Source organism: Mesoplodon densirostris, chromosome 6, assembly GCF_025265405.1.
Source record: "Mesoplodon densirostris isolate mMesDen1 chromosome 6, mMesDen1 primary haplotype, whole genome shotgun sequence".
In the NCBI taxonomy this organism is placed as follows: Eukaryota; Metazoa; Chordata; class Mammalia; order Artiodactyla; family Ziphiidae; genus Mesoplodon; species Mesoplodon densirostris.
In genome coordinates this window covers 60,011,087-60,155,265 of record NC_082666.1, presented here as the reverse complement: position 1 = coordinate 60,155,265, position 144,179 = coordinate 60,011,087, and the positions used below count along the sequence as shown (strand labels likewise).

At 40.0% G+C, this 144,179-nt stretch overlaps 1 protein-coding gene and 1 non-coding gene across 2 annotated transcripts; one reads left to right on the top strand and one right to left on the bottom strand.

Moving 5' to 3' along the window:
• Positions 1-53,185: 53,185 nt before the first annotated feature.
• Positions 53,186-53,301, bottom strand: LOC132492823 (U5 spliceosomal RNA). Its single transcript, XR_009532880.1, has one exon. It is a non-coding gene; the product is annotated as a U5 spliceosomal RNA (small nuclear RNA).
• A 17,918-nt stretch (positions 53,302-71,219) lies between these two features.
• SH3GL2 (SH3 domain containing GRB2 like 2, endophilin A1) lies at positions 71,220-129,026 on the top strand. Its single transcript, XM_060101160.1, has 8 exons — positions 71,220-71,282; positions 82,028-82,100; positions 119,753-119,896; positions 120,813-120,946; positions 122,833-122,991; positions 124,535-124,638; positions 126,471-126,601; positions 128,827-129,026. Exons 1-8 carry the CDS (start codon positions 71,274-71,276, stop codon positions 129,024-129,026), a joined length of 954 nt encoding a protein of 317 aa, XP_059957143.1. The 5' UTR covers positions 71,220-71,273.
• The last annotated feature ends 15,153 nt before the right edge of the window (positions 129,027-144,179 follow it).

Genomic DNA, 144,179 nt, shown 5'->3' with positions numbered 1-144,179 from the left:
ACAGAAATCCTCTGAGGGGTAAGTAGCTACCATTCCCATTTTACAAACAGACCTAGAGGGAGTAACTGACAGAAGGAGGTAAAGAGCAAAGGTGGAGCAGAATCTGAAGGAGAGTCACCAGCTTTAGATACCCTGGCAAGACACAGTAATGGAAAGAGGAGCATGGAAAAAGTCATAATGCTTGAGATTATGCATTCACTGTGTGATGATGTGTGGGAAGGGGTAGGGAAAGACCAATGTGTTGAAATGATTTGTTGCTTAGAGGAAGTTAACTTTTTCATGGAAGCTGGAAGGGTGAAAGCAGTTCATTCGGTGGGCAGCTGAATTGGGCTAGTCCTATGAAAGAAGAGGAGAGATGTTTCCTTAATGAATGTTCACGGAGACCTTCATAAGATGCCAACGTGGAGGGTACGTGATAGCTTAGCTTCAAGTAGGTAGAAAACATCAAGTTCATAACAAGAGAAATGACTAGAAAGTTTTTTTTTTTTAACCCTGGGGAAAGTAATTGTACAGTATATTTACACAGCCAGGCTTCTGTCATTATTCAGTCTACATTTTAAGCTTTGACTTTTCCTTGACTCTAATTAGCGACGAGCTGCTAGAAGGTGTCAAGCCAAGGAGAGAGCTGGCAGGTGGTGGGAGGACAAGAAATCAAGAGTCCAATGAGAATCCTTTTCCCAGTCAAAGGAAAACCAGTTAATACGTCTCTGGCTGCCCTCTTCTCTTCCCTGCTCTGTGTCTTTTTTCATAAATCATTCATGATCTCTCCTTTCTCTGGTGATTGTGACTTATTTCTCTGATGGGTTTCTATGCTGTTTCCCCTGAATAGCTGCAGTCCAGGACAGAAGGGGGACTGTTGTGATTTTTTGTCTTTGTTCACTGAAGTTTTGTTATACAAATGAGTGGATAACAGTCATGGAAAATGTAGCAGTAGATATGAATCTTGCCTTTCTGCTGAGAAATGAGGGTTTTGATTTGTTTATAGGAGAGCTCTGTCTCTGAGTCAGTATGCCTGTCTGAAAGGCTAGCCCAGAAGAGTAGATGAGGGCCCAGAATCAACGGAATTTAATGATGAAAGTGATATATACCATGTCCAGGAATGTCCAGGAATCTCTAAGAGAAAATAAGAAAATGTTTAAAGAGAACATTTATGAAAATGAAGTTGTGGGTAAAAATGAATTTAATCACCACTGGCTATATTAACCAGTAATTGCTGTGGATAAGCAATAGTATGCTGAAAGATAAGAGAACACATTGTTTTGTGACAGAAGTGTAACACTCTGTTGCGACTTTAAGAGTATAATAAGTAGAGAAAATGAGGTAATGGTAAAAAGTGAAAACTGGGTGTGGTAACATGTGGACATTTTCCATCTAAATTGTTCCTTTTAATGACAGAGACATGCTGCTCTGGGAGGATGTGATTGGAGGTCTGCGGTGAGATTAAATAGGTCCCGGAAGAAACCATGGTTAGTGTTCTGCAGATGTTCAGACATCAAACAGTTCTTTGCCTTTCTGTGAAATATCCCTCAGCAGAGGGCGGTGGTGAAGAGAGGAGCTGGATCAGCGTGCATTTTTCTTTTTCTCTGGAAATGCTCTGGACCCCTAAGAGGCTTTGAGCCAGGGTCCATGAATGGGAAGCTGTAAAGGGGAAAAGACAATCACAATCCAGCAGGTCAGAAGACCGTAATTTATTATAAAATAAGTACCTAGATGACATTTCGTTGTTTCATCTTTCTGAATTCACATAGCACTTGCTTTTTCATGTAACTGTGGGAAGATGATAACAAGGAACACACTGCAGGCTCTTTTCCATCCCTCTCCCCAGGTTCAACTCTGTAATAGGGAAATTGGGTGTTTCGCTACACACTCTGGCTCTGCCTTCCTGATCATGCAGCTTGGGAAGCTGGTGACACGAACTGAGTCCATTCTAATAAAGCACATAGCAGCATGACTTAATATTTCACAATATGTTTTGTATGATCGATTTATGTGCCTTGTAAGTTGAGTCTGAATAGTCAATTTTCAAAAGTCATTTATGAAGAAATTTGTTTTACATTACACCTTGATTACCTAAAGCCTTAAAAAAACCAAAATAGTGTTTATTTAAACATACCACTTAAAACCTAAATGTTTTGAAATGCTGATTGAAGCCCTCTTCCTTTATTTTTCACATCAGCTGACCTAGTTGCTGTCACATCTTCTGGGTCTACCTCCTCTGGACTTCTAGCCCCAGTAATGTTCTTGAACACACTGAACAGATCCAATCCATGTGGTCTAAACTGGATCATCTCTAGGGTCACCATACCCTTCCTGCCTGCTTGCCTTCAGCCAGAGCCTCCTGAGTCAGCCCCACTTGCTGTGTCCCAGGAAGAGGGGAGAAGGGGGTCCAGGTGGCTCTGCACAGAGACCTGTGCTTCTTGAAGCTGAAGGAAAGTACTGTTAGGGCCTAATGTGTTACATTTTAAGTTAGGATGAGATCTGAGGTTGGTTCACCCCTTCTGTTCTGTCTCAGTGCCCTGAAATCGTACTTGGGATGAACTGTGGATATGTATAAATAAACTCTTTCCTCTACCATGTTCATGTGCTACTATTGAGTCATATGCTGACACAGTTTTGGTTTATATAAAATATATTCATGCTCGGACCAGAACTAAAAGTGTTTGTATTCACCATATCGAACTTTGAATTGGTTTGGAGTATCTGCAGATACTCTATTAGTTATACGCTCAGCTTAATTTCAGAAGCAGTAGAAATACCAGAGCAATACTTTAAATTTCAGCAGTGGCTTTGAGGTAACATTAGCCTTAACTTCATGGGCAAATGGACTGCTTAGTACAAAGGAAACTAATTCTTTTTTTAAAAAAAATAAATTTATTTATTTATTTTTGGCTGTGTTGGGTCTTCGTTGCTGTGCGCAGGCTTTCTCTAGGCAAGCAGGGGCTACTCTTCGTTGTGGTGCGTGGGCTTCTAATTGGTGGTGGCTTCTCTTGTTGAGGAGCACAGGCTCTAGGCACGGGGGCTTCAGTAGTTGTGGCTCAAGGGCTCTAGAGTGCAGGCTCAGTAGTTGTGGCGTACGGGCTTAGTTGCTCCGCGGCATGTGGGATCTTCCCGGACCAGGGCTCGAACCCGTGTCCCCTGCATGGGCTGGCGGATTCTTAACCACTGTGCCACCAGGGAAGTCCCCTCATTGTAGTTTTGATTTGCATTTCTCTGATAATTAGTGATGTTGAGCATCTTTTCGTGTGCTTTTTGGCCATCTGTATGTCTTCTTGGAGAAATGTCTGTTTAGATTTTCTGCTCATTTTTTGATTGGGTTGTTCGTTTTTTTGACATAGAGCTGCATGAGTTGTTTGTATATTTTGGAGATTAATCTTTTGTCGGTCCAAAACATTTTAAATTATTAACAAAATGTGACTGTTCCTAGGGAATGGTCTTGAAACAGAGTTTAGTCATCGACCTCAAAGAGGAATATAATCTAATAAACTTAAGCACGTTGAACTAGTATTTCATTTCTGCTTTTTTTTAGTCCCTACTAGTTGCCAGCCACTTTATTAAGAATTAGTATATTATATGATGAATAACTCATCATCTTGCCTTCCAGCAGCTTCTTGTCTAAGAGGAGAAAAAAAATGCATGAACAGGCCATTTTAATATACTACAGTAAACACTGTGATAAAGGTATGTACACGTGACCACTTGGAGAATTTGGGGCAGGAAAGCAGAGAGATTTAAGGGGCAGATGGTCCTCGAGGTCTCCCTGTGTCATCCTACGTAGAGGTGAGATCTGTGGCAGTAGGTCCTTACACGCCCTAGTGGGTCGGCTCTTGTGGTTGACTTGGTTTCTGATGTCAGCGCCTCTAACTACTTGTGCCTTTAGGCAAGTTACTTACCTCTCTAGTTGGTTTCTTCACCTATGAATTAGGGACAGAAGTAAAAATACCTGCCTCACAAGGCAGTCATGAGGACCAGAGAGATAATGTGCCTTAATGTGCTTTGTAAACAGGGAAACGGCATATGCATGCTATTAGTTGACATTCTTGGCACTCACCTTGTCACTTGAGCTAATTACTTAATCTGTCTATACTTTGTACTTGAAATTTGTACTTATGTGTAAGTACAAATTGTACTTTGTACTTATGTGTAAAATGGCATAATATTAGTTTCTTTGTAGGGTTAATTGTAAGGATTAATGAGTTAAAATATGTAAAGCCTTTAAGACAGTGTCTAGCACACAGTAGAAATTGGTTATTTTAATTATTATTGCAACAGAAGAGGTTGACCCTACCTCTCAGTGATTCTGATGGAAGATTTTCAGCATACTCATTTTACAGCGCTCTCAGCATAAAGATTCCATGTAGTTTTAATGGCTTAATAAAAATTGTGTGTTGTTGGACTGCTGTTATAGATGAGCATCCAGAATTGGATTAACTGATTAACTGCAGGTAGGATTGTAGGAGGTGCTCCATATTAGATCACTCTTGAGGCTGAATTGTTCGGAAATGCTTCTTTCTGGTATTCATATCATATACTCTACTCTGGCTACAGAAAGTTGGTTTAATGAACAGTGAATAAGATGCTGCTCTTTTTAATAGTCTTTAATAAGTTGTTAATTAAAAACTTCAGTCTGGAGTGTCTGATGCCGTACCTTCAGTAGGCCACTTATAAGGAAAAACCCTTTTCCTTTTCTTGTGAGGGCTATGTAGTGTTGGTGGTTGGTGTCTTTTTCCTCCTGATACTTTTTCCTTTCCTAGCAAAAAACAAAATCTATAATAGATCTATTTTGTTTATACAATTACAGCAAGGTGAGCAGCCATTTCTGATAACTTTTTTTAGTAGTAAATCATAATGCTTCCCCTTTGTTTGATTTCTTCTTATGGCATATTTTAATTCCCCTCCCCTTGGGATGTCTAACAAAAGCTTTATTTCATCTGAATTTCACTAGATGTGTGAAAGAAAATGGGTTTATAATAACAATTAATAAAAAACAGTACCAAACAACATTGCTTATTAAATGTTTACTATCTATACCATCCACAGTGCTAGGCATTTTAATACATAACCTCATTTAAAAATCATTTAAGAACATTGGGAGATATCCCCCACGGTAACTTTTAAAAAAAACCTGGATGTTTATTTGAAGGTGGATTGAAGCTGCATTTACCTAGTAGGAACTCTGTAGTGTATTTACTGGGAGGGGAACTGTTGGAAATTACTGGGAGGAGTGTGACTGAAGTCCTCCAAGCTGTACCTTGAAGTCAACACCTCTCGCCCTACCAAGGAACCAGAAAATCTACCATGAGAAATGAGTCCTTTAGATTAAGTCTTCCCATCTTTGGGAGCCCCCGCTTAAAATGCAAATGTCCCTGAGAGGTAACTGATTAAACAGGAAATCAGTCATGAAATTATCCTCCTCTGAGCAGGAATGGAGCTGAAACAAAGGTTCAAGTGACTTTTAATGGGAGATGGAGAAACAGTGATGGAAATTTTCTTGCTAGCGGTAGTTCCTAGGGAATTAACTGACGAGAGAACGGGGGACCTAGGGAGGGAATATAGAGTGGGGAGGAAGAACGGGAAAGGGGAGAGAGTGTGAGGCGCCTCCCTGTACTTACATGGGGATCCCAAGTTATGAAGGAAGTCTCTGTTTGGCTCTGATCCCTCCCTCGGACAATGCTTTGGTTCTCTTTGGTCCGCTCTCGTGTGTTCCTGGGATGACTCTCAGCCCCATGCGCAGGCTCAGCAGTAGATGATACAGCTGTAGGATAAGGGCCAGCAAATCCATTTTTGAGATGCCTGGTAGGTGTGGGGACAGAGACATAGAAGCTGTCCCTGGAATGTCAGCCCTTGAAGTAAGTGTGGTGTGTGTATGTTTTCACACCAACATATTCTGTATGTCCCTGGGCTGGAGAGAGGTTTATGAATGAGTAGAGGTTAAGAAAATAGAATAGTTAATCTTTGGGTGCCAACATTTAGATTCAGGGAGGGAACTCAGTCCTAGTTACACAGAATATTGTATTTACATGTCCTCTTGAATTCAAGTTAGGAACTGGTGCTAAAACACAGAAATGAGTGTACTCTCAGGTTTACTGATTATTTCATCAGATACAGTTCATAGTCAGTGTTATTTATTTGTTCAATTAAAGTTGAAATTGGCTTACTTTAGAGGCACAAGAATCTGGACAGTGACCTCCAGGCTAAATAAAAAGTGCAAGTCAAGAAATATCTTCTAGTTTTAAGATTCACTGCTTGAGAGTCTTTCGTCCCTATTAAAACTGGAAGATATAGGGCTTCCCTGGTGGCGCAGTGGTTGAGAGTCCGCCTGCCGATGCAGGGGACACGGGTTCATGCCCCGGTCCAGCAGGATCCCACATGCCGCGGAGCGCCTGGGCCTGTGAGCCATGGCCGTTGAGCCTGTGCGTCCGGAGCCTGTGCTCCGCAACGGGAGAGGCCACAACAGTGAGAGGCCCGCGTACCGCAAAAACAAAGAAACAAAGAAACAAACAAAAAACTGGAAGATATAAAACTGGGTTTTTGGTATGTCAGGGAGAATCTACTAGTCTTTGTGACTTACTTCGCCCAATCTGTAAACGTGGATAATGGTAACTGCCTCTGAGGGTGGATATAAGGATTAAATGAGGCAGTATAGTGCAGGTGTTAATTCAACAGGCTTGAATTATGACTCTGCTACTTCTTAGCTAAGTGGGCAACCTTATTTAATCTCTCTGAGCTACAAGTGCCTCATCCATTAAAACCCTGGTTGTGGAAAGAAAGAAAGTATGCAAGATGCCTGGCATATATTGAGTGGTTTGCCAGTTGGATGTGGTTTCTTTGACGGGACTGTGTCAAATTTGAAATCATTGCTGACATTTAAGCCTCAGAAGAAATCAGAAGATCTGGCTGCCTTGCACCTGTGTCTCTGGCTGCCTGCTTGAGCTGTGTGCCTGTGGGGTCCTCTTTGGGTGGGACCACTGCTCCCAGCTGGCTATACCTTGCCTGCTCATTCACTTATGCTGTCTGGCTGATCCTGTAGGCATTTATTATTTTGCCAATAAATGGAGGTTTTGGTTAGGAAGTATGCAGCCCTGGTTGTGACACTTGGCATACATCACCATGCTCAGTCAGTGTTTCCCTTTTTCTCTATTAGGCCACTGATGATGTAGTGAGAACCCAGGTTTAATCCAGATGATTTCAGCCCTGAACTAGATTCTGTCTCAGTTGACTGGGTGACCTGAGAGAACCACTTAACTTCTCTGAATCGCAGTGTTTTTTTTCAGGTAAACTGGAGCATTTGGACTGGTTGGTTCTCAGGGTTTCTTCAAGTAGTGAACTTATCTGAAAAGTGGTATATACCATACTTAAACTTCCACAGGGTGTTTTCAGAAATCTTGTATGATATCCTAAAAAGAAAATGGTGAAGTATGGATTGTGAGATCAATTAAGTGAATTAAAAAGTAGCTGAAAAAATGTGTTCAAAGTTGTTGGTAATCCCAGTCTGACAAGCTGAAGAATTAACCCTGTGCTGTTGAAATTTTCATTCTTGATTGAATAAAGCTGTTGAGAGCAGGTCCATCAATGTAGCAGCTCATGTGAAGCTGGGAGTGACAGTCAGTGATGGATGACAGGCCTGGGATAGAGTGGAGCAGTGGACCGTAATTGAGCAAGGATAAATGGGCAGTGCTATAATTTGGGTGTGAAAAATGAACTGTATGAGTAAGGATGGGGAAGAAAATATCTTAAGAGCAGGTGAAAAAGAATGCTCAACCTTGAGGGATATCCATGACCATCACTGTGTTACATAAAGAAAACATTAGGACCTCTGTTCATGTTTATTTAGATGAGCATCTTTTCAAAATATCTACTTTTTGTATGTTGACTTAACGTAGTAGGATAGTAGTACATGAATAAAAACATTTGGAACACAGGCTTTCAAAAAAATAATATGGGAGGGTGTGATCAAGCTTGGCAATTACTGGATTGGAAGCTCTGCTTGCTGAGAGGTAACATAGTATTGTGGAAACTGTAGACTTTGGAGTCAGATATTCTTGAATAAAATTTTTAGCTTTAACACTTAATGCTTATGACCTTATATAGGTAGCATAGCTTCTTTGAGTCTCACTCTTTCATTAAGTGTACAATATGTGTTACAGTACCTTTCTCAAAAGTATGTTGGGATGGTTATAATGAGATAATTTTCTTACTGTCTTTCAGCTATTGGTTTCTAGTTTGATACCATTACGGTTGGAGAATACACTCTGGATAATTTTAGTTCTTTTCAACCTGTTGAGGTTTGTTTTATGACCCAGGATGTGATATGTCTTGGTGAATATTCGTTGGGCACTTGATAAGGATGTGCATTCTGCTGTTGTTAGGTGCTGTGTTCTATAAATGTCAGTTAGATCTCATTGGTTGATGTGTTGTTCATTTCTCGGTCTCTGCTAATTTTCTATCTAATAGTTGTATCAGTTGCTGAGAGTGGGATGTTGTAGTCTCCATAGTGAGATGATTTTTTGTAAAGTGCCTGCCTGGTATGCCCAGAGTAGTGAGCATGGTATACCTCAGAGAAGAGAAGACTTAGTACCTGCATAATATTAGGTCTTCAGATATTCACAGGACTGCTTAATGGAAAACAGAGGTTGCCCCTCTGAACAAATGCAAAAAAACCACAGGCGTAGAGTTTTCAGTACCATACAAGGGAAGTGTTCTCATCTTATGGCTTCCCATGAATTCAATATCTGATTCTGTCACTATTAGCTCTCTGGGTTTATAGAATTACTGTCCTGCCTTTGTACCCTTCATGGTTGTTGAGCAACCTTGAACACCAGAACCTCCAATTTCCTCTCTATAAAATGAGTTAGATAAGTTATGCTTTTAGTTTTTAATGACTCTTAGATACAGATTCAAATATTTGGCCCTTTCTTTTGACACGTAGCACATAGAATTAAGATGTTTTCACATTTCACAGTAACGTATGTAAAATTATATGCTTTCTGTTCTTTGGCCAAATACTTTCTTAATAACTCTCTTGGGGAGGACATATTCTAATGCAGAAGAAAGGAGTTACATGTTAAGTGACAAAAAATAGCCACAGGCTTTATATCTTAACAAAGCAGTCATTCATCACAGTAACATTTTGTTTCTTTGTGCCTCATTTTCTGGAGAAAGCTGTCAACTTCTTTGGGTGCTTTTTTTCTCCTGGGATTAAGAGAAACTAAAGCAGCATCTATTGGTGTCAAAAAAAGACACATAAATGTGACTGCTGAAACATCAAGTATTTAGTAATAACCATAGCAGAGCAGTGCCACTATATTTCAGATGGGTCTCTTAAATAGCATATTGCTGGAATTAAAAAACAGTCCAACTGAGAATTGATCTGTTAGCTGGTGATTTTTATGTAGAACAGATATATCACCTGTGATGGCTATTATACTGAGATTTATTTATTTCCTCAGTTTTTTCCTCCATTTTCTATTTACTTTTGCTTTTTTTTTTTACTATGCACTAATGCTTTTGCTTTTTTTTGTTTTTTAAAAAAATTAATTAATTAATTTATTTTTGGCTGCATTGGGTCTTTGTTGCTGTGCGCGGGCTTTCTCTAGTTGCGGCGAGCAGGGGCTACTTTTCATTGTGGTGCGGAGGCTTCTCATTGCGGTGGCTTCTCTTATTGCCGAGCACAGGCTCTAGGCATGCAGGCTTCAGTAGTTGTGGCACCTGGGCTCAGCAGTTGTGGCTCAGAGGCTATAGAGCACAGGCTTCAGTAGTTGTGGCACGTGGGCTCAGTAGTTGTGGCTCACAGGCTGTAGAGCACAGGCTCAGTAGTTGTGGCTCACGGGCTTAGTTGCTTCACGGCACGTGGGATCTTCCCAGACCAGGGCTCAAACCCATGTCCCCTGCATTGGCAGGCAGATTCTTGACCACTGTGCCACCAGGGAAGTCCCTGTAATGCTTTTTCTTTTTTATTGCTTTACCCTTATTTATTATATGGATTAAATGTTTTCATGATTTCCCTTCCACTGGTTTGGAATGTTATGCATTTTATTTCTGTTAGGCTTAAATTTTAACCTGTATGCTCTGGTTCATTTTACAAAAGATAAATCTGGCTTTTAGCAAAGATGTAAATCAAGGAAGTAGGAATTTATTATGGTATCAAAAAACATGAGCACTAAGTTCTGAAATATGGATTTGTTGTTGTTCTGTGACTGCAGTCTGACATTTAGTAGTTACTTGTTAATTATATTCTTATTAATGAGTCTGGGGAATGATCCATCATAGAGATGTGAAGGCTGATGTAAATGTACTGTGAGATGATTTAATCTATGCCTCAGCACTGCAGACTTACTGTTAATGCATGTGTAATTAAAGTGAAGTTGCTGCCAGTGGCTGAACTTGAGTTAGGAAATGAAATAACAGTTAAAAAGCAAAAATAAACCTCTTATGAAACTAAAAAATATCTATTGGAATGGCATGAATTAAAAACTTACCATTTCATTAGTGAAATGAACTTTTTTTTTCAGGTATGGAAAGAGACGCTCTACCAGCCATCATCTCTTGGTTATAGTCACCACCTGTGGCAGTTTTAAATGAAAGAATGCCAAGGGAGAAAAATTCTGAAACAGAAATATTGCTATCATTAAAAAAAATGTCCTTTGGAAATGGTCTTTAGTTTTAGCTTTCCTGTATTCATATGCAAAAGCTTTCATTTATGCCTAAATGAAGTTGGTAGCAGCTGAGGAGCAGCTGTTGGGAATGCTGTTAGGCTTAAATCTCTGGTTAAAACATTGATATTGTTTTCTTAATTTCTTTTAAGCAAAAATGAATTCCCATGAATATGTTAGAAAATGGGCTTCCTATTACTATTTCTCTTACCATATGTAGTATCCAGAAATGTGTGATCCAGAACAAATCAAATCAAGGCAATTGTGATGTGGAAATTGGATCAGACTTGTGGAGTTTTCTGTTCTTGGCTTGCCTTGCATTATTGATCCTGAGATGCATGCGCAACACTGTATGTCTTTGCTTTAGTTTTTTGCTCTTTAAAAATGAAAATTATAATGAGTTTGAACTCACATGATAGTGAGGCAGTTGAGGCTCTGAAAGAGGCAAAGTTTTGCATTTAAATACATTGTAATGGAAATATATTAATGTCAAATTTATGAGAAACAAACTTATTTGACAAAGACAGGGAAAGTGACTGACTCTATGATTGTATAGAAAATTCAAAAGTACCTTTGGAAAGAGTCAAGAAATATTTTCCAACTACTTCCATGCATAACCTTTCTTTCCTAGACCTCCTTTTCCCTTTAATTCTCTCAACTCTCTGGAGAACAGTGACATTTCACAGGAGATTCATTCAAAACACAGAGGGAGGTTTAAGAAGGTTTTCTTTGCTTGAAAAAACTTTGATTTCTTTGCTATTTCTTTGATTTGATTATATTTTAAAGAAACTGATGGCTTTTTAGTAACTTTTTATTTTAAAATGATGTCAGATTTACAGAGAATTCCATGATTTGCTTAAAAAACTACCAAACATACACGTTACCCAAATTTGCCAAGGTTTGACCATGTGCTTCACTGCCTTTTTCATTAGCTCTTTCCCTCTTGCATACATACTGTTTTTTTCTGAACTGTTTGAGTTAGTTGTAGACTAACCCTTACGTATTTCAATACATATTTCCTAAGAAAAAGACATTTTCTTACATAACCTTATTACATTGATAAGAATGAATACATTTAAAATTTTATCTATTGTCCTAATAATGACTTTTGTAGCATTTTCCCCTTATACTGGGTTCAGGATCTATTTGTATGGATAGTATTTAATTGTCATGTCTCTTTAGTTTCTTTTAATTTGGAACCATTCTTTATCCTTACTTGTTCTTTCATGACCTTCGTATTTTTGAAGAGTACAGGCAAAGTATTTTTTAGAATGTACCTAAACTTAGATTTGTCTGATATTTCTTCATATTGTATTCAGATATTTGTTTGCTTGTTTATTTATTTATTTATTTATATTTTTACAAACTCATAGATTATTAGTCAGTGGTTTATAAACTGTTACTACCAGTACTTACTTTGATGCTCAAATTCTCCCAAATTCGGCCAATGGGAGCTCCTTCAAGCTGGCTCCTTAGCCTTTAGACATGCCCTCATCATAATTTGAGTTATTTACTTACTTTCCAGCACAGCATGATGTTCCAAGCTCATTTTGTATTGTATACTTTCTCTGCTTCAGTCCTGGAATCAGCCAATTCACCAAGGAACCCTAGTTCCTTTTAGGGGAGAATGGTATTTAGATCTTGGTGCTAGGTGTGTTCATTACTACCAGGGTGTCGTAACTGTTAGGCCCTCTTGGAATTCCAAGCTAGAAAGAAAGAAAAAAAGATCTATGGACAGACACATTACACATAATGTGTGTATACGTATATACATACATATATACATAATGTGTATGTATACAACTATCCATCCATCCATCCATCCATCCATCCATTAAAAAGCATGAATTCTTACTGGTACCACCACTTTCAGTCTAGTACCACACAGCTCTTTCTTGCATTCGTTCCTTTCCATATTTGTAACTCATTCACCATCTGTGAAAAACCTGACTTCCCAGTGTTCTCAATATACCTACTTACTTGCTCAATCCTAAAATTTTTTTTTTTTTTTTTGTGGTACGCGGGCCTCTCACTGTTGTGGCCTCTCCCGTTGCGGAGCACAGGCTCCGGACGCGCAGGCTCAGCGGCCATGGCTCACGGGCCCAGCCGCTCCGCGGCATGTGGGATCTTCCCGGACCAGGGCACGAACCCGCGTCCCCTGCATTGGCAGGCGGACTCTCAACCACTGCACCACCAGGGAAGCCCCTAAAAATTTTCTTTAGAATTTTTTTACCTGTACTACTGTGAAAAAGAAACCTAATCACTAGAGTTCAGTATTTATTTATGGTTCTTTTTGTCCTTAGATTGAGGGTATGTAGTGAAAGTGCTGTGTTCAAAAGTTGCTTGAGCTAATTCCCTTTTTCCTTTCTTCAGTGTGATTATGTTCTTTATTTGAAATACGGTTGGGTCCCGTGTTTCTGTTGTGTTCCATTTTAGGATCCCTTTACTCATGCTTGTTGTTTTTATTTATTTGAATATGTAAAACATTAATATGTACCCAGAAAGTGAAAGTGAAAGTTGTACCCAGAAATGTCACATGGCCCCCCCACCCCAGTTCCCATCCTAGCTCCAGGTACCTATAAGTAACTACAAGTGTCAGTTTCTGGTTTATCTTTTTAAAATTTCTTTTGCAAAAATATGCAGATACAGGTGGTATATTTTCTTTTCCCATTCTTTCATACACACAAGGTGACGTATGGTATATGTTTATGGACTTTGCTTTTTTCACTTAACAGTATATTCTGGGTTCTTCTTTTACAACAGCAGTGTCCTTTGTCTCGATATCACGTGGTTTATTTAGCCAGTTTTCTAAATGTTCCCATGTAGTTTGTTTCTCGTACTTTGCAATCAGAAACAGTGCTGCAGTGGATAACTTTATGTATGTATAATTTCCTAATGTTACAGGTGTATATTTAGGGTAGATTCCTGGAAGTGAGATCGCTAAGTGAAAAGGTAAACACGTAAGTTAATTTTGTTAGATATTGCCAAATTCCCCTTGGCTGTACCAGTTTTCATTCCTAACAGTAAGCTATGAGAGGGCCTTTCTTCACAGTCTTGGCTAATACCCCTTGGTAACTTTTCTTTTTCAGTGATTTTCTAGTGTGAATGGGGAGAAACAGTTGTTTTATGTCAGTGACATGATTTTGTCTAATTTAACCTGCTTATTGAATTGTAAATGAGCCATCAAGTAGCATGCCCTCTGTTTTCCCAACTTCAATGCTATTTTTGGTCCAATTTAGCTTGGAAAATAAAGTGGCAGAATCAGGTTTTATCCCTCTCTTATCTATTCAAAGCAGTAGGACTTTATATACAATACTTCAGTGGTTCTCAAACTTGAGTGGGCATCAGAATCACCTGGGACACAGAGTGGTGGCTCCACCCCCAGAGGTTGATTCAGTAGGTCTGGGGTGAGGCCAGATTATTTGCGTTTCTATAACCTCAGGTGATACTGATGCTGCTGGTCTGGGGACTGAACTTTAAGTCTAGGACTTCCCTGGTGACGCAGTGGTTAAGAATCCGCCTGCTAATGCAGAGGACACGGGTTCAAGCCCTGGTCCAGGAAGATCTCACATGCTGCGGAGCAACTAAGCCCGTGCACCACAACTACTGAGCCTGCGCTCTAGAGCCCGCGAGCCACAACTACTGAAGCCCACGTGCCACAGCTACTGAAGCCCGTGCACCTAGAGCCCATGCTCCGCAGCAAGAGAAGCCACCGCAATGAGAAGCCCGCGGACCGCAACGAAGAGTAGCCCCTGCTCACCGCAACTAGAGAAAGTCCGCACGCAACAACGAAGACCCAGTGCAGCCAAAAAAAAAAAAAAAAAGGACCAGTAGTCTATATTAATACAATGGTTTATGGAGTATCTCAAGGAAGCTGTTAGATCTTATGATTGATACTGTATTTGAGTGATTGTATAGGACAGATGTCATTATGTCTGTACTGCTGAAAAGGCAAGATATCTAACAGACCTTTAAATCTTAGTACTGAAAGGCTATAGAATAGTCAAGCTTTAGGTCATCCATTTATTGAATCATACATTTATTAATCACATTTATTGGCTTTGAACTATATTTGCTAGAAAGTGCAAGTGCTTCTATTTTACATATTGAAGGCTTTTATTTAAGGAAAGTTACATGTATTTTCTAAGGTCCTACATTTAAAAAAACAAAGCCCTTGACTTCAGGACCTTCTGAATAACCTTAGCAGTTCTGTGCCTCTGTGCACATAATTGATTTTATTGCAGTGGAGCTGAAAGTTAAAGCTGAAGTCTAATTTCACAAACTTAATAATGGCCTTTAGAACTGATAATGACACCTTGATTACCTTGAGATGATGTGGCTGTTGGTTGAAACACTATTTCTTTAGGTGTTTATCTTGCCACATAACAACTGTGTTACCTCATCAAAGATTGTACCCATACCTTGACTCAAATGAAACTATACCAGCCAATTAATCCTATTTAAATCAGTGTAGAATTGACTGGGAGGTACCCACGGACTAGTTTCAGAGCCTAGTATGTCACAGGACACCTAATAGGAAACTGACCTCTGCAACCTGATGTTTTATTTTGCCCTGAATCTACTCTGCCATGTGAAATACAGTTATTTAAAGATATAAATATAATATAAATATTATAAATATATATATAAATATAATATAAGATAAAAATGCAGATATTGTATTTTCTTATTTTGTTGTGAAGGTGATACACAGTCATTTCTGGTTTGGCAATAGTTAAAATTGAGAGTAGAGAAGGAAAATTTGAGAAATCTTGATTTCCAAGCAACTGAACACATAATATCAGATCCGTGTACCACTTGCTTAATGTTAAGATTCCTGAAGTGTAAATAATTGATTGAACAGAGATGAAAACAGCCATTATAGTCAGCTGAATTCTAAACTCCTTGACCTGAGCTCATTATGGTCAGATTAGTGAACAGGATGACTAATTCTCCAAGAAGAGGAGCCCACATACAATCTTTGGCATATACATGGATTTTGAAGAGTTGATGGACTTAAATAAGCATTTAGTTTCCAATCTTTGATTTTGTGAACGTGGGAATCCTGAGCTATAACCCATCAGGAGGTGAATGAGCTGCAACAGCGCCTTGGGCTCTCTCCCTTCACTTCCCTCAATACAGAGGGCCTAAGGAGTGATGATTGCTGTAAACGATGCAAAGTGTAATATGCCTTACATTCATCAAATCCCAATAACTTTCACTTCTAATTCTCCCTGTGATATCTCTTTTCACTCTAGAAGCTTTCCCTGGTTGATTTCATCTATACTCATGGTTTTAATTCTTGTACTTATACAGATGACTTCCATATGTACCTCCAGCTATATTTTGTTGATAATTCAGACTTGTATATTCCAGTACATGCTGTGCATCTTAACTGTTCCATTTGTAAGTCAAACTCAAAAGGTCCGAGAAGGAATTTATCTCTAATCTACCTTCTCCTCCAGAGAAGACTACTGTGCCTGCTCTGCTGTGTCCTATTTGGAGATGATACCTGGGAATAGTATTAGGCTCTTTAATTTCTCCCTTATTACCCTTTACATCCAGTCATTTGCCATGGCCTGCCAATTCTTTTTTTTTTTTTTTTTTTTTTTTTGCGGTACGCGGGCCTCTCACTGTTGTGGCCTCTCCCATTGCAGAGTACAGGCTCCGGACGCGCAGGCTCAGCGGCCATGGCTCACGGGCCCACCTGCTCCGCAGCATGTGGGATCTTCCCGGACCGGGGCACGAACCCGTGTCCCCTGCATCGGCAGGCGGACTCTCAACCACTGTGCCACCAGGGAAGCCCGACTTCTCTACTTTTTGAGTTCTTTTTGCACATTGTATTACTTGCATGGTAGTCATCTTACATGCTTTACAGCTTGTATGTTTTACTTCCTTCTTTAATTAAGTGATCTTTTTCTTGCATTTAGGAAGAGTATAATAAAAATAGATTTCATAGTGCATACCAGATTTTTTCATTTGGCAGGCTTTCAATAAATACTTAGGGAGTGAATTATTTTTTTCAATTAAGAAATATTTCAAGTATACAGAGAAGTAAGAGAATAATATAATATATAGCTATCTACCTACCACTCTGAACATCTTTCCTGAGATAGAAATAGTGCTGTGAACCGATAGCTAAAATAGCATTGCCTGTGCAGTTACATGTGACTTATAATAAGCTGTTGTTGGCTGACTTGAGCTTTTAACAACCATTTATGACCTTGTTTCAAAGGGAGAATGAATTCAAGCACTCTGCCTTGCAAATTTAGTTGAGTCGTAATTTGGGGACCTCTTTCAAAGCCAAGGAACTATCCCTGCATGTGAATATTATAAGCATTTGGATAATGTCAGTATCTATCTGAAAAGAATGAGCTATTACCGAGTTCTTTAAGTTGTACAGAGGTAATTGTTTTCCTTGGAACCTCAAAGTTCTTTGCTACAAGAGACTGAGGAGTAGATAGAGGTGCTTTAAGCGTGTAGATATGCTGTGTCTAGTACTGTTATTTGTTGTCAGGAATACCCTGCTAAAAATCTGAAGCTCTAATTGCATATTGAATTTGCTTCACAGATGACCAGCAGAACCGAGTAAAAATCCTAAGGCTTTTACTTGCATATTGGATTCATTTCATGGATGGCTTTTCCCAGAGTGCTTGGAAGCTGTGTGTACACCATAGTGAGCTGGAAAGTGAGAGAATGCAGCAGGTTAGAAGAAGGGAGAGAAATACTTTCTAGTTTAGGGACGGTGCATACTGTTCAGTTCACTGTGCCCTGTGTTATGTCTGGAAAACATAAATCCCTGCAGTTAATCTTAATTCCTCATCTTAGTCTCTGATGTCTCCCCCTTTTTTCTACCTCCCCCAACTTTACTATAAAAATAATTAAGTATTTAGAATTATTTTTGCCAAAAGTTTGAAAAGTATATCACAGACCTCATTACATTTTCTTCCTTAATAAATAATTGTGCGTCTTGAAAAATGACATTTTCCTACATAGTCTCAGTATAGTTTTCACAACTCAGGTTTGTCCTCTTAAAATGAGAACGATGATTCCACCTTCATTGAGTCAATGGGGTTGTGGCTGAGTAGGTCTGAGACATAACAGGTGTCTCCCCAACTTGCTTTTCCATCTCTTCCTGGTTTCCTTTATGTCTTTTTCCTCTATTTCTTTTTTTTCCATATTTCTGCCTCCCGTTTTCTGCTCTGAGTTCTCTTATTGGCATTTCCACCTTGTGTGCCAAGTATCTTAACTCCTCTGTCTTGGTTTCTTCCTGAAGTGACTGATGGAAGCCATTGCAGCACCAGGGCTGCTCAGAGGGGTCACCGGCCAGTACCCAAGGAAAAGCATCCAGAGAGGCTTCCCCCTTCCTCATTTGCCTTCAGTCATCCCTGTGGACTTAGGGATTTCTGCAGGGGTGAGCATGAGCTTCTGGCTTCAAAGTACCCACAATTACATTCTTGTTCTCTGTGAAGATTTCAAAAACATTTTTTTTTTTGAAAAGCTACATCTGTGCCCATTTGTGCAAACACTGGAATCTGTTCATTGTTTCCTTTTTTGCCCATCCACATGTTCACATTCACTAAATAATCTTGGTTTCGGCTTATGTTTGGCCTTTATGCATATAACATGGATTGGATAATTTTCCAGTGATGCAGTGCTCTGACATCGTACAGGTGATATTTCAATATTGATTTTTCTAGTGAATGCTTTGAAATATTATCAATTACAAGCATTTAGCAGTTTCTAACTTTTCACCAAGCTCTTATTTTGGGGTCTACAATGGTTCCCTTAATATGTTAAATGAACAAGTTATTATTTCACACCAAATCTTTTAGCCACCTCTGCTTCTACAAGCTCTGAAGAGTCTGAAAGTAGCTACATTTAAATGAGCAAAAAAAAAAAAAAGGTAGAAACTTATGATGGAAAGTACCACAAATCATTTTTAGGAAATGCTGTATTATTCCTAAATATAAGGGGGAAGAGAGAAGTGGCAAAAAATGTCTTAGTGTAATCAGTACAGGATTGGAAACCTGTGCGGTAGGAACAGCGAGCGACACCCTGGTAATATTATCAATTCACGCTTTTGTTCTCTTTTTCTTTGTTCCCCTTGTGTTGTCCTCTCACAACTTACCTGAAAAAATAAAAGCATATTTCTACACCTGCTGTAGACTTTCCTGTGATACATGTCTGTGTCACCAGAAGGTCTCCTGACGCTTGAATTAAGGAAACTTGGTATCAAATTGGAAATGAAATGTTCGTCCTTTGCAAAACCCATCTGGGTTGGATCAGTTCTATGAGATAGCATTTTAATTTGAGTCTCAATCACTTGGTGATATAATTCTCCTTAGCAAGTTGACATGATGTATGTGCATTTGTGTATTTCAAACACCAGAATCTTTCATGTTAATAGAAACAAACACACAGACAAAAACTCACAAGAACAAGCTACTGCTAGGATGTGGAAAGCTGGAAAGAGTATTGCCCCTATGCTTACAACAGTAAAAAGCCAGATAATCTACAAAAGTCACAGCTTTTCTTGAATCCATCAGAGATTGGATCATAACACAAATTAATTCATGAGTCCATGCTAATATAAGTAAATAACTGAATAAATTAATAAACGGGGGAGAAGAGACAAATATCTCATGCAGAAGAATTCCAAATAATTTATGTACTCTGCTGTAAAGGAGGGGGCATGTAAATCCTCGCTCCTTCAGTGTGGGCTGCTCATAGAGCCTTCCTTCCAAAGGCTACAGTATGACAAGGGGTTTTGGGGAAAAGAGTAACTTTACAGTGGGGAAACCTGACAAACACTGTGTGAGCCAGGTGATCTAGGTTTATATTAACAGTAACAAGTCATATTGATAGTATGTACCCTTGATGTGTTATGATGAAAATGGCACTTTACCTCTGTGATAAACCCACACATGCAGTCTAATTATGAGAAAAACATCAGACAAACTCTAGTAGAGGGGCATTCTGTCATATTCGAAACCAAAGAAAAGTGAGAAACTGTCACAGCCAAGGGGAGCCTAAGGGGATATGAAAACAGATGTGATTATGTGGTGTCCTGGATGCATGCTAGAACAGAAATACATGTCACTAGGTTAAAAGAAGGAAGGAAATCTGAATAAACTATGCACTTTGGTTAATAATAATGTATCCATATTGGTTCATTAATTGTAACAAATGTAGCATGCTAAGGTAAGGTATCAATAAGAGGAGACAAACAGGAGGCCCCTGGACCCTCCTTTAGACTATCCTGACCACAGACTGTGAGGCCCCACATGGGCTGGCCTTCTCTTTTCAGCTCCAGGTGTTAGCACTGCCCTCTTTAGCACTGCTCCAGCTGCATTGGCTTTGTTGGTCTTCCTTGAACACATCAAGGTTCTTCCTGGTTTTCATTGGCCATTTCCTCTACCGGAAGTGTTTTCCCCCGGATGTTCACATATACTATTCACTGCATTCTGGTCTTTTGGCAAATATTACATCATTCGAAAGCCCTTTACTGACCATCCTACTTAAAGGTGTGTCTCTTGGAGTCTGTAACCACAAAACCCGTGTTCTTTTTCTTCATGGTACTCAGTATTTCCTGAATTTATTTATTTTTAAAGTTGTCTATCCACCCCACTAGAACTTAGGTCACATTTGGTCAGGAACTTGGTTGGTCATATTTACTCCTGCATCTGTAGCTACTGGACCAGTCCTTGGTACATGGTAGGTAGGCACCTAGTATTGATAAATATCAGGTGAATGAAAGAATTCTCTAATTCTGCTCTTTTCTATTAATGCTTACACCATATTTCCTGTGCCTCTCATAACAACTGTGCTCTGCTGTGCATTATGGTTTTGTATGTGTGAGACATTGTTTCCCTTCTAGATTGCTACACTGCAGCAGTTATGTATCTCTCATTTATCTCCTGTCCCCATGGTATCTAGCTTGTTGCCTGGCAGGACATTACTGCTCAAAAGCTATTTATGGGATAAATATTTGTGTCTGCATTGCATCTGTCTTATAACTGCTCTCAGCATAGCCCACTTTCAAAAGTTAGATACATCTGCTTTGCTTGGGGACATTACATCTTACATCCCTACTATTCTTCTGAACTTCTCCATGCTTTAGCTCCCTAGATTTTGACCTCTTTAACTTTGGTCTTGGTTTCTCCTGCATCATATGTGCTCTTTAGAATTGGAGGCATCACTTTAATTTTTTTTTTTTTTTTTCTTTTTGCGGTATGCGGGCCTCTCACTGTTGTGGCCTCTCCCGTTGCGGAGCACAGGCTCCGGACGCGCAGGCCCAGCGGCCATGGCTCACGGGCCCAGCCGCTCCGCGGCACATGGGATCCTCCCAGACCGGGGCACGAACCCGTATCCCCCGCATCGGCAGGCGGACTCTCAACCACTGCGCCACCAGGGAGGCCCATCACTTTAATTTTTTACCAAGGCCACGACATAGAAATCCTGTAGGCTGACATCTCAGCTTGCCCAATAATTGTGGTTGTGAGGCATCTGGCTCCTGTGGCCAGCTAAAGACCAAGACAAATGTGAGGGCATCTAGGGAGGAAACTCAACACTGTGAATGCATCCTGTGGCTTGCAGGAGGCAGGCAGTCTGCTTAATGGGAGATTGACTCGCTCCCCACTCCTTTCCTAGCTCCGCACTTTTATCAAGAATGACAGGCAAAGTGCCAAGTACTGGGTACACCTAGATGAGTAAAATACAAAGACTTTGAAGAACTTATAATACAAATAAATGGTCTTCATATAGTTGAATCATGACACCTATGGAAAGCCAGGTCATTTGTTCATGATGCTTAAGCCAGGGTCCCCTGTTCACTTGGTATAGCTTTCATGAATGAATTGTAGGCATAAGGATTAGCTAGAAGCAAACAAACTTCTGCGTTGTAGCCTTCCAAAATTTGCTCCCAAAGCAGTGGCAAATATACTTTTTTTTTTTTTTTTTTTTTGCGGTATGCGGGCCTCTCACTGTTGTGGCCTCCCCCGTTGCGGAGCACAGGCTCCGGACGCGCAGGCTCCGGACGCGCAGGCTCAGCGGCCATGGCTCACGGGCCCAGCCGCTCCGCGGCATATGGGATCCTCCCAGACCGGGGCACGAACCCGTATCCCCTGCATCGGCAGGCGGACTCTCAACCACTTGCGCCACCAGGGAGGCCCGCAAATATACTTTTAAATAAGCTCATCCTATGAAGAAAAGGGCATGTTTTGCAGAGTGGAGACTTTTGCAGTACTTCATAACCAGAGTCTTATCATACTATTTAAGTCAGTGATGGATTTGTCCCTTGTAGGTGCAACACGCTAGGTTTCTGCTATTTACATTTGTAACATGTATATTTCTGTTTTCACCTTACTCTGCCAAGAATTAACTACATTTTTTTTTTTTTTTTTTTTAGGTTTTCAAGGGAGTAGTAGTGACCAAATGACTAAGGTTTCTATGCATTTATCTTCTTTACTTTGGGAAGAATTTCCTTTAGGAGTCTCATTCCAGAGTCTGAGTAACCTTAATCACTGTTTTTCATAACCTCAGGACCCAGGAGTTTTAGAGAACAGTTTATTAAGTGATCCTTTGAACTAAGGAAGTCTCTGTAGTTAAAGCCATGCCTGTGTTTTAAGACTTTTTATGACTGTTAGGTGTCAAGGTTGGTTCAGAATAATTTTTGCAGTTGTGAAAAGCTGGTTCAGTTGAACATAACTGCATTTTTTTTTAAAGGAGGGAATTATGCCTGTGGCAATGCCCTTGATTCTGTTCAGCTAATTTCTTTTCTAGATGATTTCTTTGTTGGAGTACTTATTCCCAATTTATGGTCTCAGTTCTTAATTTCTCATGGACTAAATTCTTTATACAAATTATAGAGATGGCAAATTTGACCTTGAAAAGAAAGCAGTTTCCCCTCTCCTCATATCTTTAGCAAAGAAACAAAACTTTTCCTTTTGTCACATTTCTCATTTCTTCTATTCTCATTTAATTAATGATGAGACTATTTTCTTCTGGTAACTTATGGCAAAACAGATCTAGAGCTTAAAGAATCTATATAGTCCATCTTCTTTAAGACAAAATTGAAGGCTCTTTGGGTAGGTAAGTCAAAATAGGCATTTTTTGTCACTACGCCCCTACAGTTTCCTCCCAGGTACTTGAATTATCAGCTTTTGAATTTTATTTTCTAGGATTGACAAATATCCTTATTTGAGTATATAGGGACAAGACTTTAAACTGCTGGTAGTCATTTGAAAATTTGCATGAATTGTTCAGATTTATTGTTTGCATTGACTGGGCATTGATATGGTAAAGTTCTGATGAGGGAGAACACAAAAGTGTAATTTGGGGCTGTAAAATAATGCTTATGGAGAAAGATCTGTGAGGGTGCTGTAGTGGGCAGCCTGAATGGTCTAAGAAGACTCAGTTTTTCATTCAGAAATTATGCCTTGAGCACCTGCTGTGTGCCAGGTACTGTTCCAGATGCTGAGCATATGCCATGAAGAAAACAAAACCCTTATACCTCTTGGGACTTGAGCACTAGAGGAGGCGATTTTGAGAAGAGGCTAGTTCCAGGAGAATGCCTTAAAGTTCTTAATAATGTGGCCCAAGATTCATGCTGCTCCCCTTTCTTCCCCAGTAGTTTTGCACCTTGATATTAATTGTTCTGCTGTACACACTCCATTGAATAGAGCTATGGATTGTTAAGCGCTTTGCCAGTAGAATCATGTCCAGGTGTTTCTTCAGTTGTCTTTATTCGTTGTTCTAGTTGTTGCTTTATAGGTTTTTACCAGTTTTGAAACTTTCTTTTGAGACCTAAATTGCCCTTTTACTTCCTTTCTAACCCTAAGTCCACTAGTGTTTTACCTTGTTAGTCAGAAAAATTACCATCATTATCAATAAAAACATTAAAGACGTTTTATTTACTTCTTGGACAGATAATATACAATTGATTAATAATACATTGCTTAGAAAAATATGAGTACTTAGTGCATTTCTTAGTAACTGATTTTTCAGGGTAATCTACAAATGAGTCCCTTCTATAATTGGTTTTCGTCAGTTTATTACATCTTAAGCCTGTTTTTCAATTTGTTTTCATGTGATTCCTGTGTGTAAAAGCAAAAGTACTTTGTTTATTGAACATATGAAGCATGGCTGGATTTGTTTAAATCTACACATAAACTGAATTGCTTTCATCTTAATTTGCTGTTTTTGTTTTCAGACAAAAATTGATGGGATTTGTAATTACAGAAGATTTTTACACAAACATAGTTGGTATTTTATTTTAAAAAATGTGCTGTTCTAGTAACTATAAGGATTATAGATTTTTTTCATTCTTGAACATTATTTAGATTTTTTTCTGATCATTTGTCATTTTGTCAGTATTTTATTTTGACTTTAAAATGAATGATTTTAAATGCTTTTGACAGTTATTGTAAAGTACTACATACTCCATATAAGTTGCCTGATATTCTTTGAGGGTATGTACTGAAGTGGGTATGTATTTTAGTCATTAGAAGAAATGGCCCAATTAGGAAATATCTATCAAAATTACAAATGCAATCAATTTCTGAGCATTTATTCTGAGGTATACTTATATGTGAAGTAACATGTGCAAAGGTACATTTTTGAAATGACAGAGTATTGGAGAGAGACCATGTAATTGTATATTAACAGGGGATAGATGATGGTGGTACATCAATAATGGAATACTGTGCGAGTGTTGAGAAAGCAGAGGGAGCTTGCTATGTATTCATATGGAGGAAAGCAAGGTGCAGAACACTCATATGTGACAGGCTTTCTGTAGGAAGAGGGGTGGTGGTTCTGTTGCAACAGTAAGGCTGGGTAAGAATCACGGGATTGGAGATTAATGAAAGGTAGCCAATATTCAGTTTGAGAATCACATGGTTTATTTCACACCATTACCACACAAGTTAGTCAAGTAGTGAAAGTAGAAAAGAGGGTCACGAGCCCCTCCAAGAAGTCTGGGAAGGAGGCCTCTCAGCAGGAGCAGTGACCCCTGGTCCAGCAATGGGCCTCTTGACAAGTGTGAGTGGGAAGTTGCCTTCTGCTCCAACCGAGCTGCTGGTGCAGTGTCCCTGGAAGAGCTCTCAGCAGTGTGGAGTCATGTCTTCCAGTGAAGAGCCAAGTCCCTTGGCCCAGTTGTCTCATTTTAAGCAGTCCATCAGTAGGGTGTTAACAGTTGCACTCCAAGCTGTCTTGTCTCTATGTTTGCTCCTTCTGTCCCGGTGAAGTCTCCCTGCAGACATTACCAAACAAATTCCTTATCTAAGGTAACACTCTCTCACTGTTGTGGCCTCTCCCGTTGCGGAGCACAGGCTCCGGACGCGCAGGCTCAGCGGCCATGGCTCACGGGCCCAGCCGCTCCGCGGCATGTGGGATCTTCCCAGACCGGGGCACGAACCCGTGTCCCCTGCATCGGCAGGCGGACTCTCAACAACTGCGCCATCAGGGAAGCCCTAAGGTAACACTCTTAATTTATCACACTAAGACACTCACAGTCCTGGATCAGATGTCTCAAAACAACTAATATGAAAAAGTCATTGCTGTACTCAAGGTTTTCTAGAATTTCTATGTTTTCATCGAGGAGTTTTATAGTTTTTGCATTTTGTATTCAGGCCTGTGATTCGTTTGAGGTGATTTTTATAAAGGGTGTAAGATCTGTGTTTAGATTCATTTTTTTGCATGTGGATGTCTGGTTGTTCCCTCCCATTTGTTGAAAAAAAAACTGTCTTTACTCCATTTGATTGTCTTTGCTCCTTTGTCAAAGACTAGGTGACTGTATTTACGTGGGTGTGTTTCTGGGCCCTCTGATCTCCTTGTTTATTCTTTTACCAGTACCGCACTGTGTTGTTTACTTAACTTTATGGTAAGTTGCCATTGACTAGTGTCCATCCTCTTTGTTTTCTCCTTCAGTATTGTCTTAGCTATTCTGGGTCTTTTGCCTCTTCATTTAAACTTTAGAACCAATTTGTTGACATCACAAAAATAACATCCTGGGATTTTGATTGGATTGAATCTGTTGATCAAGTTGGGGAGAACTGATGTTTTGACAGTATTGAGTCTTCATTATTTAGGACTATCTCTTCATTTATTTAGTTCTTCTTGGTTTCTTTTATCAGAGTTTTGCAGTTTTCCTCATAAAGATCTTCTACATATTTTGTTATAATTAATACATAAGTATTTCTTTTTTGGGGTGGGCTAATGTAAGTGGCGTTGTGTTTTTAATTTCAAAATCCATTTGATTATTGCTGGTAAATAAGGAAGCAATTGATTTTGTTTAATAACCTTGTATCCTGCAACCTTGGTATAATTGCTTATTAGTTCCAGGAGTTTCTTTGTTGATTCTTTTCGATTTTCTGCAGAGACAATCATGTCATCTGCAAAAACAAAGACAGTTTTATTTTTTTCCTTGCTGATCTATATACCTTTTATTTCCTTTTTATTACTTTTTTTGTCCTATTGTATTAGCTAGGACTACCCATACATTGTTGAAAAGGAGTGGTGAGTGGGCACATCCTTGCTTTGTACTTAATTTTAGTGGAAAAGCTTCTAGTTTCTCACCTTAAGTATGATGTTAGCTGTAGGGATTTTTGTGGATATGCTTTATCCAGTTGAGGTAGTCCCTCTCCATTCCTAGTCTGCTAAGAGTTTTCAGTTGGTGTTGCATTTTGTCAAATGCTTTTTCTGCATTTATTGATATGATCATGTGATGTTTTTCTTTAGTTTATTGTTGTGATGTATTATATTAGTTGATTTTTCAGTGTTGAACTAGCCTTGCATTCCTAAGATAAATCACACTTGGCTGTGGTGTATATATATAGTCTTTATACATTGGTGGATTCAATTTGCTGATACATTGTTGAGGAGTTTTGTGTTGATGTTCATGAGGACTGTATACTTTTTAATACTGTTGGTGTTTTTCAACCATGTCACTGTATTGCCCACTAAAATTAAAAAGTTTAAAAAAAAAGTCTTGGCCACTTGGGACCTTACATGTATACCACTATTGATAACGAGTTTTGTAAATTTGCTGGGTATCTCTGTGAGCAAAGAAAAAGTGATGTTTGTACACTGGATTGGGGTCCTCTTTTGAGATTTTTGATTGCTGGTGATCTTTTGTCCTTTGGCAAGCACCTGAGCTCTGGTTCCTGGAACAGAAATCCCAGTAGTAAGAAACCTAGTGGATACTCTTTTGGTTGCATTAGATGCATGAAAAAAACAAAGAGATGAACTAAATACACAATTTTCATTTTTTAGGAGTTGCCATTGCTTCTTTGTAAAATGGGGATAGAGGTAATATTTTTGTTTTTATTTTGTTTGGTACAATGTAAGTGGTATAAATGCTCTTCAAAGAAACAAAAAAAGAAAAGTTGCTTTTTATTCTACTGTTTTGTACAAGAGCCTTTCCATACACATGAAAGAGGACAGCAGAATTGCTGTGTGAACATTTATAATTTTCTCTCTAATATTGTTTTGTAAGAATTGAGTTGAAATTGCTAAGAACTTGATTCATTCCCTGCTGGTTGAAATAAGCCGGCAGGGAGCCGAATGCATGGAAAAGTCATTGATGGGAGAGGGATCTCATTTGGCTCTCAAGATAGGCACTGAACTTCAGTATATTTGGAACAATATTAACTACTTATTTCTTGGTTGGTAATTTATGATAATTTAATTCCTGTTGATAGAAGAGTTTATTATTGAATGTATAATGGAAATTTAGGATAATTATTAATGATCTGAATTTATATGAAGTATATGTTAGCTTTCATTTTACTACTTTCTTCCATGCCTACTGTTTCTCAAGATATTCATTGGCAATGGTTCTCTCTTTTAGCTAGTTGGAAACTTTCATATTATTCAGAAAGGAAAAATCCTGGTAAGGAAGTTGGAGACAGGAGCAGATCTTGGAATGTACCAAGAGTCTGGTGTTGACCACCCATTTTTTATGCTAATAAGAAAACATTAGTTCTTTTTTTCAGGGGAGTTTCTGAAGTGTTTTATTCTAAAAGGAACTATTGCTTTTTTTCTACCGTAATCCTGGATTTGCTGTATGCTAGGCATGTCTCTACCAGCTTAACAATATTGACTATCATTTAGCCTTCAGAATTCAATTTATAAAATGTCACTTTTTTTTCTTTCTGTCAGCTGAGACAGTAGAGCTGAAGCCAAGAGAGGAAAAAGCAAATATTTGAGAGTTTGAATATTATAAGTGTGTGCCAGGTAGAAATGAAAATATCCATCTCTAGGTAAAGTGAGCATATTCTTTTTAGATTTCTATGTGCCAGTAAAATGGGGATGAGTAATTCCCTAAAGAGTTGCTCTGAGGTATTAAAATAATTGGGTTAAACACCAAACTTCATATTCATAGATCCCACTAAAATTTTTGCAAATAGGGGTTATGGACTGGACTAATCTTTTTTTTTTTTTTTGGTAGGGGTTGGAGTAAGAGAGAAAGCACTTCAGTGATATCTTTCACAGTGATCATGATGTTGAGTTTTGAGAAAATCCAATAAAAATTATAGAGTGCTATAGAATAAATAAATAAGAAAAAAATAGAAAATAGCCAGAGATTGCTACAGGGGAAATAGGCAAAAACTACTAGAGGGAATACAGAGGAAGAAAATAATTAGAAAACAGGTCATAAGAAATATCATCTTATTCTCTTCCCTGGCTGTTTTTTATGGCTTTATTCATTGGGTGAAAATTCTGGAATGTTCAGTGATATCTCTTAGCTCAGCATTTTATCAAGATCTTTTCATTTTCTCATAATGAAATGCAATCCCTCTCCCTTCTTATGGTGACGGGCACATGATGAATGATGGGAAAGGAATTCAAGGACCCCAGGATCTTGTTTCTGCTTGATACACAGCAGATGAGATGCCTGAGGTGTCAGTAAATATCGGAGATTTTATTTCCAAGTGGTTAGAAACTTTTCGTACCTCCTCTCCTTTGCACACATACGGAATAATTGGATTATTTTCACAGAGTCAGTCAGGACTTTGGTGTCACGTAACATCAGTGAAAGAAACGTGATTGCTTGAGTCTCACTCAATGTACTCCTGCAGATCGAAACTTTCTCTAACCAGGAGGTATGTGAACTCCTTGTGTGCTCGCCTGGAGCCTTCTGACCTTCTCTGTCAAAAGCCGTTTCTGTCCTGACGTTCCCTGTGATGGTCGTGGGTCCAATGGCAGTTACATAACCACAGTCCCTTTTGCAGTCAGGCTGGCCTTTATTCAGAGAGCTAGGACAGGATTTCTTCTTGGCAGAAATAAGCAAAGAAAAAGCTATTCAGATTTTTTTTTCATGGAAACATTATGAAAAACAAAGTATCTGAATGGCTCTGAAATTTGAGGATGGTATTTTATCTGAAGGAATTGGTGGGGAATATCAGGGTCATTTCTTAGATCTGATCTTTGTAAGTAACAGGGGCCTTTTTGTATTGATGTTGCATTTTTAAAAGGCATCTTGACATACTGGGGGTTGGGGTCCGGGGGGGCACCCTAGATCAGGAGGAGACAAGGCCACTAGTTCTATTCCAGGCTGTGTTGTGGTCTCACTTGTTTAGCAGTCTGATTCATGGAGGCCCTGTGTAATCCCAAGGTCCTCGCAGTTCTGAAGCTTGCTGTTTTAATTAGGGGCAGCTTGAGGACTCAGGAGGCCCACATTATTGACATTAAGAAGACACCTTTTTTTTCTTTTTCTTTTAAAGAGGATATCTTTGAAAGCTAGTGTTGGAACTCAGGGGAGGATATTTTAGCCACAAATTGCTGTTTCATTTGTATTTTATAATGATGATTTCAGATTTATGCTTGTGCCCTGAAGCTAACTGATTGTGAAGAAAACAAAAGATAAAAGGAAGAATGCTTGCATGTATCACAGGAGAAAAGCAATCACTTGACTCTCAGGGATGTGGCTCCTCACCTGCTTTTTTTGGGGGGCGGCTCTTCTAACCACCCACATCTTTCGTGTAGGTACTAAAACTTAAATTGACCTCCATGCATATCTTTGCAGCGTATCTCTTTGACCCTCTGACATTCCTTTACTTTCTTGGACTTGTGCTCATTTTAGGGTGGTTTTGAGAGACAGAACATATAGAAGCCTCAGTGTCTTTTACAGATACAGTACAGTAGTTGATTAAAAAAAAAAGTGTGTGTGTGTGTGTGTGTGTGTGTATGTGGAAAGAACGGATGCACCACTGGGGAGTGGACTAAGTCTAGTTGGAACTCTGATGCTGTCACAGGCTGACAGCTCCTCCTCAGGGGTCACTGACCCCACACAGGTACTAGAGTCCACATGGGATGTGAAAACTGGGAGGTGAACACTTAGGGGTGGGCAGATATACTGCTAACAGATGCAGAGACAGTCCGCTCTCTTCCATGTTCATAGCTGGCTTTCCATTTTCAGCTTGGGCTCATCCTCAAATGTGTTCCTGTATAAACTCCAATCCGAGTAGTAGCCAGTCCCAGCTTTTGTGTTCATAATATAACCTGAGGAATTCAAAGCAACATTTTTAGTCATCTGGCATAAACAGTTCTTGTATTAGCAACTTCATTAGAAATCCCCTGGTGCATAATTTCTGTTAATGACTTCATCAAGGAATCCCCATCATTGCTTCCCAAACAGCCTTTTTGATGACTGAGCTTGAAGTGAATCAAGAAAGGTTTAAATATCCCACAGTTTTGCAGTTACAGAAACTGCTAGGAGTTGTAAGCCATGTCTCCTCACTATGTGGCCTGGGTTGCTTCTCCTGTATTCTTCTTTCTTCTCATCTGCTCTATCATCATGATGTTGCTTGAAAGGAAAAAGAAATACCAGATTGGCATTGAATCTCCAGAATCTGGAAATGGGCTATTAGAATTTGAAAAGCATATTCATTTTCTGCTTTCTGTCTCTCTGTACTTACTCCTGTTCACCCCTAATCTTGTCCTGTAACTAGTGTGTAGGATTCTATCATCAGCCTTAAATATATTTGACCAGGTACTCCCCTAGAAAAACTTAAGGATGAAGTATGTATGTATTAAAGTACATAACTGTATTATGTACTTTAATACACTCCTGGGTAGGAAGACTTGGAGACCTGGACTCAACTCCAGACACAGCTATTCACTTATGGCTTTGGTCAACACCTTAACCTCCCCAGGGTTCCACTGTCTGGTCTAATAAAGCATGGTGCCTTCTGACTCTGAATTTCTGCCTCGTGAAATAATCCAAGCCATATTGTCAATGATTACTGCTCTTCATATCCGCCTCGGAGATAGAGCTTTCCAGACCTACTCTAAGTTCTGGACTTTACAAATACATGAGCTTTTCTGTATCCAGTGGCCCCAGGAAAGTAAAATGTAGCTGGTGGCATTTTTGAACTTTGTTTGAGCTGGCGTCTATTTTTGGTTCACATAGAAATGGAATTGGATTGAAAAGCAGCCTCATCTCTGTGCTGTATACTCCTTTACCCTTTATGTTGGACAGAGAAGCAAAGGCCTTGAGGTCATTGAGCCTTAAGATAGAACATTTGACAATAGTTATGGGGAGAGGTGGGGAAATCTCTGTGGGCAATGCAGTGTGGTTGTTGAAGAACCTTAATGGTGTACAGTTCTAGGGGATTAATGAAAGAGAAGACTTGTGCTCACAGGTGTGTGTGTGTATGAGAGAGAGGGAGGGAGGGAGAGAGGGAGACAGAGAGCAGAAGAGGTAGATCGATATCTGGAAAGTCTTCATGAATGGGAGAGAACCAGCAGAAAGTCCTTGGGAAGTTTTTATTTTTATTTTTTCATCTGTGTGAATATGTTTGTATTGGAATGGTTCTGAATCCTAGGCTTTAGATAACCTAAGGTAGTAGGACATAGTATCAAGAGGTAAAATTTCATCAGCCAAAGTTGATAAGTATTGGGCTTCCCTGGTGGCGCAGTGGTTGGGAGTCCGCCTGCCGATGCAGGGGACACTGGTTCATGCCCCGGTCCGGGAGGATCCCACGTGATGCGGGGCGGCTGGGCCCCTGAGCTATGGCCGCTGAGCCTGCGCATCCGGAGCCTGTGCTCTGCAACGGGAGAGGCCACAACGGTGAGAGGCCCGTGTACCGCAAAAAAACAGAAAACAAAAAAACCCCAAAAACAAACAAACAAACAAAAGTTGATAAGTATTAAATAACTGAGAAAGAAGAAAAGGAAATAAAAGATGAAACTAGATGGATAAAGTGATGCTGGGCAGGTCATTTAGCAAACTCTCTCGCATTATTTCTGCATATGTAGAGGAGTTGGACCAAATTAGACTTTAAGCTCCTGTTCTGTGTAGGTTACAAGTACAGTGGAAGATGTTTCTGACCTTGAAGAGAAGTTAGATGTTTCATCAATTTTTTTCATTCAGTTTTTATTCTTTTCCTGAAGATATAGTATATGCAAACTGTAAAAAATAAAATTACAGAATAGCATGTGGGAAAAAAGCCAAAATTCCCTGAAATATTTCAATCTATATAATCCTAATGGATTTACCGTCAATCATTTGGTGAAAATATTATTAGACTTCTGTGCAACCAGCATAAACTGTTTCATATCATTCAAGGTGAAGGAAACAAATGGTCACATCTTATATTTCTCCAAACTAAGTTAGAACCCACTGAAATATATACTTGCCAAATTGACAGGAGTTTCAGTATTACCCTCCAGGGATGTCCTCTCCTGTCTCTCCCACCCCAAGTTTACACAGTCCAAAGAGGAAATTCACTGAGATTGGCCTTCGAGCAAGAAGATCCTTAGTCTGTCTCCTGCGGCTCTCCCTGCCCCTTAGCCCTCCTGCCATGCTGAACACTGGCCCCACGTGGCTGACCAGCAGTGCTTGCCTCTTTCACCGTGTTATGTCCTGAGCTTAAACTCCCAGGAAAGACCACGTGGCTCTTCGAATAAGGCCAGCTCCACTGGTTTAGTGCCCCATCCATTTTATGTGTTACATAGAATTTCATTGATGACATGTACTGTCATTTGTTTAGCCAGTCATCTAATGGTGAATGTTTAGGTCATTGTCAGTATTTGTCATAATTACATCATGGTGAAAACCCTATTCAATCATGTCTTTAGACTTAATACCCAGGGGTCATGTTGCTGGATCAAAAAATATACCTGTTAAATTTCTACCCCTATTGCAAATTTGCATCCCAGGATAGATGCATCAATTTACTCTCCCAGTGAGAGTGCATGAGAGTGCCCTGCATTGTCATGCTTGCTGGTGATCTCTCTGAAAGAAGAAAATAGTTCTGGCTACCACAATCTCCAAAGAAGAACATATGGTCCCACACGTGGGCAAAATTATATTTAGAGAACTTGAGCTCCTCTGTGTGTTCAGGATCCATCTGTTAGGGACTTATTGTTTTTCTTTTTTCATTTTTTTTATTAGTTTGTTTTGAATTGATTGTGTCTACCCATTTGGAATCAGAGGATGGGCTATTTATCTCATATTCTTTCAATCATATATGAAGACGTGGCCAGATTTCTCTCAACCTGCTGGGCATTTATGACTTTTTAATTATGTTTTTCCATATATGTATGATTTACCCAGTAGAATAAATTTAAGTCCAGGAACTCCAATTAAAATTTCCTTAAGTGATATCCTAAAAGCCAGCTGTGAGCTTGAAAACTCAGCAGAACTGTGAAGTTGTTAGAGCTCTCTCCCTTAGCCCTCTTTTTCTGTGGTTTCCTGATGGGTAGGTTACGTTAGGTGAGCCAGTATTCATTTCTGAGTCTGTCTTTGTTGTTTTTCTGAAGATTACCAGTTATTGTCTATCTTTTGTTCTTTAGCCAGGTTCACTTGCCATTAAAATTTTTTCATCTTTTCCCCTTATTTTACCCTTCTTCTTTGGAAAATTTCCTATATTCTATGCTTTTGATTTGAATGGTCTCCTAAATATTACAAAGGCCCATGTTAAAATTTTGTCAGCAATAAGGCCATATGGTTTTCTAGATGTTCCACAGACTAAAGAAAACACTTATTCCAATATTTTGAATCCAACTCTGAGGACTTAAACATATGGTATAAAGATGCTAGGCAAATGGCTTTTAATATTAGAACCATATCCAGCAGAGTGGCAGATGAACTCGTCTCTAAGACTTGCTTAAAGAAAGGGGTGAAGCTTGCAGCTGTGTCTCATTGTGCTCATGTGCAGTGTGCCTGCCCTTGGGGCAAGTCCTTTCCTGTTGGGCCTTCGTTCCTCATGGGTAAAATGAGCTGTAACGTTCCACCATTTCATAACCCCTCCCCTTGAAGTGGGCCCACAGAAGCAGAGAGGGAGGCAGTGAAAACAGAGTGTCTAATCCATCAAGGAAGACCCCCTCTGAGGTCTGAATGAACACAATCTGTACACAGGAGAAATCTGTGCACAGAGGAATAAGACCAGAAAACTTGAAAAAAAATGTCTTGCTACAAAACTTAGGAATGCTGGCTAAAATATAACAATTATATGTTTTAATGAATATCAGGGATAACCAGAAAATAAAGGAAATATCAGGGACCCAAAATGAGGAGGTAACTGAAGACCTGATCTGTCCTGGGAGAAGTCGGGGTGTAGGGGCTGGGTGAGGGGTGGTGAGACCACAGGAGGTGGGGAATGAGAGTGGGGCTTGAGTTTTATCTTCTCTTTGAGGAGAGAAGTTGGAAGTGAGTCATCCTCTCAGAAACTCAGGACACTCAAATAACTTTTTAAATTCACATATACATGTCCTAACAATACAAAGGAAAATATCCAAATGTTGGAAAACATGTAAATGCTTAAAGACAAAATATTACCTAAAATATGATAGAATTAAGACCAAAGCAGTGTGTATCCCAGGGCTGCTGTAACAACCACAAACTAAGTGGCTTAGAACAATAGAAATTTTTTCTCTCACAGTTCTGGAGACTAGAAGTCCAAAATCAAGGTGTTGGCAGTGCCATGGTCTGTCTGAAGGCTCTAGGGGAGAGTCTGTTCCATGTTTCTCCTAGCTTCTGGTACTCCTGGCAATCGTTGGTGTTTCTTGTCTTGTAGACATATCACTCCATCTGTGCCTCTGTCATCACAAGGTGTTTTCCCTATGTTTCTGTTTCCTTGTTTCTTCTCTTTTTATAAGACCATCAGTCATATCGGATTAAGGGTCCACCCTAATTCAGTATGACCTCATTTTAATATGATTACGTCTGTGATGGTATACCAAGTAGAGGCAGACCAACATTTTTAAAAAGCAGGATTATGTCTGAACCTACTATCAGAAAGAAAAAAAAAATGTCATGAAGAACATAGGGGTAAGACAGGAATAAAGACACAGACCTACTAGAAAATGGACTTGAGGATATGGGGAGGGAGAAGGGTAAGCTGTGACAAAGTGAAAGAGCAGCATGGACATATATACACTACCAAACGTAAGGTAGATAGCTAGTGGGAAGCAGCCGCATAGCACAGGGAGATCAGCTCGGTGCTTTGTGACCGCCTGGAGGGGTGGGATAGGGAGGGTGGGAGGGAGACGCAAAAGGGAGGGGATATGGGAACATATGTATATGTATAACTGATTAAATTTGTTATAAAGCAAAAAAATAAATAAAAATAATAAAAAAAATAAAAAAATAAAAAAAAATAAAAAGCAGGATTATGTCTGAACCTACTATCAGACATAATTAAATTAAGGGTAGAAAACAAAGAATTAAATGAAGCAAAAAATAGTTTGCTTTTTACAGAAGAATGACACCTAGTAAATGTATAAGGAATTATAGAGTTAGAAAATCACAGTTCCATAACCCCCAATTAAAAAATGATTTTGATAAATGATGTTAGAGTCACTAATATGTTTGTATGGTACTAGGTTGTCACACCACAAAATTATTCCTAATTGAAAAGGTGGAAATCTAACTTTATCAAGGGGAAACCTGGAGGTGACCACTTTAACCAAGTGATCAAACTGAGCATTGATAATAGTGGGACAACCTGACATGTATGCCTCCTGATGTGATGTAACCTGAAGCACATATCCTCACCTTAGGAAGCAGTCTTCAGCCAGATAATTAACCTGAACCTAATTAAGCCTTTGCACCTATCTTTGAGATTTCAAAAAACACATAGAGGACCAAGTTAAGTGACGCCATCAGAAAACAACTGGATGAATCTGAAGTTTGTAACATTCTCCAAAGCAGTTGACCTGGTCTGTTGAAATACCAATGTCATGGAAGAAAAAGAGGGAGGAGTAGGGGAAACATTTCAGAACTGAAGGACTAGAAAGATGTAAAAACTAAATGTCATTCATGAACCATGATTGATGTTCTGGAAAAGTGAGTTTAAAAGATGTTCTGAAGATCTAAGCAAATCACATATGGATAAGATATGGATATTAGGAAATTATTTTTTTAAAGTGTGGTATTGGCATGTGGTTATTTGAGACAATGTACTTATTCTTAGGAGTTGCTTAATAAAATATTTGGGGATGAAGTGTCATAAAGTTGGAGTTTGCTTTCACATGGTTAAGCAAAAATATATAGATAAAAATCTGCATGTAATATGTATATACACATAAAAAACAAATGTACAAAATTGTTAATTTAAAAAATTGAGATAGTACATATATCGATTATCCTTGCACTGTTGTTTTCAAGTTTTTTAAATAACAAAATGTTGGGGGAGAAATCCAGTTGGTCTTATTCCAGGGTCTTATTCAAGCTCGATGATGGCTTACTATTAGGGAGGCTGCTAACACATTTTGCCATATTAGGTGCAAGGAGATGTATATAATTATTCCCAGAGTGATAAAGACATTTGATACAATTGAGTATTCATTCCAGTAATTCCTTATAGGAATAGGTTAATGCTTCCTTAATCTGCCTCAGTCTCACCAACCAGCATCATGCCAAAATTTTAAAATACTCCCATTAGAGTCAGGAATAAGACTGTTGCTTAACTTTATTCTGGAGGTACTTTGTCATCAACACAGTTCAACAAGGAAAAAAGTGTAGGAGTATAGAAACTGGAAGAGACAGTAAAATCATCACTGTTATCAGATGATATGACTGTGTACCTAGAAAGCTTTATGGGATCAAATAGAACAACATGACAAACAATAAGCACACTCATTTTAACATATAGAAATATTAACATACAGAAATAGCTTACATAGATAAAAACAACCACCAGTTAGAAGACAGAGTGGAAGAAAAGACCTCATTTGCAGTAGCATTAAAAAAAAATGACTAGGAATAAATTTTTTTATCTTAAATTTAAAAAAATAAAGTAAAATTCTTCCCTAGAAGGAGGCATAAGCAATAGAAAGGCATACCATGTTCTTTTTTAGATGAGGAGACTCAGCATCATAAAGGTATCAGTTTTACCTGAATTAAACTATAAATGTAACATGATACTTGTAAAAAATGCTACTGTAAAATTATCATGAATTTTTTTGGAGAAATAATCAAGTATAGCTTGAAAAAATATAAAGAAGGATCATAAGGTAGCTAGCCCTGACAGATATTAAACACATTTAAAAACCTTTAGTATTTAAAATAGTGTGTTATTGGTTCTGTGACTTTGAAAATATTAGAAAAAATTAAATTAGAGAGGGAATATGCTGCAGAAAATCCTATTAAACTAAATTTAGACACTTCCCCCTTGCAGTGTTCCAAATGCTCTCGAATCTTGTTAATGCCTTGCAGTCAGCTGGTTATGTCACTTGATTATCCTTTTGTTAATCCTGGCTCTTGCTCTGACCTGAACAAAGCCAGTTACTTTATCCTGCCCTTAGAAATCGCTTAGGACTGGGACAGAAGACAGCCCAGCAGTCTTTACTAAATCCTTCAAGGTGTGTATACATTAGACATTGGCAGGAACCTCAAGCTCTTAAAAGAAGACTCAACCCAGATGAAATGTGGAGGTAGCCTGGGTGTGTCCAGAATTTCTGATCCTTTGCCAAATGAAAATCAGCTACATTCTATGCGTAGGGAATTTTTTTAAGGATTTTGTGGCTCAGAAAAGCAAACATGTTTTTTAACAACTAGACTAAGTGAACCTCTTTTCATGAAGATATTTAAGATGCTGTGAGACCAACTAATTATGAGATTGATCAAGGTTGAATCTTGATAATCATAATGATAAATTTGACTTTTAAAATGAGTGTGACTGTTTAGAATAACATGTGCTGGTTTCATCCAATTTGTAAATTTCAGATTTTAAGTAAAGCTTAGAATTGTATTATTTGAGAATTTACACCTTTTTATTTTGGAGTTAAGGGACCCTGGGCCACTCAGTAGGGCCTGGATTCCAGGTCTCCCAGTCCCCATTGCTTTTGCCCTTTCTATAGGATCATACTTCTTTTCACACCTTTAAATTAGTTGTCTTCATTTCCTTAGAATGTGTGCTGAAGTTTTCAGTAGGGCATGATAGACGTGAATGTAGTTTTATGGTGTCTTAATTTAAATGTTTTCTCCACATTGCCTGAGATGCTAGCACTTTTTCATGAACTCTCCTATGCTCTAAATTGCTGCCAGATGCAGCAGGAGCAATTGCTATTCCTAAGGAAACCCATAGCTCACTTTATTTTCCTCTTATCTTTTCTTACCCTGGTAAACTTTCATGGTCATTTAGCTCTGTCATAAGAATGAAAGAATGAAGTGAGTTTAATCTTTCCTGTGTTCAGTTATATGGTCCACACTGTTTGTGTCTTCATTCCCATTTTTTTGGTGTGTGTGTGAATGGAAAGTTTTATTTATGAAGGAAGATCTGCATCTTTTTCTTTTTTCCCCCTCCCAGCTTCAGATGTCTTATAGATGGGCAGCTCAAGTCACTTGGATCTTGCTCATTTGTCCCTCTCTTCCTGATGTCTAAGGCTAATCTTATACTGTTAAAATGAATAATGACATAAAAAATAGAATACTGCTTCCTATATAGGAGAGACTTAATTAAGAGCCAGAGAAGGCTAGAGAAAGCTGCTGAGGGTTTTGCCTCAACAAAGTAGTAAGTGTTGAAAGGAAATGCAAGCAGTGTGCTTTGGTAAGAGAATTGTAGCATGTCAGGGTAACAAGGGACTTTTAGGCAACATCTGTGTATAACGATTTGACATATAAAGCCACCCCCACTGCTGACCAGTGGTCAGCCAACCGTTTGACCCACGCTGAAGACTAGAAACTTGTGAGTACAGCTAGAATGACAGAAAGAATCTTGGCTTTTGGTAGGTCTCTGTATCCTGACTGCAACACCTGTGCTCTGTTACCTTGGGCAAAACCCTCTCTGATCCTCAATTTCTTTATTGTAATCTCATTAGGCTGTTATGAGAATTCAGTGAGATCACAATGACTATTATTCTCAGCTAGTCCATCACATAATTCAGTACTCAGAAGCAGAGCTGAAGATATCTTCTTGTTCTCACCTCTTGGTTCTGAGTGTACCTCTTGGGGCTATGCAGAATGTGTTTGTAATCTCAGTACCTATCCTCTATGGTTTAATTTAATAATTTCAGATCTCACCTCTCTCTAGGGCTGTTTGTTGTCCTTTATGTATTTGAAAGCTGTGTAATTGAAGGACCAATGCACACAAAACATTGGTAAGCTGGTGGCACCTTACAGCATTCTCTGTGATCTACCTATATCCTACTGTGTTACACTGAGTTTATGCTACACAGACAGTCTCATTTGTGAACTTGGTGTGTTTATGAACAGAAGCTTAAATTAAATTTAACTGTTTCATTTCAGTCATCTACTGATGTGGAAAATTGTTCACTTTCTGGAGAATATACTGTATACATATGTTTCAGTCAGAGGAGAGTGAGAGTTATCATTGGCATCAGACATTTACTTTACAGCTGTTAGAACTTAACCCTAAATCCTTACCCCTAAGATATAAAGCACAGCCTACACATAAGTCTTTTCTACTTGCTATTGTTAATTGAAATCCTGTCCCAACACAATAGGTGATAAAGTAACCCCATAGACATATATGATCTCACACATACCCATCACATGTATTTACTCTTTACATTCCAAATACAGGGTGAGACCTGGAGAGACATATTTTCACATTTGTCCTCCTAGAAGCATGTGGCTTTTATGCATGCTGTCCCCATTGTGTTAAATAGAGTGTACAAAGATAATTCAGCAGATCTTTATCTCTGGGCATCTCAATTCTGAATGTTCTGTGATTCAGGGGTGTCCTCAGGGCCTCTGAGATGGGTCAAGAAGGGTCTGTCCCTAGATTCTGGACTATTCTTGTTGTCTTGTCCTCTTTCTTCCCCTCATGGTCATCTTTGCTCTTTCCAGTTGCTGTGCCTGCTTCTTGACATTCTTATCACCACCTCTACCCCTTTGTTCTTTTTTTTTTCCTCCTACAATTTCCCTTACACTTCAGTTTGTTTTTCATAATCAGCAATGCTGAATTTTGCTTCAGCTTAATTGATTGCCACATGTCATACATTTGATTATTTGAGCTTCACCCTTCTTGGTCCTGTTTCATGTCAGATATTTCTTTCTCAAGAAACTCTACCTTGAGTAATTTAGGAACCCTGGAGTAGAACATATTCTCACTTGGGCTTTTAAACATGTAAAATTTGAGGATGGACTCTGTTGGATCTTGACTTTCTTAGAACCTCATCATGTATATAGTTAGCAAATATATATGATTGTATTACATTGCACTCATAAATTAAATGTTCCCTAACCACAAGCACAGTGGTCAGGTCTCTCTGGTGGCTTAAACAGACCACTTTACTTACCCTCATGTAACTCAGATAATGAACGCCCTTTGTTGTGCTTCCAATTTGCTATGTGAAGGAGGTTCACTTCTGAGATCAGTTTTAAAAGTGCTGTTTCAAGGCTGTCTGCATGGCCCCACTTAAGAAATTAGGCTATGCAAATCCAACCTGATTACATGATTCAGGTCTAAGGAACTTCGAAGTTCATTTGAGGTTCTTGGTTACCATAGCTTTTATTTATTTATTTATTTATTTATTTATTTATTTATTTATTTATTTAATCTTTATTGGAGTATAATTGCCTTACAATGGTGTGTTAGTTTCTGCTTTATAACAAAGTGAATCAGTTATACATATACATATGTTCCCATATCTCTTCCCTCTTGCGTCTCCCTCCCTCCCACCCTCCCTATCCCACCCCTCTAGGTGGTCACAAAGCACTGAGCTGATCTCCCTGTGCTATGCGGCTGCTTCCCACTAGCTATCTATTTTATGTTTGGTAGTGTATATATGTCCATGCCACTCTCTCGCTTTGTCACAGCTTAAACTGAATTTTAAGCTTTTTAAGTTTGATGCAAGAATTCCACTTCTGGCACCAGTATATTTTCTTTAATTCTGAGACCTAACTGACCAGGCTATAATTTTTCTCTGTATTCAGAAATTGATTCTGTGGCCTTGATACACTTTTGTTTATCAGTTTATTTCCTGCTGCCATGATTCTTACTCCTATCAAAACACTTGTTTCTAATGTAGGTAGAGTGCTAAGCCCAGAGATTCTGCTGATCTGTAATGTTCCTAATTGTGCAGGTTGAAGTGTCCCAAGGCTTGCTCATTTAGAGTCCATGGAGAATGCATTTGGCCTGGAAGAAGCTTGTTGTGTTTACTTATATCTTGTGAGAGAGGTCACTCCTTTATAGTGACCTGGCATGGGCCAAGGGCACGACTCCCCTTTTAGGCCCAGCTCATCAGTAGAAAGCCCAGCAATGTGGTTTGTGACGATTATTTGTCCTGTGGCAGTGCAGTGTGGAAAGCCAGAATCTTTTTGGAAAACCTGACGTTTTTTTCTTTACCAGAAAGATTCACAGAATTAAAGGAAAAAAAATCCTGCAGTCATCTAGTGTGCACAGTTGGAAACTGTCATTTATTTTAGTTTGAATTGTTGCTTCAGGAAAACCATTATCCATAATCTTTTATCAGGTTTAGCTGCATGCTGAAGTACTCTTCTAATATCTTATTATTAGACAGTGAAACCATTTTTGCTCTGTGTATGAGTATAAAGCAGAAGCTTATTAAACCTTTAATCAAGAAGTCATCCCAGATTCCTAGTCCCACATGGAAGAACATATTTGTCGTGTGATGTGTTCATAAAATCAAAGGCCCAGTCCATGCACAGATGCATGATACTCCTCAGCAGAGAGACACCCTAAATATTAGCCTGTATCTGGTACTGTGCCTGTCATTCAAGGGGGCTGTGTATCATTGGCCTCTTTTCCCCCACTGTGCTTAGCAGGGCCCCCAGACTTGCATCATAAAGAACTTAAGAATGAAAATGGAAACTAACATGTGAATGACTACATGTTACATGTAAAAAAAGAGGTTTTCTCATTACACATATATGTATGTGTGTGTCTAACCTATGTGCATTATACACACACACACATATGTTTAACCTATATTCTGTCTCCTCTGTTACACTGCTTACTTTACAAAATGGCAATATTTTTATTCTTTGGATAGCTGAACTGGCATTCATTCATATATGTATTAAGTTTCTACTAATGTTCTAAGTACTATGAAAGAATAAAAATATGAATCTTGTTGTCAAGTAGCTTACAACCTCCTGGGAGAGGTAGACCATTAATACAGAGTTGAGGGACGTGCTAATAGAGATACTATATGTAAAAGGTGCTTTGGAACCTTAGAGGAAGGAGTGAAGTGCTTGGGTAGGGGTCTCAGGGTAAGATGGAATTTTCTGGGAAAGACCCGCTGTGTTGAGGAATCTGAATTTCACCCTAAAGTCAGTTAGGGAACCATTAGTGAATTTTATCCCTCAGAATGACATGGTCAGATTTGCCTTCTAGGAAGTTCACTCTGTGAACTACAATTTAAGAATGAGAGGGTAAGGTTATTCCTCAAAAAATTAAACATAAAATTACCATGTGATCCAGCAAGTCCTCTTCTGAGTAAATTCCCAAAAGAACTGCAAGTCAGGTACACCCATATTCACAGCAGTACAATTCACAATTGCCAAGAGGTGGAAACAACCCAAAGGTCCATGGAAAGATGGACAGATAAACAAAACGTGGTATATAGATACAACAGAATATTATTCAGCCTTAAAAGGGAAGGGATTCTGACACATGCCGCAACATGGATGAACCCTGAAGATATAACGCTAAGTGAAATAAGCCAGTCTTCATCTGTGAAGTGTGATAATAGCACCTGCTTCATAAAACAACAGGGCAGTCCTGAGTGATAAATGAGTTAACTCATATAAAGTGCTTCAAAGGATGCCTAATACACAGTAACTCCTCAGATATTAGCTGCTGCTGGTGCTGCTTTTGCTGCTACTATTACTACTCCTACTTTATTTGAAGCAGTAAGAAGATAGATACAGATATTAATCTTGGTTCTTTGACTTTGATGGGATGTCCTATTTTTAACAGTTTTATTGAGGTACAGTTGACATACAATGAGTGCACCTATTTAAAGTGTACAGTTTGCAAATGTTTGACATATGTATACATCCATGAAACCATTCATGGAATACAGAAAGTGAGAGTATCCATTGCCCCTCAGATTTTTCTCAGGCCCCTTGGTAATCACTCCCTTTCACGTCTGGCTTTATCTTTCCAGGCAACCACTGATGTTCTTTCTCTTGCTATGATTAATTTTCATTTTCTAGAGTTTTATATAAATATGGTTACACAGTACGTACTCTTTTGTCATCTGACTTATTTTAATCAGCATAATTATTGGGATTCATCCATATTTACATATGAATAGTTCATTCCTTTATACTGCCAAATAGTATTCCATTGTATGGATATACCACAGTTTGTTTATACATATGCACCTGTTGATGGATATTTGGAGTGCTTCCAGTTTGGAGGTATTACAAATAAAGCTTCTGTGAATATTCATCTATAAGTTTTTCTATGGACAGAGATATGCTTTCTTTTCTCTTGGGTAAGTCAAGGAGTGGAATGGCTGAATCATATAGCAGTTTTATACTTAGGTTTTCAGGAAACTCCCAAACCAATTTACAAAGTGGTTGTTCCATTTTACATCCCACCGGCAGTATATGAGAGCTTCTGTTGCTCCACATCCTCACCACCACTTGGTATGGCAGGCTTCTTAATTTTAGCCACTCTAATAGGTATACAGTGGTATTTAATTGTGGTTTTAATTTGTATTTCCCTAATGACTAATGATGCTAAGTATCTTTTAATGTGTTTATTTGCCATTCCTGTATTTTCCTTGATGATGTGTATTTTCACATCTTTTACCCATTTATTGGGTTGTTCATTTTCTTGTGCAGTTCTGTTTTATATATGGATACAAGTCCTTTATCAGATATATGCTTTGTAATTATTTGGCTCTGTCTACGGCTTGACTTTTCATTTTCCTAGCACTGTCTTTGGAGCAGCAGCAGATTTTAATTTTGAAGATCTAATTCATCATTTTTTTCTTTTAAAATTTGTGCTTTTGATGTCATATCTAAAAAAATCATTACCTAATCCAATATTACAAAGATTTTGTCTTATGTTTAGTTTTAGAAGTTTTATTGTTGTAGGTATTAGAGTTAGATCTATGAACAGTTAGAGTTAATTTTTGTATATGGTGGAAGATGTGGATTGAAGTTTTTTTGTTTGTTTTTGTGCATGGATATACAATTGTGATAGCACCATTGGTTGAAAACTATTCTTTCTTCACTGAATTGTCTCTCCACCTCTGTTTAAAACAATGTGTTGTCCTGTATATCTTTATTAATTTCTGGACTCTCTATTCTGTTACACTAATCTCTTTGTCTATTTGATGCCTGTACCATACTGCCTTGATCACTGTAGCTTTATAATAAATCTTGAAATCAGATAGTGTAAGCCCTTCAACTCTGTTCTTCTTTTTCTAAGTTGTTTTGGCTATCTGTGTTCTTCATATTTCCATTTGGATTTTAGAATCTGCTTGTCAATTTCTACACATACATAAAAGATTGTTAGAATTTTGATTGAGATTGCATTGAGTCTATAGGTCAGTTTGGGGTGATAGAGATCTTAACAGTACTGAGTCTTCTGACCTATGAACAAGGTATTTATTTAGGTCTCCGTTTATTTAGGTCTTTTAAAATTTCTCAGCAATGACATAGTTTCCACTGTACAGGTATTGTTTCTTTTGTCAGATTCATCCCCAAATGTTTTACGTTTTTGATGCCATCTTAAATGGTATTTTCATTCATGGTTAGTATATAGAAATACAGTTGATTTTTGTAGGTTGACCTTAGATCCTACAACCTTGCTAAACTCACTTATTAGTTCTAGTAGCCTTTTTGGTAGATTACATTGCAGTTTCTACACAGAAAATTGTGTTTTCTTCCTTCTTAATTTGAATTCTTTTTCTTCTCTTTCTCATTTTATTATATAATAATAAATATCTCAGTGGCTAGAACCTTCATTACAGTGTTGAATAGAAATGTTAAGCATGAACATCCTTGTGAATATTCTTGCCTTGTTCCTGGTCATGGGAAGAATGACTTCGTTTTATTGATCATTAAGTATGATCTTACCTGTACATGACGTTTTAAATTTGAGGGCATTCCTTTCCACTCCTAGTTGGCCGAGGGTTTTTAGATGTTGGGTTTTGTCAGATGCATTTTCTGTATCTATTGAGATGATTATATTATCTTCCCTTTTTAGGTTCTTATATGGTGATTGATTTTTGGAATGTTAATCTAGCCCTGTATTCCTGGGATAAACTTCACTTATTAGTCCTTTAAAATTTGTAGAATATGTAGTGATATCACCTCTCTCATTCCTAATATTGGTAATTCGTGTTCTCTTTCTTTTTTCCTGATTAACCTGCCTAGAGGGTTATCAGTTTTATTGATCTTCTCAAAGAACCTGTTTTTTGTTTTATTGACTTTTCTCTATTGTTTTTCTGCTTTTTAGTTCATTGATATTTGCTTTGAACTTTATATATAAAAATATGTTATTTAACCATGTAGCATTTTCTGTGCTCTTCATTTTTTGTGTACATCTAGATTTCCATCTTGTATCATTTATCTTTTCCCTGAAGAGCTTCCTTTAACATTTCTTCTAGTGTGGTTCTTGTGGTGATGGATTATTTTAGTTTTTGTATTTCTGAATATGTCTTTATGTTGCCTTTGCATTTGAAAGGTGTTTTCACTGAATATAGAATTTTTGGTTGACACTTTTTTCTTTTAGTACTTTTAAAGATGTTGCTCCACATTTTTTTTGTTTGTTTGTTTTATATTGTTTGTGCTGTCAACCAGAATCTTTATTCCTTTAATCCTCTGTATGTAGCATGTCTTTTTTCCTCTGGCCCACTCTTAAGATTTTTTCCTTCTTTCTTTTTTTAAATAGAAACAGACTCACAGATTTATTTATTTATTTTTAATAAATTTATTTATTTATTTATCTTTGGTTGTGTTGGGTCTTCGTTGCTGTGCTCGGGCTTTCTCTAGTTGCGGTGAGCAGGGGCTACTCTTCGTTGTGGTGCACGGGCTTCTCGTTATGGTGGCTTCTCTTGTTGCAGAGCACGGGCTCTAGGTGTGCAGGCTTCAGTAGTTGTGGCACATGGGCTCAGTTGCTGTGGCTTTTGGGCTCTAGAGCACAGCCTCAGTAGTTGTGGGGCACAGGCTTAGTTGCTTCGTGGCACGTGAGATCTTCCCAGACCAGGGCTCAAACCCATGTCCCCTGCATTGGCAGGCGGATCTTAACCACTGCTCCACCAGGGAAATCTCAAGATTTTTTTTCTTGATCATTGGTTTTGAGCAACTTGATTGTGATTTGCTTTGGTGTGGTTTTCTTCATATTTCTTATGTTTAGGGCTTTTTGAGCTTCTCAGATTTGTGGCTTCCTCAAGTTTGGAAAAATCTCAATCATTCTTCAAATCTTTTTTCTGCCCCTCACCACTCTCCTCCCCTCCACAAACTCGTTATCCTTATATTAGCTCACTTGAAGTTGTCACCCAGCTCATTGGTGCTCATTTATTTACTTTTTTAGATTCATTTTTCTCTGTTTCATTTTTGAGTAGTCTCTATTGCTATATTTTAAATTCAGCAGTTTCCTGCAATATTTCCTGTTAATGTCATCCAGTGTGTTTTTCATTAAAGACATTGTAGATTTCATCTCTGGGAGCTTGATTAGCATTATATCTATATCTCTATATATGAAACTAACATTTATTATTGAACATATGGAATACAGTTACAATTGTTTCAGTGCTCTTGTCAATTAATTATATCATGCATCAATTCTGAGTTAGATTTAACTGGTTGGTTTTTTGTATTATAGATTTTTTTGTTTCCATTTTTGATAATTTTTGGTTGTGAGATGTTGTGAATTTTATCTTATTGGTTGTTTTTATATTCTATAAAACTTCTGGACCTGAATTCTGGGAAATGACTTGGAAACAGTTTTCATCTTTTGAGTCTTTCATTTAAGATTTGCTGGGGAGGACCAGAGCACGTGTTACAGCACCTTATTTCGCACTCCTGAGGCAAGAACTCTCTAAGTTCTCTACTCAGTGCTGAGTCAGTTATGGTTTTCCAATATTTCTGATGGGAATATACTCTGTTCCTCTCTCCATGTGAGTCTTGAATGCTGTTCCCTTTAATCTTCTTGGATGATTCTTTCAGCAGTCTTGGTTAGTTTCCTTACATGCTTGCGTTGATCAGTTCTCTGCTGAATAGTCAAGGGGACCCTCTACAGATCTCCATGGTTCTCTCTCTGTGCAACTGTGCAGCTCTCTCCACTCCAGTACTCTGCCCTACAAATTCTAGCTTCCTTGCTCTCCTCAGACTCTAATCTCTGAGACTTCACCTGTGTTTTTCCTCCTTGCATTGTGGCCTGTAATATATCTCAAAACAGTAAGTTGGGGCAGTTGTAGGGCCCATCTTATTTGTATCCTGCCAGTCAGGGATCAGTGTCTCATTTCCTGACACCCAGTCTTGAAAACTGTTGTTTCTTATACACATGTACACACATATGCACACACATGAACACACATATCATGTGGTTTGTTCGTTAATTTCAGGCAGGGGGGATAAATCAGTCTTTCTTACTCCATCTTGCTCTGGAACTAAGTCTGATAGGATACTTTTTTTTTTTTAATTGGAGTAAAATTGCTTTACAATGTTGTATTAGTTTCTGCTGTACAGTGAAGTGAATCAGCTATATGTATGCCTATATCCCCTCCCTTTTGGACCTCCCTCCCCCCGTCCCCCCCCCACCCCCCATCTAGGTCATCACAGAGCACCGAGCTGAGCTCCCTGTGCTATACAGCAGGTTCCCACTAGCTATCTGTTTTACACATAGTAGTATATTTATGTCAAACCTAATCTCCCAATTTGTCCCACCCTCCCCTTACCCCCCATGTCCACATGTCCGTTCTCTACATCTATGTCTATGTCTGTATTCCTGCCCTACAAATAGGTTCATCTGTACCATTTTTCTAGATTCCACATATATATGTTAATATATGATATTTGTTTTTCTCTTTTCTGGATTACTTCACTCTGTATGACAGACTCTAGGTCCATCCACATCTCTACATATGACCCAATTTCATTACTTCTTATGGCTGAGTAATATTCCATTGTATATATGTACCCCATCTTCTTCTTTTTTTTTTTTTTCTGGTACGCGGGCCTCTCACTGTTGTGGCCTCTCCCGTTGTGGAGCACAGGCTCCGGACACGCAGGCTCAGCGGCCATGGCCCACAGGCCCAGCTGCTCCACGGCATGTGGGATCCTCCTGGACCAGGGCACGAACCCGTGTCCCCTGCATTGGCAGACGGACTCTCAACTACTGCGCCACCAGGGAAGCCCTACCCCATCTTCTTTATCCATTCATCCATCATTGGACATTTAGGTTGTTTCCATGTCCTGGCTATTTTAAATAGTGCTGCAGTGAACATTGGGGTGCATGTGTCTTTTTGAATTATGGTTTCCTCAGGGTATACACCCAGTAGTGGGATTGCTGGATCATACAGTAGTTCTATTTTTAGTTTTTTAAGGAAACCTCATACTGTTCTCCTTAGTGGCTGTATCAATTTATGTTCCCACCAACGGTGCAAAAGGGTTTCCCTTTTCTCCACACCCTCTCTAGCATTTATTGTTTGTAGACTTTTTGATGTTGGCCATTCTGACTGGTGTGAGGTGATATCTCATTGTAATTTTGACTTGCAGTTCTCTAATAATTAGTGATGTTGAGCATCTTTTCATGTGCCTCTTGCCCATCTGTATGTCTTCTTTGGTGAAATGTCTATTTAGGTCTTCTGCCCATTTTTAAATTTTTAATTGTTTTTTTTTATATTGAGCTGTATGAGTTGTTTGTATATTTTGGAGATTAATCCTTTGTCCGTTGCTTCATTTGCAAATATTTTCTCCCATTCTGAGGGTTGTTTTTTCATTTTGTTTATGGTTTCCTTTGCTGTGCAAAAGCTTTTATGTTTAATTAGGTCCCAATTGTTTATTTTTGTTTGTATTTTCATTACTCTAGGAGGTGGATCAAAAAAGACCTTACTGTGGTTTATGTCAGAGTGTTATTCCTATGTTTTCCTCTAAGAGTTTTATAGTGCCCAGTCTTACATTTAGGTCTTTAATCCATTTGGAGTTTATTTTTGTGTATGGTATTAGGTAGTGTTCTAATTTCATTCTTTAACATGTAGCTGTCCAGTTTTCCCAGCACCATTTATTGAAGAGGCTGTCTTTTCTCCATTGTATGTTCTTGCCTCCTTTGTCATAAATTAGGTGACCATATGTACGCGGGTTTACCTCTGGGCTTTATGTCCTGTACCATTGATCTATATTTCTGTTTTTGTGCCAATACCATAATCTCTTGATTACTGTAGCTTTGTAGTATAGTGTGAAGTCAGGGAGCCTGATTCCTCCATCTCCGTTTTTCTTTCTCAAGATTGCTTTGGCTATTCAGGGTCTTTTGTGTTTCCATACAAATAGTACATTTTTTTTTCTAATTCTGTGAAGAATGCCATTGGTAGTTTGATAGGGATTGCATTGAATCTGTAGATTGCTTTGGGTAGTAAAGTCATTTTCACAATATTGATTCTTCCAATCCAAGAACATGGTATATTTCTCCATCTGTTTATGTCATCTTTGATTTCTTTCATCAGTGTTTTATGGTATTCTAAGTACAAGTCTTTTGCCTACTTAGGTTTATTCCGAGGTATTTTATTCTTTTTGTTGCAGTGGTAAATGGGATTGTTTCCTTGATTTCTCTTTCTGATTTTTCATTGTTAGTGTATAGGAGTGCCAGAGATTTCTGTGCATTAATTTGGTGTCCTGCAGCCTTACCAAATTCATTGATTAGTTCTAGTAGTTTTCTGATGGCATCTTAAGGATTTTCTATGTATAGTGTCATGTCATCTGCAAACAGTGACCATTTTACTTCTTCTTTTCCCATTTGTGTTCCTTTTATTCCTTTTTCTTCTCTGATTGCCATGGGTAGGACTTCCAAAACTGTGTTGAATAAGAGCGGCAAGAGTGGACATCCTTGTCTTGTTCCTGCTCTTAGTGGAAATGCTTTCAGTTTTTCACCATTGAATATGATGTTTGCTGTGGGTTTGTCATATATGGCCTTTATTATGTTGAGGTAGGTTCCCTCTATGCCCATCTTCTGGAGAGTTTTTATCTGATCATTTCAGTAGATGCAGAAAAAGCTTTTGACAAAATTCAACACCCATTTGTGATAGGATGCTTTTTGAATTGTCAGAACCTGTTAGATGAATGTTTTTCAAAGGCATCCATTGTGGTGCAATGGGAACAGTGATATAAGGCTGTGAGAGCCTCATCCTTTCTACCAGTGACCATCTGTATACGTTTTTTCAAGGGATAGACTCATGGAGTCTCCTGGTTGGATGGGAGTCTACAGGTTATGTGGCTGATCCTCCAGCTGATGCATGAAACCCTTTCTGTACAGTCTCTCCTATACTCTCCCATGTTGGGCAACTCGCCTTTTTAAAGGACACATTTCCTATTTAGATGTTTCTCATGGTTAGAAACTTCTTAACTTACATGAGCTAAAATCTTTCTCCCTCTAACTTCCATCTAGATTTGTCTAGTGAAGTCATGTGAAATTAATCCCTTTTCCACACAATAGCCCCCCTTACATTTGAGGGCCAAGTGCCTGCTTTCTTCCCAGGGCATCTCTCCAGGATAAATGTCTTGATCTGTCTGAACCTCAATTGTCTTATCTCTAGAATGTAGTTACAAAAAGGATTCCTGCATCTGTGAGTGCCTTCGTGGGTGAGATACCATGCTAGATGCTAAGGATACAGAAGAGAATATACTGTCTCTGCCTCCCAGAAACTCACCAGGGAAGAGAAGTCAAATGATGCAGCAGAGAGATAAAAAGCCCTCTTAATAGAAGTGTGCAAAGTGTGCTGGACCCTTCACAAGGTTTTAGAGAAGATCAAATTAATTAAGATATTGGGGCCTCCCTGGTGGCGCAAGTGGTTGAGAGTCCGCCTGCCGATGCAGGGGATACGGGTTCGTGCCCCGGTCTGGGAGGATCCCATATGCCGCGGAGCGGCTGGGCCCGTGAGCCATGGCCGCTGAGCCTGCGCGTCCGGAGCCTGCGCGTCCGGAGCCTGTGCTCCGCAACGGGGGAGGCCACAACAGTGAGAGGCCCGCATACCGCAAAAAAAAAAAAAAAAAAAAAAAAAAAGATATTGGAAGTATAGTCTATACACTATAAAAGACTGTAAGTGCGTTTGGTATTACTATTAGTGGTAGTCAGAGATGTACCAATAGCTGATCTGTCCCCATTATTTTTTCTGAAGCCTGTTATGCCTCTGAACTTTTCAGTTTGAAGCTTCTGTTTGGAACCTCTGAGTTCCACATAATTAATGAGTTTGGATATGTGATGGTGCCCACAGGGGGCTAGAAACATGCCAATAAGTTTATCTTTCCTCCTGCTCTTGCAGGTTGTTTGGGTTCAGGGCTTGTAAAAGATAATTGTAGTCAGTGAATTTTTAAGTGAATTCAGATCTTATAAGCTAGGGACACTGTAAATCTCAACTGATGCTTTATTGTTTAAAACTCCAGATGGTGATGGTAATACTTCAGCTTTTCTCCATATGGAGAAACAGAAGACAGCTTTCAGAAGAAAGCAGTGGCAAAATTCAGATATCGTCATTTTGTAACACTAGGTCACTCTATGTCTCCCTCACAGGGTGTTTGAGCTTCTCATCGTGATTTTTCAAGCATCTCTTTACTTTGCCAAGCATATTATATATTGATGTGACACGATGCTGAGGTTAGGGTTTGCCACAATATGGCAGCATTTCTTACACTTGGGGAACTTAAAAATGAAGATTCCCAGACCCTACCTCCAAATACTCAGATTTAGCTCTCTGGTGGGTGTTGGGAGAGGGGGAGAGCTGCTGCAGTGTACTTGAAATTAGTTTCTGGATAATTCTAGTACAGGTGGGTGCTGCATTGAGAAACACTGGGGGCGGAGTGCACCTGTGATATGAGGGCAGTAAATCTTGTCCCGCCTCTGACTCTGTGTTTGTTCTTGCCTCCACTAACTTCTGAGGGTCTCCTTTTTTTCAGGAGTTTATATCATGAGGAGTCAACAAGATGAGTCAGATAGTTCCATTCTCAAAGAATCTTCAGTATAGCCTTAAGATGTCTGTAGATCCTGGTTAGGTAGCTACATGACTTGGAGTGGGTTACTTTTAAGCTTAGTGATATAACCTGGATAATACAATCTACCTATTCTTCAGGATTTTTAGGAAAACTGATTAAAGGTTCTGTGACTATTATCTTCCCTAAGCTGGACAAGAACTGAATGAATATAGTTGATATCCATTATTCAAGAGAAAACATTTTCTCCATGCCATCATGAGCATTCATTTCCTTTTGGAAGTACTTTTGTTTTGTTTCATTTTATCGTTGTAATTTAACTATTTGGCATTTGAGTGTGCTATAAAATGTTGGGTTACAAAAGTTCCTTCTTTTACCAAATGGCTCATCAGGATTTAGACTCCTCTGGGCCACTTCCCTTCAGGGTCTGATAGGGCTGCTACCACCACCACTTATTGTCTTTGTAAATTAGCCATTTTCTTCTGTCAGTAATTTCTGTTCAAATCTGATTATACCAACTAGGCTTCCAGTAGGAAGTGGTAGGTGTAGGTGTATCCAGGGCACTCTAAATATAATTACTGAGTTCTTTGAGCTAGCTCATTATCTCAGCTTCATGGTGCCCCATACCCCTTTCTTTCACAGATGTCTTTATCTAAATCACCAGTACCTGATTAGTAAATTTGCTTCAACTGTAAAAGATAAACAGTACTCTATAGTAAAAGCACATTTAAAATGCACAGAAAGCAGCAAAAAAAAAACAAAAAACAAAACCCACCACAACGTTTTCTGATAGATGAAGCAGGCTTACTGCTGTGGTATAAATAAATGGTCTTTGTGGATTTCATTTTCATTATTTGTGTACCAGAGTTTTCATAATGTACCCTCAAAATCTCACGTTATATATTTCTTACTTCTTTTTTTTTGACACAAAGAAAACTACCAACAACGATATATTTTTGAAAAGTAAAACATCATCTGCCTTTTGTACATGCTTATAATCCTTGCAAGAGCAAGGCCTCAAAAAATTGGGGAAAGACTCAGAATTGTTCCTCTCCAGGGAAATCTTTAGTAAAAGGTGAAAGATTTATATGATCTGAAGAGAAACCAGAGTATATTTCTTACTTTTTTGTAGCATCAATAATCAGTGTTTGAGGAGTCTTCTAGCGTTTCTCCTGACTGCCCACTTTTATTTTTTACAAATATTGAAATCTTAAATTTTTAATTAAAAAATATGAATGAGTAAATTCTCTGATTGTGTGGTGTAATTAATCTCACCTAACTTTTGCCTTTATTATCACCCACATGATACATGCTTATAAGCAGTTAATAATTTAGTCACTTCTTTCTGAATATTAACAAATGAGTCTATATGAATTTCATACATCAACTTAAATACAAAATGCCTTGATGACAGGTCTGGTTGAGAAATGTATCTCAACAATCTGTGAGATGAAAGAGTTGTTAACGTCTCATAAACTTTCAAATCATGTAGATGAGAGGTTTTTAAAAAATTGACTGTAATGAAAAGGTAGGTAGGTTTTAGGTAATATCTTTTAACACCTGAGATCAGTATTCTCTTCATATTTTCTCTCAGCACTACCTTCCTGAGGTAATTCTGCGTTCTTCCTCTCTTTGCTGGAGGATTTCTGCTACCTACGAAGACCCTTTCCAAGTGTATTTTCTGGGACTTGCTCTCTCCCACAGTCAAAACTTATATGTCTTTTCCTGATTTTTCTTTAAGCGCTCTGGCCTCTATTGTTTTTGATGAGAAGTCAGCTGTTAATTTTATGTTCCACAGTGGAACAAGTTGTTTTCCTCTGGTTGATTTCAACAATATATCTTTGACTTTCAACATTTTGATGAGTTTGGGTGTGGTTCTCTTTGAATTCATCCTACTTGGAGTTCATGGAGCTTCTTAGAAATATGGATTAGTATGTTTTTTAAAAATCAAATTTGGAACATTCTCAGCCATTATTTCTTTGAATATATTTCTGTTCCATTCTCTCTCCTTTCCTTCTGATACTTTCAATGTGCGTATGTTCTACAGTTAATGGTGTCCAGCCTTTCTGAGGCTCTTTTTATTTTTTTTCTTCTTTTTTCTTTCTTTTCTTTGGATTATATAGTCTCTATTCATCTGTTAATACGTTTCCAGTTCAAATCTGCGGAGCCACTCTACTGAATTCTTCATTTCAGTTACTGTACTTTTTAACTCCAGAATTTCCATGTGGTTCTTTGTTGTATTTTCTATCTTTTTGTTGATATTCTCTGTTTGATAAGACAATGTCATCATACCTTCCTTCACTTCTGTAAGCATGACTTCCTTTTGTTCTCTGAATATACTTAAAATGGCTGCTTTCAAGCCTTGTTAAATATAACTTCTGGGCACCTGTAAGTTTCTATTGCCTTTTTTTTTTTTTCCTGTGTATGGGTCATACTTTTCTGGGTTTTGTTTTTTCTGTTTTTTAGGTGTTTCATAATTTTTTTGTTGAAAACTGCACATTTTAGGTAAAATATTATAGCACCTCTGAATACTGACACTCCTTTCCCCTTCCTTTTTGGAGGAAGTTTGTTGAAGTTGTTGTTAGGTCATTTATTTATCTGTTTAGTGACTTGGCTGGACTAATTCTGTAAAGTCTGTTTTTCCCCACGTTTCCCCACGTTATGACTTTCTTGCTTAGGTTTTTTCTTTTTCTTGTTTTTATTTTTGGCCTGAATTCTTAAGGGTTTTCTGTGGGTCTTTATAAACCATTTATTGATCACAGTTTGTCCTTAAGCCGCCCTAGCTACTTAGATGTGTGTGTGTGGTTTGTAGACTGCTTTCACACTTCAGGGAGTTTACGGTTTCTACCCACTTTTAGCCAGGGTCCGGTAGTTCAGAGGTCTTCTCTCCAGTCTCTCCAGGGAGGGTGCAGCACTAGCTAGGCACAAAGTCTTCCAGACCACGAGGGATGAATATGATTTTATTTTTAAGCCCAACTTCCTGACTTCCTTCTAGGTTAGAGTGGCTTATTGTTTAGCCAGTGTTTTGGTCAAAGGTTTTGCTTAAGCCTTTTAAGTCAGTAAGGCTTCCACATTTTGCTGATGGATCCATGTATAACTTGGGGAGTTTTCATGACTGCCCCTAGTCCTCCTCTGGTTACTCCTGAGTGGGTACAGCCTAGGATATGTTCTCACTCTTTAGGACCCTCAGGGATGAGTGTGATCCCAGGAGCACTCTTCTTGGATGTCTCTTAGGCTTTGTTAAATTTATGGCTGGTCCATCATTTTATAATACATATGATACATCATGATACTTACATCATGAAGCTACTAGGCGCATGTAATTATTTGCTTGCCACCGGAATCTCCATTGTTTTTGACAGTGTCCTTAGGCATAAACTTCTCCCTGCTATGTCCCAAATAAAACCAGTCGATTCAGGCAGCATCATAGAGCTCTCTGTCATTAGGGCTTGCCTCTTCTCCTGGGCAAAACCTCTGTGCCATTACATCAGATCTTTGGACGGGAACAGTAGCCCACTTCTCCCTGAGTGACAGCCCTTCTCTACAAGCAGGCGCTGCATGGTTTTTTAGCTTGCTTCTCTCCGTGTGGAATCTTTGCCTGATGAGTGAGCTAGGATTGCTCACTTGGTGACTGGAGCCCTAGTGTTCTCAGCCTGCTGCTCCTGGGGCCAAGCCCTGCCCTGCAAGTAGAAAAGGAGTGGGGGAAGAGGATGTAGTCCTCTCAGCAGCACCTGCCCAGATTTGTGCTTCTGCATTGGAGGGTTAGGAGTGGAGGAATGGGAGACACTGGCAGCCTAGCCTGCCTCTCTCAGGTGAAATCGTAGCCCTAGACTAGGAGCTGGGGAGAGATAGAACTCTGTTCTTGGCTGTCTTGGCTGTCTTGTCTGTTCTTGGCTAATCTACCCAGATTAGAGCTTCCATCACCCCCTCTTTTCCTGATTTTTTCAAGGATTTGCTGTAGGCTAAGTGATATTTAGCTCATCTGGCGATTAATCCCTTGTAGTTGAATGTGCTTCTTAGGTTGTGGTTTCTTATATCTTTATGTCTCTGTTGCTAGTACCATTAATGTCATAGGAAGTACTCAGTAAATGTCCCTGGATGAATGAGTGGATGAATACCATATTTTTCAAGTGATGTATTTATTTTTACTCAGAGTCGATGATGTATACAATGGGGCTTTTGAGTACTTGGGAGCTCTGCTGGGTGTGGAAGTAGGTCTACACTCTGCTGACCTAGGCCAGTCATAGCCAGCCAGAACTTTCAAAATAAAAGGAGGATAAAGAACTACCACGTGGCACATGAGTAAGAAAAGACAACCTAGTAGCAGAGCAAACATCAGTAGCAACCACAACAACAAAAAAAATAGGCACATGATATGCACAGGCAGCCCATAGAATAGGTATCCCAGAAGATTAGTTAGTGTGAAAGGATGTTCACCTTCTCTAGTAATCAGGAATATGGAAATTGAAAGCAATATTGTAATATACATCCATAACCATCAGATTTGCAAAAATTAAGAAGTCTGACAAAACTAAATATTGAGGAAGATGTGGAGAAACGGGAATTTTGGTACACTGAAGGGGGGCTATAAATTGGTACAACTTCTTGGGAGAGTAATGTGGCAGTAATGAAATAAACTGAAGATTCATGTATCATGTGTACCTTGTGACACAGTAATTTCACTTCAAGGCACATATCTTAGAGAAAACTCCTGCTCATGCAGCAGGAGACACTCACAGAGGGATGCTTATTGTTGTACTGTTTGTAATAGTGAAAAGCATAAAACAACCCAAGTATTCATCACTAAAAAAATTAATTTTTATGTGGTCTTACAGAGGAACACTGTACAGCAGTTCAAATGAATGGTCTGCCTCTACCTATAGCGACATCTGTAAGTTTGATGTGTGACAAGTTATGGAAGGATGGGTGCAGTATGATACCATTTATATATGCTAAAAACAGAAAATAAATCTTTACACTGTTTACAGATTTTGTAGCACAGGTTTCAGCATACTATGATCTGTGGGCCAAATCTGACCCATGGCCTATGTTAGAACAACTCACTAGCTAAGAATGATGTTTATATTTTCAAATTATTGTAAAAACAAACAAAAAGCAAGCAAGCTATGGCTTTTCTCCATAGCAGGTCAGATAGACACTCCAAGGGAAGCTTGGAGCTCTGAAAGAAAGTTTACTGTATAAAAGGGAGAGTGTGCTTTAATTTAAAAAAACAAGTATGAGGCATAGAATGTATCTGATTGTCTTATCAGCCTGCTATAACAAAATACCATAGATTGAGTAATTTATAAACAACAGAAATTTATTTATCATAGTTCTGGAGGCTGGCAGTCTAAGATTTGGTGTCTGTTGAGGATCCTCTTCCTAGTTCATAGATTATCATCTTCTCACTGTTTCCCCACATGGCAGAAGGTGCTGACTGGGGTCTCTTTTATAAGGGCACTAATCTTATTCATGAGGACTCCACCCTTATGATCTAATCACCTACCAAGGGCCCCACCTCCTAATACCATCACATTGGAAGTTAAAATTTCAACATATGAATTTTGGGAGGATGAAAACACTGTCTATAGCACTGACCCTCAAGTCCTAACCTAGTTCTACTTGCCACTTTACTAAAAAGTTTGCTACCCCCTGGTAAACATATGCTCTGTGTGTCTAGAGTCATATTCCCTCAGCCTAGCCTGGTGGATAGTTCCAGCATCCTTCCTCCAGCCTTTCTGCCCCAGGAGTTTCTTCTTTGTCTTGGAATTTTAGCTTTTTCTGGGTATTGCCTGACCTATCTGGAGGCAGCCTTCAACCAGCGGAAACATGAATCAGATGATTGCCCCAGCTTCATCCAAGTACTGAGGTGTGTTCCACATGGTTCCTCACAGGGACCACTGCAAGAGCAAGCCACATTACCCAATTCTGGAGTGTGGTAACCAGCTCCAGAACACACTCTTCTGGGCCTTGCCTTTCTCTGCCCCACTCTTCCTGCTCCCTCATTCTGCTTGCTGGGACCACCATCCAAATAAACTGCTGCCACTTCACGCGTGACCCAGACTCTGTTTGGGGAAGCTCCAAACTAAGACAGACACACAGACAGTAAAAGAACAAAACTGCCATTGGGAAGGAGAGTGGTACTGTGGGGGTGGCGGAAGCAGAGCGGGGCACAGGGAGCATGAAAGGAGCCTTAATTATATTTTTACATTTTACTTATTCATAAGTATCCATAACAAATAGGGCAGAAGGTGAGCTTTTTAAAAGCTGAGTTGTGTACAGATGGGTATTTACATTTTAGAGTTTGAAATCATGTGCCAGATTTCTATGTGAAAATCGTCTTCCTCTTAATTTTTCTTCGGGAACATGTTTCTTATGGTGCTTAAAATCCAACTTCTGCCTTGACATGTTGATCACACCTTTTTGAGTGAAAGTAATTCATTATGAGAATAAAAGAAAGGCACCCATATTTAAATAGTAGAGAATATGCACCAGAGTAATTCAGTTGAAAGAGACTTCCCCTTCATTTTTAAAAAAAATACTTCACAGGATAACTTTCTCCTCTAGTAGTAGTGATATTGAAAACCTTCTGCTGTGTTCAGGATATGCTCCTGAGCTCTAAATGACAGGTTGAGCATGCTCTAAGTTAGGAAGTATTATGTAAGAGTAGAAGGTAATTCACTCCAGAGAAACACAGTTTACAGGAAACTATAAAATAACTCATTGGGAACATTTCTTTTAGATTCCAGAAAATTAAGTCCCACTGTGGGTTTTCATGCAGAGTGTAGAAAAGGGAAACAAAACCAAAACAAAAGGACAACAACAACAACAAAATTGGGTTCTCTAAGCCTCCTTAGAGAGCAGGATGTTTTTATTAGCATATTTGGGACTTGATGCAGGCAAGACTTCTTTCAGAAAGAAGCCATATGTTCTCTTGTGCATGCCAGACTTGTGACAATCACGATTCTGTGGTCTCGCAAATGAAAGCAAAATGTTGTGTAGCCCTCCCAGCAGGGATGAAACCTTTTCCTAAAGCAGCATCCTTTTGTGATGCCAAGCTCTCATTTGACTGAGCTGCTTTGCGCTGAGTATATCTAGCACGAGGTTTTAAAATTATAAATCCTCTCCTTTTACCCTCATTGCTCTTAGGATGAAAGCCTTCATTTGGCCCAAAAACGCCTGCAGTGTCTGACTCCTGCCAGCATCTCCAACATCATCTTGGGTGCCTTTTCCTTCCCTCTCTAATCTACATTCATGCTGGGCTCTTGGAGGAGCCATGCTTACCCTTTATACCCCGGGACCTTTGCACATCCTCCTCCTGGTCTCTTCCTTGCCTGACATATAAAAAGCATTCAGTAAATACTTTCCAAATGAATGACAGAGGTTAGAAAGTAGCCAGAATCTTACATGGTGGTGGTGGAGATGTTGTGGTAGGCAACAAGCATATAAAAAAAGGCACCACTTCTGTCTAATCACCAGTGTTTTAAATGGGTATGGAATAAGCCAACTCTTCCTTTTACTCTCCTTTCTTATTTTCATCGTATTCTTATCAACAGTCATGCCAGCATATTATCTTAATAATAATTTTTAAAAAACTGTTTAAGGTACTACTGTTGGAGAATGTGTCCAGAGCTGCTGCTGATTATCCTGTATCCATATCCACTTTTTGCCATCAGACTTTGCCATCAGTAGAGGGGTATTTTGAGGGAAGGAAGAAAAGATAAGTACAATGATTGTTCAGGGGAATGATACCAAATAGAACTGAAATAGGAAAAAAATAAGCAGAGCAAATTAGTGCATAGGTTGGTGTACTGATGCACTGCCTGCTCATCTGCTCATACATTTCAGGCCAACCCTGTGCCAGGGCAGTGCTGGGCACTAGGAAACAGAGATGAACAAGACCAAGATCACTGCCTTCTAGGAACTCTAAAACATTGGAGAGGCATTCAAGTAGATGATGATAGTACAAAATACAACCTAACAAGTGCTGAATAGAGTTTGACCCAGTGTTACCGAACCAAACTTGGGTCACCTGATGTGCAGCAAAGCCGAGCTGCTGACACCAGGTTGTGGTGAAGGAAATACAGTGTTTATTGCCGGGCCAGCTGAGACTGGGCAGCTTATGCTCAAAAGACCTGAATTCCCCAATGGCTGTTAGGGAAGGGTTTTTAAAGACAGAGTGAGGCAGTGGATCATGGGGCACGTGATCAGCTCGTGCACAGTTCTCTGATTGGTGGGTGGTGAGGTAACCCCGTGAGGTTACAGGGATCAGCATTATCAGTCCTCAGGCTCCAGCTGGTCTGGGGGCTACGTGCTCTTGGCCATCATGTAGTTAGCTTCTTCCACCTGGTGGAGGTTTTAGTATCTGCAAAGCAATTCAAGGATATGGCTAAGGATATTATCTATAGCCTCTGAGGAAGAACTAAAGGTTCTTGACTAACCTATTATTATTTTGTCTTGCTTGACTGTTTTCCTTTGTTTCTGCATTTCCTCACTTTTCTGATTAAATTTGTTCTTTGGAACTCGGGGAAAGCCTAGGAGACTAAAGCCTTTCTACAAACAAGAGGCAGGTGGGGGATATGAGGGGTGGGGAGTCTGTCCTTGAGAAGGCCCTACAGTGTCTTGCTCAGTGTCACCAGGGCTGTGGGAGCACAGAGGAATTTGGACATCTTTACAGGGGAAGGTACAAGTGACCTAGTGACGATTTGATCACAGTAGGTACATAGGCACAGGAAGAGAGTTACAGATTATTGAAGGACAGTAAAACCTAACTGATATTAAGCAAGTCTTGTTAGTTAACAAGAAAATGCTTAGCAATGATTTTTAGCAATATAGACAGTTATAGAAAGCAAGTTAAATTTTTTAAAGAACTTTTGTACATTAAACTATCCTCTGATGCTGCAGATTGGTAACTATTGATTACAGCTAACCCAAGTAGACTCTCTCCTGGAAAACAGGATTTTTATTGAGTATGGGAATTAAGGGACCTGGGTTTCAGTCCTATCTCTGGTATGACCTGGCTGTCTGACCATAACGTATCTGTTTATCTCATCCCCACATCCTCAATGCTCCCCACCCCTGCTCCTCTCCCTACCCTCCAGCACACACAGGTACCCATGGGATGATGTAGTCCCAACAAAAACACAGTTTTACTCCTGCAGTGCTTCTATTCTGAGGGGTGACCAGACTCCCTCCTTCCTGCAACGTCGCCTCAAATTAGAATTGGAATCCCTCATTTTGCCAGAAAAACCCCAAACCCCCCAAAGAAAAAACCATACTGCATGCCCTCATGAATGTATTCACTTTCCTCTCACATTCTCCTACTTAACCTCTACTTGCTAACTCCATGAACCGATATAACACAGAACTCTGGTTACGTGAGTTGATTTGATAAGAAAACTTAAGAGGTCACTTCTGAAAAATGGATTCTCAGTATAGCATTGCATTCTGAAATGTAACTCTCCAGTTCATCTTTAACTGGTAACGAGTGCCCACAGGAACACCATTTTGCTCTTTAAAGATCCTCATCTGGGTCGATGCCGTATGTATGAATGGCCCTCAAGCCTTTATTTGGCCTGGATTTTGGGAAGTGTCTGTGTCTTCCTTCTACCACAAGTTAGTCCTGGGTAGGCATATTTTGGAAGTCTCCACCTTACAGTCGCCATGTCTGTGATGTCACTGTGTTACTTTTAGGTAACAGAGTCACATGGTGGTACTTATAGAGTAACGACACTAATCCTTTGCGTTGGTGAAGTGCTTTACAGTCAACAAAGCACCTACTCAGTCATCTTATATAATCTTCATAACTGTCCTGTGAGGTGGCTTTGAATTATCCACATGTCAGAAAACTTGAGAGGTAAAATGATTTGCCCAAGGTTATCAACCTAGAAAATAACACAAAATGTCCTTCACCTTATGAATAGACAAAGAAAATATTCATACAATGAAATATTATGCAACCATAAAAGGAAGGAGGTACTAATACCTGCCACACATGGATGAACCTTGAAAACGTGATGCTAACTGAAAGAAGCCAGAAACAAAAGACCACGTCATTATATAATTCCGTTTATATGAAATATCCAAAACAGATATTTCCATAGAGACAGAAAGTAGATTAGTGGCTGCCAGGGGGTGGGGCCTTGAATGAAGTTGGGGCTGACTGCTAATGTGTACCAGGTTTCTTTTTGGTGTGATGAAACTGTTCAAAAATTAGATTATGGTGATGATCACACAGCTCTGTAAATATACTAACAGTCATTGAATTATATATTTTAAATGAGTGAATTTTGTGGCATGCAAATTATATCACACTAAAGTTGTTAAAATTTTTAATCCATTTTTCTTTTCCCTACACCCCAGAGCTTTAGGGAAGTGACTTTAGGAAGTGTCTTCTTGGTACATATTTGGCTTCACTTTTCCCTGTCATGAAAAGAGATGCCCAGCCTCTTCTTAAGTCAGTCCCTTCCAAATATTCCTCCATCTCTTCTCTCATGTCCCAATTGAACAAATAAGAGGACAGCCTTCTCAGGGTCCCTGTGTCCACCACTCCCTAGCTAACATTAGCACATCAGTAAGCCTGAGAAGAATTAAAAAGACAGTATCCTTTCCATAGTTTATTTTTTGACATATTTTTATCAGAGCTTTGCAATCAGTCAACTCACTCAAGAGCAAATCTCCCACATGGTTGGTTCAAAAGCACTGGGCAGAAACTTGAAAGGAAAGGAACCCAGTAGTGCCAGTTTGGAGTGCTGGAATTGTATTTAGACCCTGTCCCCAATTTGATGTATAACGTTGAGTAACTCTAAGCCTGGAGAAATGCCAAATACTTCCCACATATATGTGTGTGTTTATATAAGTGTGTGTGTGTGTGAAATATAACTATTGGTACAGAATTGACTGAGGCAATAGGAAATGGGACAGTGAAGTGAATAGTTTCTTTCCACACCTTAAAAGCATATTGGGAAAGAAGGAGTCAAATTAACTCTTAGATGATGTGGGATGCAGTGACATTACTCTGAACACATGCTCTAGCTGTTGCAGCAGGCTTGCCTGTGAAATATACCCTGCAGGGGCAGAGGACACTCAAAGTTCTAATACTAGAAATAATGGGTAAAAAGCAAACCAGGAATTTGTATGATTGTCGGGGAGGGGAGCCTCCTCCATGTCTCCTTCTCTGACTTCAGCATGAGCCTACCAGGTGTGAATCTCCAGAGTCGGCTGCAGTGCAAGCAGCAGACCTTGAAGCTTGAGGTAGAAGCAGAGTGGTGCCTCTGTCAGGGCTTAGTCTTCTTAGGTGGTGATGAGATGCTTAGCATTCAGGAAATTCTGCCCAGATTATAAATGAAATCTTTATCTGTATCTGCCTTGTCACTAAGGTGCTTTTAACATTTTTGGTTCAGATGATGGAATTTCTGTAGGTATGAGTTATCAAACTTGATATCTCAGACAGGGATCCATCTTTCTGAGTTTTGTGTTGTTATTCTGTGTTCCCAATTGAATCCCTCTATTAGCAGGTCAGTGATTTTTCTGTATAAGATGGTGGATCTGGTGTCTCTTTATTGAATGCCAAGTGGTTGTCCATCCACTTTCATGACTATCTCTGAGGTCTCTTCATATCTTCTCTTTATTGTTATTTAAGGTAAAGCTTACTGCTGCTAAGAACATGGTGCTAGCTTTCTTTGGCTTAGGAAGAGAGGAGGATTTATCTCGAGATAAAGCTTGGCTGCCACATTTGGTGATGTAAAATGCTATATAGAGAGCTGAATGTATTGATGCGTGAAATACTTGTAGGAAGTCTCTCAAGTGTCTTCAAATACCCATTGGCTTGCAGTTTGTCCTTGATGTTTGCTTTCTGTAAAGGTGAGGTACCTACCTTGAATGGATGGATGAAGGCTGTCCAAGCATTAGTGATAGAAATGGAGCATATTCTGAGCTGCCTGCCCTGCAGCTGAGACCCAGCAACTGTCAGTTACTCTACTTTTTATGGGCATCTCCTACTAAAGATGATTTATTGTCTTTTTTTTAATTTTAGAAGGAGATTTGCATCAAAATAACCCTAATCTGAGAATCTGGGGGTGGGAAGGGAGAGAGTTCCATAGCATTTTCTCTTCAAACACTTTGCATGGTATTTTCTCTTTTCCTTCCTTTCCTAATTGTTATCTACCTTTGCTGTACTATAAACAGCACTCCAGCAGGTAGAAATTGCATCAGTTAGGGTTCTTCAGAGAAACAGAAACAGTAGGATATGGGGGCAGAATTTCTTCTTCCTCCAGGGAACCTCAGTTTTGTTCTTAAGGCCTTTCAGTTGGTTGGATGCAACCCACCCACATTTTCAAGGATAATCTTATTTAGTTAAACTCAACTGATTGTGGAATTAACACATCTACAGAGTATCTTCATAGCAACAGCTAGATTAGTGTTTGATTGAATAACCGGCTACTATAGCCTAGCTAAATTGACTCATCAAATTAACCATAATACAAATAGACATCAAATTTTAAATTGGAAGACATCTTAGGACTCTCCTGGTTATCTAACCACACCCTACCCCTGCCCCATTTTGTGGATGAGGAAACACAGGTCCAGGGAAGTTTGTGATTTCAGTTCACACACACACAAAAAATAAGGGCTTTCCAGCAGTTTCTCTTAACAATTGAAGGTCTAGTACTACTTCCCCTTGCCTTATCAGCTGAGTCATCAGGTATTAGGTTCTAGGCTATTCATTAACCAGGACTGAAATCCCAAATGAATTACTGGTACCTTTTTTTTTCTCTTTTTGAGTTCTGCTTTTTTCTTAAGGGATTTTATGACTGAGCTTTAAATAGAATTTAAAAAAAAATACTGCCTGACATAATTCTAGCCCCAAGTCTTAGTGTCTATTTTTAGCAGACACTGTCCTTTTATGTTTTGTTCGATTTGGGTGGCTTATTGCAGTAGACTATGAAAATGTGTATTTTTTACCCTATTGCCAGGGATGGGAAACTTTATGGAAATACTATCCCACTCTGTGAATCCCCCTTGCTAAATTACCCCTTATCTGATGAAGAACTAGATTATTTGGGGGAGTTGAAAAATACAGAAGTGGTTATTGGTTTTTTATTCTGCACATTTTATATACTTAAAACATTTTTTTTTTCTGAAGGACAGAAGTAGGATCACTTATGAATGAAACTGTAGGTGATAGTATAAACTATGTTTCCAGGGAGGGACTGAAACTTGCATGATACCTCTCCTACCAACTCCCTTTGAGGGGTGTGTGTAAGTAATTAGCCACATAGTCCATGGGAGGTTCTCACTTTAGGGAAACAGGGCTTAGGAAGTTATTGCTTTTAACTCCAGTGAACCACACCAGAAGCTCAGAGAACATCATGCAAATTAATTTCTGCATTTTCTATATAGTATTTGACAAGAAGCAAGATAGACTGAAAGCTGGGGGAAAGGCCAAGAGCTTAGCTCACCTAAACTCATTGTAAAGTTTTTGGCTCCAGACATTCAAAGAAAATCATTCGTCATTCTATTGAATTCTTGGGTGGGGGTGGGGGGCGGAAATCACTGGTTTTTAGATTTTTAGGAACCTTTCTATTTTTCTTCAATATAGTGAGAAATAGAGTTAGCACAGTTAGCTCAATTAACTCAATTTAGATAGACAAAAATGCCTTTACTCATTTTCTTAGAAAGAATACAAAATTTCTTGACAGGAAAAATAAGTATATATTTTTTGAAATTCACTTTCAAAATATCATGGCATTTAAGCATTCCAATTTAATGACAGCTAAGAAAAACTAGTGTGAAACCTATATCCCATAAAGTGTATCCACCCTGCCTTTCATACGTGGAAATACCACCATCTGGAAAAACAAGATCTACTTGTATTTAGCCAGATACCAAGAAAATACTGCTGTAATTTTGACTTTTCTGTTTCCTTCTGAATATTGGGTATGTCATCAAGTATTATCATTTAATTTTTAGGACCTAACCAATGAATAATAATTAAAGAACTTTCATAAAGATTCAGAGTATGGGCTGCTTTTATTTATTATCATACGTGATGCCTTTCTACAAATATTGGGAAAACAGTATTTTGAATTTTCTATTTTTTTGCCTGTTGACAGCAAAGAAGATATGACACTTTACAGGGGAGGTAAGAGTCTCAGAAAGGAGACTGAGAATCAGTGCTCACTCATAGTTAAGGGTCCTCCTTCAATTTATTTTGGTCTTACAATAATTCATTGAGATACATTTTTTTTTCAACTGATAATTTTCTGCTCTGCAAACACTGTGTTAGGTACTGCAGTCTCGGATGTTTTCAGACAAAGAAGCATGTGACATGATTCCCACCTTTTGCATCTTACAATAATAAGATGAGCAGAAGTTCTCAGCAATTTTACTCATCAAGTAGCTCGTTCCAGGGAGTCCAACAGATGATGTGTTTCATTAAGAGTTCACAGGAAATCAAATAACTTCCATCTAGGGCAATCAAGATGAAGATGGAGAAGGTGAAATCTGGGTGAGCAACTTAGAGAATTGGTAGGATTTAAAAATAAGAAAAGAGAAATAGGTCCAGGTACAAGGCAGAAGGAATTAACACAGCATACTTGGTGGATGCTAAGGAAACCTGGCTTTGTATAATGAATGATGAGACGAAGCTAAACAAAAACAGGGACATTAGGCAGTAAATAACTTTGCAGTAAATAACTTTGCAGGGACATTAGGCAGTGACGTATGAATCAATTTGGTCTTAAGTCTATTGAATTTCACTGATGTGATTTTCAAGGAGGCCTTTATAAAAAGTAGCTGGAGGTATGGTAGTTGGATCTTCAGTGTTTGATTGAAATGCAATGCAGGGAAGAATCAGAGCTGCAACTAGAGAACGGAGAGTCTTTTGCCTAGAGGTGACAGTTCATGCGGGGGAGGGTGAGTCATTGTTGGAAAGCGGGAGGCGTTCTTTGGGCTGGGAACAGTGGTCATTTATTTAAGCTGTCTCCTGCTGCTGGTTCCCTTGACATTCTTCTTATTTGGCATATAGAAAAAAACAGCATGAGACAACACTACTGCAGACTCAGAATTAAGACTTAATTTAAAACATGAGTTGATTATATTATTATTTTTTTTTTGAAGAGAAAAACTATCCCTGAGTGAGGTAATCAGTCTTGTTTGCCTTACTTTATGCCTCCTTTCAGTCATCTTAACATTAACATTTACAAAATTACAGTGTAGCTCAGTCCACAAATCTTTACTGAGTATGTGTTGTGAGGAATACAATGAAGAATAAGATAGAAGAAGGTGAGATTTTCGGTTTGCTTGGAATACAGAATATATGGAGAGTGTAATAGAAAATAAGATTAAAAGTATAAGCTCTCAGTGTTGTGCTACATGGGTACAATTGAAGATTTTGAACAGAAGAGTTGTTTTTAGACAGTACAGGTGGGCATATCGACTCATTTATACTGTTTTGTTTGATTCAAATAACTTTTGCTGATATTTATTTAAATCGGGGATCAATTTCTCAGAAAGCAAGCATATTAACTAAAGTATACTAAACAGCATCGGAAATCATTCAATTCTATGAAATCTTGGTTTTAGGAACCACCTCACTGGAAAATAGTAGGGCAAAACTATTCTTAAATAAATGGTGCTAGGTCAGGAAAATGAAATTCATTGTTGGCCAAATGAGCTCAGGGAGCCTGTCTTCCTCCCCTTGACTCTTATACACAAAGGCAATAGAAGTTTTAGTAATGTTATTTAAAGAACAGGAGGAGAAAATGTTTGGCAAACTCCTAAGGAGTGAGAAGATTGTTATTTAACACATTGTTTAATTCAGTGCCTTGATATGTTTAGATCCTTTGTGACTTGGGGAAAAAAAATAGCCCAGAGAACAATGTGGATGTCGTTTTGAATACTCTGCTTTTTCCGTGAATCTAATTAGATAAGAATATTTATATCAACCAAATAATCAGACCAGGACCAGTATCTACCTGTTAGCTTCATTCAGTATATTTGGTGAACTGTTTCTCTCAGAGCAGCTCAAATGTCAGCTTTTGTGGAGAATAGAAAGATTCATATTTTCTCTTTCTCCCTTCCTCTCTGTCTTCCTGCCTTCCCCTGCCTCCCCCTCAGTACTTAAGCCAAATAGTTAAAGCCAGTGGACTGATGAGTTGTCCTCCATGTGAGTTACCAGGACTAGCTCTAAATTACTAATGGCCAGTGTGATCCCATTGGATATAGAGCCAGCAGTTGTGATGCTAACCTGTTGATGGATGCAAAATGGGAGGAAATTAAAATTACTCTCAGTTGAGCCATACGGGATTGAAAGTATTATATAAGCCCTTGTGCTTTTCATGAAGGTCATATTTTATGGCTTAGAGATGGCCAAAATGTGATTAACCCAAGGTTACCAGGATTCTCTAATGTTACTATAAATGGAGACATTTCTCAGCTGCTTGGTTTCTGTGACAGTTTTGCAAATGAAAATTAAATATCTCATTCACGGGTCATGGCAGGGGTATATCTATAATGATCCTCTTTAACTAAAATGGGGCCTTGTGATATAGTGAGTTCCGTGACATCGAAGACAGTCAGGTAGAACTGAGACAGTTGAGTCGGGGTTGTGTAGCTTATATTTCTTTATTGTGCAGGAGTTTAACAAGATTAGAGTTTCCCAGCCCAAATTTAACAGAAACCCACATACTTCAAGAGTAAGACACAAGAGGGGCTTAAGTATGAGCTAAAACTGCCATCACTGAGCAAAGTGAAAGGGAGGGAATCAGTGGAAAAATCATAGTAAAATTTGTTTGGTGATAGGGAAAATTCGATATTAATAACCTTTAAGTCCCCTTCTATTCCTCATTTTCTATAACTTAAACCTCAACATGCAGGTTAAGTTACTGGCACTTGGAATTCCACTAGGAGGTTCTAAACTGAATTCTAAGGCCTTCCCCTCCCCATTTCTGGGTTGGTAAACATCTTTAAGAAAGTAGGTAAAGAAGCTGACTTATGGGCCAGATCACAGTTGATACAGGCTTTTTAGATTTGTTGATAGTGATGCTACGCCAAACCTGGATCTGTGCAGACTGTTGAAATAGTTGATAGCCATCATCACCTAGGATACAGGCTAAGTGAGAGTGGTGATGTCAAGGACCGAAGGTTAAAGCAGTGAATCTAACTCTGGCCATCTGGCCCTTTGAATCTAAAGGAACTTCGGGCAGAAATGGCCAGCACCACGGACAGCTCTTCAGTGCTGTGGTGCAAATGCAAAGCCACCTAGGGTTTACTTGGGAAAATTGCCTTCCAGGTCCTGGTTCCACCTCTTCCTAGCTAAAGATCCCTACCATGGACAGGCAGTTTAATTTATGCAAGCCTCAGCCTTCTCATCTGCAACATAGGAATAAGATCTGCTCTACATAGTTCTTACGGTATGCATACTGGATGATAAGTTACAAGTGAAAGTGCCAGTTATACAAATTAAAGATATGAATATTGTTTTTACTAACATTTCATTTTTAATCATTGACCTTTATCTGCCTAACATTGTATTATGTTAATGAAAATTGCTAGGTTCTTCTCAAGGTATGAAACAACAGTTAAATAAACTGATGGGAAAGACCAGGGTATTTAATCAGATATACAATTTACTGGTAAGAGAACGGAACTAGGATATATTGCGTGTCTTGTAGGTTCACGCACCGGTTTTTATATTTACTATGCCATTTATTTTCATAACAACTCTGTGTACCATGGCAGTCCATTCCATGCCCTTCCATCATAGCATATTCCTTCTATTAGTGCTGCTGAGGTGAAATCTGGGCCAGAGTGGTGATAGAATTCAGACTCTTGGTTTTCCCAAGAGTGATCTCTTCTAAAGGTTTTCTTGATGGCAGAATGCAGGAGTTAAAGAAAGAGAGTGTAAGGACTATACCTCAGCCCCCTATAAGGGGATATCAGAGCTTCCACGGCCAGAAAGATGGAGCCGTGTATCCCAGGACCCTTTTAGAAGGAGGTAACCCAAGCTCACTTGAATGACCCAAGTTGTTACTGAGGTTGCTGCAGGTCTGGCCATGGTGGGGATCCTCTGCAAAGACCCTCAACACAGTGGCTATTAAAGGAAATGAAAAATTATACTTCAGTATCTGTGTGTGATAACTTTATGTAGCACAGTGACATCTTAGTAAAAAGCATCTAACTACCTTTACAGTTATTTTAAGAGGAATGAAATTCTGGTGTCATTAGCATTTAATATTTCCTGTCTTTGATGAAATTAAAGTATCTTCCTTGTGATCCCTTCATAATTTTTATTAGACTTAATCTGAGTCTTTATTTCAAAACAGAATAGAATATCTAATCTTTTAATGAACATGAATTCTACATGTGGAAAATGACCACTGGCATATGTAAATTGATGAAAATAAAGTGTATGATAATGGGAATTGATTGGGTAGCAAAGAAGTATCCTCAGCATCTTTCCACATAGTTTATCTTATGTATATAAGGATGTAGACAGCTACAGGGAGATTTATAAGACTACTATTTAAGTCCTTTTATCTGAAGATCAGCTAGGCTGATATTTTTCATACCAGTTTGATAGATGCTTGTGATTATCTGTTCAACAGCCCATTGAGGAATAGGTTGAAGATGTAGCAATTTTCTACCTAGGTAGCATTTTAGATCCATTATCAGAGGGAAATGATTATTGTATGATGCTATTGTCCCTTGGAACTTTCAAAATGAAAACGTTAGTGATTTGATAGTTGTGTGATGATTTATATAATAGAAAGAGCGCTAGGGTTGAAATCAGAAGATATAAGTTTGAATTCTTGCTTCAGTACCTACCAGATGCATGGATTTTGGTAAGTTGTTCATATCCGCTGAGCCAAAGCCGTCTCCTATGAAAATGGGACGGCCCACCTACATCAGAGAATAGTTATGAGATTGTATTAGATTATGTTTGTCAAAGTGCTTAAAACTTGTGACACATATTTTTAAAAGAAAATGTATTTATAATTCCTTTTTTGGGTTATTTTCTACAGAAAGTGAGTGAAAAGGTTGGAGGAGCTGAAGGAACCAAGCTAGATGATGACTTCAAAGAGATGGAAAGGGTGAGTCTTCATCACTCAGAGTTCCCTTGACATAAATTGCCCAGCATACTAAGTGGAGAAGAGAGAAAGGAAAGGGGAAACCATTCTCCACTGGTACCTGAGAATACATTTTGTTATTCTTAAAAGTACTCTCCTTTTAGTATATATTTTAAAACAGGAAACGTAAAGTATCTGCTTTTTTTACTATCCTAAGAACAAAGCCTTCATGAAGGTGAAATGTCATAATGGATTTTATCATTACTTTTCCAAATAGGGGGCAACATGGAGCTTGTGTTTGAATTGAGCTGGGGTGGGATGAAAAGAGGAGAAGGTGGGGAATGATGTACCAAATGTTTTGGGGAGAGATTGAGTCACTTTCTAGCTTTCGAGAACTTTCCTGAGGGGACTGTGCCAGCCAGAGGCAGCATGTGTAGTGAACACAGTGGTGAGCCAGTCTGACCTTGGCCTGAGCTCCACTTCTACTGCCTGTTGCACAAGTCAGCATATTGCTCTGAGCTTCTGTATTTTCATAAATGTAAAAGGAGAATACAAATTCGTTCTTCAGAGACTTTTATTAAGGATTAAAAATAATATAAATAATTTAACATTCATCCTTAAAAGATAACAGGTTCTCAGCAAGTGAGAGTGGAGGTGGTGAACAAAATAAGCCTTTTCATTTTTCTTGTGACAGATGCCGTATTTTCTCTTTTACTTTTCTTTCACTTTGAGACTGTCCATAGAAAGAGATACGTAGGCTTATGATGGAGAGTGGGTATTGCATTGTGCAATTAATTATTTTAGATTTTAAATTGTGGATGAGTAAAGGATCTGGGAATACAAACCCTGCACTTGAACAGAGAGGATGGCGAAAGCCTGTGATACCCAGAAACCACATTTTTACTTTCTGCCCTGTCTTTTTCAGTTTTTCTTCTGAAGAGTTCATTGATGAATACAACAAATTCTTGTTTTGTACCTCCTCTGAGACAGGCACGTAGGATATAGTAGTGAACAGGATAGATAAGATTCCTGACTGCATTAAATTCATAATCTAGTGGGGAAGACAGACTTTGGACAAATACTGACCAGTGTGGCAAGGGTAGCGAAACATGGCACTAGAGAAGCTTGGAACAGAGTAAACTCACCCACATAGGTTGGTCAGGGAAGACTTTCCTGATATTTAAGTGAGGATATAAAGGATGAGTAAGAGTTAGCAGAGCCTAGTGCGTTTCTAGTAAAGGAAACAGCAAGCAAGAGAGAACCAGACAGGGACTTCTGTGGTGGTCCAGTGGCTAAGACTCCGTGCTCCCAATGCAGGAGGCCCAGGTTCAATCCCTGGTCAGGGAACTAGATCCCATGTGCTGCCGCTAAAGATCCCGATGCCGCAACTAAAAGATCCTGCAAGCTACAACTAAAGATCCCACATGCTGCAATGAAGACCCAGTGCAGCCAAATAAATAAATAAATATTAAAAAAAAGAGAGAGAGAGAGAGAGAGAGAACTGGACATATTTGAGTTCCTGAATAAAAGATGAGTTGCTGAGAGACAGGAATCTTGTGAAATGAGACTGTTTAGTGTTTACCTAGCTGGCATTTCTGGCTCAGTTCTTGAGATGGACCTCACTGATAGAATAGGGAGCCTCACTGACAGGAGATTTAATGAGTCTCCAGAACCCGACACACCTGCTCAGAATGACTTGGCTTTGACTCCTCTGCTCGCCATAGTCCCCATAGTTCCACACCCCTCTTTATGAGCAGCCCTGTGGGTCTGTTCATTTGCACCAATCTCTGTCTACACCTATTCTTCCTTCGTCCCCCTTATCCTTTGACGTCTCCCTCCCATCCCCACCCTGAAGGGAGTGTATAATATTCCACGTGGCCAGTGCCCTGTCATTAATGACAGATTAGGCAGGTGTTTAGGAATTTAGGACTAAGGAATCAGAATTTGAGTCCTGCTTTCAGCCTCTGCCAGGACACAAGGTAATAAGCTTGGTAGCCCATTGCCTAAACTGAGACAAACTAACTTTCTATTTCTTTTCTTTTTTTTTTTTTTTTTTGTGTGTGGTACGCGGGCCTCTCACTGCTGTGCCCTCTCCCGTTGTGGAGCACAGGCTCCGGATGCACAGGCTCAGCAGCCATGGCTCACGGGCCCAGCCGCTCCGCGGCATGTGGGATCTTCCCGGACCGGGGCACGAACCCGTGTCCCCTGCATCGGCAGGCGGACTCTCAACCACTGTGCCACCAGGCAGCCCTAACTTTCTGTTTCTTAAATGAGATTAAAAAGAATAAGAAATTTGGAGAACAGTGTTTATAACTGAACAACTAATTAAGCCTTTGAATCCATGCCAGTCTTGCAAAGTAATTGAAATAAAAGAGGATCTTACAAATATTTTACTTCAGGCAAAGACCCACAGATGTCCCTCTGAGTCTGTTGGTAAGGTTTATTTCTCCTGTTTCCTAGAAAATAATGAGTTTCTGAAGCTTTTATTTCAAAATCTAGATATTACCGTAATAAGGTTTTGCTGGCTGAAGAACACACTTGTGGTTTTGTATTTGGGTTTATAACTAAGTAGACTGAGAGATTTAGATTTTAGTGAGGTGTGGAAATTGTTTTTTCCGCTTCATTCCACACATCTTTTGCCTTATCTCTACTCATGTTAAATTCACATTAAAGGTAGAGGTTTCTGTGGTAATTGGAAAGCACATGCTTTAGATTTAGACTCCAAATCTGTTCTGTTTACGTGTTTATTACACACACAAACATTTTAGCTCAGTGTTCCCAAACCTACAGAAGAATCACCTTTCCATGGTCAATTTCCTGTTCATCAAGCATTTAGAGCAGAGAGACCTTTGTTCACTGTGTTCTCAGAGGTGCAGTGAGACAACAAAATGAGATAAATTAGAGGTTTGCGTCACGCAGCACTACTGGGAGAGAGAAGTGCGTATTCCTAGAGATTGTTTCCGTCATCAGCCACCGCATCCACTCTCCTGCTGAGATACAGTAAAATTACCATGTGCGTCTCTTAGCCCTTGTAGCCTTCCCGTCCCGGAGCTGACTGGGTGGACTCTTTCCCGCTGTGTTGTCGCTGCAGGAACCCTGCCTGTAACCATTTCTGTCCTCCTCCTAAGTGCCTGCATGGAATTGTTTCTTTGTTCATTTTAAATGGTATTTGTTGCTTACAAGCTTCCTCAAACACAGACTAAATTTCTTACCATGGTACAGACATTGTGTGGATTTTTTTCTTTGAAAAGCTGCAGATTTTTTGTCAAGAGGAAGCACTAGAATTTGAAGGACCTCTGGTTTCTTCGAAATTTACATCAGTTGCTGCAGTGATTGTGTTTGTGTGTGTGTGTGTGTGTGTGGTTATGTTCATTAATTCACATGGAATATCTGTAAATGTGTCCATGTGGCAGGCATCCTGCTGGGCACCAGGAATACAAAGATGATTAAGGTACAGTTCCTGCCTTCAGGAGCTTCCAGTTTTGATGGAAGAAATAGAAACATAAATTAGTGTCTTATGGGACATGGTGCTTGATGCCTTGGGAAGTATTTTCATGGAAGACCTAACTCAGGTTGGGTAGATGAGTGGAGGCTTCCTAGAAGAAAGGGCACCTGAGCTAAATCCTGAAATTTTCTCTTGTTTCTGTTTATATGAGTAATGTAGGAAGAAGTCCAAGCCAAGGGGTACAGTGTCTCTTTTAGCAGCCTGAAAAGTATCATGGGAAATCCCTGCTGTTGAAACCAGGAGTCCTCAAGTTGAAAGCATGGCTATAGACCATTTTTATGAGAATGGAATTTTTCTGAAGGGGCAGCCTCAAGTTTTAAGGAAAGCAGATGTTGAGAAAGAATGGAAAGATTGTCATTCCTTATACGAGTAAGAGAATGTATTGTTTGCAGGGCAGCCTGTGGGGGAAGCGCTATAGGAGAATGTCCATGGTCATTATCTCCATATACTTAACCAGTCATTGGGTGGAGAGGAGCTAGATCCTTCTGTTTAAGCCCAAGTGGTAGACTAGAATTAATGAGTAGAAGCTATGGGGAGATAGATTCAGACTCAACATAAGAAGAACTTTTTGTTGTCGGAGCTTTTTAAATAAAAAAGAGCCTTGGGGATTACTGAATTCTCCATCACTGCCCATGTTTAAAGAGAGGCTAAACCCACGGTTCCCACATTCTGTGTGAAGCACAATAGTAGTCATCTCCTTCAAGTTTTGTGGCAAGTAATTTGTTACTAATGTCATTTTTAATCATGTCAGTCTCACTTGGATTCTAGTGATCTATCCCAAATGGGAGAGAAAGGAGTAAAGTCCCAGCCAGCATGCTCAGAGTTTCACATATCCCTGAGTGCACCGTGGGCACCTGTCATATACGTGAATGTCTTCTTCATGGGTGTGGTGGTAAAAGAGAAGGTGTGGATTACTGTACTGAGACACTCACTTGCTGGTGTGGAACTGTAGGATGGGTGGGAGCCCCAAATAAGATGAGCTTTAAGGACATTTTTCTGCTTACCCTGAAATTTAGTGAAGACTAGCTGCTTCTCAATTACGTGTTTGCAGCATGTTTCCAAGCCAATGTTCATTAAAGGTAAATGCCTAAGAAGATTAACAAAAAAATACATTGGGGCAATCTCAGCCTAATGTGTTGTTTATTTTTGTTTTCAACGCACAGTTCATTAATCAGGCTTTCCAAATACATAAGGTAACTGCTGTAAAGTAGAGCAATCTGGGGACAGGTACATTAATTCTTCCATATCAGTAGGGGACTATTAAAACATCCCCTTATTGGACCAGCCTGTATTTCACTGGCAGACAGACTTTCCCAGGATACTGTTTTCATCGTGTCTCTGTGATTTGTTTAGTAAGGTGTTCTCCTTCAGGTCCTGTCCTTTAAGTGGGTGTGCATTCACTCTTAATAGATACATTTTCTTAATTTCAGTGACAGAAAAATTAAGAATTTGAAAGATTTTCATGTTTCATATGACATTTTAACATCTTTTTGGCGTAACCCCTGTAAGTTAGCCTGTGTCTAACTGGGTGCTTAATTCATCTATTTAGTATTGATCACTAAACCCACAAGCTGTCTGTGCTCCATTTTAAGATGTCCATTTAATTTTTCTTAAACTCTGCTACTGTGTCCCTGTGACAGCATCTGGTATAATGCAGTGTCTGATGATGTGAAGTCATATCTTTCAGTCCGTTTGTTAGTCCACAAAGAATTCTGTGTTTGTCACCTGTGCTGCCACCTGTGTTCAGGAAACAGTGACTGCTCCTTTTCCAATGGGGAAGGGTAATGTTCAGATGCCTCAAAACAGTAGCCCCATTCTAGTCAATCTGGTGCCTTTCGGTTCTCTTGTATCTTGTCTCTAAAGACTGAGGCAGCTGGTGAAATGATGGGCATCCGTAGATTCAGCGTGGCGTGCCTTTGTGAAAGTAGAACCTTAGCACAGGGAGCAGCAAACTTTTTCTGTAAATATATTAGGCTTTGTGGGCCAGAGGGCGTCTGTGGTCTGTGTTGCAGCTCCTCACCTCTGCTATTGAAGAGCAAAAGCAAGCATCGGTGGTATTTGAATGAAGGAGCATGGCTGTGTTCCAATAAAATTAACCCAAGGACACTGAAATTTGCATTTTGTATAGTTATTATGTGCAACAAAAGTCTTCTTCTTTTGAATTGTTCCAACTGTTTAAAAATCTAACAACGGGGGCTTCCCTGGTAGCACAGTGGTTAAGAATCCGCCTGCCAATGCAGGGGACACGGGTTCGAGCCCTGGTCCGGAGAGATCCCACATGCCGCGGAGCAACTAAGCCCGTGCGCCACAACTACTGAGCCTGTGCTCTAGAGCCCATGAGCCACAACTATTGAGCCCAAGTGCTGCAGCTACTGAAGTCTCGCACCTAGAGCCCGTGCTGCGCAACAAGAGAAGCCACTGCAACAAAGAGCAGCCCCTGCTCGCCGCAACTAGAGAAAGCCCGCACAGCAACGAAGACCCAGCGCAGCCAAAAATAAATAAATATTTTTTTAAAAAAAGGAAAAAACCTAACAACAGGCAGTGGCCCAGATTTGGCCCACCGACCATGGTTTGCCAACCCTTGACTTAGCATGAGAAGGGAAATGTTATAGTGAGTAAAGCGGGTTGAGAGAGCTGTTTCTCTCCCTACTCATAGTTGTAAATTACAAGACTGGATAGTGGAGGAAGAAACTGCTAATGTATTGAGAGTTGCTAAAATCTTGCTAATGAGAAAATTGAATTGAAAAGACCAGAGGAATATGTGCCTATGCTTTTACTTTGAGGAAAAAAACCCAGAACTTATTTCATACAGATAAGTTTTTATATCCTGCAAACATGCCTGTATCTTATATAGTTAGCTTCACCTCCTCTAAACAGCCTTCCCTAATGACTCCGGGCCCCAATCCAGACAAGGGTAGTTGAAGAAACAGAGGCTCAGGTGCTCACAAAAATGGAAGTTGCCCTTTGGGACACATCAAAACTTGTTTTCAAGCAGTAGGAAAATTTGAGCATTAAGGAAATCATTAGCTACATGTCATAAGTTCAGAATTAAGCCGTGCTGTTCTCAAATGGGAATAAGCTCTTGCCAGTTATAATAAATTATTTAAGTGGAAATCTTCTTAGTTCATGGTAGTTATACTAGGCCTGTTAATAAGAGGGTATATGGTTGGACATTGACAGTTGTGGTGTATAAATAGTATTCCTAGCAAGAGCCTGACAAGGAGCATTTAAGGGTCTTACAGGGTGATGGCCTCACCTTGTCCATGGCTGACACAGTATAGTTTTGTTTAGCAAAAAGAGTTCTGGACAAAAAGAGCACAGAGATGGAGAGAAGTTGGATGTTGGTCAGCCTCCTACTGGCTGAAGTCATTGGGCGATCCAATTCCTCCAGCATTCTTCCTTGGAAACCGTGTCTGACCCATGACCTTTGGAACTATATTTCTTCCCATGATAGTTGCTTGGGTTGTGTGACCTCAGAGAATTCATTTCCCTTCTCCAGGTTCAGACTGGCATATTTAAAAAATCAAGGCTTTGGACTGGATGCTCTAGTGGCCTTGTTCTCTTATGCTTATTAACTCTGTCAAGTGTAAAATCAGGAGTAAGATCCTAGTAAATGAATTTGCTAGTAGCTCTTGCCTGTTTGGTGTATGTCCTGAAAATGCATTCTGCGAATTATTATATTGGATAAAGTTGTTTTCAGAGGTGGATTGCAAGTGAAGGTTATTTTATGTTCTGATCAAAAGGGTTTAGCTAGAAATTTCTCTAGATTGATATCTAGATCAGGTACCTGAAAGTGTTGAAGGAATCTGCCTCAGTGGGCACAAGATCTGGGGTTGTATGGACTCTTCCCTGGGAGACTTTGGCCAAACCATGGGGGACACTGAGCAGCTTTTATTCTCATTCTTCTTCTAAGGTTGAATCCCACTTTGGGGACCAAATGCAATGCTCTAATGTTGTTGTCTCCAGTGTCTCTGTGCCTCCCCCAAGACCACTGGCTTTAGCCAAGCTAATAGCTTCTATTTATAGAGACTGAGTACTTGGGCGGCCTATTTACAGAGCCCAGAAGGGAAAGGCGGTTTCATTTCGCAAATGAGAACCACTCTTCATGCTTTCCTTGCTGACTTGCCCATGGACCACTCCAGATATACACTACTGGCACCCAGCCTCTGTAGAGAAGCCAGTGTAACTGAGGGCATGTGGTCAAACAACTTAGCCTGGGACAACCTCCCTTTTGCAGAGGCCCAGGGTAGAATAGTTCTTGTGAATGAGTTTCTGTAGACTTTGAGGACTTTCAAAACAAAACCAGAAGGTGAGCTGGAAGGTGCTTTCCTCCTGGTCCTGTGTGGTTGGCCTCTGCCAGGTCTCCAGCTCCATCTAGTAGATGGTACAGAGAGCTTTGCAGCTCTGACTTGGTGTCTCTCTTCAGGTCAGGAGATGTCCCTGTTGCCTTTTTGTGCTTTCAAGAAGTATTGGGTGGTAGTTAACAACACATACGCTGGAGCTGGAATTGGGCAAGTTTCTTAACCTCTGTGTATCTATTTCATAAGGCTTCTGAGGATTTAGTATGTAAAGGTATTTAAAGCCCTTGGAACAATTTCTGACAAATATAAAACAGTATATGATGATGGTGGTCATGATTAGGATGCACTAATTTTCAGAGGGTAGAGATGGGGGAAAGTTAGAAATTGGTTAGCTTCCTCATGTCAGATGAGTTCAGAATACCAAGTCGTCACTGGCCAATTCAGTTCCTCTGGCACTCTCCCTTAGAAACTTTGACATTTGGAACTACTTTTCTTCCAGTCATAGCCACATAGGACATTTGGATACATTTGACATTGAATGCTTTAAGCCCTGTCATATAGTCAGCAGAAGATCTGTGTTTTTGTCCTATCACACATGTAACCTGGACTTTGAGCCTGTTTTTTCTGCACACACCCTTTGACTTCATTTCCATTACGTTGAGTGCATAGTGGTTGGTTGGCATGTTGGTAATACTTCCAGGACCTCCGTATATGGCCACACAAGTTCTGCACTGTAAAACTCTGGGGGACCACTATTTATTGCAGAACTAAATACTACTTAGCCACATACTCAAATCTAAGCTGTATTAAAAACTCAAGTTAACCAAAAGAATGTGGTACAGGGTTCACATGTGGGCAGGCATCTCTTAAATAGGAACACTTTTTAAGGTAATTTTATACCATGATGACCTCATAAGAAAAAATGTTTCCTCTATTAATCACAGTAGTAGCAAGCTCCTTACACACACAGTATCTGACTGCCATGGAAGGGGAGATGATTAAGTATTGAAAATCAAAGCTGAAAGATAAAATCTTCTGGTTATGGTTTGGTTTCTGATTATGAAGGAGAAGAAGGCTTACACAGACATAGAAAACAAATACATGGATACCAAGGGGGAAAGGGGTGGGGTGGGAGGAATTGGGAACTGGGATTGACACATATACAGTACTGATGCTGTGTATAAAATAGACAACTGATGGGCACATACTGAATAGCACAGGGAACTCTACCTAATGCACTGTGGTAACCTAAGTGGGAGGCAAGTCCAAAAGGGAGAGGATATCTATATGTGTATGGCTGATTCTTTTGTTGTGCAGTGGAGGCTAGCACAACATTGTAAAGCAACCATATTCCAATAAAAATTAATTTAAAAAAAAAGAAAGAGAAGGAGGCTTGCCCCATCCACAAAAGGTTGATTTTGTATGTAGGTGCAGTAGGTTACAGAAAAATTGGAATTGAGGGAGGAGCCCTTGAACTCTAAAGAAAACAACGAAGTCTCCTTGAACTTAATTGAGATCTGATATTCTGCCATCAAAAATTAATTCCCTTCATTCATACTTATGTATTCCATGTACATACCTTGGATAGGAGGATGCACTAATTTTCAGTATTCATTTACCCTGCAGAGTGAATGAATGGACCACACGTGTTGATAAGAAAAGGATTTCATGGGGGAATGTAGAGAGGACCTCATTGCACGGCCTCTTCATGTGGTAAAAAGGGTGCAACAGAGAGAGGACATGGTGACTTGCTGAGTTCAAATACTGACCATTCAGAATTTTGCAAGGATAGACTCTAGGACCAAGGTTTTAATTTAGAGTTAACCAAAAGTTCAAGAACTGATTAGAAGTGTTTGCTCAAGATTTTTATGTGCTTGGGGTGTTCTCAGAAGTTAAATAAAAACTTTCCCTCTCTTACTTGAACAAACAGAGTCGATGTTGCATGTTTCTTTCTTTAGAACAGTGAAACATGCCACAATGCCTGGCTCTCTGTAGACATCCAGTAAATGCCTCTGGGGCAAAATATGTTTCATAGCTGCACCTTTTTTTAAAAATTTATGCTTATTTTATGCTGTATTTATTCCTGAGTCATATATTTTTGTTTCTTCAGTTTCTTTTGGGACATCTTCTTCTTCTGTGCAACCTCCTCTTCAGGTTTAGGTACAATTTGCTCTTTTTCAATAGGGATCATCTTAGTGTGGCAGAGAGGGCTCAGGTAGGGGTTAATTTGTCCATGAGCTCTGTAAGTCCAGGGCCCATCTCGGATTCTGTTCACCTGGATGTGCTCGATGCCAGAGACGCTACATCAAAACGCTTAAGTGTAACTTTACTCTCCGCATTTTTAAGCATGTGTGGCAAAAAATTCACTCTTTCTTGGGTCATGGACCCTCTGTCCAGCCCCACTCTTTGATCTGGATGGATACGCCAGCCAACTCCAACATTGTAATGATGTAATGTAATGTAATAGCATGCATTGCTTCTGTAAAGTGACATCTTTCAGAGACTTGGTGGCTTTTTGGATATGCATACCCTCTATGGCCTGGCCAGCTTCATGGGTGTTCCTAAAGTGAACGTGAAGATTTGAACCTCTTGATTTTCAAGATTTTATGGGGTTTTCTGTGTCAAGTGAAGAGTGAACCATTCTCAGAGACCACATCAGGCAACTTCCAGTGAGAGGAAGCTATATCCACCTTATTTTACCAGGAGATAAGGAAGTATATTTTGAAACACATTTTAGGAAATTAGTAGGTTCCTTTTTGGGTAAATGGGCTTTCCAAGTCTTGATGGAACACAGCTGAATGCAAAGCCAGTGTTACTTCTGGCAGCTCTGTGAGCCCCTCATCTTCCACCGCAGGACTTCTTGCTAGGTTGTACAACCAGTGGTTGTATATATACTCAGGCAAAAACTATGTTTCTAAAGCTAATAATTTGCATCATTTAGAATATTTATTTTCTCATTTCAGAAAGTGGATGTCACCAGCAGGGCTGTGATGGAAATAATGACTAAAACAATTGAGTACCTTCAACCCAATCCAGGTAAGGGCTCGTTTTATACTTTCAGGGGGGTATCCCTCCAGGTAACTTTTTGGTTCTCTTTGGTAGGCAGGCTAGGTTTGGTGTCCTTCTGCTTGCTCTGTCCTCCCTTCTGGAAGTTCAGTGGCTTCAGGTGGAGCATTTTGACTAGGAAGGGAGGACTTTTTAGGTTCACACTGAAGTAACTGGGGGCTTCTGTGATATTTTATCTGGCTGTAGTGTAATTAACAAACAGCACTGTGTGGACAGCGTGGGTGACACATGATGTCAGGGTAGGTGCAAGCTGTTATTAACTGAACACTAATTTGAAAGAGATTGTAAGAAAGAAAATTGGGAGAATTTTCAGATAAAACATAGTAATTCACCAAAGGTTTGAAAAAGTAGGAAGTTGAACGGTTTTTGTGAAATACAGAGGGTTTCTGTCCATACGCATCACTGAAGTCTTTGGAGGGTTGTTCTTTGTTCTGATTTTTCTCCAAGCACATCACAGATCAGCACTTGTTCTTGCTAACCTGTTACACTCTTAAAAGAAGGGAGTTATAATAGAGCTGTACCTTGAAAAGAGAACCAGGCAGCAGTGGGGGGATCGTGAAGAGCACAAGATGTAACAGAGCAAAGCAGCTGATACTCTAGACCTCCTCAGCACTCTTCCTGAGTAGCAGTTCCTAACTGCAGAGTATAGAAACTTGAAGCAAGGTTGAATATATTTAAGTAAAACGTATGAATATTGGGAAAACTGCATATCTTGAGACCAGTTTCTTTGGGAGTTTCAGGCTGTGGTTCCTGTGTCTTTGGTGGTCCTAGGGGAGATGGTTCAGGCACTGTGTCAGCCCCACTGTGTTTGGATTCTGAGCATTAATGGGTGAGAGATAAGAAAAGGAAATACGTGGGATAAGAGGAGGCAGACAAGCACAGTCAGTGCTGACCAGCTCCCTACTGCCTTCTGCTGCTGGCTGCAGCTTTTGCTCAGCCCAAACTGTGGGAATAACATTCTCAGTTTTTTAAAAAAAACTGCCTCAGAGATGGGATTATGTGAGGAAGGAAAATATTGAAGTAAGTGATAAGCCATAGGAACCAGGCATTTAACTGATAGTAGACCAAATTGTTGGCAAATTAGGCAACGAATAGCAAAAATGAAGTTTCCAATTTTTGCTTGCAGCCTTCTTCATGACCTCTGTATTCCACAGAGATTCAAGGATCTCTTATCTAAGAGGTCTTCACCTGTTCCTAAGTATTTAAACAACTGTGATAGGTCAGTTTTGAAAAGAGAACTGCTCGCCCCAAGTCTCACGGTAAGAAGTTATTGTTTAGGGAAGGATGTTTTTGTCTTTGTCTTTGAGTAGAACCTTGAAGTGCCCCCTCATTTCCTGGGATTTATGCATGAATGGTGCTAGGATTACTTAGCCCTGCTGTTGTAGGGCTAATATATTTTTTTTAACATCTTTATTGGAGTATAATTTCTTTACAATGTTGTGTTAGTTTCTGCTGTATAACAAAGTGAATCAGCTATACAAATACATATATCCCCATATCCCTTCCCTCTTGCATCTCCCTCCCACCCTCCCTATCCCACCCCTCTAGGTGGTCACAAAGCACCAAGCTGATCTCCCTGTGCTATGCGGCTGCTTCCCACTAGCTATCTATTTTACATATGGTAGTGTATATATGTCCATGCTACTCTCTCATTTCGTCCCAGCTTACCCTTCCCCCTCCCTGTGTCCTCAAGTCCATTCTCTATGTCTGTGTCTTTATTCCTGTCCTGCCCTTAGGTTCATCAGAACCTTTTTTTTTTTTTTTTTTTAGATTCCATATATATGTGTTAGCATGTGGTATTTGTTTTTCTCTTTCTGACTTACTTCACTCTGTATGAAAGACTCTAGGTCCATCTACCTCACTACAAATAACTCAATTTTGTTTCTTTTTATGGCTGAGTTATATTCCATTGTATATGTGTGCCACATCTTTTTTATCCATTCATCTGTTGATGGACACTTAGATTGCTTCCATGTTGTAGGACTAATATTAAATGTAGGGGAAGAGAGGGAAAGTATAGTATTTATTGAGCACTAATGCATTTTTAGTATGTCATTAGTTAAATACACTGTCTTCTCTCTAAAAGTAGCTGTTTTTTTCCTGATTATAAAAAGAAAACACAGTTGAAAAATTCATAGTATAGAAAAGAAACTAAAAATCCATGAACACAGATCTTTGGTGGGGACCCATCTGTGTTCCTGAGTATAATGGAATTCAGGTGTATGGAGGTATGCTGTGTTGAATAGGATGTCCCTCAAAATCCAGGGCTACCCAGAACCTCCAAATGTGACTTTATTTGGAAATAACATCTTTTGAGATGTAATCAGTTAATGATCTTGAGATGAACTCATTCTGGAGTTAGAGTGAGCCCTAAATCCAACAACTGGTGTCCTTATAAGAAGAAGAGAAAACACAGAGAGACACAGGGCAGAAGGCCATGTGAAGACAGAGGCCAAGATTAGAGTGATGCGGCCACAAACCAAGGAATGCCAGGAGCCACCACAGCTGGAAGAGGAGAGGGAGGATTCTCCCAGAGAGCCTCAGAAAGAACCAACCCTACTGACACCTTGATTTCAAGTGTCTTGAACTGTGAGAGAGTAAATTTCTGTTGTTCTAAGCCACACAATTTGTGGCAATTTGTTATGGCAGACCTAGAAAACTAATATAGTAGGCTAGCCTAATTTTCCTCAGGAAAAAACAAGGGCCAGAGAATTTAAGAAACTTTCCCAAAGTTACACACCTGGGAAGGGATGAAACCAGGATTGGAACCCAGGTCTGATGTCCCTGAGCCCAGGAACTTTCCATTGCACAGTCCTGCTTCTGAGAAGAATGGGTTCTTCATTTAGGTTCAAAGGGTACTTTACTTTCAGAGTGGATATGACAGAAATCCAGAAAGGGAACAAATTGTGGGGTTGAGACTTATTTTTATTTTAATAAAAAAGATAACAGGAGGAGGTAATTGGGGGAGATTTGAATTTTTAGAAATGATGTATTTTTAACAGAATCCTGAATGTGCTTATTAGCTACCAACATATTGGTTTTATGGCTATTTAAAAATTGAATGAATATCTGCCACCAAGGCGAACAATTAAGGCCATCACCAGGCGATCACAAGTTGGTTTCAGAAAAGCAGTTATATATGGGAAGGGCACATATTTATACAAATAAGTGTCATCTAGAAGGGTTCAGAGTAAAACAAAATTTCATATGCTCATTCTTCAAAATTTAGATAATTTGTGTTTAAGTGGCTTATAATAGATATGACTTAGTTCCTCCATGAATTTCTTGCCCTGAGAGCAGACATTGGCTAGAGCTCCTGAAAGGTGGCTGATCCAGTACACTTGTTCAGAATGCAAGTGTCCTTGCGAAGGGGACACACGAATCTAGCCAACACCCAGAGGCTCCCAGTCCTTGGGCACAGAAGAGCAGAATATTCCCAAACTCATGCTGTTTGATAAATGCTTTGACCACTCAGCCTCTCTGTGACCCCAGAAACTGGGTCAACCAATATGGATCACTGGCTTCTGGCCCTGAATAAGCAAGATCTGGCCAGGGTCAGGATAGGGGCTTATGCAAAGTAACAAATTTACCTGGACAGGCCAGTAGGATCTGTGGAAATTAATGCTTTGAGGGTACTTTGAGAGTATCTTTTATTTGATTCATACTGTAGGATTCATTCTGGCTTTCACATCTTGTGGTTATGGAGCATACACATCTGTATAGTCTTGAAACTCAATTCCTATTGAAATGATGACCAAAGAGAGTTGGATTACTTTTTTTGAATCTGTAGCTGTGCTCTGTGTAGGCCCCCCCCATCTGCTCTTGCCCACCTCCGGAGTGATATTTTAAAAGGCAGACCTGATCATGTCATCATCTTTCACAAAACCCTTCAATGGATTTTCACTGCTTTTAGGATTAAGTTTTACCATTTTTAACAAGGCTCAAAGGGCCCTTCCTACATGGTCAGCCTGCCCTTTCCCCTCTACCTTGTCAGACAGTCTCCTCAGGTCCAGCATCAAGGTCATTTAGAAGCCTTCCTGAAGCCCTGACTGCATTAGGTTCCACTGTCAATGAACCTCTCATGACCCCAGCTGCTTTTCCCTGGTGGCACATGCCACACTTACTGTAATTGCATGGTGTGTGTGCTTTGGTTTGTCCTCCCCTGTAAGGACAGGGCTCTGCCTGTCTTATTGCCCACCATCCCCCCATATGCCCCCAGGCTCCAGCTCAGTTCCAGGCAGCCCGTGACATTTGGATATTTGAAAAAATGGATTATGAAGCACAGTTGATACTCAGTGGCTAATGTGATAAAACTGCTATAATGTAAAGGAGAGAAGGAGAAACTCTTCCTTTCCCCTAACCCATCAGCTCTACCCATGTAACCAAGATTTATCAAATGCATTTACTTTTATACAAGAACCTATGCAATTCTAGATGTAGTGGGGGTAGACACAAAACCAAGATTGGGCCCCTGCCCCCTGGGACCTCACAGTCTAACAGCATAAAGTATGTATACTCTGAGGAGAGCTGCCCAGAGGCCTTCATGGCTAATTCCTTCTGGAAATTCCAGCTAACTGATGAAGTGAGGAGGGGTGAGTGGGGTCACAGGCCTGCAGGTGTGGCCTGCAAAGGCAGGGCTTTCAAGGACATACAACAGAGAGCTGTAAAGTCTTTCAGCTTGGACTGTGAAATGATTCTGACAGGAACAACATAAACCAGTACAGATTTCCAAGCTGCTTAGATAAGAAATAATTTGAACTTGAGAAGTCCTGTGTAATTCTATTGATTGTGAGCCCCTATTCTCATGGTATCTAAGAGCAAAGATCATTGGAGAAGATATAAATCAGTTTTATTTTTTTTTAAATGAATTTATTTATTTTATTTTATTTATTTATTTTTGGCTACATTGGGTCTTCCTTGCTGTATGCAGGCTTTCTCTGGTTTCAGCGAGCGGGGGCTACTCTTCACGTTGCGGTGCGCAGGCTTCTCATTGTGGTAGCTTCTCTTGTTGTAGAGCATGGGCTCATAGCACACAGGCTTCAGTAGTTGTGGCACATGGGCTCAGTAGTTGTGGCATGCAGGCTCAGTAGTTGTGGTGCACAGGCTTAGTTGCTCTGTGGCATGTGGGATCTTCCCAGACCAGGGCTCCAACCCGTGTCCCCTGCATTGGCAGGCAGATTCTTAATGACTGTGCCACCAGGGGAGCCCCGAATCAGTCTTCTTATATGAGTATTCTGATGCCTTGTGGGGGGAAAATAAATCAGCAATGTCCAATAGAAATAAGATGCAAGGCACATGTGTAATTTTGCATTTTCTACTAGCCATATTAACAAAAGTAAAAAAGAAAGGTAGAGAAGAAGCAAGAAGAACTACAATCCTGTAGCCTGTGGAACAAAAACCACATTCACAGAAAGATAGACAAGATGAAAAGGCAGAGGGCTATGTACCAGATGAAGGAACAAGATAAAACCCCAGAAAAAGAACTAAATGAAGTGGAGATAGGCAACCTTCCAGAAAGAGAATTCAGAATAATGACAGTGAAGAAGATCCATGACCTCGGAAAAAGAATGGAGGCAAAGATCGAGAAGGTGCAAGAAATGTTTAACAAAGACCTAGAAGAATTAAAGAACAAACAAACAGAGATGAACAATACAATAACTGAAATGAAAACTACACTAGAAGGAATCAATAGCAGAATAACTGAGGCAGAAGAACGGGTAAGTGGCCTGGAAGACAGAATGGGGGAATTCACTGCTGCGGAACAGAATAATGAAAAAAGAATGAAAAGAAATGAAGACAGCCTAAGAGACCTCTGGGACAACATTAAATGCAACAACATTCTCATTATAGGGGTCCCAGAAGGAGAAGAGAGAGAGAAAGGACCAGAGAAAATATTTGAAGAGATTATAGTCGAAAACTTCCCTAACATGGGAAAGGAAATTGCCACCCAAGTCCAGAAAGCACAGAGAGTCCCATACAGGATAAACCCAAGGAGAAACATGCTGAGACACATAGTAATCAAATTGGCAGAAATTAAAGATGAAGAAAAATTATTGAACGCAGCAAAGGAGGGAGGAACTTCAAGATGGCAGAAGAGTAAGGCGTGGAGATCACCTTCCTCCCCACAGATACATCAGAAATACATCTACATGTGGAACAACTCCTATAGAACACCTACTGAACGCTGGCAGAAGAACTCAGACCTCCCAAAAGGCAAGAAACTCCCCACGTACCTGGGTAGGGCAAAAGAAAAAAGAGTAAACAGAGACAAAAGAATAGGGACGGGACCTGCACCAGTGGGAGGGAGCTGTGAAGGAGGAAAGGTTTCCATACACGAGGAAGCCTCTTCACAGGCGGAGACTGAAGGTGGCGGAGGGGGGAAGCTTCAGAGCCGCGGAGGAGAGCACAGCAACCGGGGTGCGGAGGGCAAAGCGGAGAGATTCTGGCACAGAGGATCCGTGCCGACCAGCACTCACCAGCCCAAGAGGCTTGTCTGCTCACCCGTCAGGGGAGGGCAGGGGCTGGGAGCTGAGGCTCGGGCTTTGGAGGTCAGAACCCAGGGAGAGGACTGGGGTTGGCTGCTTGAACACAGCCTGAAGGGGGCTAGTGCCCCACAGCTAGCCGGGAGGAGGTCCGGGAAAAAGTCTGGAGCTGCCAAAGAGGAAAGACACTTTTTCTGGCCTGTCTTTCCTGGTGCACAAGGAGAGGGGATTAAGAGCGCCACTTAAAGGACCCCCAAAGACAGGCGCGAGCTGCGGCTATCAGCGCGGACCCCAGAGATGGGCATGAGATGCTAAGGCTGCTGCTGCTGCCACCAAGAAACCTGTGTGTGAGCACAGGTAACTCTCCACACTGCCCCTCCCGGGAGCCTGTGCAGCCGACCACTGCCAGGGTCCCGTGATCCAGGGGCAACTTTCCTGGGAGAACACATGATGCACCTCAGGCTGGTGCAATGTCACGATGGCCTCTGCCGCCGCAGGCTCGCCCCGCACTCCATGCCCCTCCCTCCCCCCGGCCTGAGTGAGCCAGAGCCCCCAAATCAGCTGCTCCTTTAACCCCGTCCTGTCTGAGCGAAGAACAGACACCCTCAGGCAACCTACACACAGAGGCAGGTCCAAATCCAAAGCTGAACCCCTGGAGTTGTGGGAACAAAGAAGAGAAAGGGAAATTTCTCCCAGCAGCCTCAGGAGCAGTGGATTAAAGCTCCACAATCAACTTGATGTACCTGCATCTGTGGAATACCTGAATAGATAATGAATTATCCCAAATTGAGGAGGGGGACTTTGGGAGCAACGATATATATATTTTTTTCCCCGTTTTCCCTTTTTGTGAGTGTGTATGTGTTTGCTTCTGTGTATGATTTTGTCTGTATAGCTTTGCTTTTACCATTTGTCCTAGGGTTCTGTCTGTCCGGTTTTTTTTTTTTTTTTTTACTGAAAAACATTTTTTTCTTAATAATTATTTTTTCTTTTAATAACTTTATTTTATTTTATTTTATTTTATTTTATCTTCTTCCCTCCCTTCCCTCCCATTCCCTCCCCTCCCCTTCCCTTCCCTCTTTTTTCTTTCCCTTTTATTCTGAGCCGTGTGAATGAAAGGCTCTTGGTGCTCCAGCCAGGCATCAGGGCTCTGCCTCTGAGGTGGGAGAGCCAAGTTCAGGACACTGGTCCACAGGAGACCTCCCAGCTCCACATAATATCAAACGACAAAAATCTCCCAGAGATCTCCATCTCAAGGCCAATATCCAGCTCCACTCAATGACCAGCAAGCTACAGTGCAGCACCCTATGACAAACAACTAGAAAGACAGGAACACAACCCCATCCATTAGCAGAGAGGCTGCCTAAAATCATAATAAGGCCACAGACACCCCAAAAACACACCAACAGATGTGGCCCTGCCCACCAGGAAGACAAGATCCAGCCTCATCCACCAGAACACAGGCATTAGTCCCCTCCACCAGGAAGCCTACACAACCCACTGAACCAACCTTAGCCACTGGGGACAGACAACAAAAACAACGGAAACTACAATCCTGCAGCCTGCGAAAAGGAGACCCCAAACACAGTAAGTTAAGCAAAATGAGAAGTCAGAGAAACACAGAGCAGATGAAGGAGCAAGGCAAAAACCCACCAGACCCAACAAATGAACAGGAAATAGGCAGTCTACCTGAAAAAGAATTCAGAATAATGATAGTAAAGATGATCCAAAATCTTGGAAATAGAATGGAGAAATACAAGAAACGTTTACCAAGGACCTAAAGAACTAAAGAGCAAACAAACAGAGATGAACAACACAATAAATGAAATTAAAAATTCTCTAGAAGGGATCAATAGCAGAATAACTGAGGCAGAAGAACGGATAAGTGACCTGGAAGATAAAATAGTGGAAATAGCTACTGCAGAGCAGAATAAAGAAAAAAGAATGAAAAGAATTGAGGACAGTCTCAGAGACCTCTGGGACAACATTAAACACACCAACATTGGAATTATAGGGGTCCCAGAAGGAGAAGAGAAAAAGAAAGGGACTGAGAAAATATTTGAAGAGATTATAGTTGAAAACTTCCCTAATATGGGAAAGGAAATAGTTAATCTAGTCCAGGAAGCACAGAGAGTCCCTTACAGGATAAATCCAAGGAGAAATGCACAAGACACATATTAATCAAACTATCAAAAATTAAATACAAAGAACAAATATTAAAAGCATCAAGGGAAAAATACCAAGTAACACATAAGGAGATCCCCATAAGGTTAACAACTGATCTTTAAGCAGAAACTCTGCAAGCCAGAAGGGAGTGGCAGGATATATTTAAAGTGATGAAGGAGAAAAACCTACAACCAAGATTACTCTACCCAGTAAGGATCTCATTCAGATTTGATGGAGAAATTAAAAGCTTTACAGACAAGCAAAAGCTAAGAGAATTCAGCACCACCAAACCAGCTTTACAACAAATGCTAAAGGAATTTCTCTAGGCAGGAAACACAACAGAAGGAAAAGACCTAAAATAATAAACTCAAAACAATTAAGAAAATGGTAATAGCAACATACATATTGATAATTACCTTAACTGTAAATGCATTAAATGCTCCAACCAAAAGACATAGACTGGCTGAATGGATACAAAAACAAGACCCGTATATATACTGTCTACAAGAGACCCACTTCAGACCTAGGGGCACATACAGACTGAAAGTGAAGGGATGGAAAAACATATTCCATGCAAATGGAAATCAAAAGAAAACTGGAGTAGCAATTCTCATATCAGACAAAACAGACTTTAAAACAAAGACTATTACTAGAGACAAAGAAGGACACTACATAATGATCAAGGGATCAATCCAAAAGATATAACACTTGTAAATATTTATGCACCCAACATAGGAGCTCCTTAATACATAAGGCAAATACTAAAAGCCATAAAAGGGGAAATCGACAGTAACACAATCATAGCAGGGGACGTTAACACCCCACTATCACCAATGGACGGATCATCCAAAATGAAAATAAATAAGGAAACACAAGCTTTAACTGATACATAAAACAAGATGGACTTAACTGATATATATAGGACATTCCATCCAAAAACAACAGAATACACTTTCTTCTCAAGTGCTCATGGAACGTTCTCCAGGATAGATCATATCTTGGGTCACAAATCAAGCCTTGGTAAATTAAGAAAATTGAAATCGTATCAAGTATCTTTTCTGACCACAACGCTATGAGACTAGATATCAATTACAGGAAGAATTCTGTAAGAAATACAAACACATGGAGGCTAAACAACACACTACTTAATAACCAAGAGATCACTGAAGAAATCAAAGAGGAAATCAAAAAATACCTAGAAACAAATGACAATGAAAACACGACGACCCAAAACCTATGAGATGCAGCAATAGCAGGTCTAAGAGGGAAGTTTATAGCAATACAATCCTACCTTAAGAAACAAGAAACATCTCAAATAAACAACCTAACCTTACACCGAAAGCAATTAGAGAAAGAAGAACAAAAAAAACCTAAAGATAGCAGAAGGAAAGAAATCATAAAGGTCAGATCAGAAATAACTGAAAAAGAAATGAAGGCAATGATAACAAAGGTCAATAAAACTAAAAGCTGGTTCTTTCAGAAGATAAAAAAAATGATAAACCGTTAGCCACACTTACCAAGAAAAAAAGAGAAGGACTCAAATCAATAGAAATAGAAATGCAAAAGGAGAAGCAACAACTGACACTGCAGACATACAAAGGATCATGAGAGATTACCACAAGCAACTCTATGCCAATAAAATGGACAACCTGGAAGAAATGGACAAATTCTTAGAAATGCACAACCTACCGAGACTGAACCAGGAAGAAATAGAAAATATGAACAGACCAGTCACAAGCAGTGAAATTGAAACTGTGATTAGAAATCTTCCAACAAACAAAAGCCCAGGACCAAATGGCTTTACAGGCGAATTCTATCAATCATTTAGCGAAGATCTAACACCTACACTTTGCAAACTCTTCCAAAATATAGCAGAGGGAGGAACACTCCCAAACTCATTCTACGAGGCCACCATCACTCTGATACCAAAACGAGACAAAGATGTCACAAAGAAAGAAAACTACAGGCCAATATCACTGATGAACATAGATGCAAAAATCCTCAACAAAATACTAGCAAACAGAATCCAACAGCACATTAAAAGGATCATACATTATGATCAAGTGGGGTTTATCCCAGGAATGCAAGGATTCTTCCATATATGCAAATCAATCAACGTGATACACCATATTAACAAATTGAAGGAGAAAAAACATATGATCATCTCAATAGGCAGAGAAAGCTTTCGACAAAATTCAACACCCATTTATGATAAAAACCCTCCAGAAAGTAGGCATAGAGGAAACTTTCCTCAACACAATAAAGGCCATATATGACAAACCCACAGCCAACATCATTCTCAATGGTGAAAAACTGAAACCATTTCCTCTAAGATCAGGAAGAAGACAAGGTTGTTGCCCACTCTCCCCACTATTATTCAACATAGTTTTGGAAGTTTTAGCCACAGCAATCAGAGAAGAAAAAGAAATAAAAAGGAATCCAAATCGGAAAAGAAGTAAAGCTATCACTGTTTGCAGATGACATGATACTATAGAGAGTCCTAATGATGCTACCAGAAAACTATTAGAGGTAATCAATGAATTTGGTAAGGTTGCAGGATACAAGATTAATGCACAGAAATCTCTTGCATTCCTATACACTAATGATGAAAAATCTGAAAGAGAAATTATGGAAACACTCCCATTGACCATTGCAACAAAAAGAATAAAATACCTAGGAATAAACCTACCTAGGGAGACAAAAGACCTGTACACAGAAAACTGTAAGACACTGATGAAAGAAATTAAAGGTGATACATATAGATGGAGAGATATACCATGTTCTTGGATTGGAAGAATCAACATTGTGAAAATGACTCTACTACCCAAAGCAATCTACAGATTCAGTGCAATCCCTATCAATCTACCACTGGCATTTTTCACAGAACTAGAACAAAAAATTTCACAATTTGTATGGAAACAGAAAAGACCCCGAATAGCCAAGGCAATCTTGAGAAAGAAAAACAGAGTTGGAGGAATCAGGCTCCCTGACTTCAGACTCTACTACAAAGTTACAGTAATCAAGACAGTATGGTACTGGCACAAAAACAGAAATATAGATCAATGGAACAGGATAGAAAGCCCAGAGATAAACCCACACACATATGGTCACCTTATATTTGATAAAGGAGGCAAGAATATACAGTGGAGAAAAGACAGCCTCTTCAGTAAGTGGTGCTGGGAAAACTGGACAGATACACGTAAAAGAATGAAATTAGAGCATTCCCTAACACCATACACAAAAATAAACTCAAAATGGATTAAAGACGTAAATGTAAGGCCAGACAACATCAAACTCTTAGAGGAAAAGATAGGCAGAACACTCTATGACATAAATCACAGCAAGATCCTTTTTGACCCACCTCCTAGAGAAATGGAAAAAAAAAGAAAATTAAGGAAATGGGACCTAATGAAACTTAAAAGCTTTTGCACAGCAATGGAAACCATAAAGAAGATGAAAAGACAACCCTCAGAATGGGAAAAAAATATTTGCAAATGACGCAACTGGCAAAGGATTAATCTCCAAAATGTACAAGCAACTCATGCAGCTCAATATCAAGAAAACAAACAACCCAATCCAAAAATGGGCAGAAGACCTAAATAGACATTTCTCCAAAGAAGATATAGAGATTGCCAACAAACACATGAAAGAATGCTCAACATCATTAATCATTAGAGAAATGCAAATCAAAACTACAATGAGGGCTTCCCTGGTGGCGCAGTGGTTGAGAGTCCGCCTGCCGATGCAGGGGACACGGGTTCGTGCCCCGATCCCGGAAGATCCCACATGCCGCGGAGCGGCTGGGCCCGCGAGCCATGGCCGCGGAGCCTGTGTGTCCGGAGCCTGTGCTCCGCAACGGGAGAGGCCACAGCAGTGAGAGGCCCGCGTACAGCAAAAAAAAAAAAAAAAAAAAAAAAAAAACTACAATGAGATATCATCTCACACCAGTCAGAATGTCCGTCATCAAAAAATCTACAAACAATTAATACTGGAGAGGGTGTGGAGAAAAAGGAACCCTCTTGCACTGTTGGTGGAAATGTAAATTGATACAGCCACTCTGGAGAACAATTTGGAGGTTCCTTAAAAAACTAAAAATAGAACTACTATATGACCCAGCAATCCCACTACTGGGCATATGCCCTGAGAAAACCATAATGCAAAAAGAGTCATGTACCAAAATGTTCATTGCTGCTCTGTTTACACTAGCCAGGACATGGAAGCAACTTAAGTGTCCATCAACTGATGAATGGATAAAGAACATGTGGCATATATATACAGTGGAATATTACTCAGCCATAAAAAGGAACAAACTGAGTTATTTGTAATGAGGTGGATGGAACTAGAGACTGTCATACAGAGTGAAGTAAGTCAGAAAGAGAAAAACAAATACTGTATGCTAACACATATATATGGAATCTAAAAAAAATGGTCAGAAGAACCTAGGGGCAAGACAATAATAAAGATGCAGACCTACTAGAGAATGGACTTGAGGACATGGGGCGGGGGAAGGGTAAGCTGGGACAAAGTGAGAGAGTGGCATGGACATATATACACTACCAAATGTAAAATAGTGGGAAGCAGCTGCATAGCAGAGGCAGATCAGCTCGGTGCTTTGTGACCACCTGGAAGGGTGGGATAGGGAGGGTGGGAGGGAGGGAGATGCAAGAGAGAAGAGATATGGGGATGTATGTATATGTATAACTGATTTACTTTGTTATAAAGCAGAAACTGACAAACCATTGTAAAGGAATTATACTCTAATAAAATGTTAAAAAAATAAAAAAAAAGAAGAAAGCAGCAATGGAAAAATGACAAATAATATACAAGGGAACTCCCATAAGGTTAACAGCTGATTTCTCAGCAGAAACTTTACAAGCCAGAAGGGAGTGGCATGATATACTTAAAGTGATGAAAGGGAAGAACCTATAACCAAGACTACTCTACCTGGCAAGGATCTCATTCAGATTCAATGGAGAAATCAAAAGCTTTACAGACAAGCAAAAGCTAAGAGAATTTAGCACCACCAAACCAGCTTTACAACAAATGCTAAAGGAACTTCTCTAAGTGGGAAACACAAGAGAAGAAAAGGACCTACAAAAACCAAACCCAAAACAATTAAGAAAATGGTATTAGGAACATACATATTGATAATTACCTTAAACGTGAATGGATTAAATGCTCCAACCAAAAGACACAGGCTTGCTGAATGGATACAAAAACAAGACCCATATATATGCTGTCTACAAGAGACCCACTTCAGACCTAGGGACACATACAGACTGAAAGTGAGGGGATGGAAAAAGAAAATTCAATGCAAGTGGAAATCAAAAGAAAGCTGGAGTAGCAATACTCATATCAGATAAAATAGACTTTAAAATAAAGAATGTTACAAGAGACAAGGGAGGACACTACATAATGATCAAGGGATCAATCCAAGAAGAAGACATAACCATTATAAATATATATGCACCCAACATAGGAGCACCTCAATATATAAGACAACTGCTAACAGGTATAAAAGAGGAAATCGACAGTAACAAAATAATAGTGGGAGACTTTAACATCTCACTTACACCAATGGACAGGTCATCCAAAATGAAAATAAATAAGGATACAGAAGCTTTAAGTGATGCAATAGACCAGATAGATTTAATTGATATTTATTGGACATTCCATCCAAAAACAGCAGAGTACACTTTCTTCTCAAGTGCACACAGAACATTCTCCAGGATAGATCACATCTTGGGTCACAAATGAAGCCTCAGTAAATTTAAGAAAACTGAAATCATATCAAGCGTCCTTTCTGACCACAACGCTATGAGATTAGAAATGAATTACAGGGAAAAAAACGTAACAAACACAAACACATGGAGACTAAACAGTATGTTACTAAATAACCAAGAGATCACTGAAGAAATCAAAGAGGATATCAAAAAATACCTAGAGACAAATGACAATGAAAACACGACGATCCAAAACCTATGGGATGCAGCAAAAGCAGTTCTAAGAGGGAAGTTTTTAGCTATACAAGCCTACCTCAAGAAACAAGAAAAATCTCAAATAAACAATCTAACCTTACACCTAAAGGAACTAGAGAAAGAAGAACAAACAAAACCCAAAGTTAGTAGAAGGAAAGAAATCATAAAGATCAGAGCAGGAATAAATGAAATAGAAACAAAGAAAACAATAGCAAAGATCAACAAAACTAAAAGCTGGTTCTTTGAGAAGATAAACAAAATTGATAAACCATTAGCCAGACTCATCAAGAAAAAGAGGGAGAGGACTCAAATCAATAGAATTGGGCAATTGGGATTGACATGTATACACTGATGTGTATAAAATTGATGACTAATAAGAACCTGCTTATATAAAATAAATAAAATAAAATTCAGAAATTTAAAAATAAAGTAAAATTGATTTTAATATTTAATCCACTATATCCAAAATTTTAACTGATACTAAAAATCATTGAAAAATTTTACATTTTTATTCTTATACTAAGTTTTGAAATTTGGTGTACGTTTTATGCATACAGTACATATCTGTTTGGACTAGCCACATTTCAAATGCTCAATAGCCCCATGTGACCATTGGTTCCCATAGTGGACAGCACAGGACTAGATAGTTTGCCATTCTAGTCTGTATTATATTTTGATATGTGTTTGATGTTTAGCTTCTTGGTTTATATATATTGATGATTGATTTTTTCAGTAGAGAAATGGACTCTTGATTTTTGGATCAGGATATCTTTAAGTTGTTTTTTTGTCCATTTCTTTCAGCATTCTGCAAATCCGTTTCATGGCATTGTAGTGGAGATCTTCCCCTGACATAGAACTGTAGGCATGGTGGGATTGGCTGGCTGTGTTTCCTTCCCAGCCTTATCAGAGTGGTGATGACAGAGACCTTTTTAGTTTGCAGTGAAAAGTTATTCTGATCCTGATGTCATCATCCTATATAAACTTCCAAGATGTGTAGATAAAAAGCAGTTTAAATATGAAAAACATCATGTGTCAAGGTTTGGTTCTCTAAAGAAATGCTTTTCCCTTGAATGCCTGCAGTTCTGAGGTTCTCCACATGCCTGAGATTGGGACGTTAAGTCAGGGTCATTAAATGTCTATTCAGAACTTCTTAATAATAATTTAAAATCTCATTTGTGGAATGTTGCCTGTAGAAATAAAAGCTAGCTCTATTAATTTTAAAATATCTCATTAATCCCTGAAAAGCTATTACATCAAAATTATTGTATTTCTTTCTCATGGGCTGCCCTCTTATTAATCATCCCCTTCCAAAGATAAATAAATAAGATACTTGGTGGCAATAGAGCTGAAAATCAATACATATATTGTTCGGCATTCATGTCTCAAATACTTGCCTCCAGAACACACTGAATTTGCTGTATTTCGTGGAGGACAGGACCTGAGTCGTGTTCATCTTCTTGTCTTTCAGGGCTCTTAGCATTGTGCCTGGTGCATTGTTTGCCCTCAATATGTCTATTGAATAAGTGCACAAATGAATATATCCATCCTTTACTTAAAGAATAAGGGATTTGTACTGCGTCTAATAGCCAGTGCTTTTGCTTTTCTGAATCCTGACACTGAAAAATAATGAAAATGCATAAGGACAGATTACAGAAGATTACTTGGCACTGGCTGTTTCCTCTTCCTGAAATGCCCCAACTGCCCTGGCAGGTCACCCCCTGCCTTCTTAGTCATCCTTCCTACCTCAGCTTAAATACTCTGGGCTCCCTGTCTAAATCAGGTCCACTCCACTGTCATCATGACACCTTGACTTGAATCCCCTCCATAAATCTCTCCAGTGGTTCCCCATTTAGAATAACATTGAAAGCGCTCAAGGTCCGATGACCTGACTTCATTTCCTGAAATCCTACAAATCTCACTCCATCTGCACCAGTGTCCCTGGCCTTCCATATTGCTCCTCTCACCCACACAGCACCCTCATTCCTGGGACTGTGCCAGGCCATCTGCCTGAACCACTTGTCTCCAGGTTATCCCCCAGGTCTTCACTCAGGTCTCTGCTCTAATGTCACCTTATTTGTGTGGCTTTTCCAACCATCTTCTTTAAAACATCACCCTGTAAGCCATTTCCCTGTTTTGTTTTCCTTCATGGCACTTTTTACTACTTAAACTTTTATTCTGTATTTACTTGGTAAGGTGTGGCTTGTCTCTGCCACTAAAATGCAAGTGGCCTGAGTGTAGGATTGTTGTTCGTACATTGTAGTCAAAGAGCCTGTTCTCACCTTTTATTGTACTTATCACAATATTTACTTTTATAAGGTGTTTTTATTTGTTGCTGATCCTCAGCCATGCTCAGCTTGTTTCTGCCTCGGGGTCTTTGCACAGGAAGTTCCTCTGCCTGGAATACTCTTCTTCTGGCTCCCATTATGGCTGTTCTTTCTTGTCACTCCACCTCCCCATGGAGTCCTTCCCTGGCCACTGTTTCTGAAATAGCCTCTCCCTACCACTCTTATATCCCCTTCTAATATCCTGTCACCATTTTAAATTGTCCTCTATTTTATATATATTTTTTAAAAAATCATCTACCCATCACATACATCTCCCACCTAGAATATAATGTCCACAGAAGTAAGGACTTTGTCCTGTTTATTATCCCTAATGTACAGATAGTGCCCTCTTTATTTATTGAATGAATGCTGTTTATCTCTCCCACTGTATCATAAAATCATCAAAGACAAGGAATATGTCTGTTTTCGTGTGTGTGTGTGTGTGTGTATAACCTAGCACAGTAGTGCTTATTAGTGCTTAATTTGTTGAATGAGAGAATCAAATCATGTTAATCATATTTGAGCTCCATGTGTAGGAGTTGCCAAAGTTTCAGATAGAGTTATTGTCTGCAGACCTGAACAGGCCAGAATCAGAGCTGTTACTCTGTCTGCATAATACCTACTTGGTGTCATGCGCAATTAATACATTTCACAATTGCTTTTGAAAAAGTGTAGAAGTGCATAATCTCATGTTTAAGATCATTGGGCTGAAGCTATTGACAGCACATTCATATTTACATAGATAATAGTTGTTCCTATTTTCAGATTAGAAAGCTGAAGCTTCAAGAGAGATTAAATAATTTGCCCAAAGTCTTGCAGCAAAAGAACCGGAATTCATATTCACATATGGCTGTCTCCCTGGTCCATTTTGTCTTCATTGCCATATGCTGAAAAATATGAAGACAAGTTCAGTCTTGGTGTGTGTGTAGAATACACTCGAGTGGCCCCTAATGATTCTCATCCTTTGTAATCCCTTCCCTTTGAGTGTAGGTGGGATCTGTGACTTACTTTTAACCAGTAAAATATGGCAAAGGTAATGGGATCACCATTCACCACTCCCTTGGTTAGGTTACATTGCATGACAAAATTGTGGGCTGTTACTCCCATGATCACATTACATTATATAAAACTTTCTTAGCAGACTAGAGTGAGAGATTCTCCTGCTGGCCTGGAAGAAGCAGACTGCCATGTTGTGACTGTCTTAGAAGAGGGATGTGTGTCAGGGAGCTGGGGATGGCCTGTAGCCAACAGCCAGTAAGAAGCCAGCACAGTCAGTCAAATCCACCACAGGGAAGTGAAATTTTGTTAGTAACCCGAGGGAGCTGGGAAGCAGATTGATTGCCACTGAAGCTTCCTGATAACAAGGCAGCCTGGCTGACACCTTGAATTGAATACAGCCTTGTGAGACCCCGAACAGAGGACTCAGTTAAGTTGTGCCTGGACTTCTAACCTACAGAAACTGTAGGGTGATAAATCTGTGGCTTGAAGCCACTGAGTTTGTGGAACTTTGTTACACAGCATGGAAAACTAATACAGTATGGCTGTTTGTACCCCAACCAGAGCTCCTATTTCAAGCATATCACTGTCTGCGGGGGCCAACAGGTCATTTGCCCTTATCACTTTTGGCTCCTTAATATGGAAGCAGGAAGTAGATGGGGAAAACCTGTCATATCTTTTCAGCTTTGGATGAAGTCTCCTGAACCCCTCAGGGAGTGGTAGGACAAGTCCACTCTATGCTAAGACTGAAGATCTCTTTGAAACATGTGAGAGTGAAAAGCATTTGGTACAGTGCCTGGCACTTTATAAGGGCTCGAGAAATGCCACTCACCTTCTCTTCTCATTGGTCTGCAGCCCTACCTCAGGGTATCTCAGGGGCTTACCCAGCAATTCCTCCATAGGTAAGGCCTCCAGGGAAAAGTTCCACTGTAGGACCCTTCCCACAAGAATATCATAGTTCTATCTGCTCCAAAAACCTGACGAAGCAGAAGCTCACGATGTTAGTGCACAGAGGATTGTGTACTTTTCAAATAGCAGGAACCGTTCTCTGCCCCTGTGATGTAATTGCCTGCTTTCTCAGGGCATACTGTGAAACCTGTGTTGGCGTCTTATAACACCCCATGCGGAGGTGGGAGATGTTTGCTGTCTCATCTCACGGGTTCTTAAGGGCTGCTGACTGTGTATCACGGCTGAGTGTCTTAAAATACCTCCCCATTATTTCCCACTCAGCAGGGGCATACAAGAGCTTTGCTACCTTGGAGAGAAGTGTTTTATAAATACCATTATTTGGGCTGAGAGTAGTATGATTCCCTGCTACAGCTACATATTTGTATAAATCAGCAGGCAAAGCTTCCTCTTCCCTTTCCTCAGCCCCTTCTAATATTTAACTTCAAAAGCAACTGCAAAGGTTTGAGGTTATTTACCTAAGTCCTAATTACCATATAAATCTTTTGTACCCTTTAATAATTGTTAGTAATAATTAGTGTGCAAGGCTAAGAAACATGTTGCTCACAGTACAAGGCATCAGAGAGATCATTTTAGACTTGCAAATATTCTGAAATTTCATCTGGAAAAATTAGGCCATTATACACAATCATCATAGGTTGCCAGTGTGAAATATATGCTAAAATGTTACTTATTACATACCTTTTGTTGCAAGTATTAAGCCCCAAATCTAACTTAGTGTGATTTGGGGCTTTGTATTCATATCCCAATTGTAATCTCTGTAAAAGACTTTACAAATTTAGTTGATGTAATTCAGACAAGTTTTTGCTCCAACTAAAGATATCATTGAGCTTTGATAGATAATAAAGAGGTGAGTAGATTTTTAGCTCTTGGTGACTATTTCAATGAAATGGGCATGAACTACAGTTTTTTTTTTTTTTCCAGTCAAAAGGGGGAAAGGGAAGAAAAGAACTAACATTTATTTACTGCCTGCTTTGATTACATATATCACTTCATTTCACCATCACAACAATCCTGTCACTAAGTATTAGTATCTCTTGCTTATAACCAGGAACAGTGAGATTGGGGTAAACCTTCTCTACTCAGCAGAGCTACAGTGAACCCTGTCCTTTTATCCCTTTGACAACACATGCCCTTGCATTAATTAGTAGGGAATGATAATAGATTCCATCACAGAAGAATGCAATTCTAATTTTTTTATCTTCAAAAAGAGGCTATATTTTCACATCTAAATATCACTTTTGTCCTCTCAATTTTAACAATGCTTGTTCACAATATTTGTTGTATTTAGTAATTAACTTCCCTATTGAAATTTAATAACTTTCTACAAGAAGGGAGAGTAAATTACCTTCTTGTTTTCCTTGAAATATCTATTTGATCTTTTAAAAAAATTCTTGTTTTTGTAAAGACCCATACACAGAAACCAGATCATTAGGAAATAGTCTGGCTGTAGTATTCATTCTTGTAGAAACAAAACTGAATAAAGGAGGAATTAAAAAAAGAATAAAGGTAAAATCTTTACATTGGAGGTTTAAAGTAAGACCTATTGGTTTTGATCTCCAAGAGGGTTTTGCAAAGGATGAGTTTCTTTGGTTTTGAAAATTTACATTAAGGTTCTGTGTACACTGGGATAGATACCATGTACTCATTTGCAGGTGACTTAGTTCACTTATCCTAGTGGATTGTAGTGCATGTATGAGAGGTTGTTAGATTTGAAAGGCATTACAGACATCAGGTAAGCTGGTCTTCTTAGGTTTGAGGTGAGGAAGCAGAGGGTTAGGTGGCTCGCCCAAGGTCGCGCAGATGGAGAGACCTCCAGTCTCCTAACTCTGGTGTAGCACTCATCCTGCTTCCTGAGTCACAGCATGTATCACACTTCTTCACCTCTGCATTTTCAAACACATAACAAGTGTAAGTATAGCTAGAGCTCTGCATCTTCCTGCTGACATGTCTTAATTTGACCTATTTTAATGAGGAAGTAATAAAGCAGCCAGAGTCAGAGTGGCATTCTGGGAGGAAATTGGCTTTTTGAGACATAGCTAGGATTCAGTTTTTGCTCAGCTTCTTGTTGCTGTGTGTTCTTGAGCAAGTACATCATTTCTTTCTGCTTCATTTTCCTTATCTGTAAAATGGAGAAGCTGAAGCTGTCTCTAGTATTTTGGGGAGGATTAAAGAGATGATATGTGTGAATTACACATAGTAGATATTTCTGAAATGATAGCCATAAGATGAAATGTCATCGTAATCTTCAGTTATTCAGATATTTCAGGGCTCTTTCTAAAATTTCAGACCAGATGGTAGCATTTATGAAGAGTAGTACAAATCATTAAGCATTTGTTTGCGAAAGCTCTCTGCTCTTTGAGGCAGCTAGGTTTGTCTTCTGTAAGGTAGATAGAGATGAGAAAGGAATTAAGTCCCTAAAAGAAGTGAAAGGTTTCTGAAAAATGTATTCCCTGTCTTTGGCCTTCCTTGATGGATGCTAAGTCCATTAGGTTTCCCCTCTCAGTCAGAACATGAAGATGTGACTTGGAATGCTGTGGCCACATCTTCTGCCTGAGTGTGTCAACTGCCTTCATCAACACTAGCCAGGGTCGGGGTGGCTTTTATTCTTCCCTGTTGTGACAGACAGATGCCCTGTCACTATGTTTTTTTAATTTGAAATTTCCCAGTTGAAGAGAGAAGGAAGCTACTCTTGAGAGCATTATACAGCAGTTTAAAGCAGGTTGTACTTTTTATAATTTACAGAAGGTCTTTTGCCAAGCACTCCTGTCGTGATCATTTAGCGTGGAAGAGAGAGATGAGGTGCAGACTCATCACTCATCCCTGCCCCCTTGCAGCAAACACTCATTTTCACCACCCTGTTCCCCTTCACCCCCCTACCTGTGCTCAGGTTTGTGCTGGGCCTCTTCATTCCAGCTTTCTGTTCCACAAAGACTGCTATAAACCTTGATTTTGAATTATAGTTAATGAAACTAAAAAAAAATAAATTAAATTAAATGACATCAGAACTGTCTCTCCTTTTTTTTTTTTTTTCTTCCACTTAGGAAAAAGAGCACTCCATCTTTTGCCATCACTGTCTTTGGGATCAACCCCTCTTTAGAAAACACCACTTTTGCCTTGTCCTCAGAGGCTTGGGATCCACTTGTCCTGACATTTCACAGAACCTTTCTAGAACAGCAGTCTCAAGGGTTTTCCTACAGATGTCTGTCAGAACCTCAGCGCCCACTCATATGAGTGTGCTGCAGCCTGTTTTAGAGATGTAAAAGGAAAACTACTGTTTTTTCCCTACACTCTACCCACAGAACACTTCTGACACTAGATGAGTACGTTTTTCTCCCTACACCAACCAATTCTCTGACTCTACCAGGGGGTCAAACAGTTCAACTCAGTTCTGACACTATCTACCTGGAGTTGGCATCAGGTAAGGGCTCAGTCCCACAAGACTGCTCCATTGTCAGATGCCTCTGCTGCTTCTGACCCCCTCCTTGGGTTTGCTAATTTGCTAGAATGGCTGACAGAACACAGAGAAATGCTTATTTCACGTTTACTGCTTTATTATAAAGGAAGCAGCTGAGGAACAGCCAAATGGAAGGGATGCATAGGGCAAGGTATAGGGAAGAGGCTTTCGTAAATGTGAGAGAATTCATTTCTGTTGTTGAAAGTCACCCAGTTTGTGATAACTTTGTTATAGCAGCCCTAGGAAAAGAACACAGACAGTAATAAAATACTTATTTAAAATTGCTACAAAGTCCCTGCAACACTCACTTTCAGGGGGTCTTTATTGGCCCAGCCAGCCAATTTGTCCCACATGGCTCGATAAGGCGTCCCCTGACATAGCATTCACTTGGGAGAATATTAAGGTAGGAAGCACAGCATGCCAGCAGGGCAATGTCATGCATTTTCTTCAGTGGGGGTTCTCTCAACAGCGGTCGGGTTATTTCTGGCTCCCCAAGGGAGTCTAAATTCTGGTTTTGCCTCCTAGTAACTTATGAGAACTTGGGCAGATTTTCCAGTCTCCCTGAGCCTCTGCATCTTCACCTTGTGGATGCAACCCTCTCTCCACAGTGGGAATGACACAGTGAGACCCACAGGCTGGTGGTGGTGGTGGTGAAGATTAAGTTTAAATGTTTACGTGCATCACAAAACTACTGTGGGCTGAAAATGACAGGCCCCAAAGAGAAGAGGGGTCCGGGGCTCCCTGGAGGGTCTACCTCCAGCTAACATTAGGAACTTAATGCACATTTGCTATTTTATGTCATCCCTTTAAGCTTCTAACTCAAATTAGTGTTTTCTAAATACATAAGTTTTCAAAACGTGAAGATTTTTAAGTCTTTATAATCTTTAGGTCACATGCTTTCCAACTTCTTAATAATTATCCGCCAGACCTTGATCAGCCTCTTTTTCCCTCAGAATATACTATCTAATCTGCTTCCCTCATAATTAATTCCTCATTATGCCAAATCTGAGCTAGTATCTTCCTCAAGGTTCTTATGAGCCCTGTCACACACAAACCCTTCTAGAAAACTGTGTGGCTAAAAAGCCATTAATGAACTCTCTTTCTGTGTGTTGTCTTTGGAGAAATGTCTATTTAGGTCTTCTGCCCATTTTCTGATTGGGTTGTTTGTTTTTCTGTTGATGAGTTGTATGAGCTGTTTGTATATTTTGGAAATTAAGCCCTTGTCAGTAGCTTCGTTTGCAGATATTTTCTCCCATAGGTTACCTTTTCATTTTGTTTATGGGTTTCCTTTGCTGTGCAAAAGCTTGTGAGTTTGATTAGGCCCCATTTGTTTACTTTTGTTTTTATTTCTATTGCCTTGGGAGACTGACCTAAGAAAACATTTGTATGATTTAGGTCAGAGAATGTTTTGCCTATGATTTCTTCTAGGAGTTTTATGGTGTCATATCTTTATGTTTAATTCTTTAAGCCATTTTGAGTTTATTTTTGTGTATGGTGTGAGGGTGTGTTTTAACTTCATTGATTTACATGCAGCTGTCCAACTTTCCTAGCACCACTTGCTGAAGAGACTTTTTCCCATTTCATATTCTTGCCGCCTATGTTGAAGATTAATTAATCATAGGTGTGTATTTTTTTTTTTCTGGGCTCTCTGTTCTGTTCCATTAATGTCTGTTTTTGTGCCAGCACCACACTGTTTTGATTACTGTAGCTTTGTAGTATTGTCTAAAGTCTGGGAGGGTTATGCCTCCTACTTTGTTCTTTTTCCTCAGGATTCCTTTGGCAATTCTGGGTCTTTTATGGTTCCATGTAAATTTTAAGATTATTTGTTCTAGTTCTGTAGGAACTGTCATAGGTAATTTGATAGGGATCACATGAAAAGATGCTCAACATCTCTACTTATTAGAGAAATACAAATCAAAACTACAATGAGGTATCACCTCACACCAGTCAGAATGGCCATCATTAAAAAGTCTACAAATAACAAATGCTGGAGAGGGTGTGGAGAAAAGGGAATCCTCTTACACTGTTGGTGGAAATGTAAATTGGTGCATCCACTATGGCAAACAGTATGGAGGTTCCTCAAAAAACTAAAAATAGGGTTGCCATATGATCCAGCAATCCCACTCCTAGGCATATACCCAGATGAAACTATAATTCAAAAAGATACATGCACCCCCGGTGTTCATAGCAGCACTATTTACAATAGCCAAGACATGGAAACAACCTAAATGTCCATCAACAGATGAATGGATAAAGAAGATGTGGTATATGTTTATATACAGTAGAATACTACTCAGCCATAAAAAAGAATGAAATAATGCCATTTGTAGCAACATGGATGGACCTAGAGATTATCATACTAAGTGAAGTCAGAAAGAGAAAGACAAATACCATATGATATCACTTAAATGTGGAATCTAAAATATGATACAAATCAGCATATCTACAAAATGAAAACAGACTCACAGATATAGAGAATAGACTGTGGTTACCAAGGGGGAGTGGTGGAGGAGGGAAGGAATGGGAGTTTGGGATTAACAGAGGCAAACTATTATATATAGAATGGATAAACAACAAGGTCCTACTGTATACCACAGGGAACTATTGATATATTCAATATTCTGTGGTAAACCATAATGGAAAAGAATATGAAAAAGAATATATATATATATATATATATAACTGAATATATATATATATATATAAAATGGAATCACTTTACTATACAGAAATTTACAAACACAACATTGTAACTCAACTATACTTCAATAAATTTTTTTTTAATGTTTATGTAAAGCTCCTGGCTGATGGTAACACCAATTACAGCTAATTCCCACCTACCAAATATAAAACCAGAAGAAAAAGAAAACTTGTGGAATTTTGTTTTATCTTGATTTGGGGGGGATTTTCTTCCCCTTCTTCCTTTTATCTAATGGCCTAGACTTCAAGATTCCAGGTGTTTCCTTCTTTATTATGACTGAATAATATTCCATTTTATAAATGTATGTATACACACCAAAAAATGTATGATCTCACTTACGTGGAATCTAAAGAAACCAAACTCATAGAAACAGAGCTCACATGGGTGGTTGTCAGAGCTGGGGGGTAGGGGGAGTGCATGAAATGGGTGAAAGTGGTCAAAAGGTACAAACTTCCAGCTATAAGATAAGTAAGTTCTAAGGATGTAATGTATAGCTTGATGACTATAGTTAACAGTACCATATTGTTTAACTTCTATATTTTAATACCATATTGAAAGTTGGTAAGAGAGTAGATCTTTAAAGTTCTTATCAGAAGAAAAAAAATTGTAACTGTGCGAGGATGCATGTTAACTAAACTTCCCATAGTGATCATTTCATGATATATGCATATATCAAATCATTATGTTGTCCACCTTAAACTTATTCAGTGTTATAGGCCAATTATATTTCAGTAAAACTGGGAAAGAAAAAAAAAGATTCCAGGTGTTATCAGATAATCTACCCTCTTTTGGGCTCAAGACCCATATATTTAGTTATATGTTTAGTCCAACCTTGTGGATATTCTGTTAGACTTTGTATTTGCTGAATTTGAAACACCTCTATATTTCCTCCCCCAAGTCTCTTCCTCCTTTGTTCTTCATCTCAGATTTTTATCATCACCTACCCAGGTATTCAGTCTAGAGATTGGAATGCAATGTTCTCAAACTTGGTGTATGTTAGAATCACCTAAGGGACTTTAAAGACTGTAGCTGGCCAGACCACAAGGCAGACCGGTTACTCAGAAATCTGGAAGTGGGACACAGGCATCAGGTTTTGGTTTTTTTTCCTGAGCTTTTTATTGATCTATAATATACAAAAAGTATAGTGCTCAAATCATAAATATATGGCTCAATGAATTATTACAAACTGATACTGTCATGTAAAGGTACCTAATTTAAGAAACTGCACATTGCTTCCCTTCCAGATGCAAGCTGTCCTGACTTCTAAGACTTAGAAGGTCTTAGAAGACCTTTGCTTAAATGGAATCATAGAGCATGTACTCTTTAGTTCTGCCTCCTTTTGCTCAACTTTATATTTGTTTTGCTGTGTGTAGGTATAGTCCTTTCATTCTCATTGTTGTCTAGCGTTCCATTGTGAGAACAGAGCACAATGTATTTGTCTGTTTTCTCACTGATACACACTTGGGTGTTTCTATTTTCTGGCTATTTTGAACAGCCCATTTTTGTATATGAGTCTTATGCACATTTCTGATGGATATATGCCTACAAGTGGAATTGCTGGGGCACAGGGTCTTTTCAGCTTTTGTAGATAGACACTGCTAAATTGTTTTCCAAAATGTTCTACCAGTTCTTGCTCCCACCAGCAGAATTTGAGAGTTCAGGTTGTTCTGCACCCTCTGAACGCTTGATATTTTCTGAGTTTTTTTTTTTTTTTTTTTTTTTTTGCGGTACGTGGGCCTCTCACTGTTGTGGCCTCTCCCGTTGTGGAGCACAGGCTCCAGATGCACAGGCTCAGCGGCCATGGCTCACGGGCCCAGCCACTCCACGGCATGTGGGATCTTCCCTGACGGGGGCATGAACCTGTGTCTCCCGCATCAGCAGGTGGACTCTCAACTACTGCGCCACTAGGGAAGCCCTCTTTTCTTTTTTTTCCACTTTAACCATTCCTGTGGGTATGTTTCAATGTGGTTTCATTTGCATTGGCAAAATAATGAAGTTGTGCCCCTTTCAGATTAGATATTTGAATATCTTATTTGGTGAACTGTCTGTTCAAGCCTCTTGCACATTTAAAAAATTGGGTCATCTTTTTCTTAAAGGTTTATAGGAGTTTTTTCTTTTTAATATTTTGGATACAAGTCCTATTTTGGATATGTGTATTGTGAGTATCTTAACATTTTTTTGGTTGCCTTATTTTTTTTAATTTGTTTTTTTAATTTTTGTCTGTGTTGGGTCTTCGTTGCTGTGTGTGGGCTTCCTTTAGTTGCGGCAGGGGCTACCCTTCATTGAGGTGCATGGCCTTCTCATTATTGTGGTTTCTTTTGTTGCGGAGCACGGCCTCTAGGTGCATGGGCTTCAGTAGTTGTGGCACGCAGGCTCAGTAGCTGTGGCTTGTAGGCTGTAGAGTGCAGGCTTAGTAGTTGTGGCACACGGGCTTAGTTGCTCTGTGGCATGTGGGATCTCCTGGACCAGGGCTTAAACCCATGTCCCCTGCATTGGCAGGCGGATTCTTAACCACTGTGCCACCAGGGAAGCCCCATTTTTTGGGTTGCCTTTTAATTCTTTCTAATGATTTCTTTTGAAAGATAGAAGTATTTAATTTTAACACAGTCCAATTTAGAAATGCTTTTTTTATGAATAAGTGTTTTTGTGCCCTATTTTAAGAAATATTTGCATATTCTACAGGTCATGAGTGTGTTCTCCGATATTATTTTCTAAAAGTTGTACTGTGTTTCCTTCCATAGTTAGATCTGCAGTCCACTTAGAATCAATTTTAGGTATAGTGTGAGGTAGAGTTGAGTGGATGTTTTTTCTTATAGAATCTCGTTGACCCAGTACCACCTTTGAAGGAATCATTAGTTTTAAAACCTCCCCAGGTGATTAATGGGCAGCCAGCCACTGCCCTAACGCCATCCTAGATGCCCCTCTTCTTTCTCCTCACATTTAATCAGTCACCTGATTCATGCTACCCACCACAGGACTCTAAAATTTCTCTCTTCTCCTATTTCCTTAGGACTCATCTATTACAGTGTTTTCATAACCGGTTTCTCTGTCTCCAGTGGCTTCCCATTTTAGGAAGACCCCCTTCCCACTTCTCACTTTCCCTAACTTGATGATAGGAATCTTTTTTCCAAAATCTAAACCTCATATAATTTGATTTAAAGCCCTTTTGAAGGTCTAGATGTTAAATAACTCTGTCAGAAACCTTTGATGGGAGACTCTAAGCTCCTTAGCATGCAATTCAGGGCCCTTCACAGCCTGGTTCCAACTCTGTGGCCTCTTCGCATTGTTCTGTTTGGCCTTGCACCTAAGCCACAGACACTGTGAAGTTTCCAAATGCACCAAGCATTGTTATGTGCCTTTGCTCATAGTCGCCAGATGCCTGGAATGGCCCTTCCTACCCCTCTGCCTTTACAGCTCACTCTTCCAGAAACCCAGCTCAAGTGTCACCTGTTTCATGACCCTTCCTGGCCTTACTCTCCTAGCAGAATTCATTGCTCAACTCTGTGGTGTGAGTACATTATAACCTTATTCACAGTATGGCCCGAGTCTGCCTCAGATCACGGTGAATGGAGGCGCTCTCTGACTCCAACTAGACAATAAGCTCTTTGAGGACAGAGACTGGGCCTTGCTTCTCTCAGAGTCTCTCTGGCATAGTCTCCCTCAGGCAGTGAATGTTTCATTCATTTAATCACTGAAAAAAATCTTTAGAAAGCTGATTTTTTGGTAAATACCACTTCACTCAGGGAGTGCAGATTCATATTTTTTCTGTATTGGGGGATACATAATTGTTTTCCAGTGTCACCTATGTATTGATTTTTATTGATCTTTTTTTATCCCCTTAGGGCTTATAATTTAGCCTAGGAACCCTCTTTTGTTGGGAGAAATGAGAGCCTCTATCCTGATTCCAGAGGATTGTGTGATCAGCTTCTTATCATTTTCCCATAAAGCAGTTTTTCATGGCATAATTGAGAGATGACGTGCTTCCAAAGAGCCAGTGTTAATAATGAGTGAATAGAAAATGGGGTCTCACCCTTGTGCACTTTAAAGAAGTGGAGTCAGGAGAAATGAAAAGGCCCAGCATCCTCAGAAATCTTAAAATCTTGTGTATGTAAGGGAAACACCAGCCAGATTGCCATCAGCATGACCTGCTCTCCCGAATCATCCTATCAGATCGCAGAGTTAGTGTGTAATTAGATCTTATCAGCAGCCTCTTGCTCCGTTTTAGAGCACAATAAGAGATTGTTGTGCTTTTGAACAGGGAAGTCTTTTCTAAGGATTAGAAAAAATGATATATACAGAAAATTGTATAAAAAAACAAAACTTTTAAATAAAATCATTCACCCCACAGTTAATAAGTAAGCACCTGCTGTATGCTTGGCCCTTTGCTAGAATTCAGTAGGGTGTAGTTTCCTAACTTGTATCAGGAAACAGACATGCAGAAAAGAGAGAAAGTATCATGTGAGATATGATCAGTGTATGTACAGGGCATGGTGGAGACATAAAATGAGAGAAGGGTCATGTATACTTGGAGGCAGTAGAGGTAATTGGGAAGGACTGTAGAAAAGGTGTGCCTGGTGTTATGTTGGGCAGGTAGACAGAGAATGGGGTCATTCCAAGAAGAGGGACCGTTCTAGCAACTTCAGGAAACTGCTGAAGTTTTCTAGGGCTGAAGGCCAGGGCATGCTTTCTTGGAGAAGTCTTCTATCTAAGAAGAACCACCTTAAGTAGGGGAACTTGGAAGAGTTTTAGGAATTATCCAACTGTCTCCTTTTTTTTCAACTTTTTATCAGTGAAGAACCTGAGACTCAGAGAGGTAAAGTAACTCATACAAAATCACACAGGGAACTTGCTGGCATGTCTGATACTCATAGAAATAGCCAACATTTATTGAATGTTTATCATGTACCAACATTGTGACATACATTATATCATCTAATCCTTGCATCATCCTAACCTTACAATGAGGGGGAGGTACCATTTTACAAATGAGGAAACTGAGGCCCAGAATCATCCAGCAAGAAATATAGCCAGGATTTGGTCTCAGACAGTCTGACTCCAAAGTCTGTGTCTTAATCCCACCTTGTTAAACTGGCTGTCCTTTCTGGTTTTATTTCCACAGTTAGCAGCTAACTCCTACCTACAGAGTTGCAGAAGTTTATGTCTATCCTGACAACAGAGTTGCAGAATTGAAATATTTACAATCATTTTTATTGACTTACTTTCAGGGCTCTATCAAGGATAAATCATACATTTTTGTCAGTTTAGATATTGGACCATCAGCCACTGTGTCAGTCAGAGTTCAATAGGGAAGCAGAGACATGGTAGATACTATGGGCTAAGAGGTTGAATAAAGGAACTAGAGCTTGTACAGTTGTAGGAAGATCTGGGTAAATAAAGGCCAAAAAAGTAGAATTAAGGATCAGAGAAAGTTCACTGACCAGCCCTGACCCAGGTAAACAAACTTACAGGAATCTGGAAGGTAGGCAGGCCCAGCTGCTGGAGCAGCACTGCACAGGGCAGCGGGCATGGAAGGCTGTGGAAGGCTGTTGTCTCTTCAAGTTACCACCTCTGTGAGTTTACAGCAAAAGCTCTGTGGTGGGCCTGGGGGCACTCTTGCTCAGCAGAATCAGCATTCAAGAAGAGCTGGGCACAGAGTATGAAATCGAGGACAAACTGAAACCTGTTTTCACCTCAGCCTTCAGAGTGTATGGCTGCTGCTTCACCTTCGCCTCCCAAATTTGCACAGCCTCACTTTGGACCAATTCTAGCTTGGAAACTTGCAGGGGAGGGGTTCTGGGAAATGTAGTTTCCCATACAACCAAGTTGACAGTGGAACACTCCACACAAACTTCTAGAAAGAGAACATGGAGGGTAGAAATGAGTGCTTTCCCCTGTCTCCAGTGCCTATGGTGTGTGTCTGTGCTCGTTGCTCTTTTGGCTGTTTATCACTGAATCCTGATAATAACTTTCAGAATTAAATGATTTTTCAGGGGTACACAGCTAGCAAGATTTGGAACCTGGATTTTTACCTGTGTTTGTATGAACCAAAGCTAATGTTTATTGTAATGCACTGTTCTGTTTTCCATGACAGACAAGACCTAATGGTCTGTTTTCCTGTTTGATCATTTGGATTAAGAAATAATTTTTTTTTTTTTTTTACACTAAGATTTAGCAGAAGTACTGGGGTTTCAACATTCCCAGTTAGTTACCATGCTAGTTGCTTAGGAGAGACTGAGCAGTGACTCACAGGGACACCACTTTTAGGTCAGAGGAAAATAACACCATTTGGCGGTGTGAGGAGAGCTTCTGTTTTACTCTCCGCAGAGCTTTGACTTCCCTTTGGCTGTGCCCAGAATTAGAAAGCTCTTCAAGGGATGGTACAGATTATGCTTTAGAGTCCAGAGCTGATACAGATTGAGCTTTGACTGTACCTGTTTCTCTTCCTGAAAAGATAGTACCAATTTTTGAGGACAAAAAAGAAACTGCTCCCCTCCCCTTTTTAACAGAAGACAAAACAATGGAAGCCCTTTGCGGGAATAAATTAGCTTTCTTGGTCATCCTAATTTTACTTCCTGCTGTTTCAGTTCACCAGATACATTTCCTTCCAGAAACCACCTAGATGTGGACTCATTGAGACCTTGCCTCTGATGGTTTTTTCCTTGATGGCATTTCACCTGTTAATCCTTATTAACTTTTCTCTTCCTAGCCAATTCTCTTTATACCACTGAACGTATTTTTCAACAGAACTTTTGGTGGAAAGACCCTTGAGGTTAGAGCAGTGTCCAGATTGTGAAGATACTGTGAGTAGTTATGCAGTTCAGCCACTAAATTAGGTCCACTGATGGAAAAAGAAGTGGGAAATATGTTAAATTTAGTACTTCATAATGGAAGTAATATATGCTCATATTATAAAATATATATATATATTAAAGCTTTTTACAAAAAACAGCAGCCCTCCTGGAGTTGCTTCCCCCATTTCCATTTCCCAGAAGCAACACTTTCAAAACCTGTTTGGCTGTTTCTTTGGTTTTTACTTCTGTCTTGAAACAACATGCTAATGTTGCCTTTGCTTAGTTTTCCAGTTTTAGGTGTTTCAGTTTGATTCCCATTTTAAAAGATGAGAATTGTTTGCTCTTTTCCTGTTTTCCCATTCTTCCACATCTTTCCCCTCTCTCATTTTTCCAGTATGTTTATAGCATAATTTATGTTGGATAAGTATTCAGTATTTACATTTTATGCCCTTGTAAAACTTGTACAGATCTGAAACATGCAGAATAATATGGTTAGATTTCTTTTCTTATACAACCTTTTTGTTTTTCCTGGAGTTAATAATTGTTTTAATTTTCAGTTTCTTAACTTTTTGTGTACCTTTCACTGATTCTTTCCCTAACCCTCTGCCACAAATATGAATTTCCTGTCAATACATTGAAACGTGCCAGGTGTCAGTCATCTTTCAGATATGTATCTGATGCTGCATTCTAGATTGGTTACTGTCTTAGTTTGGGTCCCCCCAGAAGTAAACCATGTGCATGGATGTGAGCACAAGTGGTTGATTTAGAAGATGATTCCAGGATGATCCAAGATGATTCTAAGATGATCCAAGATGATCCCCTAATCCTGTTAGGGGATTAGGAAAGGGGAGGAGGCCAATGAAGGGTGCATTATAAAGCAAGGTACAGTAGTGGACAACTATAACCTGATTCCAGTGGGGATCATGGGGAGCCTATAGTTCCCTTTAGCTCATGGCTCCGTGAGCTGCATGCACCTGGTTATGTATAGTGTCAGCTACAGTTGGTGCTCAATGCCTGATGCACAAGGACCATCTTGAGATCTCCCTGTATCATCATTTTCACCTCTTTTCTTACCCTGGATCCCTTTTTCTAGATCCCTTAACCTGTCCCTTTTCTCAGCTGACACCTTTGTTTTGGTAGAATGCCTCTTCCATTGACCTTGGGAAGATAAATTGAAATCTTCCTTGTGTATTTGAAAATGTCATATGTTACTTTTATACTTCATTGATAATTTGAATTTAGGGTTATAGGTTATTTCCTCCAAAAATATTGGAGTCATTGCTTCATTGTTTTCTGAGGAAATTTCTCATGTTGTTCATGATTTTCTCATGTTCAGTGACCTTCTAATACTTGATACTTTGTGTGTAGCCTATTTTTTCCTCTCTGAAAGGTTTTAGGACTGTCTGTTTGTCTCCAGTGTTATGAAATTTCATGTTAATAGTCCTTGGTAGGATCCTTTTATCCATTGTCCTGGGCATTCGATCGACCCTTTCAATCTGGGAACATGTTTGTTAGTTCAGAAATTTCTTGAACTTTTAAAAAGAATTTCTTCCCCTTCTATATCTGTGTTCTTTCCTTTTGGAGCTTCCATTATTCAGCTGTTAGACCTCCTGGACTGATCCTGATTTTATGTTTTCTTTTTGATTTTTTTAATCTCTGGTTTTTTGTTCTACTTTTGGGGGGATTTGCCTCAACTTCATCATCTGTGCTTCTATTGATTTTTTAAATTTTTATGTTTTATTGAAATTCATATTTAAAGTTAAATTATATTTTAATTTCTAAGAGTTCTCTGTTTCTTTTTTATTTCATTGATAAAGTATCTTAGACACCTAAGAATGTTAATGATAGTTATTTTTCTTTCCCTGAGTTGTTTGTTTTTTACAATTTCCTTGTTTGTTTTGCCTCTCTCATGTTAGAAACTTTCTTCAAAGTCTGATGTTAGTGGCTAACCTTTTCCTCTTAGGTGTAGGACAGTAAAGCTGAGTCAAGGGAGGGTGCTTATTTACTATTATAGCTTCATTCTAGGGTAATCAGCCTGAAGTTGTTGCATTGGGTGCTTCCAGCTGTGAATATCTGTAAGTCTCTTCTCTTGAGTTGGTTGTATTCCCCAGAGAAGAATCTTCCAGTCTTCTGCCCAGAGGGTTCAAACCTGACTGCCAGTTCTCTAGGGCAGGGCTCCCCAACCCCCGGGCTGCGGACCGGTACAGGTCCTCGGCCTGTTAGGAACCAGAAGGAGGTAAGCAGTGGGCGAGCCATGGAAAAATTGTCTTCCATGAAACCAGTCCCTGGTTCCAAAAAGGTTGGGGACCGCTGCTCTAGGGGACCAGTAGGGGAAGTGCGCTGGCAAGTCTCACAGTTCACAGTCTGGACTGGCCCTAAAGCCCTGTTTTCAGTATAGGTCAGGTAGCTTCTCTCTGCAAAAGAACTCTATTAGATTGCTACAGTTTTTATTCTTCATAAAAAAAAACAAGTTTTCTAGTTCCCATTCTCTGTTACGATTCAAAAGGCTGTCAGTCACCTGAGCCAAAAGATATGAACAGAGTCTGCTTATGAAAACCACTGCCATGACCGTCTACTAGTTTCTAAGGTAGTCTATTTATTCGTTTATTCTTTCCTTCAGCAGTCAAGGTTAAACATCTCATGTGTGTACAGCTTTATGCTAATCCTGTCTGGGAGATACGCAGAGCAGCATACCAGTATCCTGCTTTCATGGGCCAGGGGAGAGATTGCTGTTAGGAAGCTGTTTCTGCAGTAAGCCCAGTGGGGGCAGGTTGAACTAGAATAGCAAAGGTGGGAAAGTAAAGATGGGGGCTTAGAGAGATTGTAACAATTTGAAAGAAAGGCTAAAGCTGTGGCAAATATAAAGATAATGTGAAGGACAGGAGTTAGGTCCCTTTAGAAGAGAAGAGAAGGGTCCCTAGGGGCACATCTAACTTGGTGAAGCTATCTAGCCCGAGATCATATTATAGGAATTCTAGTGTCTTAAATTTGTATTTTTCCAGGCTTCCTCTCTGTTTCTTCAAGTATTGCTTTTTAAAAAATATTTATTTATTTATTTATTTATTTGGCTGTGCCGGGTCTTAGTTGTGGCACGTGGGGTCTTTTAGTTATGGCATGCGGACTCTTAGTTTCAGCATGCACGCAGGATCTAGTTCCTTGGCCAGGGATCGAACCCAGGCCCCCTGCATTGGGAGCGTGGAGTCTTAACCACTGGACCACCAGCGAAGTTCCTTCAAGTACTGCTTTTAAGAGTCATTTAAAAATAATTATGTTAACACTTAAAAATGGTTAATTCAGACATTTGATGATGTTTTTCAAGAACACAGAAGTTTTACTAATCCAGGAGTCTTAAAAATAGTTAATAGCTGTGAATAAATTTAAAAGCTGGTCTCTTCAAATATATGAATCAATAAGTATTTTAGATGATTTGAAGAAATAAGCTAATAGAGTATGGTTTTCTTCCTCCTTCTCGTGAAAATGTAGAACACATTCAAGATGTTCCTAAGTAATTAATGGAAGAATTGAACAACATTGAAAATGATAAATTTGAAAATCAGCCACAGTATATTAAACTGTTACAGTTATTTCAGGTAATTGCTTACCAGAAGACAGCTCTTAGCAGAACCAAGATCTAAGCACAGATCAGTAACCAAATTTGTAAAAGGAATAAATCTTTAGAGTGTAAAAACAGGACTTGAAGGGATTAACCACTGTGTGTGTTTTCATTACTCAGTTTCTTTATCTCCATTTATCTTCTTTCCTTCTGTTCATTTGGTACCTCTTACTGTCTGGTGTCTGCTTATTTCAGTTTTATTTGTACTAACGTTACTCCTTCTTTGTGTTTCCCTGGTACCTTGTGTGTATTAGCTATTATTGCATTTATCACATCTGTTGCCACTGTTTACGTATCTGACACTTCACTCTACTGTGAGCACCTTGGCAGGGACTATGTCTTTCCTGGATTTCAGATATGGCTTATTGTAGAAAAGTCTTTGAATATATACTCTAATTATATCATTCCCCCCAAAAATGTGTCATCTTGTGACATTTTCAATTTTTTAAATTTAACGTGTGTGATACACTTTTCTATGAGAAGCAAAGAAAATGTGAATTTTACATTTTTTCCAGGTACCACCAGGCTTTACATCTGTTAGCATGACTAACTGCTACTCATTATGTGATTCTAAGCTTAAAGATATTTCTCACCCGAAACCTTCTTTGCGATGCCCACTCCTACAGACTAGGGTGATGCTATATACTTTCGTGACTTGCTGTAATCTCCCCACATGACACTTAGTATATACACTTCACTCTAATTGCTTTTAAAATAGACGCTACCCTCAGTTCACTATAAACTTCATAAAGGCAGAGGCCATAGCTGTCTTGTTCGTTATAATATCCCTGGGACAAACTTGGGGGGGTGGCCTCTCATAATAATTCTCTTTGTCTGCAGATTCGACCTTTGAAGCCCAAAGTTTAAATAAAAACCTATTCAAAACAAATGTTCAAGATGAAATGGCAGCCACTAAATGCTGGAAGTGTGTGCTTTAGCTGTAATTCTATCAGGGGTTTCCAAGCAGATGGAATCCTGGGCATAATTCTAGGTTAATGTACATTCCCAACTCTGATAATGAACCTGAGAAACCATAGTATCCTAGCATCAAGTAAATCATTGTCTTTAACAGTGTGCTAATAAACCTGTTTCTTCCATGAAAACTGGATTTGCCTTCTAGGCATCTTCTTTTATAAAAGCAAAAGCAAAAAAGAAATTGAAATGCTGTCTTTGTGGCACAAAACTAATTTTCAGAAGCAGTTACGTGCGAGAAAAGTAATTGTCTTTTTAATGAACATAATATTTCTGTTCTTCATGGGACTGTTTACTGTTAGAATCTTAGTTGAGAAGTGATTTTGAAAATTATTTTATATGTGGTGTAAGTGAAACATGGCATAAGGCCCACACTGCAGGAGTTATCAGTTAATTTCCTACTTCAGTCCATAGGCTCCTAGAATTGAAATAAAAGGTAGAATCCTAAAACTTCGAGATCACAAAATCCCGTAGTTTTTGAAGTGCTTTCTGTGGGCCACCCAGATCCACAGAGGGACTGAAGGGCCACAGCAATGAAGAGAGTATCAGAAAAGGCACAGGAGTAGAGAATGGACTTGAGGACACGGGGAGGGGGAAGGGTAAGCTGGGACGAAGTGAGAGAGTGGCATGGACATATACACACTACCAAAGGTAAAATAGATAGCTAGTGGGAAGCAGCTGCATAGCAGAGGGAGATCAGCTTGGTGCTTTGTGACCACCTAGAGGGGTGGGATAGGGAGGGTGGGAGGGAGAAGCAAGAGGGAGGAGATATGGAGATATATGTATATGTATAGCTGATTCACTTTGTTATACAGCAGAAACTAACACACCATTGTAAAGCAATTATACTCGAATAAAGATGTTAAAAAAAAGTAAAAGAAAAAAAGAAAAGGCACAGGAAGACGGGCAAGATGGGATCTTCACGTGGAAGAGCTTTGCCTTTTCTATTAAATTCCTCTTGAGATTTTGAGAGAAAGGGAGAGTTTAGCGATTAAAAGAGCAGGTGTGTGTTTATCTGTGGACCAAGCTGCACATATTGCAGATGAAAACATTGGTGGAGGGGCAATTTTCGGTAGCTGAGCTGGTTTAGAGACTGGTGAAGGCCTGACTCCCCACCCAGCCATGTCCCTCCTACATCACATTGCCTGCTTTGAAAGTCTCTTATCTCTTTGTCTCCAGCTTCCAGAGCTAAACTCAGCATGATCAACACCATGTCAAAAATCCGTGGCCAGGAGAAAGGGCCAGGCTATCCTCAGGCAGAAGCACTGCTGGCAGAGGCCATGCTCAAGTTTGGAAGAGAGCTTGGAGATGATTGCAACTTCGGTAATGTATGCTTCCTCACATTTTCATTTTTCATTTGTCTGTGGGATTTTAGTGCCACTAAGAAAACTCTGTAGGAAATAATCCAAACCATTTTATATTTTGATTCTCAATTTTAGGTCTTGTCCACATGGGCCCCAAATTTGTTTTCAGAGTTGTATCATCATTTTTGGTGTCATTTGTCTTAGGAATTTTATTTATTTTCTTTTTTCCTAATGAGATCCCATCATTACAGTAGTTGGGTGACACATCCAGATGCCTGGACATTTACCACTGCACGTGTCTGGCGGTAACTAGAGTGTTGGGACAGAGGGAACTGTCACAATCAGCATGAGTCAACACCCCACCCCATGAGCTTTCTCTTTGCTCCCTCCTCTTCTATATAGGGTACCTAATTTGACTACCCAAGGTGAATTCCTTCACCCCTCTCTCCTTTGACCCTCAGCTGCCATACTAACCACCTTCTGTTTTCACTGCTTCACAATGTGAGGTCGCAGCAAATGACTGTCCTTCCTGATTGAGCCCTGCTCTCTGTTCCCGGTATTTGCTTTTGCTGAATGCACTGGCCTTAAAGAGGTCTCCTCTAAGGGAAAGCAAGCACTTACAAAGGAGGGTAGGGAGCTTCCAAATTGCTTTTTAAAGGAAAAGCAAAATTTTATGTTCTTTATAATAAGGGGTCTCTCTAACACCCATTGGGGGCATTGAGTCTATTGTACTCAGTGAACTTTCATGTACTGTCTCAGGTGGAAAATACACTGATCTCCAGAGGGCATTATTTGCTGTCTGTTGTCTTGGTTGTCTTCAGAAGACAGACAGTAATCCCAGGTTTTTCGTCTGTGATGGGTGCTGTTATTGCAAGTGCATTTCACCTTCACCTTTGTTCTTTAACGAGTACAAGTGCTTAGTTATCCCCTTGCAGGCCCAGCGCTTGGTGAGGTGGGGGAGGCCATGCGGGAACTCTCGGAGGTGAAGGACTCTTTGGACATGGAAGTGAAGCAGAACTTCATTGACCCCCTTCAGAATCTTCATGACAAAGATCTGAGGGAAATTCAGGTATCTGCAGCTAGTTATTTGGGAAGTGGGCAGTTGGAATTGTACAGATGCAGGTGCCCTTCTCCTTTAGGAAACATTTTTTAAAGCTTACCGTGCATGTTGTCAGCACTGAGCATGTGAATTGCAAAACAATCCAGCATGATAAATCGAGAGAAACCAGAAATGCAGTACTTTTAGCCCCAATATTATGATAACTGTGCCACTCCTGAGTATTACATTTGACTTCTCCACGTTCAATTTTCAAGTTTTTTCAAGCTTTTTTCTCCATGAGGGTAATATCCTTTCCCTGATAATACACAATTTTCTTTATTATTCTGTGGTTTTCTGGGGGTGATTTCACCTTCTAAAATGCTAACTGTACCAGTTGTTAGCTTAAATACATAATTATTCTATTACTCTGTAAACATGTGTTTTCATATTTTCATAATGTTTTTTAGGATTGAGGAAGAACCCAACTATCCTCTTTCTAAAACATGTAGAAGAGTTTAGCTATTCCAAATAATAAACCTCAACTGGCTTTACCTAGAACTAGGTGTGTAATGTTTGCTCATTCATTCTTTTAACAAATATTTGTTGAACTTGTCTGAAATTTGATTTTCTTGACTGTAAAATGAAGTGCCATAACGTGAAGTCTCCCTGATCTCCTTATTCTAGCTTAAATCTCCTTCAGCCCTACCACCGGCTCAAGGTCACACAGTTAGTATGTGGCAGACTCACTCCAAATCTAACATGTAACCCTGCCTCCAGTACTCTACCCTGCAGCTGACTGCAAGTTCAGATGTTTTAAAAGAATATTCCTTCCAAAGATACACACATTTAGTTTGGATCAGGGCATGGATTGGAGGCAGGGTGTACAGTGGGCGGGAAGGTCGAGGATATTCTTCCTCCTTCCTTCTCACTTCTTCACCACTCCCAACTCTGTTTCCGTTTCCTTCCCTTTTACCCCTTGCACACCCAGGATCAAGAAAAATCTAGCATTTCCCCCCGCCCCCATTAGTAGCGAAACACTGCTGCTCATAGGACAAAAATACTTTGTAGCTTTTGGAAACTACTTTCCTACTTGGTCAGTGGAGGTGTCGGACAAGGCTGGGCAGCCACACACCAGGAATGTGTGCATCTGGGGTGATGCCAAGAGGGATTGATGCGCAGTGTATGGTGTTAGGTCCTTTCCAAGTTAGGTCTTATGACTAAGTGTCATCATCTGTTAGATGGGAGACTTAAATTAATCCATGATTCTCCTAAAGCTACATCAGTCAACTAGGGTAAGTGTTGAGACATAGATTCCTAGGCCTCAGCCCTGGATATTCTAATTCAGGTGATCAAGAATCCATATTTTTAATAAGCATCTTAGGTGATTCTAACAGACTGGATTACCTCAAAAATAACTCCTTTCCAGCACTAATGTTCTATGATATGAAAAGGAAGAATACCATGCTATCTCACTCATTTCAAGGAAAGCATTTTTCCTCTGCCTTCCCATGAGATACCATTTCTCTTGAAGATGGGGACGTGTGAGCCCCATATACCTGTGCTTTCCAAATGTGTAGGGTGTGTACACACATTCCTGGCTTCTGTCATGGGATGGAGAGGGATATATTCCACGTTAGCTTTGACCCAGCAGGGGTAGAAAATAAAGGGTATTGGTATTTCCCACAATTTCTTTCTTGCTATTAATTATTTTAAAAGATGTTTCCCAACATAAATATTTTAGCATTTGGAAGCGTTTGCCCCAATGATGCAGGTTTCTTTATTTTTCTGGTGACATGATGTTTTAGAACTTAGCCTGTCTTATTTTGGAAGCTAATAGGCATGATGGGGAAGTGAGCTGTAAACAGGCCTTTTCCGTACGTCCTTTCAAAGCATATTCCTGCCCTTGACTTTTTCAGCATCATTTAAGGAAGTTGGAGGGTCGACGCCTGGACTTTGATTACAAGAAGAAACGACAAGGCAAGATTCCAGATGAAGAGCTACGTCAGGCTCTGGAGAAATTTGATGAGTCTAAAGAAATTGCTGAGTCAAGCATGTTCAATCTCTTAGAGATGGATGTGAGTGACTCTCCTGTGGTTTTTAATTTAGCTTTGGCTTTGAGGCACAAGATTAATGTGTTAAAGGGTTATGTAATTTAAAAAAATGTTAATGACTGTACTATGTGGTGAGAACTTCAGTAGATGGTTATTCTTTTAAATTATTTAAAATTATAAAGTAGACTGAGAAATGATGAAGCTTTTTCTATATTCCTATAGTTTGATTTAACTAGATTTTTGTCTGCTAATGATCTTAAAGTATTATAAATAGTGGGGAGATAAAGAATGTTTCTGATGATCTATAGAAGTCCAATAGCTCAAGCAAATACTCTGTTGAAATGTGAACTGTAAGGCAGATTGACTTCAGATTAAATAAGAATATCAGTCAAGTAAAATGTATTCAGAAGTGAGTGTCCAACATAGGTTAAGATGGTCTGTATTTTGAGGTAAAGTTGACATTTTCTTTCCAAAGATGATTTCAATTGAGATTGACGATTGTCGCATAGATACTACATTTGGGACATAGATGAGATAGTTTAAAAGTTGCCTTCACATTTCCAGAGTGCTGAATTACTATTCATGGCTTTAGAACTTACATTCCGACCTCTCATGTCATAAAACCTGTTAACCAGCTTTCCTGTATTTGCTCATCCCCACCTCCGGCCCCATCAGTTGCGGACCAGCTTCTGCCAAGATACTTACAGAGCCTTTATGTACTTATCACACCCCCGACTGGTAACAGGGGAGGCAAGTTGAACATATCCAGACTTTCACACTATCCAGAGACGGTGCCAGAGTGTGTGTTTATGTAAAACAACGTGTCCATCTAACTACTGAAGAGGAACACCATGGGGATGAGGGTGACCCGAATCACAGTGTCCCTTCCCTTCACCCAGGACCCTACTCCACCCCAAAACCCGTGGGGCAGCATTGCCTCTGTTAACTCAGAGGGTATTATTCAGCTGGATCACAACACAAGACTCAACATGAAGAGTAACCAAAGATGCTTAGAATATTAGAGCTGGAATGAACCCAAGATGTCACTTGACTCAACCCTTTTACATTGCAGATGAGGGTCAGAGAGAACAAAAGACTTTCCATCCTACCACACTGTCTCCCATAGTGCTTCATGTGAGAAATCAATACCCACATTTTTATTAACAGCACTAATATTGACTTGGCATGAAGGTATAGAGAGCAAAGAATGTTCTAGTCAGTGCATCTTCTGTCCTATAGGAAAGTAATAACATAAGCCAAATCCTAATCAGAAGGTTGTAGCTAAGCATGAGACTGTTTGATGAGAGTTATGTCATCTTCAGGAGGATTCTGCCTAAAGTTTCTTCTCATAGCGCTAGAGTTTCCAAACACAGGGAAGCTTTCTTATCCTTAATCAGTTTGTAAACTGCAAAACTATCTGTCGGTCAGCCTGGCTCACCACACAGTCACGGGCATCACTGAGCACTGGTCCGTGTGTCCGGGGTAGCTGTGTCGTGTGGACTGGGCACTAGCAGCTGGTTAAGGACAGTAACCTGGTAACTAAGGTGTGATTCCCGTTCCTCTGCAGATCGAACAGGTGAGCCAGCTGTCTGCGCTCATCCAAGCGCAGCTGGAGTACCATAAGCAGGCAGTCCAGATCCTGCAGCAAGTCACAGTCAGACTGGAAGAAAGGTATTTTACAGTTCCCTGCATTTTCCATTTCCATTTCCTTGCTATGAAATGGTGTATAAAGAAGTGGAAACATTAGAATACATTCGAAGAAAAACTTCCACCAAAATTCCTGCTGATCCTACAAAGACACCTTATGGACCATTTGTTTTGATTTTATATTGTCTTGGGCTTTGTTTTACTTTGTTCGGTTGAATCTAGTCTTGTGTTTATGAGAGCTAAATACTTAGGGAGTATTTTGGTTGCCACAGATGGGACACCAGGACTCTACTAATGATAATGGATGTGATTTGCTGAGCAGCTATTCTGTGTGGGTACTGAAAGTGTATCATCATCAATCATGTAAGAGCCCTGTAAACCAATTATTGTTAGCCTCACCTAACGGACGAGCAAACTGGGGCTCAGGGTCTCACAGTGGTGCAACAGGGGTTCACGTTTAAGCATAACCTATTGGAAAGCCTGTGTCGTTCCATACCTTGTATTTCTCTGAATGGTGACGAGGTCCGTCAGAGGGAGCTGCTTTCTTATGTCTGTTCCACCTCCTCAGATGGGCCTCACAGCCAGGCTGGGTGGTTTAATTCATGAATGAGTCTCCCTGGAGCTGCAGGACACAGCCTGCACAGCTGTACGCGGTAGCCCTGTGCTGTATCATATGTGTTATTTTAGTTAAACTGAATGCATGTACATCAAAGGATTGCTGCAGCAGCTTTTATTCTCAGCTCATGGCCAGAGTCGACTCTCATAGCTGATGATATGGCTATAAATGCACAAGGCAGCCTCCAAGTACGGTGCTGTATTACAGGAAACGACCTCACCCGTTTCCATCTGGCCAGCCTCTTCCTCTCCTCAGTATCTTCCTTGACTAGTGCTTGGATTGTTCATCTTTCCTCAGTGCACCCTTGTGGAATTATGTGTAACACTCTGAAGCCTCTAGAATGGTTTAAAACCATGCACTTCCACGTACTAAAGAAATATTATATGTCTTTGTGACATCTGTTGAGCATGAAGGCCACTTTTCTTTTTTTCCTCTGAAATATGTCCAAAGCCACTGTCATTCTACAATCGCCATACCCTAAACTCCCCCCCACCCTTGCAAATCTGCTGTTCACTTTGCCTCGTGAACACCTGAAGCTGTGGGAAATACTTCCAGATGTGCAGAATACATTTACTGCCTGTACCTTTCCACCTTTCTCCTGTCTCCCTTGGATTCGCTCCCCCTTCTTCTGTGCTGTGCCCAGAGCACACAGTATTTCCCCCTTTCCTCCCTCCATACCTTCTCAAGCTCTACAAGAAATAACTTTCTTCTGGAAACAGCTGTTCATCTAGAAATGACTCTTACCTATCTTTTACCTTTTCTCCTTAAACCTTCTCCAACTTCCCCATGGACAGGTAGACTCCTCTCCACCCCCAGCTCCACCCCTGGGTTCCTGTGGCATTTTGTCCTAGGTAGCAGCACTTACTACAGTTGACAGTAATCAGTTGTTTATGTTCTGTTTCCCCTCCAGGCCATAAGCTGCTTGAGGGTAGGAACTGTGACTTATTCATCTTTGAGTTCCTGGCACCTAGCACCCTGCATACTTGAAAAGTGAGCTCTGAGTAAATGAGGGAGAAAGTGAGAGGAAGGATGAAGACAGTGAGGGTATAACCACAGAGGGTGTGACCACAGCACTAAAATGGAGACAGACACAGATAAGAAAACTAAGGGTCCTTTTCAGATTTCCCATACTCCACAATGGTAGGTTGGTGGGTGACCTAAGCATTTTCAGGATTATATTGCTTTTCTTTTTCTTCTTAATTGGCTGCATACTCTACCCCCCTTTTTCTTTTTAATGCAGAATAAGACAAGCTTCATCTCAGCCTAGAAGGGAATATCAGCCTAAACCTCGAATGAGCCTGGAGTTTACAACTGGGGACAGCACTCAGCCCAATGGAGGCCTCTCCCACACGGGCACTCCCAAACCTGCAGGTAAGGAGCGGAGGCCTGCAGAACCCATTTCCCGGGCCTGGGCACACCCCACTGACACTCTTCCAGAAATTCTAGGAGCAGTCCAATCTGTGTGCATAAGGAATCCACTATAATATATTTCTTACAGGATGGTTTTGTCGGGTAGAAACTCTTAAGGGAGTTCCTTCTTGTCTTATTGATTATCTTTTCCCCTCCTTTACTCTCTCTCCTCTATAAAACTTTCTTTGTAAGTCCCTTCTCTCACTGTCCATCATCAGCACATACTTAACTGTTCTAACAAACACATTTGATTTTGACCCTCCTTTGTGGTCTTACAATTACCTTAATATGTGAGCTTAGTTGTACAGATGTCATCTTTTCTTCCTGTTATTCTGCTTCCGTGATCCCTGCCTGCATGAGGAATCATGCTCCTGGACAGTGCGTGCCCACGTACACTTACTTATAACTCACGGACAGCAAGCTCCAGGAACTTGCTGAGTTGGATTTCTTGAGTCACAGAAGCATGTGGGTGAATATATTTGTAGATGAATATATTCTGAGTCTCAGCATCTGCTAGACTTCCCTCCTCTCCCCACCCTCCAGCCAGTTCATCGTGCTGTGGTAAGAGGTTGGTACAGTGAAAGCTAAAACTTATTTTCTATCAGGAATATTGATGTATACCCAGTAATGTATTCTTTTAGGTGGTACCACTGCTCTCCACCCCCTACACACAGATCAGATAAAAACCTGTGCTTGAAATATATTCAACCTTGGTAATCTTCTTGGTTGAAGAACAGGAACTATCTTCTACTGGATATGGATTTTTAAGGATATGCAGCTTTCTCCTGTTTTCCCTGCATCCCCAGTGCCTGATGTTCTACAGTAGGAAACATAGATTCTCTCAGGAGACCATGAAGGAAAAAAGTGAGGTGTGTGATGACAGTTGGAGTTCTCTGCTCCTTGTGCTTAGCTCTGCTGCTCAGAGCCCTCAGTGTGCGGATAAACAGCAGTGGTTTTTAGAAGTTATCTGGTTACAAGGACAAGTCATATAAATTATAGGTAACCTGCTTCCCCCTGCTCAAAAACCAATCACATATTTCACTTTTCTTTTGGAGACTCATTAATTTGCTTTCTCTAAGTTAAAAAAAAAAATTCATTGTTCCCCTTCAAAGCCATCTAGATGGCATGGAGCTGTATGCACTTGTCTGCGTCGATATACATATGTGTGTGCCTGCTGTGTTAATATATTTGCTCATTTAACATAGATCCCTTTTAAGCTATGATCCCATCCTTCATTATTTAACTCAAGGAAGAATGTATTATTTTTTCTATGCCGTAGCTCTGATGCACACCTCATATTTATATATGCATTATATAACGTAAAGGTGTAAATTATATCATTTTTATATAATCTCATTTAATAGCCATAGTAGTACTGTGAAAAGTAAGTTCTACTGTTAGTTCCAATTTTAGACAAAACCTGAGAGCAAAGTGCCTTATGCAAGGTCACAGAGAGTAAGAACACTTGAACCCAGTGTTTTATATTGTTTTATTTTTACTACATTACAGTGGTTTCCAGAGGCTGGGGTGGGGGTGTCTTTATTTTTTAAAAGTGAGAACTGCATTGTTATTCTGAAGTTGTAAAGTTTTGTCCGTAGAGAGTAAGAACACTTGAACCCAGTGTTTTATATTGTTTTATTTTTACTACATTACAGCGGTTTCCAGAGGCTGGGGGGTGGTGTCTTTATTTTTTAAAAGTGAGAACTGCATTGTTATTCTGAAGTTGTAAAGTTTTGTCCGTGTAATAAACTCTATTATTTCACATGTGCAGAGATCTTAAAGTGCTAGCATAGAAAGAATTCTGGCCATGCTTCATTTTGAACCTAAATCTCATTAATACTCCTTAAGTCATTGGGTCTCCCATCTCTGGGCATTGTTAGCAAGGCCAACCTTGATGAACTGTGTTGTACATATCACAAGGATAGATGTGGCCAATTTTTCATACTGGAAATAGAAACAGCAATTCAACAACTTCAAGAAACATGAGAAAGCTTCTGAAGACTGCTAGAGGGCAAGGTGCCGTGCAGCAGACACTGGGGACCAGTAGCAAGAGGAAGCTTCAGTGGGAAGAGGAGTGAGGGAGGAACCAAGGGGGACAGCAAGCTGGGCAGGTGCAGCAGGAGGTAGATACGTGCATTAAATTCCCCTTGTCTTTCTGTGTTCTTCTCTCCTGCTCTTACTCCCAGGTGCCCCAATGGATCAGCCCTGCTGCCGAGCTCTGTACGACTTTGAACCTGAAAATGAAGGGGAGTTGGGTTTTAAAGAGGGTGATATCATCACACTCACTAACCAGATTGATGAGAACTGGTATGAGGGGATGCTCCATGGCCAGTCAGGCTTCTTCCCCATCAATTATGTGGAGATTCTGGTTGCTCTGCCCCATTAGGATGTTATGCTGGCTGGCTCACCTCTTCTTGACCCAGATAGTTAAGTTTAACCACTGCTTTGGTAATGCTGCTTGCAACACATCCCAGGTGCAGGCTGCAGTGGTCCAAGTCATCAAGCCCCACTGAGTATGTTTCATTGACTTGTGTGATCCCACGAGAGTCATGGTGATGGATGGTATCTTCTTAGCCTGGTGGGCATGGCATGTGCTTTTTAAATACCATCTGAGGCCAGCCGGAAGTCACAGAACTGCTGTTTACACAGTTCTCAGGAGGATGTGGCTTCTTAGAATATGACCATCAGCCACATCACAGATAAACCATCCTGCCGAAGATATTATCTACTACCGGGGTCATCTCAAGGTCTCAGGTTCTCCATTTAAATAGAGGAGAAAGTTCTCGTTTTCACATTGACCCCTCCCAAACATGTGAGTCACAGAATTGTCAAAGAAAGCCTCCCTCACCAGCAAATTGTCTTCTGGTCTGAATGAGTGAGTCCCTTGATGCTGTCAACATGAAAGTGTTGAGTGTGGGTTCAAAGCCTTCTCTGAGAATAGTCACCTTTGTTCCACAGCTTATGCCTATTTCTGAGGTACGGCCGGTTTTCTTCCCTCCCTGCTATTAAAGCCAGAGGGGGATTCCCATTTTATTTCTAAGTAAGACAGTTAGCAGTCAGCATATTGAGGGAGGAGCTGAAGAGGAGATTCTCCATTATGAGGAACTGGGAAGAGATCTGGTTTCCAAGCTTAAATTTCTTGCTGGACAGAAACAATGTGTATATGCAGGGCATTTCTGAAGGTACCTGGACAGGGGAACAAATATCTTCACTTCAGTCTTATTTATGAATTACATGTTTCATGAATCCATTTGGTATAGAGACACAAGAAGAAAAACACTAGAAACCGTTTTCCCACTAGTTCATAGACCAAGAAACAGTAACTATCTTCCCACTCCACTTTCACCTTGTGTTCTTTGAACATCATTTGTGCATATTCTGCCCTCAATGAGGACCAAATAAAGATGATTTTTGTGCTTAGCAGTTTAAGATGTGTGGCTGCATATGCAAAACTCTTTCCCAATTCAGTCATGACTTTTATTTCTGTCCCTTCTATCTCCTCTTCATTTTGTGTGTACAGTGCTGTGCGTAAACTTATGGTTTTCTTCGTTTATTTGTTTTTTGGTGTTTTTTTTTTTTTGTATCAGTCATTAAAGTCCTGTTAGGCATCCAGAGTTCTATTTATCTAGCTGTACAGATTCTTTCAGAGGTTTAATGTGCTGCTTTGGATGTGCCACCTGCGGTAGTGGATCATGTGGAGTGAAAGGCAAATCTTACTGCTTAATGTATAAACTCTTAACCACGGGAAGCGTCGCTGTTTCCAATAAATATTGCTGAAGACAGAACCAAAGGCTCTGGTCCTTTATTTTGTGTCAGTTCTCTGGGTCCGACAGTGGGTGGACTAGTCTTCATTGCCTTCTGATAAAACCAAAGCAGACCTGGTTCCAACCTCAGACCTACTTCTCTGTAAGCAAGGGAAGTTCCATTATCAAGAAGCAAGTTAGCCTGGACACTGGTAACTTATTGGTAACCCAGGGAAGGAGGAAATTTGAAAAAGAAGAAAGTGGAGAGAAGAGGTCTTCTAGAAGTTAAATGAGATAGCATCATGGTGATATAATCAGAAGAGTGTAATATTCCGAGGAGCAAATAAAATGTATCATTTCAATCAGTCTTTTGTTTTCTTTCATGCTTAAAGAGAAAGGAATAGACGTGGAAATACAGACTGGCCAGAAGGTGGCCGCCTTTTCTCTTGGTGTATATATGGGGGGAGGGGTAGGTAGGTGGGGGGAGGGGAGCAGTGCATACAGAATATGTATTTCCTGAGCTCCTGAGAAAATAAACATGGTCTTTATGTACTGGTTGCCCTTTGTATTTTTCCATGCTGAGGCCAATAGTCCAAATGTTCTAACCTAAAACAAATTGTTTTAATCAAATATGCTAGGTTCACATATATACTGTATGTGAACTGCTCTAACATGAAAATAATATTTTTGCTAGCTATGAGTTAGAGTATTACAGATCAATTCTTCAAACCAATTTAAAGAAGAAATTACCAATGACATTATTGTGAATGGAGAAAATCCAGAAGAGTCACAGAAAACTATTAGACTCAATAAGTAAATTTAATAGGATTACTGGATATATAATCAATATCCAAAAAATTTTTATATACCAGTAACAGTCAATTAGAAAAAAGTAATTAAAATGTATGTCATTTACAAAGGCATCAAAAATTCAAGTCTATAGACATTAATAAGAATTATATAAGATCTCTACATAGAAAATTATGAAACATGTTTGAGAAAAAATAAAGAAGACCCTAATGAGTGAAGAGATATTTACATTTATGGGTTGGAAACTCAGCATTGTAAATATGTTATTTCTACCCAAATTGACCTATAGGTTTAGTGCAATTTCAACCAAAATCTCAGGAAGTTTTTTGTGTGTGTTTGAATATTGACAAGCATATTATGAAAGTTACGTGAAATGCAAACGGATATTTCTTCTTAAAGAAGAACAACTTAGTTGGAGGACTTTCTCTAGATATAAAACATAAAGCTATAGTAATTAAGAAAGTGTGATGTTGATTCAATAATAGGACAAAAGATGATCCATACAGAAGAGCAAGTCCAGAAAGAGGCATATACGTATTCAACCATATTTGAACCAGTAAAGCTTTCTGTTGTCTTTAATGTTACACATTCAGGTGTGACTGTACCTGTGTAATAGTAGTTCTGTAACCTCAAAGGGAGACTAATAGCAAGACCCAGCACCAAATAGAGTAATCTCATAATGAGTTAACGTCAAATGAAACTAAATGACCACAGCTTCCAGGAAGAACTTAATGTTTATTTAAGGGAGTCTTTTGGAGACCATTAATAATACACTTACCAGATTCAGAACTGTCTGAATTCCTTATTTTTTTCAAAGTTTATTAAATTAATTAATTTAATTAAATTATTTATTTTTGGCTGTGTTGGGTCTTTGTTGCTGCGCACGGGCTTTTCTCTAGTTGTGGCGAGCGAGGGCTACTCTTCGTTGCGGTGTGCGGGCTTCTCATTGCGGTGGCTTGTTGCGGAGCGCGGGCTCTAGGTGCGCGGGCTTCAGTAGCTGTGGTGCATGGGCTTACTTACTCCATGGCATGTGGGATCTTCCCGGACCAGGGCTCGAACCTGTGTCCCCTGCATTGGCAGGCAGATTCTTAGCCACTGCACCACCACCAGGGAAGCCCTGAATTCCTTATTTTCATTCAAGTATAATAAATTCCTTTTCATAAAACTTTAAATATAGAAAAGAGCAGGCAACTTTGTGGACCACCATTGGAGAAGTTTAATCCACCCCCAAACACTTGTTTTTCTAAGTCTAATCACAGAATGAACTGTCTGAGGTGGAAACAGAAGCAGAACTAGAGTAAATTGAACCAATATGGCAAATTGTGAGGCAATTTTCTCATTTTATTTTTTGTATTAGGTCTGATAGGTTTTAAAGAGAAAACTTTTTGGAAAAATAATTGTTTTTCCTTAGTTTTTCTTTGCCAAAAAAAAAAAAAGTGGACAATAAGAATGACATGACCAAGAATTGAAGTTTCCCATACACTGTTTATAGTATGTAACATATATCTGGAATTTGCTAACTCCTATTCTGCATCCACTTAGCAATGGTTTAGGAAATCAGGACTATCCCAAGACTCTATTTTCAAGACAGCCTCTGGAGTTCTGAATTGAACCATGTGGGCACTTTTAAGACTTATATTTCAGTACCCTCTTGTTAACCAGATTAAGAACTGAATCGCTGATTATCAGAGAAATGCAAATCAAAACTACAATGAGGTTATCACCTAACACCAGTCAGAATGGCCATTATCAAAACGTCTACAATTAGGGACTTCCCTGGTGGTCCAGTGAGTAAGAATCCACGCTCCCAATGCAGGGAGGCTGGGTTCGATCCCTGGTCGGGGGAGCTAGATCCCACATGCATGCTGCAACTAAGACTCCACATGCCGCAACTAAGACCTGGCACAGCCAAAATAAATAAATAAATATTTTTAAAAACCCTAACAATAAAAAAAGTCTACAAATAATAAATGCTGGAGAGGCTGTGGGGAAAAGGGAACACTCTTGCACTGTTGGTGGGAATGTAAATTGGTGCAGCCACTATGGAGAACAGTATGGAGTTTCCTCAAAAATTAAAAATAGATTTACCATATGATCCAGCAATCCCACTCCTGGGCATATATCCAGAAAAGATGAAGACTAATTTGGAAAGATATATACACCACAATGTTCATTGCAGCACTATTTACAATAGCCAAGGCATGGAAGCAACCTAAGTGTCCATCGACAGATGAATGGATAAAGATGATGTGATGTGTGTGTGTGTATACACACACACACACACACACACACACACAGTGGAATACTACTCAGCCGTAAAAAAGAATGAAATAATGCTATTTGCAGCAACATGGATAGATCTAGAGATTATCATATGAAGTAAAGTAAGTCGGACAGAGAAAGGCAAATACCATATGATATAACTTATATGTGGAATCTAAAATATGATACAAATGAACTTATTTACAAAACAGAAGCAGGTTCACAGACAGAAAACAAATTTATGGTTACCAAAGGGGAAAAGAGTAGAGGAATAAATTAGGAGTTTGGGATTAATAGATACACACGACTATATATAAAATAGATAACCAACAAGAATCTATTGTATAGCACAGGGAACTATATTAAGTATCTTGTAATAACCTATAATGGAAAAGAATATGAAAATATATATATACATATATATAATAAACTGAATAATTGCTGTAAACCAGAAACTAACACAACATTGTAAATCAACTATACTTCAGTTAAAAAAAAATCATGCCTCAGTAGTAAAAGTCTGTTTATAGTTTAAAAAAAAAAAACTGCTTTTGCAGACTGCCTTTCATCCCATGGGGGTGGTGGTGATGACCGGAAGGACTTAATGCTAGAGAAAGCAACATCTTGAAGCTACCGTTTGGAACTCTGTGTGGTGGTTGGTGAAGACTTACTGGGCTACATGGAGAGGTGGCTCCACCAGCAATTTCTAGGCCCAGCTGCTGGGGACCTGTTACGGATCCCCATATTAAAGGAGATGTCAAGGAAAAGAACAAAACTATTTTTGAAAGGACCCGATGAAGGCTAGCCGCTTGAAGGTCAGGGTGTTGAATGTCACTCACTTCTCATGTGTGTCTAAGTGATGGTGGCCTCCCATCTGGGTCAGAGAAGCTGTGATTCTTTTTTTTTTTTTTTTTTTTTTTTTTTTTTTTTTTTTTTTTTTTTTTCTTTTTGCGGTATGCGGGCCTCTCACTGTTGCGGCCTCTCCCGTTGCGGAGCACAGGCTCCGGATGCGCAGGCCCAGCGGCCATGGCTCACGGGCCCAGCCGCTCCGCGGCATATGGGATCCTCCCGGACCGGGGCACGAACCCGTGTCCCCTGCATCGGCAGGCGGACTCTTAACCACTGCGCCACCAGGGAGGCCCAGCTGTGATTCTTGACAGGAGTGAGGCAGGCTGTCAGCTTTGGAGGTAAAGAGTGGAGAGCAGCATCTCAATACCATTTTCTCAAAAAGGAACCCTGGACTTTTTTTGTACTACCTTATGTGATTATTCACCCATATGTACCAAGGCCAAGATTTTGGGAAGTCCCTTCAGATAAGAAACAACAAAGCTTCACAGGAGAGGGGTGGAGAATAAAGTTTGAATATCAGGAAAATTCGACGATGTTTGGAGACCTCCGTGTAATCTGGGTTCTTGATTTTTTTTCTGCATGACAAGTGTGGTCTCAGAAACAAGGGTTTCATATCTGTTTTTGGATGTCATCTGAAAAATGCAGCATTCACGAAATTAGGAATTTTCCTTTCTTTACATTCCAGGCTTGCAAAATGTAGATTTCTTCACCTGGCAGAGTCTATCCTGATTATAGGCTTTTAGGGGCCTTTAAGCAATAAAAATAGATGCGTATTTACAGCTGTGTTTGAATTTCCTGTATCACTGTTTTCACACCAGGGAATCAAACACATTCAACGCTTTTATCAGATGATGCTTGTAATTGTTGCTTGTAATTGTATTACCGTGTATCGAGCACTTCATTAAGCTCAATATATGTGATTTTGATTGAAGACTAAGGTGTTAAACACTTGGCTCTTTGGGGCCAAACACTGGAAGAAAGAGAGCTTTGTAAAAGGGTTGATTGTTTACCCAATGTAGTCTCAGGCTTACTGGTATTTAGAGCTTAAAAAAGAACTTACCAACATTATGAAATATCTTAGTAGCAAGATAAAGAAAAGGTGAGCTCCTTGATGGTGAAATAAAGAGACTATAAGGTCTTATAAAACGCTGGTTTTATAGAATGTCAGACATAGGAGATGAAGAAAGTAAAGAGAGAAGTTTCAAAAGAAACATTTTTCACACTTTACTTCCCTGCTAGTGTTTTGGCTTCCTCTAAATCTTTCTGTGTGTGACTGGTAAAAGAAACATCACATTTCTTTATTTTTCTAAACCCAATTAAGTATGGCTTTCTTCCCGCTCCCACCAGAATTGGCAGGCAATGCTCTCTCGGTTCTGTCTGTGGGGAAGGGCCTCTGGTCCTCAGTGTAGGTGATGCTACTGCTTCCAGGTTTTCTCGCCCAGGCCTTTGTGGTCTGCTAGAAAGTACAGCTCCAGCCCTGTCTGCCTGAGCTCGGTGCTGGGTCTTTGCTGAAAGTCCCAAGCTGGAGCCCCAGCACCCAGCATCCCTAGGCACAGGGCCATCCCCCCCTGAAAATGTACCCCTTCTTCATTTAAGTCCCTTACTCCAGTAAAACAAAAGACATCATTTACTGCTTTACCACCTATCCTAGATACAGTGATAGACTAGATCTGGGGAAAAGGCCAGAGAATCTGTATTTTTAAAAAGCTCCACAGTGATTCTTACCTGCATCTCTTACCAAAACATCTGCCTCCATCAGGGCTCATGAAGATGAAGAAATCAGGAAGGCACCTACAGAGCCTCCTAAACTTACCTAATAGTTAAGAGTCACGTGGGGGAACTTGTGCAAATTCCCAGGTTCTCTTTCCAGCTGCTCTTAATCAGAAGGGCCTGGAAGGGTATATTTACCATCAGAAAGGTTTAGGAAACAATCTTCTAGAGTACTTCAAAAACTGAAACATGCATGAGAATCCCCTGGAGCTTGTTAAAACAGATGCTTGGGCCCCACCCCCAGAGATTGATTCACTAGGTCTGGGGTGGGGTGAGAATGTGCACTTCTAATAGGTTCCAAAATGATGTGTTTCCTGATCCCTGGACCACCCTTGGAGTAGTACTGCTCTATGAGGTACACTTCTTAGGAAGAGCCAGCTGTATCACCACTCCCGTCAGGAGTTAACCTGTGCATTCTGCAGTACTTTTAACTATCTCTTTTCACGGGAATCTGCCTTGTAGCCCGCACCTCTTCTTGCTTCTGATGGGAATGGAGTGTGTGACCCACTGATCTAAATAAAAGCCAAGGCAGATTCCTGGGTCCCGATGCCTGAGATTCTGATTCCGTTTCCTAGAGTGGGACCCAGTATCTGCACGTGTGTCAGGCATCCTGTCCCACCTCATAGCTTATGCAGGCAGTCATCAGCCCACATGGAGAAACCCTGGTTCAGACTTGGGACCCCTTAGGTTTGTGAGTACCGTGGAAGAGGATCCCTTAATAGACATGGGTTGGCAACTAAGAAGGGGAAAGGAGGGAGGAACCAGCTTCCTTTCACATGTAGTGCCAGTGCTTCCCATAAAAAAGAGAGAGAAGTATTGCATAATGCACAGGTGAACCCCTGACAGGAGTAGGGACACAGCCTTTTTCTTGCCTTGATTTTTCTTTTTATCAGTAGGAACATCAAAGCATCTAAATGTATTATGTAGGAAATACAGATGGGAGGAGAAGGGCGGAGAACGGGAAGGAAGAAAGTGGTTCATGAGTCTGAGGAAACCAGGCTGACTGCCTTAACAAACCCAATCACCGAAATGTTGATGCCATCTGATTATTATGTATTGTCTTTTATGTTCTTTTTCCCCCTTTTTGTTTCCTCTTTTTTCCCTCGGTTTCATGGGACCTAGATTGCCCTCTGCTGGCCAAAACAAAAAAAATTTTTTTTACTCAGATAAAAAGTTGACAAAATGTCCTGATTGTTTTATAATCATCATGTGTAAACATACCTTAAGATCTGTCTCTTTCCAGGGGCATGATCCTTAAGCTACTGCTCTTTTAATCAGTTAGTCATTTTTAGCATATCTGGGTATCAAATTGATACCTAGTGAAATAATGTGTGATATTCAGAAAGAGAACTGAGTTCCTGCTCTTGTCATAAAAAGTACGGCATAATAATAATCCAGTTAAGACACATGTGATTAGCAATTTACAATGACTGCACGTGTGCAGTATGGGAATTAAACTGTGGTCTGCCCCCAGCTTTCTGAAGCTAAGCTGAAAAGAAGTTGTAGGTCATAGTATCTCACCTTGAACAACATCCTTCAAGAAATGCCATCTCCAGAAACAATAACAAAAGTTACAAAGTCTAAACAATGTACTTGGAGTAATTTTTAAAGCCAATTTACTGAGGTATCATTTACATACCATAAAATTTGCCTATTTGAGATATACAGTTTAATTATTTTTAGTAAATTTATAGAATTGTGTACCACCATTGAAATCTAGTTTTAGAACATTTCCATCACCCCAAAGGGATTGTGCCCATTTACAGTCAATTCTGCTTCTACCCCCGCCTCTAGGCAACCTCTGATCTGTGAGTAGGATTGTTTTAAGGCACAAAAATTGAGACATCTTAGTTAAGCGGCAAAGATAATGATTTAACTGATAAACGGTACTGGCATAGTCGGCTATCCATCTGGAAGAATATCCCGTCTAACTTGCTCACCTCCATGAATCTTGTCACCTCTTCCTTAACACTCCGCAGAGCAGCTCTGGCCTCTCACCTCACTTACTGTGGACTATCACCCTATCTAAGCTGGTAGGAGCTGCCTCAGTGACCTGTTAGGGTGGCTCGAGGTATTGAATGCAGGGTCACAAGAGAGTCCTCCCAAGCCAGTAAATGCTCCACCTGCCAGCCTTACGTTCTGCACACCCATCCCCACCTCAGCATGCTCACTAGAGATCCACTCCCACATGTCTTCCCCTAGTTCCTGCCAGTTCACACCAGCCTTCTCTTCTTTCACTGTGGAGACTCTTTCTCCCAGACCAGGGACTGGATTTCTGGGTTCTGGGTGTGCTGAGCTCTGATGCTGTTTATTAGCCTGGAAGCAGCAGGCTCTGCAGGTGGAGTCTTTGTAGGGGCTCCAAAGAGGGGAGGCTGGTCTCCTCTGACAAAGTGGAGGGAGGGTGGGCCTCTCTCAGATGGGATGATTTAGAGGGCTCGGGAGTTTAGGGTTCTGAGCCTTGTCCACCTGGACGGCTCCATCCTAGTCCCCTGGGTCCCACTCTCCCGACTTTGACGGAAGGGAACTGTCAAGGCTGTATAATCAGTTTTCTTTGTAGCTTTGCCTCCTTGGCAGATTTTGAGTTGATTTCCAGTACAGTCCGCCCTACAGTTGCAGGAGATAAGGGTTTCCTAAGTGCCTCCCTGGAGGCCCTCTGTTTTTTACAGTTTATGGCTGGTTGACCTGTAGCTATCTTTTTTTTTTTTTCCCCAAGATATTCAAACAGTTGCCAAAGCAACGAACACCACAGCCACAGCCGTCATAATTACCATTTCATTGTGCTGTTCAAGTGTTCTTCATCTTCCAGCAGTGCTTAATCCTATTACCCCAAGGTAAGAGTTCATTGTGATGCTTTGTCCTTCAAATGGCCACCGTACATGGGGCCCTTGCCATCTGACCAGTGGGTAGGCAATCAGCTGCCAAATCCTACTCCGAGAGTTTGCTTTCCAGGCCATTTCTGGTACTAACTTTCTTAGCCTGGTACCCCAATATCCAGAGACTGAAACGAAGGCTTGCATGCAGATGGGTTTGGAGGGAACTGTAATTCCAGGAAGCAGGAAATCAGGATGGGGAAGAAACAAAAGACAAAGATACATTTTTGAGGTATTTTACTGCTTTGCAATTAGTGTTTGATCCCACTGGATTCTACCAAGGAGAAATATTCTCTTGGGGAATGAAAGGGGTAAGCACTGATCTATTGGCCCCTATGCCCTACACTTCTGGGTTTCTCATGGCCAAGTGTAAGAGTGGGTTCTCAAGGGGTGAGAGGTAAGCAGCCTTAACCCGAAGCAAGGTTCTGTCTCCCTGCGTCTGTGCAAAGCTAGTCAAAGCTTGCATGGAAGTGGATGCTGCAGCTTTTTGGCTGCAGTAAGAAGTAGGGGAAGAGGATTTTGAAGTGCACACCATACCTACCCTGCACCTCATGCAGCTTCTACTCAATCCATTTTTGCCCTTCTCTCCTCAGATCTTGCAGCTCTTGTTATATTCAAGGGATTATCTACCACATTGGGATAAGCCCCTTACCTGGAGGAAATATATTCTTGCTGGCATCTTTTGAGCCCCTGAACCAGCTTATTAAGCATATCCCCCTGCACAGCTTCTTCCTAAATATCTCCTCACCCGATTTGGCTATTTTGGATGACCCTTGGATGTTTTTTGAGCCTGAGGATTATATACCCCTCCTAATTTTGCTCAAAATGTCATTTTCCATACTGCTATTGTTTCCATTAATCTTGTTTTGTATGACATGCTGGAGGAGAACTGGAAATTTCTGTCTCGTGCTGCCATGTTTATACTGGAATTCCTACTCTGATTCTTTTAATCGCACAGAGATGGAAATGTCAGGTCCCTGAGTGAGAGGCAAGGTAGAAGGTTTCACTCTCTCCTGTGTTTCCATCCATGCAGGGCCAACCACTATTTAGATACTAACCTTGTTGATTTTAGCCCCTGCTGAAGGCAGGATGTTTCAATTGTCTTCACAATACTGGCTCCAGAGCTGGTGTGAGTTCCTTGGTGATGATCGGTGGGGCTTTATCTGCACGCCCAGCCAAGCCTCCGTGGTAGCCACCAGGTGAGTGTTCCCTAGGAGTGGGAGGAGTACATGTTCTGACATATTTTATTATTTTTCCTCAGGGTAGAAAATATAGGCCCACGGTGATGTCTAATTGCAACTCTCTTACCTCATTTGTGGCAGATATCTCCCTGTGCTTTTATAGAAACATAAAACTCAAGCAAGCATGATTTCTAACCAAAGAGAGACTTTTAAACATTTTTTTTCTTTCATTGCTGTGTATGAGTGGCCTGTTTCCTAAGAAAGGTCTCAAATGTTTCAAGTATCTTGTTCAAAAATCCACAGGCAATAGTCTGTCAATCCCTTCTGCTTCACAGGAGGAGGGATTTTTCCAAGGGTTTCCCATAGCTCCTGACATATATTATCTCATTTAATCCACACAACAAACCCAAGAGAAAGGTGTTGTCAGCCAGTTCTATATATGAAGGAACTGAGGCTCAGAATTCTAACTCAAGATTTTCTGGCTCCAAAGCCCATACTCCCCTGGTACCATAGGACACAACATTTCACATAACTTGTATTTTGTGGATGAGGAACACAAGTCCCCAAATTCAAAACACATGACCCCCTCCATTTACTAGTTTTGTTATGTTGGGTAAACTACTTAAACTCTCTGTGCCTCATTTCTTTGTTTATATAATGGGGATAAAATAATACCTACTTCATTGTTGTGGTAGGTTGTTGAGGATTAAATGAGTTAACACGAGAAGTGTTTAAAATAGAGTGACACAAGGAACTCCCTGGCAGTCCAGTGGTTAGGACTCTGTGCTTTCACTGCTGAGGGCATGGGTTCGATCCCTGGTTGGGGAACTAAGATCTCACAAGCTGCATGGTGCAGACAAATTAAAAAGTAAAATAAAATAGCGACATGGAGTGGGCATGCCACGTGGTTTAATAAAACCAAACCAAGGTTCTGGGACTAAAATCAATTTTTCTGACTCCTGCTCCAAAGTCTTCCTCTGTGAAGGATCTCTGAAATGGTAACTCAAGTCAATGGGAAAATGCGTTATATTTTCCAAATGCTTTATACACCTTTTTTCAGCAAACATTTACAACATTAAACAGTGACAATTTATGTCTTTGGTTATTTGGACACTGCAGTCAGTGTAGAATAATTCAGATCCATTCACTAGAAGACCATTTATTGTTCATGCCAGGGAGAGAGCAGGAGTTCATAAGGTTGGAGCTAATGGATCTTTAAAGAATGGAGGTAGCAAACTGGGGAGACCAGGTAAATGGAGGCTGAGCAGGCCAGACAAGCCATATTTGTCCTACACATTGTAGTGGTGAAAGTCTTCACTGCAAGTGACAGTAACCTAAGGTGCACCAAAACAAAAACAAAGAAAGGAAGGAATTGGTGCACGTGATTTGTAAGTTCAAGGATAGCACTCACTTCAGGCAAGACTAGATCTAGGGACTTGAGCAAAGTCATTGGAACTTACCTCGTCTTTCTTCCCCCCTCATCTCTTCTTGTTTCTTGTTTCCTAATAATTTATTGGCTTCATTCTGTACTGCCAGAGACAACTCTTTGTACATCATGGGGAAAATGATTACTGACACATCCGTGTCTTCATCCTTACAGGAAGGAGAGCACTTTCTCTTCAATATCCAAATAGAAAAATCTCATGGAAGAACATCAATTGGCCCTGCTTGGATCTGTGTCCATCCTTGGACCAGTCACTATGGTCCGGTCACTGTTGTTAGTTGGATAGGTTCCCATGAGAGTCCCAGCCTTGGTCATTGCCCTCCCTCATGGAGTAGGAGAGTCAAGGCTTTGGGCTAGAGAAGAAATAGCTCTCCAATTAAAAGGGGAATACTAGACAAACAAAAATCAATCAGTATTTCTTGCCCTCTGTATACAGTCCCAGGTTTTCTCGACTGTTTTCTTCTCCTTTCCTCTCAAGTCTATTTCCAAACTGGTTTCTGGCTGTTGGTTTAATTTACCTTCCATAATCTCACCCTTAGACTTAATGTTTACATGTGAACCCCAGACTCCTGACTCCTGTCTGCACCTCAAGGATTATGGCTCAGATGTGTTCTTCCACTCTTTCTGCTTTAGACAACAACCTTAAGTAAGATTTCCTTCCTTGGCAAATCCTATGGAGCCCATATTCTAGCACCAGTTTCTTCTTCCCAATTCCGTTGAGCTTCCCAGAATCAGAGATTTTGTGTGACATGAGGGTATGTTTAGAGTACATTAAGACTTCCCTGGTGGCGCAGTGGTTAAGAATCCGCCTGCCAATGCAGGAGGCACAGGTTCAATCCCTGGTCCGGGAAGATCCCACATGCCGTGGAGCAGCTAAGCCCGTGCACCACAACTACAGAGCCTGTGCTCTAGAGCCCGCGAGCCACAACTGCTGAGCCCGCATGCCACACCTACTGAAGCCCACGTGCCTAGAGCCCATGCTCCTCAATGAGGGAAGCCACCGCAATGAGAAGTCCATGCACCACAACGATGAGTAGCCCACGCACGCAGCAACAGAGACCCAATGTAGCCAAAAATAAATAAATAAATAAATAAATAATCATAGAGTACATGTGTCTGATAGTAAGTAGTAAGCCTTCAGTTTATATAACCCACTGAGGGCTGGGATCTCAGAAACACTGGAATAGGAGGCATCTGAGAATTAACAGTGGATCAGAGTAAGAGCATTTCTGTAGCTCAGGACCATTTCTATAGGTCCTGGGAAAACTGTGGGACTTTGAGATTAAAAGGGAGCAGATTCGGGCCTCCCTGGTGGCGCAGTGGTTGAGAGTCCGCCTGCCGATGCAGGGGATACGGGTTCGTGCCCCGGTCTGGGAGGATCCCATATGCCGCGGAGCGGCTGGGCCCGTGAGCCATGGCCGCTGGGCCTGCGCATCCGGAGCCTGTGCTCCGCAACGGGAGAGGCCACAACAGTGAGAGGCCCGCATACCGCAAAAAGAAAAAAAAAAAAAAAAAAAAAAAAGGGAGCAGATTCACTCCAGGGTCAATAAGAAACATGGGGACATCAATACAGCTTCCTTTTATTGGGGGGAGGGGTTGATATGTCTCTTAAGACTCACTTAAACTGAAGGTTTCTTCTCTGTTTCTTTCTTTTATTGCAATTTGTTGGAGATACAGGATGATACTTTTTTTTTTTTTTTTTTTCCGTCCGCGGGCCTCTCACTGTTGTGGCCTCTCCCGTTGCGGAGTACAGGCTCCGGACACGCAGGCTCAGCGGCCATGGCTCACGGGCCCAGCCGCTCCACGGCATGTGGGATCCTCCCGGACCGGGACACGAACCCGTGTTCCCTGCATTGGCAGGCGGACTCTCAACCACTGCGCCACCAGGGAAGCCCAGGATGATACTTTTTTTTTTTTTTTTTTGCGGTACGCGGGCCTCTCACTCTTGTGGTCTCTCCTGTTGCAGAGCACAGGCTCCGGACACGCAGGCCCAGTGGCCATGGCTCACGGGCCCAGCCGCTCCGCGGCATATGGGATCTTCCCGAACCGCGGCACAAACCCGTGTCCCCTGCATCGTCAGGCCGACTCTCAACCACTGCGCCACCAGGGAAGCCCCTAGGATGATACATTTTATAGAGTGTTCTCAGTAATTTGGTATTTGGATCTAGACAAGTGACTTGATCAAATTCAAGCTTGAGTTTTTAGCAAGACTACCTGTTAGGTAGTGTGTTCTTTCTTTCGGAGGCATTTAATCTTTGATCATATATATCTTTTTGTGATTTTGGCAGTCATTGAAAATCATTCTTTAGATACATTAATAGAAGTTGCAAAATACTGATATTCTAATTCTGTCATTCCTTCTACACTTATTTTCTAGAATACTTTTATAAAAAGACACTTCCTTTTATCAACTATTTTGTTTCCTAGTGGTACACTGTATACAGGAAAAGTAGGATAAATTCTTGATTCCTTTTTCTGTTTTCAAGATAGTTAATTCATTAGCATCTCCAATAGTGACCAGTAGATTTTGTAAGTATCGTTATGAACTCATGGATCTAAACATATTTAATATGTTTCAGTCCATTGAAGTTATCCTTATTGATACTCAGA

Coding starts and splice junctions, on each gene's coding strand:
- SH3GL2 (XM_060101160.1), top strand. Junction 119,897..120,812: donor TGGAGATGATTGCAACTTCG/GTAATGTATGCT, acceptor ATCCCCTTGCAG/GCCCAGCGCTTGGTGAGGTG. Junction 120,947..122,832: donor AAGATCTGAGGGAAATTCAG/GTATCTGCAGCT, acceptor TGACTTTTTCAG/CATCATTTAAGGAAGTTGGA.